The sequence below is a fragment of the Vipera ursinii genome (assembly GCF_947247035.1).
Source record: "Vipera ursinii genome assembly, chromosome: 1".
Classification (NCBI taxonomy): domain Eukaryota; kingdom Metazoa; phylum Chordata; class Lepidosauria; order Squamata; family Viperidae; genus Vipera; species Vipera ursinii.
Window position 1 is genome coordinate 207825286 of NC_139512.1, and position 144179 is coordinate 207969464.

Below are 144179 nucleotides of genomic sequence, written 5' to 3' on the forward strand. Positions count from 1 at the left end.
CAGCTTGTTCAAAAAAGTATGTTTTTAGCTCGCGGCGAAAGGAGCGAAGGTCGGGCGCCGTCCGGAGCTCAACTGGTAGCTGGTTCCATAGCTCCGGGGCGCCCACAGAGAAGGATCTCCCCCTGGGGGCCACCAGTCGACATTCTCTGACCGGTGGCACCCTGAGGAGGCCCTCTTTGTGGGAACGCACAGGGTGGAGGGAAGTCGATGCCGGCAGCAGGTGTTCCCTCAGGTACTCCGGACCCCTGCCATGTAGGGCTTTGAATACCATTACTAGTACCTTGAATCTCACCCGGAAGGCAACTGGTAACCAATGCAGCTCACGGAGCAGAGGTGTAACGTGGGAGTATCGGGAGACTCCCAACACAACTCTCGCGGCTGCATTCTGTACCAGTTGGAGCTTCCGGGTGGTCCTCAAGGGCAGCCCCATGTAGAGAGCGTTGCAGTAGTCTAGTCGAGAGGTCACGAGCGCATGAGTGACCGTGCATAGATCATCCCGGCTTAGATAGGGCCGCAACTGGCGCACCAGGCGAACCTGGGCGAAAGCCCCCCTAGTCACAGCTCCTATATGGTCTTCCAGGGTGAGCCGTGAATCTAGGAGGACTCCCAAGTTGCGAGCCCTATCTACGGGGGGGTAATAATTCACCCCCCATAGTGAGAGATGGAATGTCCGAATAAACCCGGGATGAAGGTATGCAAAGCCACTCGGTCTTGTCGGGGTTGAGTTGAAGTCTGTTCCTCCCCATCCAGACCCGAACCGCCTCCAGGCAACGGGACATCACGTTGAGGGCATCACTGGGGTGGTTTGGGGTCGAAAGGAAAAGCTGGGTATCATCAGCATACTGATGATACCCAACTCCAAAACCACGAATGATCTCACCCAGCGGTTTCATATAGATGTTGAACAGGAGAGGCGAGAGGACCGACCCTTGAGGAACTCCACAAATGAGAGACCTCGCGGTCGACCTCTGCCCTCCTGCCAACACTGACTGCGAACGTCCCTGGAGATAGAAGGAGAACCACTGTAAAACCGTGCCTCCCACTCCCAATCCCCTGAGACGCCGCAGCAAGATACCATGGTCGATGGTATCGAAAGCCGCTGAGAGGTCTAACAGGACCAGAACAGAGGAATGCCCCCTGTCCAGAGCCCTCCAGAGATCATTCACCAGCGCGACCAATGCCGTCTCCGTGCTGTACCCGGGCCTGAAACCCGATTGGTACGGGTCTAGATAATCCGCTTCATCCAGGACCAGAGGGAGCTGATGTGCCACCACACTCTCAACAACCTTCGCAAGAAAGCGAAGGTTGGAGACAGGACGAAAGTTGTTCAATACAGCTGGGTCCAAGGCAGGCTTCTTGAGGAGAGGCCTCACCACCGCCTCTTTCAAGACGGCAGGGAAGCTACCCTCACTCAGAGAAGCCGATATAACTGCCTGGAACCAGCTGCGTGTCCTCTCCCGGGCTGCATAGACCAGCCAGGAAGGGCACGGGTCCAATAAACATGTGGTGGTGCTCAGCCTCCCCATGATCCTGTCCACTTCCTCCGGAGTCACAGAATCAAACTCCTCCCAGGTGATATCAACAAGACCGCCCGCGTCCTGCTCGACAGACTCTGCCCAGTCAGAGTCCAGACCGGTCCGAATCCGAGCGATTTTGTCCGACAGATGCTGGTTAAACTCCTCGGCACGACCCTGCAAGGGTTCCTCCCTCACCTCCTGATTCAGGAGGGAGCGAGTCACCCTAAACAGGGCGGCCGGGCGATTATCTGCGGACGCGATAAGGGTGGCGAAGTGGTTAGACCTCGCCTCCCTTATCGCAGCGAGATAAGACCTAGTATAGGTTCTTAGTCGCAATCGGTCGGATTCGGATCGGCTGGATCTCCAACCGCTCTCTAGGCCCCGTCTCCGACGCTTCATCTCCCGGAGCTCCGCGGAGAACCATGGAGCTCGACGGGATCTGCACCGGGTCAGGGGCTGCAGGGGTACAACTCGGTCAAGAGCCTCAGTGGCTGCCCTTTCCCAGGCTTCCACTAAGGTGTCTGCCGAGCTGTGAGCAAGGGAGGCAGGTGGGGACCCCAGTGCCGCCTGGAACCTCTGGGGATCCATTAAGCGTCTGGGGCGGTACCATTTAATTGGTTCCACACACCCACGGCGGGGGGTGGCAAAATGGAAGACCAGCCGCAGGAGATGATGATCGGTCCATGACAGGGGCATAACAATTGGGGAGCCCCCACCAAGATCATCTAACCACCGTCCAGATAAGAAAACTAAGTCAAGAGTGTGGCCTCCCTCATGAGTCGGTCCCGAAATTACTTGCGTCAGGTCCATGGCCGTCATGGAAGCCATGAACTCCCGAGCCAACTCAGATGATCCTCCCAGCGATGGTAGATTGAAGTCCCCCAAAACTATAAGTTTCGGGAACTCAATCACCAACCCAGAGAGGACATTGAGAAGCTCAGGCAGGGCTGCTGCTATGTGACTAGGCGAAAGGTACACCAGCAGCAAGCCCAACTGCGCACCAGGGCCGCATCTCAAAAAGAGAGACTCACACCCGACTATCTGGGGAACGGTGGCCTCCCGCGGACATAAGGTCTCCCTCATAACAACAGCCACACCCCCACCCCTACCCTGAGCCCGAGGCCGGTGTAGCACCCAGAGACCTGGTGGGCAAAGGTCAACCAGAGGAATCCCTCCCTCTGGGCCCAACCAAGTCTCCGTGATGCAAGCCAGGTCCGCCTGCTCACCCTCGACCAAATCACGGACGAGAGGAGCTTTATTAGCGACAGACCTGGCATTCAAGTACACCAGCCGGAGCTCAGGAGGCTGCACATCCTCACTCCCAGAGCCCTGGGGCGGAGCCAGAGGGTCGGAGTGCCCCACCGCTTTTAAGCAGTGGAGAGGCCTTCCCTGAGGACGATACGGCCCTCTGCTCCTGCACCTGCTGCCATTCCCTGTCGTGGGAATAGGTATTCCCACGACCAGCCCTGGAGCCCCGGAGGCAACCAGCCCCCGCTCCTCCCCCCCGCGAACTACCTTGGCACTGGCCTGAACAGAGGTTGTTGGACTGCCCCCTTGTCCAAACAACCATAAAGAGTACCCTCCCCCCTCCCTAGCCCCCTAAAAAATTTAGAAAGAAAACTAATCAGGGGCCTCCTATTGGGTTTCCGTCGAAGGCCCCTACCCGTGCCCAGCCATCTCTCGGGGTCCCAATAAAGGGGCCCTTCCTCGAGATCGTAAGCGGCTAGAAAGGCGGGTCGCACCCAGGAAGGGGGAGCACCCCTGAGGGCGAGCAAGTCCGTGCAAGAATATTTAAAGAAAGGCATAAGGAGTAGTCCAAGTAGAAGGCAGTCCATAGTTGATGATCAGTCAATAAGGAGGATCTAACAGAGGGTAAATAGGTGTCCCAGACCTCCGCCCAGCTGCTGCCACTCATAGTTTCATGACAAACACATCAGTGGAAGGTTCATCCAAGACAGATTACAGATTTCAATGCAATGACAGATACAGATAGTCACACTAAACTCTTCTACACTGATGAATATACAAAGAAAGAAAAGAGGTAGCTTGGTCATATGATATAACAGTGCTCTCCATCATTTATACAAATAAAATCCCTGTGAACATTTCTTTGACTTTCCCAACTGAAATCAAAATGTTAATATATCAAATAAAACCTGGGGAAACATGCAAGAATTAGCTCCTAGAAAGATAATTTGGTTTGTCCAAAAAAACTGTGGTAATTTGTTTTATTCAGTAAAAATTAATAGATCCTCAGTGGGTTAGGACGCTGAGCTTGTCGATCAGAAGGTCGGCAGTTTGGCGGGTCGAATCCCGAGTGCCGTGTAACAGAGTGACCGCCTGTTACTCGTCCCAGCTTCTGCCAACCTAGCAGTTCGAAAGCACGTAAAAATGCAAGTAGAAAAATAGGGACCACTACAGTGAGAAGGTAACAGCGTTCCGTGCGCCTTTGGCGTCTAGTCATGCCGGCCACATGACCACGGAGACGTCCTCGGACAAGCACTGGCTCTTCGGCTTTGAAACGGAGATGAGCACCGGCCCCTAGAGTTGGAAACGACTAGCAGGCATGTGTGGGGGAACCTTTACCTTTACATTGTAACAATGTAACCAATATTTTTTGGACATATGAATTTATTTAGATTTTTTTAGTAATTTGTTTAATGTTCAAAATGATTTATAGTATACACTCCTCCCTTCCCAAAGCAATAAAATATTGTATCCAATAGTGAAAAAAACAAAACACCTTCCTATATGAAAGTAAGAGTAATCCCTACTAAAGCTTCCTGACTTCCCAAAATTGACACTGAGAAGACAGACTCAAAATACTGCACAAAAAAGTTCAAAGGAACGCAATGATTAGGGGGTTAGTGAAAATAGTCTGGTGAAAATAGAATTGCCTTGGGGTACAATAAGTGGAAGGGCTGTCCGATAACACAAAAATCACTAGATAACCATTTAAAATATAAAAAAATATATAAAACCTTAAGAAAACAAAAGTGACAACTTTAAAAGCAATCTGTAAAAACTAAGCAAATACATTTTGCCTACAGCTTTGTTTGGATATTACATTTCAGTTTTTAATTCTGCAACCCTTAGAAAGTTTGTGTGTAGTACCATCGTTTTCAGGGGAGCAAGTGAGATGGTTGATTCATATATACGTGAAGAGCAATGAGGGAAGGAATTGCCTCCAGAAGTTCTTTCAAGGATTAACTGAAGGTGTATTCGGCACACTAAATGCAGTAGTGTCTATGTCAGTTCTCAAAAAACACAAGGACTTTCTGCATAGTGAAAGCATCAACCGAGCACTTTCTTAAGCACGTTATTTTCTCTCATACAATATTTTTCAATGATATTATGCAATAACATGCTGCATATGATAAACTCGGTTTCACTTGTTTATGGCTGAAGTCTTTCTTTTTATTAAAGAGTTTTACAAAAACAAAATTTTACAATATATCCCCAAATCCCTCCCACCCCAAACCCACCCACTTCCCCCCCCACTTCCCAGAGCTAAATACAGGATTATAGTTACAATAATCCTATTCTAAATAAAAAATTATGCATAATATACAATTAACCAAATTCATAATGCGCTTTAACTCTCTTTTAACATAACTACAAACAACATACCAATAACAATATCCCACTAAAATCTACTCATAAGCTAAATGGTACTTTTTAGTCCCATATTTGTTTTGAATATAATTTATCCATCTCCTCCAAACTGAAGTCTTTCTGAATAGAAAAATAGAAATGTATTCTTTTGAAGATAACTTATGAACTTTTCATATTGCAATATGCTGATACAGCACTGCATTACAAATTGCCTTTGGAAGGCTGCAGTGGCCAGGAAAAGCATGCATAAATAAATAATAGAGCCCACATTCAAAGGGAGGGGAGCGGACAACTTAGAAAGAAACGATTTAGGGAAAGTAAAATTTCACAGCGAAAGAAAGAAATGCTGCTGCTCCTTTACAAAGGAGCTGGATTAGGTCCTCCAGGCCTTTATAATCTGGAATCTATTTGCCATATTATTCTTGGAACAAATATTTCAACTATAGAAACAGAACTGGCAATGTTTACCTCTTTTGGTTTGATTCAGCATAAATTTACTGGATGTGACTGATGTTCAAGAATATGTATGTCTACATATTTTTATGATGAGAATAGGAGGAAGTTTTAAGAGATTCTGGCAGAGGCACCAAAGTTCATCGCAGCTACAGACAGATTTCTAGGATTCTTCCAGGGCCAACTCTGCACCTGCAGCATGCTCTGCAAGAATCAGATTATCTGCGTATACACACAGAGCGATGCATACAGGTAGTCCTCAACTTACAACCATTCGTTTAGTGACTGTTTGAAGTTACAGCAGCACTGACTTATGACTTATGACTGTTTTTCACTTACAACCGTTGCAGCACTCCCGTGGTCACGAGATCAAAATTCTGCCCCTTGGCAACTAGCATGTATTTATGAGGGTTGCAGTATTATGGGTTCATTAGATCACCTTTTTGTGACCTTCTGACAAGGCAAGTCGCTGGGGAAGCCAGATTCATTTAACAATTACTAACCTGTTACTAACAATTACATTGATTTGCCTGGCAAGAAAGGTCGTAAAATTATCTGTCTTGCTTATCTGTCTTGCTTAGCAACATAAATTTTTGGCTCAATTGTGACAAGTCAAGGGCTACTTATATATGCATTGCATTGTTTTGGACAGCCTCTAAAAGTTGGAAGTGGGTGGCGCTATTGTTCACTAATTCTGCCCCCTTCTAAACAGGTGGTTCCAATCAGTGTTAGAGATCAGATCCAATGTTCTTCAGTTGTATAATGCTGCAGAAGCCAAATGCTCTAACCCAAGGGTGCCAAACTGCCAGCCCACAGGCTGGATGCGTCACGCGGAAGCCGCGCCCTCTCCAGATCCAGCAAGGTGAAAAAAGTCACGATGCATTGCGACGTCACGTGACACGGCGAGTTTGACACCCCTGCTCTCACCACTCTATTTTACTCCCAGTTGAAGCCACTCAGTGAGGTTGCTGTCTGACAGAACTGATGATACTTAATAACAAATCTTGGCAAATAGTTGTTGATACTGAGGGCTTCACCAGAGGTCTAATGGCTATCAGGGTTGGGTTGGGGAAGAAAGGCTCAGATATAATCTAAGGAAGATGGAGAGGTTTTGGTTTCAGAAACCATCCCATTCTAGACATTCAAGATGTGTCAAGGTATTGATTTAACAGCTAACCAGCTTATGTAATGTAAGATATCAGATGTAATGATGGGAATGACTCAGCAGGGTCTGTGTCTCTTTAAGAATCTCTTTAAGAAGGGAAGGCTCTGCTGATGTGTTCTCTCTCTTCCGTTTCCTGATGTTACTGTGGTTTGTTGGATCCTGTTGTATTAGCATGTGTATGTATATTTTTCCTGGTGTATGATATTGTAGATAGTGTAAGATAAACCACCATTTACTGTTTACTGTGTTTACCCCTGGGTTATCTTGCACAATAAGACTGTGCACACTCTGACAAGATAGATTCATGGTCCTAGGTGGAATTGGCTTGTAACCTTGGGATTCTCCTAGAGTCACAGCTTTTGCTCAGTGAGCATGTGGTAGATGTGATCCGGAAGATCTTAGCATATCTCCATCAGGTCTGTCATTTACAACTGTTCCTGAAATGGGAAGGTCACCTAAACTGCTGAAATCTGTCAATAAAGGTAATTTAGAAACTACAGATACCTTCAGATTTCCCAGTTGGCTTATGGATGCAATTCAAGGTGTTATCATCTTCATGATTCAGCACATGTATCTGTGTGTGTGTGTGTGTGTGTGTGCTCTCATCAGTCAACCACACCCTTCTGAGATTTGAACCTGGGCTATCTGCACGTTAGGCAGTTGTTTTAACCTCTAGGCCACAGGCTCTTTCTCATTTTTCTCAGCCGAGACTAGGGGAAGAGATGTCTTAAGTGTTTTTTGAACACCCTGTTGATCGATCTATCTATCTATCTATCTATCTATCTATCTATCTATCTATCTATCTATCTATCATCTATCTATCATCTATCTATCTATCTATCTATCTATCTATCTATCTATCTATCTATCTATCTATCTATGTGTTTTCTGAGGTTTTCATGGGTGTTTGTATGTAGATCTTTGGTCATTTGGTTTTTTCCCCACGTAGAATTGGAGGTATCCGGACGAAATCTCATCCGTCATCCTCAGGCTGGTGACTTCAGCTTCGTTCTTCTGGGAGAAGTCTTCTCCCAGAAGAACGAAGCTGAAGTCACCAGCCTGAGGATAACAGATGAGATTTCGTCGAAACGTTGCCCTATATCTATATCTATATACAGAGTGAGCGCCTGTTACCCGTCCCAGCTTCTGCCAACCTAGCAGTTCGAAAGCACGTAAAAATGCAAATAGAAAAATAGGGACCACTATGGTGGGAAGGTAACAGCGTTCCGTGCGCCTTTGGCATCTAGTCATGCCAGCCACATGGCCACGGAGACGTCCTTGGACAAGCGCTGGCCCCTAGACTCGGAAACGACTAGCAGGCATGTGCAGGGCAACCTTTACCTTTACTTTATATATACCTTAATCAAATATATATATATATATATATATATATATATATATATATATATATATATATATATCAGAAGTATTTGTCAAGGTTTTTTTTTGAATGGACCTTGCTAATTAACTCTTTCATTCCTGTTTTGGCCCGGCTCAGGGCTTATCCACAGGACATAGTCAACTTTATGACAGCTCATTATTTGTGCAAATTATTCAAATTGCTAATAAAGAATTTGGAAGGCTAAGATGATCATTTCAAACTCATTTATGTTCTCATCAGTTAGTCATACCCTTTATCTGAGATTCGAACCCGGGCTGATTGTATATCAGGCAGTGTTTTAACCTCCTGAGCTACGGGGTTCTTTCTTATATTAGCTGGAAGGCAAGGCAAATGTATGTTTAAGTATTTGTCAAGGTTTTTTTTTTGAATGGACCTTGCTAATTAACTCTTTCATTCCTGTTTTGGCCCGGCTCAGGGCTTATCCACAGGACATAGTCAACTTTATGACAGCTCATTATTTGTGCAAATTATTCAAATTGCTAATAAAGAATTTGGGAGGCTAAGATGATCATTTCGAACTCATTTATGTTCTCATCAGTTAGTCATACCCTTTATCTGAGATTCGAACCCGGGCTGATTATATATCAGGCAGTGTTTTAACCTCCTGAGCTACGGGGTTCTTTCTCTCTTATATTAGCTGGAAGGCAAGGCAAATGTATGTTTAAGTATTTGTCAAGGTTTTTTTTTTGAATGGACCTTGCTAATTAACTCTTTCATTCCTGTTTTGGCCCGGCTCAGGGCTTATCCACAGGACATAGTCAACTTTATGACAGCTCATTATTTGTGCAAATTATTCAAATTGCTAATAAAGAATTTGGGAGGCTAAGATGATCATTTCGAACTCATTTATGTTCTCATCAGTTAGTCATACCCTTTATCTGAGATTCGAACCCGGGCTGATTATATATCAGGCAGTGTTTTAACCTCCTGAGCTACGGGGTTCTTTCTCTCTTATATTAGCTGGAAGGCAAGGCAAATGTATGTTTAAGTATTTGTCAAGGTTTTTTTTTTGAATGGACCTTGCTAATTAACTCTTTCATTCCTGTTTTTGGCCCGGCTCAGGGCTTATCCACAGGACATAGTCAACTTTATGACAGCTCAGATAAAGGGTATGACTAACTGATGAGAACATAAATGAGTTCGAAATGATCATCTTAGCCTCCCAAATTCTTTATTAGCAATTTGAATAATTTGCACAAATAATGAGCTGTCATAAAGTTAGCTCCATTCTCCCCCTTTTCTCAGCCTGCTCTCCAAATAAGTTCTTTGCGCATACTGGATAGCGTGATGACACAATTCCCAATGAAAATGGGGAAGGTAAGTCTTCCCCCAACAGCTGATTATTTGTTATTCAAAGACTGCTGTTGAGAGCAATCAGCTAATCCTCCTAAATGGAAGGTAACTAGGCCATTCACAAGTCCTGTGAACAAACCTCAAATTCTCAGGATACATGCCTCAAACAACTTAAAGCAGTTTCTCCTAGCAGGCTGACTAAAAATTTTGTTACCTTATTTGGCTATATTCACCCAAAGTGAATTAAACATTAAACAATGTATGGTTTTTAAATAAACCACAATCAGATGGATTAATACAATGTGCTAAATCATAACCATATCTTGGCTTAGGGCAGGGGTCTGCAACCTTGACAACTTTTAAGACTTGTGGACTTCAGCTCCCAGAATTCCTCAGTCAGCTATGCTGAGCTGAAGTCCACAAGTCTTAAAGTTGTCAAGATTACAGACCCCGGGTTTAGTGTATTGTATGAACAAGCAGAAACAAGTTTCACATGGTTTTAAGATTCAAGAAACTAGCTGAAAGGGACCCTGAAAACCTACTCCTCTTCTTCCCCTATGCCAGAGTGGTTACATAAATTTTAGTATGACTTAATGCCAGATAAACCCCAACACAGCTTCGTTCTTAATTTAGGAACCAAATTAATTTTATTAACTATGATTGGAAAGTAACTGAAAGGCGATGATATACTGGTGAAAAATTTGCTATGCAAATCCTTATTTTGTATAAGGTATTTTTTTAAGTTAGTAAACAAAATATATTCGAGTTTTATAGGCAGTTTTGTGAGTAAATTTCGGGGAGCGCAACACATTACTTCAGGTTAAATTAGCAAGAAGCACAAGCATCGAGATATAAACTTCGGTGCTCTCCAGGTGACAATCCTTCCTATATGGAAGAATCAATGGAATGAAACGTGTGAACAATTCCCATTACTTACGGATTAAAACATCCTTTTCTAAGAAGAAATCCTTTTTAATCGGATCCTCCACTTTCTCCATTCCGAGAAAAGCAAATACTGAATCACAGTTAGTTACCGTTTCTCAAACCCAGTTTCAGCAATTTCGTTCAGTCCCAAGAAGCTCATTATTTAAACGCGCAAAATCCTCCCCCCTCCCGTTCACCTTCATTAATCCCGCCCCGTTTAAAGTAACCATAGAGCACGCCATTGCAGAGCGCCGCAAGCATTGCATCACGCATAGTAAACATCGGAGCGTTCCCTTACAGGCACTTCCGGCCTCAAACTTTGACTGGTTTGCCCCTTCAGCGGCCGATGTAAAAAGTACAGCAGAGTATGGTAGAGAATCTCCACCATAGAGATGACAGAATCTAGAGAGGCACCACTAGGGCTCATACACACTCCCGGCCTATGACGGCTTTCGGTCTTGGCCGGAAATTCAGGCTGGATGTCACGCTCTCATCATTTTCCATCTCTATGTTGCCAGGTGTAGGGAGGAGGTGGAAGAAGAGGCGGCCCTATGAGAGGCGGCGGCGAAGCAGCGCCTCGCAGTGGAAGCGGGAGGCTTCGCCGTGACCGAGGAGAGAAAGGGACGAGAGAACGAGTAATGGCGGCCAGTTAGTGGTGGGTGACTGAGCTGAGGAGGAGGAGGAGGAGCGCTCCGCGCCTTCGGGGCCCTTGTCCTTTCTGGCTCAGCAGCGGCGTCGCTCCCCACAGCAGAGGCGGTGGAGTCAGCGGCAGCGCCGCCCTTCCCGGGGTGGCTGCAGTGCGGCCATGGTGAACACCCGAAAGAGCTCCCAGTCTCAGCGTCTCTCCGGGAAAGCGGCGGCGGCGGCGGCGGCGACGGTGGTCCCGGGGCCCGGCAGCCATTTCATCTCATCCAGGACCCGCTTGTCTAGGACTAGTGCCAAAGCAGCAGCGGCAGCCGCGGCGGCGGCGGCGGCGGCTGCCGGGCAAGATGAAGACTCGGTCCGGGTAAGCCGGGGAGAGGGCGACGAGGAGGAACACGGGTGAGAAGAGAAAGAGAGAGAGAGAGAAAGAGAGAGAGAGAGGACGGGACGGCGGGACCTTTTGGAGGAAGAAGGTCCGGCGGCTCGAGTCATTTAACGGGCGGCTTGTGTGTGTGCGTGTGTGTGTGGCGGGGGGGGTCGCCGCCTCAAGGGGAGCGGAGCGGCGTCTCATTGTCTCCGGGCGGCCGTCAAGGTTGGAGTGTCAGCGGCTGGCTCGGGAGCGGGGGGGCCCCCGCTTGAACTCTGGCGCCAGCGGAGTGGGGAGAGAAGCGCTCCTCCCGCTGGGGATGAGGGGGCTGGCGAAGCCCCTCGGGGAGGTTGAGGTGGGGGGGTGGGGTGAGGGAGAAACGGGGGTCTGATTTGGAGAAGAACGCCTCGGAGCGGGCTGGTTGGGTTGCGGCGGCGGCGGTGGAGGAGCGTCGTTTCGCGGCGGCTGGGGATGTTGCAAGAGGGAGAGAGACGTGAGCGGCGAGCTGCGCCGCGCTGAGGGAGACAGAGGGAGGCGGGCTGGGATTGCGAGGTCATTTGAGGTAGGGTGACTGGAGAGAGCTGGGAGCCGAGAAAGAAGCTTGGCGGTCGTTTGGCAAGCGGGGAGGAGGCGCAGAGTGACGGTCTGGCATGGGCGAGGGCGAAAAGCGGTGGCGGAGGGGAGAGGCTTGCGCAAAAGAGGGGATTGTCTGGCTTGGAACAATTGACAAGACAGCACTAAAGAGTATGTGTGGGGTGTTCTCTCTCTCTCTCTCTCTCTCTCTCTCTCTCTCTCTCTCTCTCTCTCACACACACACACACACACACACACACACACACACACACGCTTCTGTGTCTGTTGTGCTAGGCAGCAAGCTGGGTTTGGAGCAAGACAGCACTAAAGAGTATGTGTGGGGTGTTTCTCTCTCTCTCTCTCACACACACACACACACACACACTTCTGTGTCTGTTGTGCTAGGCAGCAAGCTGGGTTTGGAGCAAGACAGCACTCAAGAGTATGTGTGGGGTGTTCTCTCTCTCTCTCTCTCTCTCTCTCTCTCTCTCACACACACACACACACACACACTTCTGTGTCTGTTGTGCTAGGCAGCAAGCTGGGTTTGGAGCAAGACAGCACTAAAGAGTATGTGTGGGGTGTTCTCTCTCTCTCTCTCTCTCTCTCTCACACACACACACACACACACACTTCTGTGTCTGTTGTGCTAGGCAGCAAGCTGGGTTTGGAGCAAGACAGCACTAAAGAGTATGTGTGGGGTGTTCTCTCTCTCTCTCTCTCTCTCACACACACACACACACACACACACACACTTCTGTGTCTGTTGTGCTAGGCAGCAAGCTGGGTTTGGAGCAAGACAGCACTAAAGAGTATGTGTGGGGTGTTCTCTCTCTCTCACACACACACACACAGACACACACACACACACACACAGACACACACACAAACTTCTGTGTCTGTTGTGCTAGGCAGCAAGCTGGGTTTGGAGCAAAGCTCCCTCTCTGGTTGAAAGTGGAAGTGCCCACTTAAAAGAAAAACACAAGTGACTTAAAACTGCACTAACTTGGAAGTAATTTTTTAAGAGTGTTATTTTCCCAAACTGTTACATCTTTGGAACCTGTTTTTGGATATCAGTATCGACTTATGACAACCATGAGCCAAAATGTACGTTACTAAGTGAGACGTTTGTTAAGTGGGGTTTTCTCCATTTTACGACCTGTCTTGCCACAGTTAGTAACATGGTTAAGTGAATCTGGCTTCCCCTTGGACTTTGCTTGACAGAAAGTCGCAACAAATGATCACATGACTCTGGGACACTGCAACCGTCGTAAATATGAGTCAGCTGACAAGCGGCTGAATTTTGATCACGTGACCACGGGGATGCTGCAGTGGTCGTAAGTGGGAAAAATGGTCATAAGTCATTTTTTTCAGTGCTGTGGCTGTGGTAACTTTCAGTGGTCACTAAATAAACTGTTGTAAGTTGAGGATTACCTGTATGCTTTTTACTCTGTGTTTTACTTGACTTACAAATGAATGTGATAACCTAGTGTTTCAGACTATTTTATACATGTTAATTGAAAGCTTTACATTTTTGCATGGACATCTCATTTCTTTACCTTGATATAAGTGATTATGTCATGGACTTTTAAAAATAGCTGGTCTATTTTTTTCCACATGTAAACAGTGTGAATTGTATTGTTCAGAATTATTCACATACTGAATTCATATACTATTTCAATCTTGCAGAGCATTGAGAAAATTTAAAAGCTTTCCAATCTCCTGTGTGTTATAATGAAGGGCCAGTGAGTTTGTACCTTCCACACAGACATAACAGTGTTTTTAATGTTTTTATTGTTGATTTCTTGGAAAATCTTAAGGTTACCTTGGCAATGGTTTTGAAAAAATAGTACACCAAAGTAACTGTCACTTGTCTGATACATTTGGCTAAAAGCTGCTATGTACTGAAAATATTACAATTATTTCTAAACTTTAAAAAGTACATATTACATTGCATGTGATATTCCATAATGCAGCCATGAATATTCTGATATTGTACCATACAAGTAAGCATTTGGAGCTTAAAAAGTAATGAGGTGATCGAACTGCATACTAATTGATTCTCAATTGTGAAATTTTTAGACCACTCAACTCCTAAATGACTCTGGACAGCTTTACAATTTTTTTTAAAAAAAGAATTATATTAAAATACAGCAACTTCGTAAGATATTTCCACATTACTGTGTGCCTCCCTGCACTAATTCAAGGCTGGAGATGGAGAAGGACTGGGTATTTGTAGATCATGTAGTCATGTGCTCCTTGAGCAGGAGCAGAGTGTCCAGGAAGATTTCTAGACTGAGCACCTGTCCTGGTTATGGCAGTGTAATTCCTTCTGAATTAAAGATAGAAAGTCTCCAGGACTGGAGTTCTCCTACAGCACTTCTATGTTCTCAGAGTTGAAATTGAGTGTGTACCTGCCTTTCTCCTCAAGATATGACAATAGCATTGCTTAATAGTCCAGGAATTGACTTGTATAATCAGTATCATCAGTGTAGTGATAATACCTGATCTCATCTTTCCTCATGCCCTTTAGATAGATGTTAAACAGTGGGGATGAGAGCATTGATCTCACAAATTGGCCACAGAGGAGAACTATGATATTATTGTGCTCCAACTCTCCCTTCTTTCAGCTGCTCCAGAAGCATACCATGGTCCGAGGATGAGAGCACTGAGAGATCTAAGAAGCCCATTATGGTTGTACCACTCCTATCTCAGCTCTGCCATAGCTCATCAACAGTCAGTGGACACAGACTTGGAAAGTATCTAGATAATCTATTAAAACCAAGATCCTCTATAGCTGCACTTTTATCACTATTCAGTGACCTTCCACAAAAGATGAAGATTGAAAACCGGATCAATATTATCCAGGATGACTGAGTTCAGTATCAGTTCTTGAAGAAAAAGTGCATGACTACTTAAAGGCTGGTGGAACCAGGGTAGGCAAAGACTAACAAAACAGCTTAACAGTTCCAAACATCCTGTCCATTTCGTCTGGAAACATAGGATTGATGCTTCTCTCACCTTAACTGGCTCTGCCCATTCAGTCTAAATATGAGCAAATATTCTTTAGTACAGCCTGATAGACGGTCCTTAGTCTCATTCCATTTTTTTTTCTTCTGTTCAGTCATGTCTGATTTTCCATTCTGTTTTCTTCGCAAGGTTTTTTTTGGAAGTGGTTTCCCATTGTCTCCTCTGTAGGGCTACTAGAAAGTGACTGGCTCAAGGTCACCCATCTGGCTTTTTCTCTAAGGAAGAATTGGACATGGATTGAATAAAAGAAGAAAAAAATCTTTCAACCTAAAAAAGACATGTACCCATGCTGTAAAATGTCAGATAAAATTTGAAGTATTCTCACAGTATCTTTCTTTGGCTCAAATAGTCATTCTGTTTATAAGTAAGAAAGCATATTGTTTGTTATCTATGATGTAGACATAAAAGTTGTCATTGTATTAAATATGATGCTTTGTAAATTACTGCTCCCTGGACAATTAGAGATTCTTAGTATCACTGGAAAAAATGTACGTGCAGTCTTACTTATGCATGTTCCTTGCAAGACTTCCAGAAAATCTTGGTTTAAAAGCGTGAAAGCACTTTCCAGTGTAAATTTTAAATGAGGTTATAGATTTACTTCCAGGCATCTCTTGGAAGGCTTAGGAAGTTCAGGGATTTTGAAAATAGAGCTGGTTATATCAACATAAATTAACCACATCTCTTCAAGGGATAATCTAATTACATTGTAAGCATTTGGTTTATATATGTGCTCCTCCTCTTCTTGCCTTCCTTTCCTTTCCCTCCCCTCATCCTGCTAGTTTTAAACTTGTGTTGTGTTCAATAGATTATTGTATTTCCAGTCTCTGCAGGTTACTCTCCTTCTCTCCCTTATCTGTTCTGCAATTATCCACTATCTTTTCTTGAAAAATGCTTTGGAACCAAAAGTGAGTTTTTTAGGCATTCTTTGCAAAGGAAAATAGGAAGACAGGTGGCTGCAGGGTGGGACTGTACAACTTTCTAACTGCAAGTTTTTTCCTCCTCGCGTCTGTAATTAAAGTATGTTTAGGGCAGAAGGCTTTATGGTTAAGAATCCATTATTTGGGAATATCTGCTTCACACTGTCTTCTATATTAAGGTAGGCTTGTGTAGAATGAATACTGTTTTGATGTAATTTGTTTCATAGTGATTCTGTTTAGGTATGCTGCAGATTTAACTATTTATACTTTGTGCAATACCTTGATAAAATTTGTATTCTGTATTCAGTTAATGAAAATATTGTTCCATATTTTCTCAGTTGTATCTCATTGAAACTCATTGTAAACTGGACTTTTGTAAATTTGATAAAAGAGCATCTGAATAAAAATTCTAGTTAAAAGCACTCACATAGCTAAAATTTTGAGTATATGCTTTTAAGAGAAACCATGTAATAATAATAATAATAATAATAATAATAATAATAATAATAATAATAATAATAATAATAATAATAGCAGCAGCAGAATATAAGGAAAAACGGCTGGATTAAATAGATGGAAAACCAAAGCTTTGAATGGACAACATTTGAAAAACATTGAAGGAAAATGTGATAACAACTTGACATGGGCATGGTTTAAGATGGGAACCATCAAGAAAGAAATGGAAGGCTTAATACTGGCTGCTCAAGAACAAGCACTACAAACTAATGCCATGAAAGCAAAGATACAAAAATCTACTGACAATCCAAATTGCCGACTTTGCAACAACAAAGTTGAAACTGTTTCACATTTAATATGTGAGCGCAGCAAAATCGCGCAAACTAATTACAAAGCTAGACATGACCAAGTTGCTAAACTAATCCACTGGGCATTGTGTAAAAAATATGACTTGCCTGTGTCCGAAAAGTCGTGGGAACATAGGGTGAAAAAAGTTGTTGAGAATGAGAGGGTGAAGATCTTATGGGACTTCTGAATACAGACAGATCGCCATTTGGAACACAACACGCCAGATATCACAGTTGTAGAGAACCGAAGCGTACAGTTGATTGATATCGTTGTACCAGGAGATGCCAGGGTTGAAGAAAAAGAACTGGAAAAAATTACAAAATACCGCAACCTGGCCATCGAAACTGCGTGATTATGGATGAAACATGTAACAGTGATACCCATTGTCATCGGGGCACTGGGAACTATGTCCAAAAACTTTGCAAAACACATCAAGAAATTGCAGCTTCCTGCAATAACTCCAGCAAAGCTACAAAAAACTGCGCTACTTGGAACATCTTACATTTTAAGGAAATACCTGGTTGATACCTAGGATGCTGGCAGCAACCCGTGTCAACCATTAGTGCCAGTCGAGTGTTCAGTTGACTGAGTTTCATGTTTTATGAATAAAAGTTTAATAATAATAATAATAATAATAATAATAATAATAATGTAAAATTATTTATTATTTTTTAGTTTTAGTTTTCACTTGACTCCAAAATAGTTCTAATCTGCTCATAATATTAACAACAACAACAAAATAAAAAAAAACAATGATGTTAAATAAGCAATGTAAACATCTGTCCCACTAATGCAGTACATGCAAGTAGTCCTCGGCATACGACTGTAATGGAGCCTGCCCATTATGGTTGTGTATTGTACCTGTCATAAAGCAAGTCAGCCATGTAACCAACCTGATTTTAAGACTTATTTGTGGGGGTCAGTTCTAAAGTGGTTGAAGCATTTATTAAGCAAACCAAATGCTGAAAACCAGAAATGCCAGGTTTTTTGGCAATACTGTTGTAAAACAAGTTCATGTGATTGTGGGACCCTGCAAATGGCCATAAATGCGGCCAAGTTTCTGAGCGCCCGAAGTTCGGTCATATGACTTCAGAAGGAGCCCAAACCTTGGAACTTTCATAAGAGTCGTAAGTCCCCTTTTTTGGATCGGTCTTAAATCAAGGATTATGTATATATACAAAAACATCTAAAAAAGGGGGCCTCATTTATCTTACCCTATCCTACCATGGGAAACAGCCTGGTGTTCAAGGCCTTCTGGAATGACATTAGGATGAGTGTCACATGGATCTCTGAAGGGAACTTGTTCCAAAGATCAAGTACTGGGGTACAGAAGGTATGCTTCTTGGATACTGATAGATGGCATTGTTTAAATCAAAGGAACTTGGAATATGCCATCTTTGACAGCTCTTAGCGTGCAAGCAGAAACCATGGGACAAAAATGGTCCCTCAAATAATCTAATTCTGTACCTTGACACCTCCAATTCTTATACCAGGATGCTAAGTTTTGTTTTACTGGTTGTTTCATTTAGTGACAGTTATGTCAATGATGAAAAAGATCTGTTAAGGCCTTCATAGGTCTGTAAAGCAAAGGAAAGCTGAAAAATGATAATCACAGTTGTGTTTTCACTTAACGATTGCTTTGCTTTATGCCCAAATTCCTGGTTCCAGTTGTGGTTGTTAAACAAAGACTATCTGTACTGTGATTGATGGTTTCAGGAGCTGTTGAGTAATCAAGGAGCACAAGGATGTATGTGCCACCATCCCCAACCTGTCCCTGCCAAAGGCCATCAGCAAGTACAATATGGCCACACTATTCTGTTCTGGAAATATTCAAGATACGTATCATGGATATAACCTATTTAAAAGTAATATTTAGAACTGAGCATCAAGACAGACGGTAATTGTGAGATAACTGGTTGGTGTTAAATTGGAGGAGGTTGATGTAGCTAATTCAGTCCAAATCAGGGATAAACCTAATGATATCATTTCACCGTGCAAAGATTTGGGTGAGGAGACAGTGTTCCTCTGACAGACATATTTTCTCCTGCCAAAGTTGCTTTAGAAGATTTATAAATTTTCTGAAGTACATTTGAGAATCATGCAAGGTTTTGGATGGAGGGCGAAAAATACACTATGGTGGCAAATAATCCATTTTGTTGGATATTGTCCCAAGGTTTTATATTTCTGGCGTGAAAATGTAAAGACGACTCCAAAATACTTATCAGTATTGTTTTCCTTCTAGTGTTTTATTTTAAATGCCAGAGAGAATAGAATAGAGCTGGAAGGGACCTTGGAGGCCTTCTAGTCCAGCCCCCTGCTCAAGCAGGAGAACCTATACCAGGGGTCAGCAACCTGAAACAGCAAAAGAGCCACTCGGAACTGGTTCCGTCACACACACACAAAAGTGGGAGCCGCAAAATGTGCATGCGCATGCGTGCATGCACATGCATGCACAGAACAAGGCAAAACGTGCACCAGCCCTGCCCCTGTCCACCTCTAGTGTGGACGGCTCTGCCGTCCTGGCTTTTCCTCCCTCAGAAAAAATTGCTCTCCCCCCATCCTGCGCTCTCTCTCTCTCTGGGACTTTTTTCTTTCTGCCTTTTGTGAAGCTTTGGGATCAGCTCCTGCCCTGGATTGCTTACACTGCGCTGATCCTCGGCAGCCCCGAGGCCATGCTGCATTCTGAGCCGCACGCACCTGTTGCCGCCCGGTGACGCCAGACTCGCAGGCTGAGCCATGCGAACACGAGGAAGGAAATGGCCTTTCAGAGGATCCCACCTGGGCCCCCCTCAGAGGCAATGGGCCCTTCCCGAGCCAGGAGGCACCTGCACGGCGGTGCGTCTCCCTGGCGACGGGCGCTGGGTCGCGGCGGTGCCTTCAGCCCGGGTGTCGCTGGAGCCACCCGAGCGCCCTGCACCTCCCCCCGGGGCTTCCAAACCTCCGCCGCCCCATTCTCTCAATAGGAATGGGGCGGTGGAGGTTCGGAGAGCTGCTGCCTTTGTCTGCGTTTCTTTCGACCTCCAAAGAAATGCGGATGAAGGCAGCAGCTCTCCAAACCTCCGCCGCCCCGTTTGGAGAGCTGCTGCCTTCGTCTGCGTTTCTTTCGGCCCCGAAAGAAACACGGATGAAGGCAGCAGCTCTCCAAACCTCCACTGCCCCATTCTCTCAAAGGGACTTTTTTACTCCCACATTTTTTTCAGAACTGCACATGGCGGAGGAGGACTGGGAGCCGCAGGAGACGGCTTAAAGAGCCGCATGTGGCTCCGGAGCTGTGGGTTACCGACCCGTGATCTATACCATATAAGACAAGTGACTGCCTAGCCTCTTCTTAAAAATCTCCAGTGATGGAACGCCCACAATTGCTGAAGGCAAACTGTTCCACTGGTTAATTGTCCTCACTGTGAGTAAGTTTCTCCTTAATTCCAGATTGCTTCCCTCTTTGATCAGTTTCCAACCATTGTTTCTTGTCCTGCCCTCTGGTACTTTAGTGAATAATGTGACCCTCTCTTTGTAGCAGTCCCTCAAATACATACTGCTATCATATATTAATTTTATTCTCAGATAGCAATGTGTTTGGAGAACAAAAACAGGTAGTCATGTATAGATTTGCTTCAGATTTATGGCCAATGTTTTTTCATTAAAATAAACATTGACTTTTTTTCCCTTCTCAAAATATTCCTCTAAAATTGTATGGAGTTCGACTGTTGAAATACACATTGTTCATAAGCTAATTAACACATCTAATTAATATGTTTGGAAAACATTCTTTGGACTATTAAAAATATTATTTTGCTTTATTAGTATTAGAGAAAAAGACCTGTAAGAAACCATACTTTTCCATTTATCGTTAGTTTTAATTACAATAGTAACATCTATTTTCTTTGACATCCGAAGTGGTCTTTCAACACCTAAAGTGGTAAAAGAAGTAAAGAAGAAGAACATCTATTAGTTGGAGAAGTACCTAGTTGTTGGATAATACTCTACTTGAATTATATTAGACAAACTGAAAGAAAGCAAATTCTTTATGTAAATATGTAATTTTCTCTGCTATCAAGAAGTAACCTATCCTTCAGCCTAATTATTTTTATACATTATTAGTCACATAGAGGGTACTTCTAGCTTAATTTGCTTTGTAAGGTGCTTGCTTTTCTTTATAAAGTTTGTGGGAAGTCATCCCCCCCCAGAAAAGGAAATATTTTGGGGAATATTAAAAAGGCAGAATATTATATTTTTCCAAAGGATCTTAAAGGCAGAAAAGCAGGCCTAGATTTTCTTAATAGCCCCAAATAGAAACTAAACAGGCCAACTCTGTAGAAGTACAGATTTGATAATCCCATTCAGAAAGACTGAGGCCCCATTCATGAGCAAATACTACCGGGTGGAAGCCCATTCAAGACAGGACCTAGCCATCAGCCCCATCCTCAGGGATACATAGAATGAAGGCTATTGCTAAGCACATTGATTTGTGCTTTAGATTTTAAGCCGCCCTGAGTCTTCGGAGAAGGGCGGGATATAAATGGGATTTTAAAAAAAAAGCAGGACATGACCTTTAGGATATAATAGGATTAACCCACCACCATTAGAATACCAAAAGGGCACAGTTCATGCCACAGGAAAAAGAACAACTCCAAACACTAAAGCCCAAGAAGGTATAAAAACCCACCACTCCCAGCTCCATTTGGTCACTGAAGTTTCTGGCAACTCAATAAAGAACCTTTTTTTCCCCAAACAGCCTCCATTTTGTTTATTCCTAGTTTGGACTGAAGCCTGATGAAGATTTTTCTTTCAACAAGGGCATCTGTAAAATCTTCAGAATTTCAGCTCCATTCCTGCAGCCTGTCAAAAGATTTCCCCTCCCCTCTGTGCACAAAGGAGAAATCCCTTGTGGATCAGCTCCCCTCCATCCCCTCCACCTGCAACCTTCCCTACAACTTCCCCAATGATTTTGTGGAAATCCAAAAGATTCCAAATGAGGCTCATGGTAGGGCACTTGGCAGCCAGTTGTGAATGCAAACTAGTGACCCAGTGCCCAAAATACAGTCATGTGATCCTGGGGGGGGGGAATAGTGTGAAGTTTTATGATGGCTAGAAGTGCTTTGTGAATTGTAAAATGCCCTTTTCTGAGGCTTAGTAATTTTGAACGGTGTAAAGCAGTGGTTTACCAGTAAACCTTGCTAGAGAAATGTATGTTCTTCCTCTTCAATCATTTCTCATGTGCCTTCAAAATGTGTTACAGTAAGACTGGAAATTGTTATAGGCGTGTGCAGAAATACTCTTTTTGTCAAGTAGATTTTTGTGAAAATTTCCCTTTGCCTTTCCCATCATAGCTATATAACACAGGTTGGCTGCGGCTCCCAGTCTTCCTCTGCCATTTGCAGAGAGAGAGAAAGAGAGAGAGACAGAGAGAGGCACTTGCTCTTCCCTTCTCTCTCTCTCTCTCTCTCTCTCTCCCTCTCCCTCTCTCTCTCTCTCTCTCTCTCTCTCTCTCTCTCTCTCTCTCTCTCTCTCTCTCTCTCTCTCTCAATAAGCAAACAATCTGGGCTCTGACTGGCTGCTCCGTGCTTCCTCCTCCCCCCCACAAGTAAACTGCATGCAAAAATCCCACAAGATCTACCAGCAGTGCTTTCGCTCCTAAGCCAGCCTATGTCTGTGCACACGCACTGACTTAAACAGAGGCTTCCAAACCTGTCACGCATACACATGTGGATGTCTGCTACAATCCCCGTATAGCATCTACATAGCCGTCTGTTTGCCCACAGACAGGCATCCCACGAGCATCCCCACTTTTCCTTGGTGGCTGCTAACTTATATGTGGGGAAGAAACCGGTCGTTGCAAAAAAAAATAAATAGGAAAAAGTGGAAAGTGGGTGTGACTATTTAAAGACCCTCACTTTTCCTTTCCTTCCTGTTTGGCAGTGTTGACTTCTGCTCCTCCAATCCTGGCTGCTCCTTGCAGTCCCTGCTTGCCAGCCACTGCATTCAACTTTTCTTTCATTTGCTTGGTGGACTGGGGAGAGAGGCGTTCCCCCGCTTCTTTTCACTCCCACCGTGGCGATTTCTGAGAGCAGAGAGCAGCTGCCTGCTGGGCAAGCCCCAAAAGCTTTCTTCCTCTCCCCAATCTTGCCTTTCTTGCTCGCCCTCTGATGTAGGCATCTGCTGGGTTTCCTCAACCTCCCCCCCCGTTTTATTTTAATTCCCCCACCACCTCCCTCTTTCACAAAGTTGACATTCCAGGGACTTGGTCCTCGCTTTGCTCCCGGAATCACTTGGCAAAGCTTGAAGGAGAAGCCACCTGCTCCCACCTCCTGCAGAGCAGAACTGCTGCTTCCTCGCCCTCCCAGCGAAAGAACCCCAGAGAGCTGGAAGATGTCCTTTGTCCCACTTTCCACTTCTCATCCTCTATTTTCCGAGCACCCCTTCCAGAAACCAGTTGGTTGAGATGCAAACTCCTCTCCATCTTCCCCCTTTCCTGTTGCCGGTTCTGGGTCTGTGGATTCGGGCTGGGTTTTCCTCCATCCATCAGCCAAAGAGGAGGAATGGAGCATCCCTCCCAGAGCGAGCCAGAAGCCTCAACTCCGGCCTCCCGCAGCAGGCTGAGATAGGCGAGCCCGAGCAACCGTCTGCTGCTACCTCGGAAGATTTGCCGCAGGAGCTACCTCTCCCCGTCTGCCTTCTCCTCCACTCCCTCGGAACCTTCGCGCCAAAAGGTGGAAAGAAGAAAGTCCCAGAGAGGGAGAGCAGGGGGTGGGAGGAGAACAGTCTTTTCCAAGGGGAGGAGAAGCCAGGACGGCGGAGCCATCTATACCAGAGCTGGACAGGGGCAGGGCCGGTGCACCTCTTGCCTTAAGCTCCGTGTGTGCGCATTTTGCGGCTCCCAGTTTTTCCTTTTGTGAGGGAAAAGGGTCCAAGTGGCTCAGTTTTCAGGTCTATAACATTCACTAGGGCTGTATAGTTCTCTCTGTAATGTTTTCAGGGGGTGGGTTGTGGTGAATATGGAAAGTCTGTATCTTCAATTTTTTCTTATTCGTAAAAAAATTAAACCTATATTTGCTTGTTCTGGTTAAAATTGTTTTACATATCCAAAGTTTTCTGTCATTGCCTTATACACTGTGAGTCTTGTCAGATAACTTCACCCAAACAAGTTCAAACCTTTCAGTTCTTATTTAAATTGAATTTAACAATTTTACACCCAGTCTCTCCCAATTTATTTTGTGGAGCCTTTAGAAGTTGAATGATAAGTGTCTGCTAAGCAGTCTTGAAATAGTCACTGGAAATAAAAAAGAAATATTCTTGAAGTTATTGAAAGTGGGTTTTTTTATGTTCTTTGTATCTCACTGTTATTGGTGCTAATTACACTACATTGAAAATTGCTTGCTTAATGTCTTCAGGCAATGATAATGTAATGTTTTTGCCTTGTCTGCTTTATCTAATTAAGCTCTCCCACACCACTGAAACAGGTTTCAAACCAGTTGTGTAGCTTCAGTTTACACATAGAATTACTCAGATTGCTTACAAGATTGAATCCCATCATTTTGTATGTTATTACCGTAATAGTATAGGCACACCTTTGTGTACAAAGTAGGGTGTGGCTTGGTCATTGAGTATTTAATATTTTAAGTATATAGTTATTTTTCCTCCAGAACTCTCTTTTTTTACTGTATGGAATATATAATGTAGTAACTAGGTTTGTATGGAATGGTACAAATATCCTGCATAATTGTTGAAAAGAAAATGCAGGAATTTATGTATGTTTTGTACTGTCACACACAATTTTATTTCCTGTGTTACATTCAGAAACATTCTGTGTACTTCAGAGGCCCTGTGACAGTGTGTCTGTAAATGGAGTGTAGAAATGGTGTTGATCAGCTCCCTCTGCTTGTTTTGTGAGCTGGTGACATCAAGGGTGTGGAGCATAGTGGAGAAAATCTTTGCTCCCTGATATACAGATAGTCCTTGATTTTTAACCACAGTTGGGAACAAAATTTCCCAATTTGCTAAGCAGATGGGTTGTTAAGTGAGTCACAGCCGATTTTACACCCTTTTTTTGCCATGCTTTTAAGCAAATCACTGCATTTGTTAAGTGAAATATGTGGTCATTAAACAAATCCAGCTCCTCCTCTTTGATTTTGTTAGACGCCAGCTGTGAAGGTTGTAAATTTTGATCATGGCATCATAGTGATGCTGCTGGCATCAAGTTCCCTTCGTCCAGTGCGCTCCCACAGAGAGGGTCTTCTCAGGGTGCCGCCGGTAAGAGATTGCCGACGGGTAACACCCAGGGATAGGGCCTTCTCAGTGGGGGCGCCTGCCCTTTGGAACCAGCTGCCAGTGGAGCTTAGGACCGCCCCCGACCTCCGTTCATTCCGCCGGGACCTGAAGACCTGGCTCTTCGAGCTCTCTGGCCCAGGCTGAGGGAATCTGATTTTAATGGGGGTTTTATTTGACAGGGGCATATACAATTTTTTCTTTTTAAATTTGTTTTAACTTTTGTAATCGGTTTTTTAATTTACCCTGTAAACCGCCCTGAGTCCTTCGGGAAAGGGCGGTATAGAAATGTAATAATAATAATAATAATAATAATAATAATAATAATAATAATAATAATAATAATAATGGGAGGACCAGTTGAAACTCAGTTTTTTCAGTGCTGTTGTAACTTGGAACACTTGCTCAATGAATGGCTGTAAGTTGAGGACTACCTGTAATTATTTGTGGGGAGCCATAGTTTCTTGTTACTGAAACATTTCGGAACAAGACAGGGCAAGGACCCCTGACTTTCTGCTTGTGTTTGCCTGGAACAGTTTCTTTGGTGTGATTCTTTCCCAAGGGGGCAGGACCTCCACCAGCCAAACTGTTCAAAGTTGTCCTGTGCATTCTTATTGAGGGAAATAAGAAAGCAATCCTCCTGGAGCATTTGTTTATTGCCTGCCAAACCCTCAGTTGGGTATCTGATGTTTTTGAGGAGAGCTCCTTCTCTATACATAAGTGTGGGACTTAGAAAGAGTGTAAAGCATGTGTGTTTTAGGATTTAGTGTGTTAGCTTTTGCAGTATTGTATTAAAAGTCAAATATATATTGAGCTAACACCATAAAACTCCATATAGGGAACATGTCCTAAAATCAATTGCAGTAATTTAAATTCTATTGGCTTAGTGTGATCATTCTGAATATTTATATTCTTTATATCATTCTTTAATTCATGCTTCAAGTCATTTTAATTGTTCGTTTGAGCTACTTGTTTAAATAGGTTTTCATTTTCATGGGGTATATGGATGGCTTTGATTGCCCTAGGGCTGAAGTGATCAAGTATAAATTGAAGTAATAATAATAAAAATATTTGTTAATATAAATGTTGGCATTTGGAACAGCTTTCAGTGGAAATCGGATTGGCTCCCTCCCTTCCTGATTGCATTAAGAAAATGTTGTAGTTAGTTCAGAAGTAGCCATTAATGCCTATATTGATTCAACATGATGGTATACACTGAGTCCGTTATGTTTTATTGATATTAGCTATTTTAAAATTAGCTACTGTTGATGTTTCAGTAATTTTCTATATATCTTGTAAATCATTAAAGGATGCATTTGATCATTGTGGGATATAAATACAAAACAAACAAACTCAAATCTGATTTAATCCCCAGAAAAAGATACAGCAAATTCCTCAATTTCTCTCATACTTTCTTTCCTGAGTTAGATTTACAGTTTTAAGCTGAGGATGATTGCTATTATCTGAATAAGAATCAAATCCCTCTCCTCCCCCCGCCCCCGCCCCCGAATTGGAGAATATTTATCTTGAACCATGTCATGAATGAGACTAATAACTGTTTGCTTTCTTTTTTTTCTCTCTAGAGAGATGATGGTAGTGATGGTAGTTTGAGTGATAGTCACATATCTCCTCCAGCCAAACGTACCTTGAAACATGCTGATTCTGTATGCAAAGACAAATCAAAATCTCGCAGTACTGGACAGCGAGAGGAATGGGGTGTCTCAACTGGTCAGTCCCGGTAAGCATATTCAAGTTTTTAAAAACCTGTAGGTGGGTGTGCACGCATGTGTGGATTCACACATATACAGTTTTGATCATTTTCTTAAACAGCTTAAATTATTGATTAATGCAAAATCTTTACTCCCTTTAAAGGAAGGTTTCTGCTCCTTAAAATAGCCTCCTTATATCAGGTTCTGTTCCAGCCTATGTACTAAAATCAATTGTATGCTGCAGAGAAAGGAAAAACTAAATTTGGGGTGCTATTTTTGTTCTCACTCCCATCCCATCTTTCTCATCATGTGTAACTCATCGTTAGTAACTGATTTTAGGCAGATATTCTGACTTCATGCATAAGTGCATGAGGTACAGTTTGTTCCCGTTTCCTCCCTTCTTCCCTCCCCAAAAAACTTTATTTTAGATGACAAACTGCGAAAGAAAAAGAGCAACTCCATCTGTTGCTTACATTAAGACATCTGGAATTCCTTGTGATTAGAGTACAGTTTTGTCTGTTCCATGCATATAGTATTACGTTAATAGGTTTAACTAGTTCCATGTTTTCTTCAGCAACAGAAAGCCAGGTTTGTTTCTGCTACAAATTAATATCTTTTTCTGGTGTTAATTCCAAATTTGATCTGTGAGATTTGCTCCCTACCAATTACATAGTTTAACCAATGTGACACACACAAATTAGGCTTTGGAGTTGAATTGACCAAACATTATTTATTATTCTTTTCAGCATGTGTTACTTGTTCTGCAGGAAAGAGGACAAATCTTACTTTAAACAAAGATAAAACATAGTCTAGAGTTGATAGTTGTTAAAATTATTACATTAAGTATCTGGAACTGCATGAATGAATGCTAATATTTCTGATTCCCCATTTTAAAATCTGAAATGGGACAATGTCCACTTCAAGATGACCATCATGCCTAATGAAATTTCCATTATTTATGAACATTTAAGCATGAATTATGTGAAATCAGAAATGAAAGGCTCGTAGATTTTTTTTTAAATGCCATTGCTAAATATGATTAATCTTGATAAATAATTTTCCATACTGTTTATGCTACCTAGAGCCAATATCTAATATACTTCTAATACACACACACACACACACACACATATATATATATACACACAAACACACACACACATACATTATATATATATATATATATATATATATATATATATATATATATATATATATATATATATATATATATATATATATATACACACACACACATACATACATACTCTCCCCAAGAGAGAAACATGAGAAAATCTAATTCCCCTTCCTTTTTAAAAAGCCAGCGTCCATATGTTTTAAGCAAGGATTCTACTATTATACATTTAAAAATACAACTAATACTTAGTCTCTGGAAAGGAAAAATTAAGAGCTCTTATTTCTGTCGTGAGCTCTAAATCCTGTATTCTTCAAAATGTGTTTATATGCTTTAATTTTGAACAGGTACATTTTGTGTGTGTGTGTGTGTGTGTGTGTGTGTGTTTCCTGATTTCTGTGGTAAGAATACTCAAAAGATGATACATTCACTTCTCTTTCTCTGCTGTTTTGATTGCAGCAATACTTATAATGGCAACATCAGTTTAAAACTAGCGTTCATTTGTAGTATTGGCATGGACGATACACTGGGAAGAGGAAACAGGAAGTCCTCAGATTATGATCAGTTGCTTAATAACCAAAGTTATGACAGACCCCTGAAAAGCGACTTATCACCCATTTTTTTAAGTTCTGACATCATGTGCACACAGACACACACACACACACCGCGGTCACATGGTCACATTTTGCACACTTAGCAACTGGCCCACATTTACAGCTGCTTACAGCACTCCATATCATGTATTTGCAAGTACAACTGTTTTCCGGAAGCCAACATTTACTTCTGATTTCTGGGATAAAACACCCCATAGCAAACAATGGGTTCACTTAACATTCACAGTGTTTTCTTAAGTCTTTATATGCGCCCTATAACTATTTCTTTCCCTTACAACTGCTGCATTTGCTTAATAACCATTGCAAAGAAAATTGTCAAATCGGTTATCCTATGGTGATCTGCTTTATGATGGATACAGCCCATGGCCATAATTGCCAGGCTCAATTATAGTCATAAATTGAGGACTGCTTGTACAGAAAAGCATGAAAACTTTGATGCTGATATCCCTGTTTATCCTTAGATTATCCTCGCAAAAGAAGAAGGCTAAAGTCAGATTTAAGAGACTTGATTCGACTTACCAAATGGAGTACTATATGATTAAACACTTGTTTGAATACGGTTAAAAGAATAGATAAAGTTTAGATATAAAGGGGCCCTATAGTAAGAGGGATAAGATATATAAGCAGTGTAATACTTTTTACAATACTTGAAATGTAAAAATATTGGGATGGTGTATGTGAACGGAAAGTTAGGATATTTAAAGGTAATTTTGAGAAAATTATGACTGTTAAGAGTGGTTTGAATACAGTGGGAAATTAAGCTTAAATAATCTTGAAAACAGGACACATAATAACTTAATAAGATGACTTTTTAAAGTACAACTGAAATATAAGCTGATTAAAAAAGATATATGTTGATGTTATTGTACAAATGCTAGAAAAATGTTTATACTCTATGTATTGAAAATATTAAGAATCATATTTGTTTAATGCAGACTAAAGGAGAATATTACTGGAAGAAGAGAAGATCAAGGAAATATATCATTGGCTAACATATTGATTAATTATAGAAATGTATTATTGATTGTTTTTAAATATACAACACACTGTTTGCTAGGCACTAGGGATTGTTATCATAAAAAATCAATAAAATATAATAAAAAAACATTTCTTCAGTCTGACTGGATTTATTATAGCATTGGTGATGGGATATACATATACATCCAGTGGTGTATTATAGCTGGCTTGTATTGCTCGTGAGACCCTATTGTTAAATTTTCTAGAATTTTGCGAGCCAGTAGATAGCAGAGCTGAGTTGCTATACCCAGTATTGTGTCAATCAGCTGTTAGGCAGCTATAGTACAGCCAAGTGGTAGCAATGAAGCCAGCAGAGTAGGTTGTTATTCCTTTAGCAGCACACCACTGTATATATCTATATCCTCTTTTCAGTTTATTTTTATTTTATTAAATTTATATTTCTCTATATTACTCCGTGAGTAATTTATATTACTCTATTTGTAATATTAGATTAGTACTATTTGTAACATTACTTTTAGTTAGCTCTTTCCACAACTAAAAGCAAATCCCTGTTATTAAGTAAGTAAAAAATGTCCTGGGTTGGAATAAATCAGTCCAATTTAAAATGTTCCATTCAAATATTTCTTGTATTCCATCTATGAATGGAAGACAATTTGAAAGATGTTGAATGTTCTACAATAGAAAACAGTACAAAATCAAAATAAATCTCTTTACTCCCTTATTTTTTTGTCTTAGAACCATTAAAATAGGTTATTAGGTGGTAGGTAAATTCACAGTAGGTTTGCACAGGTTTAAGACAAAATTCTAGAATAAGAATTGTTTCAAACTGCAGTTTGGAACTCTGAATGTTTTTTGCTCCCTATCATTTTATGTAACTTTCGCTAAATTACCTTTCAGACTAAGGAAAATAAATTTAGCTGCTTTTGATAATACTGAGAAACACGTTACTTTCAATTTTTTATTGTGACTGTGAGATAGGCCTCTACTTCATTTTGAAAGTATTCTGCTTTCTTTTCAAAGAAAAAAATATATATACTCTGTATCAGTGCTTTTTTTGTAAAAGAAAAAGGTGCCGGAACTCAGACATGTCATACAACCTGCCTTGCCTACCCTACAAGGTTCCATCCAAAAAAGGTGCCGGAACTCCGTTCTGAGCGTTCTATGACAAAAAAAGCCCTGCTCTGTATTATAGCACTGGGACATATAAACTGATTAACGTAAACTAATTAAAGTTTTCCTTTATAATAGATATTTTCTTTTCAAATATTTGCATTTAAAAGCATTTATCATATTAGCATATAAATTATAAACATTGTATTGAGTAGCTTGAGATGGTTTGAAGCATGATGGTAGATCAACACAAATCATTATTTCAAAGGAATTAACTGACTAGCCTATAGCTTACTAGCTTGAATGCGTTCTAGAAGGGTAAAACAATTAGGAATGCTAACTTTCATTAAGTGAATACCAAATTTAAAGACTGATACTGGGCTTTCTCATTGATGACTTTAGACCAGAGGTAGGTAACTTGAGTCCTCCAAGCTGCGCAAAGCTTCTGGAAGCAGATATGGTTCTAGAGATATTCTAAAAATTATCATTAAATTGACTGAATAATTTAATTCAACTCAAAAGTAAAATAAATTACATTTTTTTGTCTTGGCCTTGTCTATCATTTGAAAGTAGTCTCCTGTGTGATCCTCTGAATGAAAAAAAAATCACTTTCCTGCTTTCCGCGAATTATTAATTTCGCTCCATCTCCTCATTTGTAGAAGCTGCATAAAAATTACTTAACTGTTTTAAAACACACAGATGGCTAATAAAGAGTTTTCATATCACATGTAGAGTTGAAATTGTAACATAATTTATATTCAATATGTAACACTTGGGAATAGAAATATTATAACTATTATGTGAATTGTAATTTTAATGCAACCAGCTAATTTTCCAAATTAAATTGTTCTTAGGTTAACTTCTCAATCTGGTGCTACTCTACCAAATGGTCGTAGCTTATGTAAGTACTACATAGTTAAATTGCTTATTTTTGCATCCTGAACTTTTCAATATGTAATATTACTTTTTTCAGTGCAAAAAGTAAAAAAAAAAGCTACATTCATTGTTCCATGACTAAGTACTCATGTGTTTAACTGGCCTCATTTATTTCCATGTTCTTGTTCCTGGCTCCATGCTGTCCAATTCTAGTTAGGCTGTACCCCAAATCCCTCAAAGCAAATTTGGCATGAAGACTGCAGAGTAATATATATTTATCATTAAAATTGAAATTTTTTTTGGATAAATAGCATGACTATGTCTGTGAGTGTAAATATTTTACACATTTTTTCCCTTTCTAATCATAAGACTGGGTAGCTCACTCATGTAAATGCCATTAAAATAACAGCAACAGTATAAACCTAACTGGTACACATTTGCAACAGTCCATGCACTTTGTTATAGATATTCTAAATACTTAATATTTCTCAGTGTTAATATTATAACTTGAAATTTGCAGCCCTCAAAAGTTGTTCTCTTCGAGGAGAAAAAAAGGGAGATGGTGACCACGCCTGTATAAATGGAGGCAGAGAAATTAGAAAAAGTTGCCGATCTAGAAAAAACAGATTTGAAAGTCTGAATCAGAGTTTACTGTTTGACCAATTGGTAAACAGGTATGTTGGAATACTATATACAATAATAATACAATAATAATAATGTATAATTTCATGGTATTGTTAGTTATGTTTGTGTTATATTTCAGTCCGTGAGAAGCATTTTATTTATTTATTTAACCAAAGAGGTCCCCTAGTTTGAATATTCAGCTTCCAAACTCCTTAATACTTTATATTTATCTCATGCTGGCAAGAAAGATAAATTCTATTATATGGCCTAGGATTTATCGGTGAGCATACTAGTAGATCTTGCTTACTGACTGCCTTGTGAATTGACTGCTCAAAGTTACAGGGGTGCTGAAAAAAATGACTTTGTAACTTGATTTATGATCTTCATTTATTTATGATCTTCACAGCATCTCTCCTTCCCTCCTCCCTCCCTCCCTCTCTCTTAGTTACGTTTTTGCCATTATAACCAGCTAGTATGTATTGTCCTGTTTTCCTCCTATCCCTAGAATGGACAGATTGCAGAGGAAGGGATTACAAGAGAATAAGCAGGAACATAATGTGGATACATATAAAAAAGAATGCATTAGAACTGGGGAAGCATTATTTCCCTTATTGCTAATTATTCTAGTGCTGACCTAAGCATTACAAAAGGTGGGGAAAAAGGAAAGCTGAAATAAAATCAGAAGCACACTTGCTGACATGATTTTCCATTTAGCGGTTGAGTTTCCAGTCTCAATTGTCACTAAACAAGGACTACCTATATCAATATTTTGTATCTGCACCATACAATAGCAAATACATATTAATTTCTTTTAGGTATACTACAATAAACAGAGTTTTTGAATTTTTAATTCTCTTAGTATGAACTGCTTGCTGTAAATTATATAATCAAATTTCAAAACAATGCTTTAGCTCAGTGATGGCGAACCTTTTAGAGACCAAGTGCCCAAACTGAAACCCAAAACCCACATGTATTGTCGGGTGCTGGATGGGCGTGGCCCTTTGGGTGGGTGTGGCCCATTAGGTGGGCATGGCTGCAGTGGTAACGGAGACTGGGTGGGACTAAAAAGTTCAATCAATTCCAACTTTGTGAGAACTTTTTTTTCCCTTTGAGAAGTTGAAATTGATTGATTGATTGAACCTCTTTCTTTGCACATGGCAGTGGAGGCCTAAAGCGAAAAGGTTTTATAAAACCCAGCTGAAGGCCTAGGACTGGGGTGACGGCGTGCATGCCCACAGAGAGGGTTCTGTATGCTACTTGTGACACCTGTGCCATAGGTTCACCACCACGGCTTTAGCTTATTCATTTTATAATTTTAGCATAATTGCTGAAGGTCTTAGGACAGGTGTGTCAAACTGCCGGCCCGCAGGCCAGACGCATCACGAGGCAACCATGCCCACCCCATTGCCGTCAGTGGGCAAAAAGTTCCGATACGTTGCGTGACCTCACATGATGTTGCGAGTTTGATATGTCTGTCTTAGAAGATTGTACATTGTTTATAACGTAAATAAGCAAAGAAATCTTTACAAGTTATTTCATACAGGTATGTTCCCTTATCAATGGTATTTGGGGATGGAAACTCCATTGCTAAGTGATGCAGTTGTAAGACACAAAGACTCATGCCCACATTGACTTATGATGGCAGTTCTAGCAGTCCCGTTTGTCATTGTTTGGTGAATCCTGTGTGGTTGCAGCATCCCAGATTCACCTGACCGCCCATTGCAACCTCCTGCTGGCTCCCCATTAACTTTGCTTGTCAGAGCTATGACATAATTGCGAGTCAGTTGGCAAGTTCCTGAATTGTGATCTTGGAGATATTGCAATGGCTGCAACAATGAGAACCTCAAGTGCCTGAATCGTGATCAGTTGAATGCAGGGAATGTTGCAATGGCTATAACTACAAGGACCTACCATAAATATCCCTCTTTCAGTGCCATCATGATTTTGAATGGTTGCTGAATGAGTGGACATTAAATAAGGATTATATGTATCTGCAGCGGATATTTAGTACTCCTGTTAAAAATGCCAGATTTTTGTGATGTAAAAGAAAATCAGACCCAAGACAAGTCACTTCAGGTTTTTTACCACCTTTAGTAACAATAAATATCTAAAGATATTTTTGTACCCTTCTCCTGACTGATGGCTTCCAAAAATGTGATCTCCTTGATGTTTTGTAAGAACTTTGCAGACCTTGGCTTTTGCTGCAAGAGGCAACTGAATAAATGTCAGAAGAATATCCTACTAGAACAGCTGAACTTTATATGGGCTTGATCAGAGTCACTTTAATTGATGGCAAGTATGTACTGACTAGGGACGCAGTGGCTCAGTAGGTTAGGACGCTGAGCTTGTCGATCAGAAGGTCGGCAGTTTGGCGGGTCGAATCCCGAGTGCTGCGTAACAGAGTGAGCGCCTGTTACTCGTCCCAGCTTCTGCCAACCTAGCAGTTCGAAAGCACGTAAAAATGCAAGTAGAAACATAGGGACCACTACGGTGGGAAGGTAACAGCGTTCCGTGCGCCTTTGGCGTCTAGTCATGCTGGCCACATGACCACGGAGACGTCCTCGGACAAGCGCTGGCTCTTCGGCTTTGAAACGGAGATGAGCACCGGCCCCTAGAGTCGGAAACGACTAGCACACATGTGCGGGGGAACCTTTACCTTTTATGTACTGACTACTATTTAGTCAGTTTGAATTAATTCTGAATACAGCCATATCTGGGCCACTTCTAAGCGGGTGTATGCACTTATGCAAGCACATTATTGTATGTGTCAGGACCCACCCCAATCCACATCTTAAGAAAACAAAAACTCTTGGAGTCAGTTCTAGTCCAAAAGGAATTTTTACTAGGACATGTTTGGTTGTGGAAATACAAGACAGGACCTGGTATTGTGTTACAGATTGAAACTTTATAAAGAGTTCCCGGTTCAACCCCCCTTCCTTCAACCCCATTTGGTCAGCCCCCCATCATTTACTTCGTGTCATCCCTTTCGTGGGGAAAAAGGGAACTTCGGATCTTTACGGTTATTGCCTTCTTCCTTTACAGATTCAAATGGAGACACAGGCCAGATGCCTCCTTCCCTAACCCTCCCCTTTGTTCCCCCAGTTCAAAAGGTTTCTTTTGGTCTTTGAAATAACCTAAGGCAGGCTGAATCCACATCCGCTCCTCCTTCCTCGGGAGATGGCAGAATCCAGGGGGCGGGGGATAATGTTTTAAACATACATTTATGAATGTGATATAAATGGATTCTGACAGTATGTTTTATTGTTATTTTTCCCCCTAAAAGAATTCAGTTTGTTTTTCAATTGAATTGTACGGCTTATAAGATTAATCTTGGTAAGATATTTTTTTTACATCTCAAAAATCTGGCATTTTAAAAGGGTGTGTAGAGTTTTTATATCTGCTGTATAAGATCTCAGCCTGTAAAGCAGCATCCTTCTCAGGTCAGTAAAATGAGGAGCCAGATTGTTGGGGGCAATAGGCTGATTCTGTAAACAGTAAACAGTGCTATAAAGCACTGTGAACCAGTATATAAGTATGAGTGCTATTGCTATTGCCATCCTCATGTTGGCACCCTTAAAGTGTATTGGGGCTGCACTTCCCAAAATTACTAGCTAGATACAATAGAAAGTTTATAAATTAAAACCTGTGAAAGATGTGTTTCTGTATATTTGTGGATGATGTGTGTTGAAGGAAAGGAGTAATACTAATTTTAAAGTCCCATTTGAAATCATAAGATATTACTTTACAATCTACTATTTTTCAAGGGGAATGATTATAGATCTTTTGTTAAGTATATGATCTGATGAATATGTAGAGTAAACATTTAATTTATTCAGCTAGCCAATTTTAATCTCTGAGAAATTTGTTGTATTTATTTTATGTAACCTGTATCCTAGGAAATAGAAAAGAAATGGATCAGACATTTCAGCGTATCCACTTTACGGTCACAGCATCTTAGAAGGCAAAATTTTACATTTAAAAAAAAGGTTCCCAGCAAGAAAGAAAAAAAACCCTATCCCTGCCATAAATGGTGTGAACCAGAATTTTAAGCATTGAGTTTATTCAGGAATTATAGAGAATATGGGAATAAACTTCGGACTCTTATTTTTTAAATTTGCATACAATTTGATATCGCCTCTGAACTATATTGATAAATCAGGGATAAAATACTGAATCTGCTCACACTGGAAGAGGATAATGTTCATTTCCTTAAATGCAGCCCCTTGTATTCAGTAAAAAACCTACTCTGGCACTTAGGATTCCTTCTAAAAGGGTGTAGGAATGTTGTAACGCAAAAATCACTTTTTTGTGTTTTCTACTAGCAGACTTATTTACTGCACCAAAATCTTCCAAGGATCATAAGGGACCCTTATTTAATTTTAAACACATTTAATTATGATCCGGCTCATTGCATTTACTTACAATATCACAAGGCAGTTGTCACATATTTGACTTTGGGCCAGTCACTATTTCTCTCAGCCCAAGTTATTATTGTGGGGAAAATGGGGAGGAGAGAGTATTGCATGTGTTGAGTTATTTATAAAAATTATAAGGGCAGAATGTATAAGTCAATAAATTACTACCATTTTCGTATGTTAGTACTGCTGAAGCTGTTCTTCAGGAAATGGACAATATTAACATCAGACGGAATAGGCGATCAGGTGAAGTGGAACGGTTGCGTATGTGGACAGATACTGAATTTGTAAGTTTGATTCTCGTCTCATCTTTTTTTTTTGCTTACATTTTGTTCAAGTCTTGAGTATGTTACAGCCTAGCATTGAAAGCACTTGTTAAAAAAATGGATCAGATGGATTTTGAATATTCTGTTCAATCCTTATAAGAGGAACAGAAGGGAAATAAGAAAAAAGAGCCTTGGTGGAGCAGTGGGCTAATGCCTCCTTAAGTAACACCAGCTGCCTGCAATTAGTGCAGGTTCGAGTCCCACCAGGCTCAAGGTTGACTCAGCCTTCCATCCTTCGGAGGTAGGTAAAATGAGGACCCAGATTGTTGGGGGCAATAAGCTGACTTTGTAATAATGCCGCTTGGGGTGTGTGTGAAAGCCCTAATAAGCAGGCATATACATAGAATGAAGGCTACTGCTAAGCTTGTAAGCTGCCCTGAGTCTTCGGAGAAGGGCGGGATATAAATGGAATTAAATAAATAAATAAATAGAAAGTGATGCAGCTGGCTAGGGAGAAAACAGGTGTCAACATGTTATTATCTCATAAACAATACAACAATAGCTCATAATTAGTTACATGGGTTCTGGTGGATTATATGGTAGTCAACCATCTGTAAGACAGTATGATTAATGCGAAACAGTCCATCTACATATACATGTTTTACTGGTTAGCATTCAGGACTTGTGGCTCCCTAGGTTCCTTTAAATAGTAACAACTGATATCCAAAATCAAGTTGCAGGAACAGGAAAAACACCTCCTCTATCTTATCTGTTGCAACTTTGGAGTCTTGCACAACCACTAAAATGCTGTGGTGGATGAGTGGCTAAATGGAAGCTAACTGATGAGGCAACAAGGCTTTTCCTTCTATGAGCTGGCCAGCTTGCAACAGCCCCGCCCTTCCCAGCTACCTTATTGGCTGCTGGGAAGCTGTAGCTCTGAGTGGTAGAATTCTTGAGTCTCTGGCTCATTTGTGTAGATTCCAGCTCTTGGGGCAGCAACAACCTGTGCCTGACATTGCCACATGGTGGCAAGGCCAGAGAATTGTAACCAGCTAGTCAGAGTGCCTTGCTGCTGTGAGTTCTACAGTGCTGATTGTTTCTCCCTTGTCTCCAGATGTGGGCACTTATTCAAGAACAGATGCTCCATTCTTATAAAATCCAATATTTCTATGTGCCAGATAAATACAATAACAGAATTATTTTGTGAATCCTCCCATGCATTCTTTTATAGTTCCTAAGATAAAACAGAACACTCGGTCAGAATTTCAAATAAAGATACTTACATTTGTTTAGCCTATGTTTTTAGCACCTCTCTCTTGCATACATGCAGGTTCTCTCTTATTAAAATACTTGTTATGACTATCAGAATTTGGTTAGCTATATAGTTTGGAAGCTATATGTATATTTAGCTGCTAGCGATGCAGATCATTCTTGAGGTTTTTATTTCAGGAAAACATGGATATGTATTCAAGAGTGAAAAGGAGGAGGAAATCGTTAAGGAGAAATAGCTATGGAATCCAGAACCACCATGAGGTTTCCACAGAAGGCGAAGAAGAAGGTAATTTGACAGCTACTTTGATCAATACAAGTGAAAAATTATTAAGTTCTTAAACTATTAAACTGTTATTAATCAAACTATACAGGTTTCACTTAAGATGTTGGATACCAACAGACAGATCTTCAGTTACAGATTCAAGCCTTGGTAATTCCTTCATGGCTTGATAAATTCTAATCAGTGTTTTTTTTTCTCCATCAGACATTCATTTTATGGGGCTTTGGAATGAATTGTGCAGGATTCTGTTTGAAAACATCTTTGCTGTTTGGCCTTTCTTGTCATTTTATAGTGGATTTTGAAATTGTAATAGCTTTTGCATGTGTTCAAAGCCCCATAGATTACATAATACTGAAAGAAATGTTTAAAAAATATTAAAATTACCAATATAATACTTTCAGTAGAGTTCATTCTGAAATATTGCAAACTATCCAAATCAGTGCCCTTTAATAGATACTATGCAAATCACCTTAGTTCACTTTTATAAATATTTAATGGAATTTTTTTAGAATCTCAAGAAGAAGACGGGGATATTGAAGCAGAGGAGGCAGAGGGTGAAGAAAATGATCGTCCATATAATCTCAGACAAAGAAAAACAATAGAAAGATATCAAGCGCCTCCTATTGGTAAGATTTTTAAAAATGATTTATGTAACTGAAATAACTTGATTCAGCAATATCTTACCTTTGTTAGAATATTCAATTAGAACTAGGTGGATCATGGATCAACTTCATAATTATAAAGTTAAGCCAATGATCGTTCCTCTAAATTTAATTTATTTAATGTTAGGATTAAACAGGATAAAATGGCTGAAGGAAGAATCATTATCTGCTACTTGAAGCCTCTGTGAGAAAATGTGTAGGAAAAGAAATAAATAATATTCTACCTCTTCTCTAAGTGTTATTTCCCCCACCCCTTTTTTTTGCAGTTGAACATAGAGTATAAAGGGAGATTTCTATAACAGTTGATAGTTTGGGCTGTTACTGTTTTGAACAGGTAGCATCTTATGTGTCCTGTATTTTCCTTTCTTTGATTTACTTATTGAAAAGTAGATACAGTCCTGTTTGCGGTTGTGTTTACATGACCACCAAGAGCTGTTTGATTGTGCCAGAATGTAAATATAATAAACAAATGAATAATTCTGCCACAGTCCCTACTTGTTACACTTGATAAAATTAGAAATGCCTCTAAGATTTCTGTCCACTCACTGGACAACTCACTCAGAACATGTTTTTGTGATTCCTTGCAAAATGTTTAGTATAAATCCATGCAAGGCATAAGGCTTACTCATTCCCCCCATTTCCCTATGTTTTTCACAAAGAATCAGAATAATTTTGATTTAACAAATTTCTGCTTTGCTATTTTGTGCTTGCCTGAAATTATTTCAGATAAATTAAACTCTGTGGTTATTTTGGTAATTTGTTTAACAATACATAATTTGTTTAATATTATAGCTTATTATTACATGCAAACTCTTAAATTAACCTACTTTTTGGTTTGTATTATTTTTCTTGATTATGTTGGATAGGAGAGTTGGGAAGTATTTAAACCTGGCTTTTTACCTTTCTGTTTGTGTTGGTAATGTTAAATCAAGATACTGTACTACGCCATAGTGAAAGACACAGAATTGCACATGACTACCGTATATTTCAGTGAGAATTCTTGCAAACTCTTAAATTAACCTACTTTTTGGTTTGTATTACTTTTCTTGATTATGTTGGATAGGAGAGTTGGGAAGTATTTAAACCTGGCTTTTTACCTTTCTGTTTGTGTTGGTAATGTTAAATCAAGATACTGTACTACGCCATAGTGAAAGACACAGAATTGCACATGACTATATTTCAGTGAGAATTCTTTTGTAAGGCAGCAATGTAGAGTTTGCTCTATTAAAGCTTTTGCCTTCATTATGCTGCAATGTTTAGTCAAAGGTGTTCTAAAATGAGAAGTGACTAGGAGTACATAAACACAGAATTTAAGAAAACAAATTTGGAGAAGAGAGGATGAAGAAATATACCTTATTTGCAAACATTTCTGATTTATGAAAAGTATCAAGATGCCTTAAAGCAAGGAACTAGATTTTTATATAGTTCTGTAAAAATGTTCACATGTCAACTTGATTATCTTATCTAGTTCCAGCACACCAAAAGAAAAGGGAAAACACATTATTTGACATTCATAGATCTCCTGCAAGAAGAAGCCATATCAGGTAAATAATATATTAGGATATTTTCTATTGACATTATGCTACCATGTTGGACTTTCAGGAATAATTTCTTGAAGAATAGGCTGGGTAAAAAATACAATAGCTAAGCCAATGCATCCTTCCTCTGTTAGCAGCAACTGATATATATTAAGGTGCTTTACAGCTATAAAATAAAAGAGTAAGAAAGCATAACACAATGCAGAGAATACTTTTCAAATTACCCCTCTAAACCATTGTCATAGTTTGATGTGCTGGAAGCCATTCCTGCCAGAAATTTTGCTGAAGTAATGTTTTATGAACAATCTTTGAATAGTTTTGTCATTTTTTTGTTTTTGTCAGTTTCTTACATTTTGGGTATAAAATATAAATGCGTAAAATTGTTTTTAGCTTTTTTGAAAACAGACTTAGTGGTATTGGTGGGCCAATAAATTTAAGTTTTTTAAATTAAAGTTTGATGAGGAATGAATGGGATGATTCTTGTTCTGTCCATAATAGAGAATGACCTATATTGTCTTTCCTTTGAGTTGTTTTCATGGTTCATTTTTCCCATTATAGTTCAACTTAGAAATTGTGGCTTAATCTGTCTTAAAGAACTTGAAATGTTGATCCTCTTTTGTAGCCAAAATTAAACCACAATTTCTCCTTTATATTGGAACAACAGTTTGTGTGTATAGGGAAGACTTAAGGGTTGCTGTGTCTTGTTGCTTCTCTGACATATCAGTGTATTGTGGCATCTGAACCAGATCAAGTGATGAAAACAAGACAAACATTAAACAAAAAACATTGGAACCTTTAAATTATCTGTTTTAATTTGTTAGCATTCGCTAAGCACAATTCAGGGCACACTGGTCTTCAGAGAAATGTTCTATTGCTTCTGCAGGAGAAAGAAACATGCCATTCATAGTAGTGATACAACCTCTTCAGATGAAGAACGATTTGAAAGAAGAAAATCTAAAAGCATGGCAAGAGCAAGAAACCGGTAACAATTTCTTTGTCATCATTCAGCTACGGGGAAAAAATGGATTAGTTCCATGTGCTTGGCCTGATGAGATTTGCCAACCATGTGGAAATTGTTTTATTTTTATTAAGGGTGCTGTTACGATGCACGGTCCCACATGTTATATGTGGACCTTGATGTTCTCTGAGCTTGGTCGTTTTCTTGCACATGTTTCGTTACCAAACTAGGATAGGAAACATCATCAGTGCTCATTGATAATGTTATCTAGCTTGTTAATAAAATGTTTGCAAGAAAACAACCAAGCTCAGAGAACACCAACGACCCCACAATTTAACCCTCAGCTACAAATATTCTCTTCTACTCATAGAAGTTATACATGTAAAACATGTTTTGATATCATGGGCTTTCTTCAGACTTGCCCATCTGGGAACATAAATTTGTATTTCTATTCGAGGTAAAGGAACGGGGCATTGTTTTTTCTTGATTATTGTTCTTCTTTGGTGGTTCTAATCAGTACCTTCTATGCCAGAACAGAGTAGAATATCTTTCTTGTCACCACAGAACAGAATACCTCCAATGTTATTAATAATAATAAACCTTTATTGTCAAAGTACAACATGTGCACATTGAGATTAGCTGAGCCTCCCCCCCCCGTGCTCTCTCCCCCCAACACACAGTGACAACAAACCCTCCATCCTACCACACCATGTGAACCAACTACACCACACACCGGCCTCCCAAGTCAATTCTGCATAAGTTCACAGAGATTATGTCCCATTTAAAAGCCTAACAGCCCACGGATAAAAGCTATTTTTCAGCTTGTTGGTACGGCTGGCTATATTCCTATATCTCCTACCGGATGGTAGGAGAGTAAAGAGATACCGTCCAGGGTGTGAGTCACATTCTATAGAATTGTGCACCTATTTGACAACTTTTCAGGGCATACGAGGTTGCAAAGAAAAGAATGGCAACATTTTTAGGCTGGGGGCTGAATATGGTATTGTGGTTTGGTATGCTGGTCTGACAGCCGCGGATAGGAAAGCATTGCAGAGGGTGGTGAGCACAGCACAAGACATTGTGGGCTGTCCCCTGACACCACTGGATGACATCGCCAGGGCTCGTTGCCTTGGAAGAGTGAGGAAGATTCTCAGGGATGACTGACACCCTGGACGGTATCTCTTTACTCTCCTACCATCCAGTAGGAGATATAGGAATATAGCCAGCCGTACCAACAGGCTGAAAAATAGCTTTTATCCGTGGGCTGTTAGGCTTTTGAATGGGACATAATCTCTGTGAACTTATGCAGAATTGACTTGGGAGGCCGGTGTGTGGTGTAGTTGGTTCACATGGTGTGGTAGGATGGAGGGTTTGTTGTCACTGTGTGTTGGGGGGAGAGAGCACGGGGGGGGGAGGCTCAGCTAATCTCAATGTGCACATGTTGTACTTTGACAATAAAGGTTTATTATTATTATCTATTATTGTTGTCTTCGTACTCTTGAAGGTTTTTTGGGGATAGCCACTGATGTACTGATGTTATCAGAATGTGTGGACTAAAATTTTTACCTTCCAGGGTTTTTTTTCCCTTTGGCGGGATTGCTAACAGGTACCTGAAGTCTTAATGAAGAAGAATAAGAAGAATTAAGAAGTCTGAGCAAGGGCAGCCAGGGACTTCACATGAGCTATAGTGTACTGCCTCCTTCCTTCCTCTACTGTTAGCAGAATTCCACTGAATGTAATTTTAGATGCAGCCCAATTTATTTGGATGTATTATTTGAATTTTCTTACTTTTGGGGGTGGCAGTGGGGTTATTTGTCCATTATGTCTTTATGAAAATCATATTTTCCCCCTCTAATGACTAAAGTTCTCATTGTATTTGTGGGTCAAGATGAAATACTGTACCTGAAAAGTCACAGTTCCATTCTAGAGATGCATCTTTATACAGCATGAAATTTATGTTTTTTTTAATATATATATGTCATAGATGTCTGCCAATGAATTTCAGAGGAGAAGATTTGGCTAGTGGAGTCCTGCGTGAACGGGTGAAAGTTGGAGCAAGCTTGGCTGACGTGGATCCAATGACTCTTGACAAATCGGTGTGCTTCTTTTCTTTGTTTAGAACTGGCTTATCTGTGCTAAAAGGAAAATCTTTAAGCGGCTTTGTAAAATTCAGTCTTAACAGAATTTAATGTTTATGGCTACTTTGCTTACACCAGATTAAAAGTAAACCATTGTGGATAATATTTTTGTTATTGAAATTTTGAAATCTGTTTGATGTCTTTTCCACGTAAACTGGGCAAATGATAAGCTATATTTCCAAATGCTAATTTCTTTTATTGCTTTTTATCTTCCTTTTAGGTCCGTTTTGATAGTATAGGTGGGTTGAGCAATCATATTCATGCACTTAAAGAAATGGTTATATTTCCTCTTCTGTATCCTGAAATATTTGAAAAATTCAAAATTCAGCCACCAAGGTAGGTTTTGTTCATATTTACACTTGAATTAATCTACCAGAATACAGAAACTTTGTTGGATTTAGGGTTATTTTCAATAATAGCTAAAAGCTAGATCTGAATTAATGTAATTTAATTAAAATAAACAACACAGGCCATTATTTCCCATATTTCTTTATTTTAAGATCCTTTTTTGTCAGATTAAAAGGTACAACATAGTGGAAATTATTTGAAGGGGGAGGGAACAATCCTGGTTTTGCTGCCTGCAGTTGGATTCTGACTTAAGCAGAAAAAAAGCCATTCCTAGATCAGATTCTCTGCCTCATGACCCATTATGCCTCCAAATCTCTGGAAAAAAGGTATAGTTGTGAGAAAGTTGCTGAAATTGAAGTTTGCTGAGAGAAGAAGATAATAGGCCAAGTCAAATACATTAGTGTGACATTTGATGAAATATCTTGCTTAAAAAAAATTTCTTGCAGAAAAGGTATTTTACATCTTTAACAATTTAAAGTTTCCAATCTAGAAACGTGAGAAAGCTAAGGAAGATAGAGCTGTCAGACGAAAACCATTCTCCACTGCTGTGAAAGATTGAACAAAGCGAATTAGTTCAGTAATATTGTAAAATATGGAATAAATGGATATTGATCCATCCTGTGCAAAGAAAGATGCAACTAAGTTTGTTTATTCAGAATTATCTTCTAAAATTAAACTTCTGAGTTCAATAATGGCTGGGAAACTATGGAATTTTTAAAAGGCTTCCTGAGGTATGTCAGGTCCTCAGATATGTGTAAGGCCTCTCTGATTTAAATTCATATCCATGTACCTTAGGAATGCAGAATATATTTGATTTCTTGGTATGTTTCACAAGACCATGAAAAAAGCGAGGCTTGGTTTTTAAATGTAACACAGAAGCAGAATAGCATTGTGGGTTCTGTGACTTATGAAAGGAGCTATTGAATTTTTAAAGATGAATGGATGCCAATAAAGATGGAACTAGTCATGGAGAGCCTCCAGAGAAACTAAAAGTTGGCAAAATTCCTCACTGTAAAAGTTTGATGCTGCCTATGTGCTGTATGAGACAGCTAAGCATAGGATTTTCCTAACAAAGACTTAATTTTTGTCCCAAGGCTCATCACTGTTTTCATTCCTCCTTACCCAATTTACCAGAACTAATGGTTGCATGAGAGCAGGAAGTTTGGGAGATTGCTATTCAGTTATAAACTAAAACTAGTGTTATAACTTTATTCATTTGCATTGGTTCAGAATATTTGATTTATATAGCTGCCCACTTGACACCCAACATCAGAGATGTATGCCCTATCTCTGATGTTCAGTTAATTTATGATGCTTATATGCAACAGTAAATTGGCCCAGCATATTAGGAAAAAGTGAACAACGTTTTTGTTAAAATAGAAAAAAAAATAACAGATTAAAAATAATAACCACTACTTGTAAATATTTTCTACTTTTCCCCTTCATCGTTTTTAATTAGCAATAACTTTCAGTGGGTATCCCAAACAGATCACTGAGCTCTTGTGTTCCTTATATGAGTAGCAAATACTGGGCTGCTTCTAAAGAAAAAGAAATAGTGATTTGTGTCTGTCCATTTGTCTTCAGGGGCTGTTTGTTTTATGGTCCTCCTGGAACAGGTAAAACCTTGGTGGCTAGAGCTCTGGCCAATGAATGCACTCATGGAGACAGAAAAGTTGCCTTTTTTATGAGGAAGGGAGCAGACTGTCTCAGCAAATGGGTTGGTGAATCTGAACGGCAGCTTCGACTCCTCTTTGATCAAGTTAGTACACAATTTTATGTATTCAGTCCTTCAGCTGAAGCGGGAGATTCATTTGAACATTTTTGCTCATTGCTAATATATCCCCTCTGTTTGCAAAGCTAATGCCAGAATAGCTGGATGAAAACTGATTTTCTTTCCAGTCCCTCATATTGCCAGACTGAGTTAACTAACTTGGATCATGGTGCGTTCCTCTATTAATATTTGTTGGAGTCATTGTAGGAAAAAGAAAATGTCATTAAATGTGAAATAACAACAAAGAGTAGAAACAATTGCTGTGGGTAGCCATGAACCATAACAAGACATGAAGAAATATTTTGTATCTGTGTAACTGGCAATATATGAGATGGTATTTGCGTAGATTACACCCTAGCCACCAAGAGCTAATCTTGTGGAGCCGATTAGGGATGGACCTGATTAGTACATCTATGAAAGATCACCATGAAAGATTGCAGCTGTAGGATAGTCTGTTGAAATATATCCTGGAAGTAGGAAAAGGCAAACCACTTCTGTAATATTACAAGAAAGCTCCGCAAATTTTAGGTCGTTAGTAAAAATCATTGGGAGTTGAGCTTAATTCAAAGGAAATTTTCAGAAAACCCAAAAGATCAACTGCTTTCAAATGCAGAAATATTTTTCAATAAGCTTCTACAGAGATGGCCCAATTTCTTTTTCTTCTTCAGAGCTTTTAAAGTTTATTTTCACATTTGACATGGGGCTGCAGGGATAAGCATATTACCTTCCCCCAATCCTTATCTACCCTATCACTACTCATGTGGAGGCTACCAGGTTTTTGCATCATGAAGTCTACCTATTAGGTGTGGAAGGTAATTGCAGCATGTAGACAGGGCAGAGTTAATATATTTTCTTGGCTTTATAATTATGAGTCAACTCTAAAACCTTAGTTTTTCCAAAATTCAATACAGAAATTAAAGATATTTTTGTTGCAGCTTTTAAAAGTATAAAAAATATTTTCATATCTATTTTGTTTTTTTGCTTACCCTAGGCATACCTGATGAGGCCATCCATAATCTTTTTTGATGAAATAGATGGCTTGGCCCCTGTCCGCTCCAGTAGACAAGACCAAATTCACAGGTGAGGCTAGCATATTACTTCTAGTGTATGTAGTGTTGGATGATGCATACATAATGGAAGTTTTCTTCCATTTCCCACCATTCAGTCAGAACCGAAGAAGTTCCTCGGATGAGAAGTGAAATGTTTTCAAGGAAAAAAAACAAGAAAGTTCAGTTGCCCTTTTGAAAAGCACCCTTGGGACAATTAAATAGCTAGTTTGTCAAATGCTTGCGCAACGCAGCCTAACTCAGTACCTTTTGCTTCCTTATTCCATTGATCCACTGATTGTAACATTTGACCTTTCTTAGATGTTGAATATAACTTAGTGGGTTCTTGGCATACAAAAAGGAGTCATTTTCAGTTGTGCAGTGAAAATGGGACTACTTTACTGAGTCTGAGACAGACCTGAGTGCCATGCAATGGATGAGCTCTCATTACTTGCCCCAGCTCCTGGCCACCTAGCATTTCGAAAGCATGCAAATGCAAGTAGATAAATAGGTACCACTTCAGTGGGGAGGTAACAGCATTCTGTGCTCCTCAGCATATAATCCTGCTGGCTACGTGACCGTGGAAGTGTCTTTGGACAATGCCGGCTCCCTCAGCTAAGAAACGGAGATGAGCGTCACCCCCTCGAGATGGACGTAACTGAACAGGGGAAATCTTGTATCTTTACCTTATGTTTTGGCAATATGTACCTGTCACTTCAATATTGTTTGCTTAAAGTTAAATTTGAAATGCTGCACGTATCTATTAATGCTTTGCCCTAAACAAAATTATATCGTAATATGTTTTAGCTCTATTGTGTCTACATTACTTGCACTCATGGATGGATTGGACAACAGAGGTGAAATAGTTGTCATTGGTGCTACAAACAGACTTGATTCTATAGATCCAGCACTCAGGAGACCAGGTCGCTTTGACAGGGAATTTCTTTTTAGTTTGCCTGATCAAAAGGTAGGCATATAAAAGGCTATCTTTGTGGTCTTATAGTTTTTTGTGCTTTTATATCCCAAGCTAATTTTTGAAATGATGAGAACTTCATAGTCTCAGATAATGCTTATTACATGTGGAAAATTGTTGTAGTTAAATCATATCAACCCCAATCCAAGATATTAGACCCTTCAGTATTCCCAGTGGAATTGTTAGCTTTTGCCTGAAACCAAGTATAATGCACTTCATACCAATATGAGCTTGAAACTTATTCAAAACAACCATGCTAGAAGCTTTTTGATTGTGAGCATACTGTTTACCAACCGAAGTATTGCTGCATAGCTCACAACATCAATTTTTATATTACGTTTATTGAAATCTTCCTTTGAATCATTATAGTTATATTTACTACACTGACAGTGCTATATTTATAATATATAGAGTAGTAAATAATTAAAAGACAATAATGCATACTTCTTTAACTGATTTTAGAACAAAAATATATTAGGGTCAGTTTTGTTATCGATATTTCTACCCTAAACATTCCAATAGCAGTCCTTTATTATGATACTTCTTTAGTTCAGTAACTTTTCTATACTAAATGATTTGCATGACTGATGTATTTGATATAGTTTTGTGATGAAGTTTAAAAAATCTCTTTATTTCTCTATTAGGCAAGAAAGCACATTTTACAAATTCATACCAGGGACTGGAATCCAAAACTGTCCAATCATTTTTTAGGAGAACTAGCTGAAAAATGTGTTGGTGAGTGGTACCATCTTATTATTTTGCTTTCTATGTTTTCATTCCTGAAAGAACATTCAAGAATGTTCGAAGCTTTCTGATTAAATTTCTAATTGTGATCAATTTTTCCATTTTATATTTGAAGGTTCATGTTATTTCATGTTAGAAAATGTATTTATTTTCATGCCACTTGCCAAAGTTTCCTGTCATTACCTCAAATCTTAATATATTTTGAAAAGTCTTGGCATGATCCATGTTCTTTCATAGGACTATGCAAAACAACTCCAAAACTAATAGGATAAAGTTTTATAAGGAAGAATTAATATCAGCTGTGATTATTCAACAAATAAAATTGGGATAAATGCTTGCTTTCCTACAATATTTTTTTATGATATGGTTTGCAATTAAGAAAACATCTACCTTAATAATCCTCCAAATTCTAAAGTATAATTAGCTTAAGTGAATGACTGGCATAGGACAGGATTTACTGTCTCTTGAGTTGGGCACTATACATACCTAAAACATACTATGGAACACCAGACATGAAATACTGCATAGCAGATTTGCTGAACAAAATAAAAATCTTACTACATTAGCAACTGTTGCAGTTGTTTCTTACTAAAGACAGAGCATCAGAATAAGATTGCTAAGAGACATACTTTAGTATTGCAAATACATCACTAAAAACACAGTCTCTTCAAAACAATGCTCATCTTCTGTCTGTCAATCTTGTGTTAGTCTTCAATTTTGAAAAAACAGCGGCATCAGATCATTCAACTCTCCAACAGAACAATAACATTTTAAAACTGAGCACCGTCCATTCAGACATATACTGTACATCCGAATTATCCTCTTCATCCACAGGAACATCTATCTCCGAAGCAGCATTCTTCCACTTTTGATCTGCAAAGACCCCAACATCTTCTGGTGAGAAGAAAACAATTATCCAACAAATGACAAATTGAGCTTTGTCTGGTGTAAGAAAGCATGTGCCAAATCCATTTCATATAGATTCTTTTAGTGACTCTACAACAATCATTTAGCAGATAGAAAATACAATTTGGGTCCTTCGTTGACCAATATTTCAGGTTGAAAAGTGATATTTTATGAATGTGAAGACCTCTCTTACGGATCTAATAAAAATATGCCATGTAATGTGGGTGATTGCTTAGATTTGCAAGAAAATCTGTTAAGTCTAAAATAGAAAAAATTCCAGAGCGTTTGTTCTGAATTTTCCTTTGAAGATAGAGGAATCTTTTTATTTTTAAATCTCACAAATATTGTGCAAGTCTAATAAAAGAATAACATTGTTTCCATCATTAACAAAAATGAGTCATTTTTTGTTTTAAAAGCTTGTAGTACATACTCCATTCGGCATTTTAAAAATTTATGTGCATCTTTTAAACTCACATGTTTACTTAGTATTTTATTTGATGCCATTGATAAACACTTTCTATTATTCAGCCTTTGAGGGGAATTCTAGAGGGAAAAGTTTGCTTGCTTTTGATATTGCCACTAAGAAAGATTTGGATCATGAAGAAGAAAAGGCTGCATTTTGCAGAAGTAACATGCTTAATAATCATAGATTTCACTAATGATTTGTTCTTAGTTTAAACATTTTAATGTTTTATTTTGATCTTAGAATCTGTACACAAATCCTAGTTATTACCGAGTGGCTTCTTCAGGCTAAATTCTGTTGGAAGGAAAACAAAATGTTAATAGAAATTGTGTGGGGTTTTAAGAAAACCTGAATGCAAACCTGCATGAAATACCTATATAATGCAAAATGGCTAGAAAAGGCAAAAAACAATGGACGCATACTTCATTGGGTCATCTTTTAAAAAATGGACCCAGAAGCATTATCAAAGTAGTTGGTGATCTATCTGTGTCTTATGCCATTCAGGTCTTACGAAACCAGAATTTGAAGCTCTACAGAAATTTTTCTGCAGTTTGAAATGCAGGTTTAGATGGAAATGTAACATTTTCTAAGTTTCTATACAATTTGAGATGGGAAGAAAAAATATTGATATAGAAGTAGTTGATAAGGTCAGGATGATACAATGTAAGATCATAAAATAAAAACCACGTTTCCAGCTCTTGAAAATTTGAAAATTTTTAACTCACACAAGTACTTTACATACTAACAGAACTCCCTGATTGCGTCAAATGGTACTTACGTAATTTATAAACATTTACCGTAGTTCCCGGCATATAAGATGACTTTTTAACCCATGAAAATCTTCTCAAAAGTCAGAGGTCGTCTTCTACGCCGGGTGCTGAAACTTTAGGGACAGGGCTGGCTGGAAAACCTGGAGCTGATCTCCCATTTGATCTGCGCGGGGAAAGCGGGACCAATTGGAGAAGAAGCTGCAGTCTGTGATTTTTTACAGGCTGGGGTCTGGGCGTCTTTCCTTCTAAAGTTGAAGAGCAGTTGTAGTCTATCCCAACTTGAAAGGCAGGTGGGGAATGCCGCAGCCAGAGCAGCTGCTTAGCTCTAAGAACACATTTGACTCAGGAACTGGGCGGGCTGGCTGGAAAACCGGGAGCGGATCTCCCATTTGGTCTTTTTTTTTTAATCCCATTTATATCCCGCCCTTCTCCGAAGACTCAGGGCGGCTTACAATTTAAAGCACAAATCAATGTGCTTAACAATAGCCTTCATTCTATGTATATGCCTGCTTATTAGAGCTTTCACACACACCCCACAAGCAGCATTATTACAAAGTCAGCTTATTGCTCCCAACAATCTGAGTCCTTATTTTACCTACCTTGGAAGGATGGAAGGCTGAGTCAACCTTGAGCCTGGTGGGATGCAAACCTGCACTAATTGCAGGCAGCTTGTGTTACTTAAGGCTCTGTGCAGGGAAAGCTTTAGAGTGAATTAGGAAAAGTGAAAAAGTGAATTAGGAAAATAGGAAACGGTTGCTGGAATTGGGTATGTGTAGTTTAACAAAGAGAAGGGTGAGGGGTGACATGATAGCAGTGATCCAATATCTCAGGGGCTGCCACAAAGAAGAGGGAGCCAAGCTATTCTCCAAAGCACCTGAAAGCAGGACAAGAAGCAATGGATGGAAACTAGTCAAGGAGAGAAGCAACCTAGAACTAAGGAGAAACTTCCTGACAGTTAGAACAATTAACCAGTGGAACAACCTGCCTCCAGAAGTGGTGAATGCTCCAACACTGGAAATTTTTAAGAAGAGACTGGACAGCCATTTGTCTGAAATGGTATAGGTTTCCTGCCTGAGCAGGGGGTTGGACTAGATGACCTCCAAGGTCCCTTCCAACTTTATTATTATTATTATTATTATTATTATTATTATTATTATTATTATTATTATTATAGTTTAATCCACTTGCACTGTTTTATGTTTACATGTTTGATGACAAACAGCCTTATGTTTATAAGTGACAGTTTTCCTACTAAGTACCTGTATGTCATAAGCATTTGAATTAAAATTACCATATTAAAATCAAATCTGATGTTTTTTAATTTTTATTTGGTGTGCTTTGGAAGAAGGGTGTCTTATACGGCGAGTATAGCCCAAAGCCTATAATTTAACAGGAAATGTAGGGGGTCGTCTTATACGCCCAGTCGTCTTATATGCCGGAAAATACGGTACTTGCATATTCATGAGGACTCCTCAGTCAAAATTTTCTTCCAATCTGTGGTTATTTTATGTTATTTATCAGATACATTTGATATCCGCTTATATCCCATATTTTTCTAATAAGCCAGTTAAGGCAGTATTAAAATCTGCTCTTAAAAATTGAAGTGTTCATTCTTCGGGCATTTTAGTTGTTCCAGTTTGCAATTGCTTCTGTAATGTACAGTTTGTGATTTGAACTAAAATTTGAGACTTTTCCTCCCCTTCTGTTTCCATCTGGTAACAAATTTCACTGTTTTTATCACTTACTTACTTTATTTATTCGACTTTCCAAGAACGCTTAGATAGACAGACAGACAGATAGATAACCTTTATTGTCATTTTTTGCTGTGGGCACATGGCATACATTAAAAATGAAATTTAGTTGCTTGTTCTCAAAGTGTACACATACATAACACACATTTAAATACACTATATACAACGTGTAGACACACACCCCTACATATAAGTAACATAAATATTAATCATTGTCCATCTTGAATACATAACGGAAGGAAGAAGCTTGAGAGTTCACAAGGTTAATACTGTATGGAACAAAACTGTGACTGAATCTGGATGTTCTGCTTCGGATACCTCCTCATCTACAACTTCTTTATATTTCTTTATATTAATTCCACATCTTGACATGATATATCTTAGTTTATGTGATCTAAGCTTTCAGTCTTTGGATAACCTGATTTTCTTATTGCACTCTTCCTTCCAATCTAAATATATATTATGAATGAAAATAATGTATTAAATAGGGCACAAAGTTGAATTATAGAAGATATTTGACAACTGAACTTTATTTACTTGGGAATTTATAACTTTCCATGTGGCTCTTACTTCCATCAATCTTTAACTACATCATCATCTGTTTAACTCATTGCTTGCTGTTACGTATTCTGTACCGTGATTAAAATATTTAATTTTTGAGAGGCTACCTCATGAGAGATATTATTAAAATTCAGAAACCTCTCTTGAATTTCACAGCGAAGGTTATCAGATGAACCTGAAGTTATATTATGTTATTTCACATTAGTATCTTTTCTCTATATTTTATGTGTATATTCTAAGGCAGCTGCTTATGAGGACTTGCTAACTGATTCAGTGCTGTGTAGGATGCTTGTAGTCTTCTCATAAAGCTTGGATACTCCTTATTTTACTCCCACTTTAAGACTAACATCTGATGGATAATTATAGTTTTTTATTTTGATATGAGTACATTAAGCTATATTAGCTTCAGCTTCCATTTCTGCACTGTTTTACTTCAGACAAATTTTTGAAGTGAAAAGCTGTATTCTTTTTAAATATTGAAGTAAAATAACTTTATAGATTATAGAACTTTATAGAAGATCATCTTCCAAAATACTATTTGGTAAATACAAAACATGCTATAGCTCTCATGTCAATCTCTTGCATGCCAGTTCTTTCCTGAAATCATACTTCATTTAATACTCTTTAACATTACATATCTTTTTACAGGTGAAATTATTTTCTATTTATTATTCCATATTTTTCAAAATATAATGAATTTCCACATTGCACAAATGCATTATTAATTTGCTTTATATGCCATGTTTAATGCAGGAAAAAACCATACAAGATATTTTACTGTTGAACAGTGTACGCAGATGGAAAAATAAAATTAAACACAGAATAAAAATATAAAAGATTAAAACTTAAAATATGAATATTGTCAATATATATATAATACAAAACTATTAGGCGTAATATTGTTTAGGCACATTGCAGGAAAGCAATTCTCCCATAATCTATTATCAGACTATTGAGAACATTATCCTGAAGTTTCTTCTTTCTGATTGTTACAAGATAGAAAGAGTAAATCAAAGAATATCACAGTATGCTGGCCTTATTTGTTCTTTAAAATCAACTATGCTATGAGCAGGCTTAAGATTTATTTTTAACCATTTATATATTGGTTCAATAAACACCTCACAGCTCCTGGCTGAGAAACAGATGGCAGCTGCAGCCCAGAGACCTTTGATAAGTCCTACTTGTGTTACAATTGCACTTATATCTAGATCGGGTTTATGTGTGGCGTGTATGTATGTGTATGCGTGGGCTCGCACTTTTGTGCTTGTTCGCATGATCTCATGTCTTAGTTATTTCTTGACTGGATTACTGCAATGCAGTGTACAGAGGGCTGCTCTTGAAGACTATCTGGAAACTTCAGCTAGTCTACAACATGGTGGCCCAAGGAGTTAGGCCATGATATGCTATGCCTATGTAACACTGTTACCTGATCTGGTTATCAGTAGCTTTCCAAATGCAATTCAAGATGTTGGTTGTGGCCTGTATCTGCCCATTTTGTAAGAACTGATTGTCCGCATGCTTCAGTTTCCATTTATTAAGTGATGTAATCTGAAGATATGTAGGAGGCATGCCTTCTCTGTCATGACACCTGCCCAGTGAAACAGCTTCCTCTCAAGAGTTCCAAACAGTCCTGACCCTCTTCTCTTGGACTGTTTGGTTGCCTTTTCCTTTTTATGGTTTTGATTGTTGTACTGATTTCATGCTTCTGTGTGTCATCCAGAATCATTTTGAGTGAATAGCCTACAAAGATAGATAGAGAGAGACAGACAAACCCTCATAGGAGTCTTGAATTTAATTATCAAACTCCACTAGCTAACCAATGACAAAGAACCATGAGAATGATAATTCAACATTCTGGGGTGGGGTGGGGGGAAGTGTATCTTAAAGGAGCCTTGGTGGAGAAGTGGGCTAATGCCTCCTTAACACCAGCTGCCTGCAATTACTGCAGGTTCGCATCCCACCAGGCTCAAGGTTGACTCAGCCTTCCATCCTTCCGAGGTAGGTAAAATGAGGACCCAGATTGTTGGGGGCAATAAGCTGACTTTGTAATAATGCCGCTGGGGGGGGCGAAAGCCCTAATAAGCAGGCATATACATAGAATGAAGGCTATTGCTAAGCACATTGGTTTGTGCTTAAATTGTAAGCTGCCCTGAGTCTTCGGAGAAGGGCGGGATATAAATGGGATTAAAATAAAAAATAAATCTATTTCTGCTTTCCACTATAGAGTCAGGTAAATAACTTCATTGTTTTTCCTGGTAAACTAGTGTATTTTGCCTAGTAAGCTATAGTTCCAGCCCTGAGTTTTAACATTGCATCATTTGAGTTTTAATTAGAGGGCTTAGTCATCCAGAAACATCCTATTTTAGCAGCTTCCAGGAACACTACACCAAACACAGAATATTGCCAATGGATGGTCAGATAAACAACTGATACGACAGTGGCTGACAATAGCCACCTTTTATTTGTATAAATATTCCAAAGGGGAGCTTTATTATCTAGGTAGTTTTTACTAGCGCCTAGTACTAAAAAGTACTTACATTCTGTAAGATACCAATTGTCAGTGAAGAGGAATGGTAAAATACTGCACTGAGCCGTACAATGATTGCAGCCAAGTTATATAAATTTTAAGTGTTGCATATTTCATTACACAAGGATCTAATTTTTTGTTTGAAAGCTTGCAGTTACTTTGTTGGGCAGTATAATTTCTTGAAGAGTTGCCCTAAAAGAAGGAAACAAATTGGAATGCAATTTGTTCCAAAAGGAAAGTAAATAGGACTTAATTTTAGATTGGATCTCCTGATAATTAAATTGAGAAAATGAGCCATAAACTAATTAAAAATTCTATCAAGAGCTAGAATTGAGGCTAATAAGGCACAGAAATTAAATTTTTGTGGCATTTATTGATAGCAAATACTATGAAAGAACATGGATTTTGAAATGGGGATTTTTCTCTACATTGAAACATTGCTCAGAAAAATCCCAGTTTCTGGCTCTCAGCCAGTGGAAATAAAATTGAGTTAGGTTTACAAACCACTTAATTTTGTTCAAACCTTCTTAGAAAATGGAAAATAATCTTGCATGGTGCTCCAGCCCAAATTATATAGCAATCTAAACATTTTGAGTTTTTGTGAAGGTTTGCAGGATCACATTAACTGTAGCTGTTCAGAGAATGATCTGTGAAACTTGCACTTTAGTAATGAGGTTGCACCTTGATTTTTGGAGAGGATGATCATTAAATAGTTACCATGGAAGCAGAGGGACAGAACTCACCACCTTGTTTAGTTACTGAGCTTTCAATGTAGAAAATTAGAAATTCTTCCCTGTGAACCCAAAGCAAAAGATTCTTTAAAAAAATTAAATCTGGGGAGATGTCATTGCCAAATACTTTCTTGAAATTAATCTGTCTGTCTATAATATGTGCAATGGTATGTGAAGTGACAAAATTTTAAAATTCTTTCCTGCCTGATCTATTTTGGTTCTCATTTCCCAAAAGACATTTTGGTATAGGAAGAGAATCCATTTTGTCATAGTTACTGCTTTATTAGCTAGCTAGTTGGATACAATTCCACTCATGTATTTATAGACTAATATTAACTTTAATTTGTATGTGTATATTTCTCCTTTTTTTATAGATTCCTAGATTTTCTCTCACAGGTATCTTACATGTGTTCTTGAGTATTCTTTGTTTAAAAGATGATTTCAATATTTATTTTCTTTGATCATCTAAGTTATACACACTGCTCAGTGCAGTATGAATCCAGTAGAATATTGCTGCTCACATTCAGCTTTACGGACGTGCTTGACATGCACAAAATATCGATACTACTTAATAGAACCACTGTATGTTTTATTTTCATGCCTTAGGATACTGTGGCGCTGACATAAAAGCACTTTGTACTGAAGCTGCCTTGATTGCCCTGCGACGGCGCTATCCTCAGATCTATGCGAGCAGTCAAAAATTGCAGCTTGATGTTTCTTCAATAGTTCTCAGTGCACAAGACTTCTATCATGCAATGCAGAATATCGTGCCTGCTTCTCAACGTGCTGTAACATCATCAGGGCATGCTTTGTCTCCCATCATAAGACCATTGTTGGAAAGAACCTTCAACGAAATTCTGGCTGTTTTACATAAAGTATTTCCTCATGCTGAATTCAGTCAGGGTGACAAAAGAGAAGGTATTTTTGTGTTTTTAATCCATTTTATAGCAGTCCCTTAGTTCCTGTAGAAGCCTAAGATTGATTTTTTTTAAGTGATAGGATGGTAGAAGCGAATAAAAATAAGCTGATGGCAGGAAAAAAAATGGGCATATCTGAAATAATTTAAGAGAGTTCTTTGCTCTCTGAATTTAGGGAGCCAAGGGGATGACTTTGGGGAAAACATTGAGAAACCATTATAAAAACAAAACGTTCAGAAACTTGCTTTGAGAAAAAAGAAAGTATAGGTAATCCACAGTTAATGACCACTCATTCAGAAAACGTTTGAAGTTACAATGACGTTGAACAAGTGGTGGTTACGATTGGTCCTTGAAGTTCCAGCTAGGTGCTGCTGCTTCTCTGTTGTAGCACTGTTGCATACAAAGCCACACACTCTCCAGTCTGCGGAAAAACCTCTCTCCACGTAACCGGTCCCTGGTGCCCAAAAGGTTGGGGACCTCTGCCTTAGAAAACCCACTGAAGACCAATCTGGCTCCCTCTTTATTTTTTAATCACTAATAATCAAACTGACCCAGACTCAACAAACACAAAACGCTGGAAATTAATTGGGTTTTTGTATTTTCCTTCAATGGATGGAAAGAAATTTTTATTTTACAAAAGGAAAGCTTACGAATAAAAAAGGAACATTGTAAATCGATGCCTTTGACTAGTGCAGAAATGAATCTTAATAATGAAATGATTTTCTATTTGAACTAGTATTTCTAAGCTGTTTATCTACACTATTTTCTTCAAAGTCAAATTTCACTATATTTTCATACCTTTCTATTCTATATCCGTTGTATATTTGTTCGTGACCGATTTCCATATTTCTATTGTCTTATTCCCAGTATATTTCTGCAGAATTGTCCAAGACAACTCTTAGACACTTAGACATTTCTTTCTATAGAGTTCAGTCTGTCTTTTTATTTTAGTTTCTGTTTGCTATTTCTGTTCTGTCAAAGTCTTTATTTTTTTATCTTTGCTTGCTTATTTCTGACTGTCCTTCTTTGCTCCTTTGCTCCTCCTCTTCTGAGTCTTTATTCCATCTGAAGGAAAAGATATGAAGACCTTTCACCTCATGCCAGCTCTTTCTGTCCCCCCTTCTCCCCCCCCCAGTTTTCTCAGCTGCTGCCTCGTTTTTGTAGCCTCTTCTCATCTTTTAGTTTGCTTCTTTACTTTGACTCCTGAATTTGGGTTCTGTTTACCCAGTTTCTTCCTAATGAGGCCTGTGGTAGCGGAACTTCCTGGCAGCCATCTTGCTGCCCTCCTGCCCAGTGCTGCAATTTGATTGGCAACTGTAGTTTGATTGGCAGCTGAGTCATCCTGACAATAGGGGAGGGCCAAGAAGAGAAGGAGAACACAATCTCAAGCAATCTGTCAAACCATATTCTCTCCTTTCTAGCCTTTTAGAAACGATTAAAAAGTGAATTATTCCAGAAAGCATTTTCATGAGTTTGCTGACTTAATTTATTGTACCATATTTCTTCCTCTTATTCTCATATATGTCAGAATTTAAATCTTTAAATTGTCATTTTATTATAAGCCACCAAGAGGTGATTGACTGCAGCAGGGCATAAACCCAATAAATAAATAAATACAGCAAATACAGATAGTCCCCAGCTTATGACCATAATTGAGTCTGGATGTCATGCTGGTTATTAAGTGGATCACCGTGTGATTTCGCCCAATTTTATGACTTGCCTTGCAACAGTCATTAAGTGGATCACCATGGTCATTGAGCAAATCCATTATCCGCATTGGGCCTTTTTTGCCAGAAGTAAATGCATGTTTCTAGCAAAAAAACTTAAATTGCAGTAGGACACTGCAAATGGCCATAAATGTGGACTGATTTCCAAGCACTCAAAATGCAATTGTGTAATTGTGGTGAGAGAGCAGTCATCATAACTTCAAATCCATGTTGTAACTAGCCCCATGGAGGTCCATTGTAATTTTTAACAGTCATAAGTTGAGGACTGCCTGTAATCAGTTACATATTTTTTGATTTGATTGGTGACTATTATTGATTTTCAGAGATTGCTGTGATCTGTCCTCAAGAGAAATGAATAAAGTGTGATAATTGGCAATGAGTATCATTTCTGTATAAGTGCGACTATTAACTTTTATTGGAAAATATTGCGGGGAGAGTATCATTCAGAGCGAAGCTCTACCTTAATGTAATGCAGGGGAAAGTCTTGCAAATGCAAAGTTATAATACTTTTTTGGATCAATAAATCAGAGTGTATTTAGCCAAACAAATTTGAGTGGACAAAAATATGTGTTATCTGTTCTTAATTATTCTAAAGAATGACAGATAAGGCATTGAAATTAAACAATTCCTTGTATGAACTTGAGAGAAGTGCTAAATATTAGGAAAAAATCTTTAGTTTGCTTTAAAAAAAGGAAAATTCCAACATAGTTTGTTCTGTGTTTCTTATTGTTCTCTTTAAATTACAGATTTACCCCAAGTTTGTTTAGCAATGTTTAGACTGTGCTTGGCAATTTGACATTTTCAGAAATTCAAAAGGTGCCTTAGCTTTCCCCTTGTATAAGAATGCAGAAATTGCACGAATGATATCTAAAACACACGGGTTTGGATTTTGTTTGTAATTTTGTCCTCAAGGTCAGAAAGTGTTGAGACTATTTGGAATTTGTATTCTGGTAATTTTTTGATGAAGACTGTTAGGAGGTTTTTAGGTAGCTGATACAAAATTATTTTATTTCCTTTTACTTTTCATCACTGTCTCTAAGCAGAATGATAACTCCTAAAGAATTGTGTTGATAACTGAGAATATCAATTCTGTAACAGGATTGAAAGAATTTTAAGCTGATTAAATATTTGAATATGTTGGGCTAGATTTTTTAAATTTTTCTATGTGAAAAATTTGTGCATTTTAATCTGTGTTGGAAAATTATTGTTTTTAATACTTCCAAGGGGATCAATATTATTTATTAATCAAAACTTTATTTTAATTAAACAGATGCACCAAATTTAATTTTGGATGATAGTGAAGATGAAAATGTTTCATCAATATTTGAAACTAGTTGCCAGCCAGGATCACCAAAGAAACAATTACCGGCTGCTGTACATAAACCTTACCTTCATTATACAATGTAAGTTAATAATTCTGGTACTGTATTCATCAAAAATTAACCAACACATCTCTTGCAGTGCCAAGTAAGCATATTAGCACATTATGTACAACATTATTTTAATGTAAAAATTGAGATGTCTAACCATTTTTTTCATATATCAGATCTTGACATTAGCCTCTTAAGAACCAAACAGTACAAACAATGGTTCTTGATAGATATTTGATGACTTTGTGGAAAAGTATATTTTTAAATATAGTAAACCAATGCATTTATAATAGAAAGAATTTATGTGTGGTGATAATATGGACTCACAATTTGAAGTTAAATGTTATTTTATAAATACCATTGCTGTGGTAAATAAGTGAAATTAAGTAAACTATGCCTTGCATCATATTTTGTTTATTTTAATATATCACGTTTCCCCAAAGATAAGACCTAACTGGAAAATAAGCCCTAGCACGATTTTTCAGGATGCTCATAATATAAGCCCCCACCCCCAAAATAAGCCCCAATTAACATCATCTGCCAGACAGATGCATTTAGTACCGTATTTTCCCCAAAATAAACCCTAACCAGAAAATAGCCCTAATGCGTCTTTTGGAGCAAAAATTAATATAAGACCTGGTCTTATTTTGGAGGGGAACAACTCCAATAATGACTCTGGGTAGTGTACAAAGTACTGTACAAACAATACAAAAAACAAATGCTTAGAGAAAAATAACATGAATTCCTATAAGCTAATCATTTCACAAGAGATCTGTCATCCTTTCCAGCCCAAGGCCTGAGGGAATAGCCAGGTTTTAAGGGCTTGTTTAAATAAGGTTAGTATGATGGATATACAAACCTCTGGGAGGATATTGTTCCAGAATCAGGTGCTATGGCAGATAAGATACACTTCAGATGATACAGTTTAATTGATGGGACCCTTACCATGCCAACTGTGCCAGATAATTTAGGGTGGACAAGAGCTATGGAAAACGGATGGTTCCCCAGGCCCTATATTATGTACTGTTTTGTAGATAATAACTAGCACCTTGAGCTGCACTCAAAAGCCTGCTTATAACTATTGTTACTCACAAAATGAAGGTGTTATATGGACATGCCTTTAATGGTCTGTGCTGCTGCCTTCTGGACCAGCTACAGATTCTGAATGGTCTTCAAGGACAGCCCCATGTAGAGTGCATTGTTATAGTCCAAATGCAAATGTGGAAGATTATATCTCCTGCTTCTGACGGGATAATTGATACACTAGAAATTTGCAGAAAAGTTTTCCTGGCCATTGCTGCCATCTAACCCTTGAGTAGCAACTGTTAATTCGAGAAGACCCACCAAATTGTGTACCAGTTTTAAACCCCTCCCCCCAAAATGTACACTCTTGTTCAGGTCTAAAAATGGAATATATCCAGACTTGTGGTCCAGACATCCACAGCCACTCCATCTTTTCAGAGTTGAGCTTAAGCCCGTTCCTCCCATGCAGACCTCTACACTAGAACCTTTTAGCTTACTGTATTTTTCCATGTATAAAACGCACCCTTGTATAAGATGCTCTGGCATGCGAGTTCCAAGCTTACAGCAAGCAAAGTCAGCGCTGGAAGCAACCGCCTCCCAGCGCTCTAAATAGACTCCTCCCGGTCGCCCTCACCTCCCACCCACCTAACCAGCATCCAGCATGATGAGCATGCATAGTCAGTTCACAGCAGCAGCCTTCCAGCCCTGGTAAACAAACCGGCATGACAGCAAGGCAAGGGAAGCGAAGGCAGGTTTTAAACTTCCCACCGTTTCTCTGCGCCGATCCGGAAGTTTGGCTGGCCTCTATTAGCGAGCAGGACGGCCTCGCAGCTGCGTTTCACAGGCTCCCCGGCCAGCATACAGGTACGAGGGAGGGAAAGGGCTGTCACTGCCATCCATGCTGCTGGTCCCATCCACTGCCTCCGGATGCCACCATCCAAAAATCTTGCAAGCCCACAGGGCTTGACACCTGTACCAGGTGGCATGGCAGCGGCATGTAAAGAACCCACACAGACATGCCCTGGGCTGCGGAGGTTACCATGATTTTTCCATGTGTAAGACTCTGCACTTGTATAAGACACACCTGATTTTTGAACAGGATGTTTGCAGGAAAAAATAGCGTCTTATACATGGAAAAATACGGCAACTTAATCTTCTGAGTATCCAGATATACAACTGAATGTCATCAATGTATTGATGTGCTGATAATACCTGACACCAGGCTATCGGATGACTTAATCCCAGTGGTGGGATTCAACCAGTTCGCACCACTTCAGAAGAACCAGTAGCTAATTTTTTGTTGCCCAGGCCCAGAATAGACTTCCAGAAGCGGCATCCACACAGAAAACCGGTTGTTCACATGTTTGAATCCCATCACTACCTAATCCAGCAGCCTCATGAAGTACTTAAAGTCTTTGATATCACCTTTCTAGTAAATATGCTGGTCTTCATCTGCAATAAAGTTTAATTTGACTTTTGATTCTGTAAAAATTTTGTAGTGTTTCAAGGAAACCTTTTAGGGTAATTTTTCTAGAGGAACAACATGATTGTAAATTTCACTAGGCAGAAAGCAAATTGAAGTGGGCATAACAGCATCTTCCAGAACACCCAGAAGAGCTTTGCAAGAGACATGGTTGCTTTAATTATTCAAAAAGGTGTAATATTTTGTGTTGGATTAAGTGTTGTAAAACTCTTTTAATATTTAACACATCCCTATAATATAAGCAAAAAGACTGTTCAAAAAAACTTTACATTTAAAGTTTTACAGCAGAAAATATATAGGTTGTTTAAATTGTTCTGTATATGTGTTAGAACTGAATTTGTTTTTGTTCATTATAATCATTACAGTTTGTCATTGCTTAAATGAATTTCCAGTTTAAAACAGAATAAAGTATAAAGTAAAATAGCATAAAATAATTCAGGACTATTCCTCAGTAGTTGTTATTATGATAGTTGTATTGGCCTGCGGCAGAGAGGGTATAATACAGCTGGAACAAGTCTTTTATGTGGAATTAGTCATTTTTGCTTATTGCTTATACAACACAATTCACATTAATCTGTTTGTAAATTGTAAACACAGTATTTTGACTCTTTATCAAAGTATTGATAAATGGTTAGACACTGTTGAAAATACACTACAATGAAATATTACAGGCTGTTCACATGCTGCTAATGTAGTAAAAATATAGAAGTTACGATAAGTGCTTTGTAGATCTGATCAAAATATTATTTTTGTTGCAGGTCAGCTTATCACCAGCCCACATCTTACAGGCCAAGATTACTACTTTCCGGAGAAAGGGATTCAGGTCAGACTTCACACCTTGCTCCAGCTTTATTACATTCTCTTGAAAAAATTGCTGTACACAGATTAGATCTGCCAGCACTTTATTCGGTCAGTGCCAAAACGCCTGAAGAATCATGTGCACAGGTTAGTTTGCATTTATATCGCTTTTTATTAATGTAGCACCTATTGAATTTTCAGTGTGTATGGAGGCCTTCATTAAATTATAAATGCTGAATATCTCAATGTTTCTTTGATATAATAATAATAATAATAATAATAATAATAATAATAATAATAATAATAATAATATAATAATAATAATAATAATAATAATAATAATAATAATAATAATAATAATAATAATAATAATAATAATAATTTTATTTATATACCGCCCTTCTCCCGGAGGACTCAGGGCGGTGAACAGGGCAAATATATAAAAAATACAAAAATACAAAAGTTAAAAGGAATTAAACATATGCCCAACTAAAAACAATGAATACAAATATTAAAATAACAATAAAAACCCCCACCCATACCCCATCAGGCCAGGCCGGCTTGTTCAAATAAGAATGTCTTTAGATCGTGACGGAAGGAGCGAAGGTCGGGCGCCATCCGGAGCTCAACCGGTAACCGATTCCATAGATCCGGGGCACCCACAGAGAAGGACCTCCCCCTGGGGGCCACCAATCGACATTCTCTGATCGGTGGCACCCTGAGGAGGCCCTCTCTGTGGGAACGCACAGGGCGGAGGGAAGTTGATGCCGGCAGCAGGTGTTCCCTAAGGTACTCCGGACCCATGCCATGTAGGGCCTTAAACACCATTACCAGTACCTTGAATCTCACCCAGAAGACAACTGGAAACCAATGCAGCTCACGGAGCAGAGGTGTAACATGGGAGTATCGGGAGACTCCCAACACAACTCTCGCGGCTGCATTCTGTACCAGTTGGAGCCTCCGAGTGGTCCTCAAGGGCAGCCCCATGTAGAGAGCATTGCAGTAGTCCAGACAAGAGGTCACGAGCGTGTGAGTGACCGTACATAAGGCATCCCGGTCTAGATAGGGCCGCAACTGGCACACCAGGCGAACCTGGGCGAAGGCCCCCCTAGTCACAGCTACTAAGTGGTCTTCCAGAGTGAGCCGTGAATCTAGGAGGACTCCCAATTTGCGAGCCCTATCTACGGGGGGTAATAGTTCACTATATATAGTGTTGCTAGAAATACTTAAGGATCCTTCTGTGATAGATTCCTTATATAAAACAAAGTTTTTTTAAAAAGGCGGATTTATTTGACATCCTTGGCAAAGGCTGTCCATGCCCTTACATGGCCTGCACGGGAGAAATTTCAAACAGAAATATTTTCTAATTACCAGGGAGAGATTTTTCTGATTTATTCATAAAGTTTATTTGCTTTCAGATAGATAAATCTCTAAGTCTGTCCTCCCTGTATTTCTGGCTGGTAAATTGAAGGGAGATGAGATGACACTGAAATTATATGCAAGATTTTTTTGGAGCTAATTTTTATTTGAGGAATAAATATTCCTGCTGGAGGAAAAAGTTGGGCATAGCTTTTGCTAGCTTCTTTTCTTTCTGTAGTCCCTGATGTTATCTGTAAGGATGTTCCAGGGAGGTTTCCAGAACTTTCTAGTGGGCAAAAGAAAAGTTGTAGATGTTGCTATCTTTGAACTGATAAAGGAGAATATTTGCAGCTCAAGATTAAAATGAGGGATCCTTGATGCTCTCTTAGCTTGTTTTCTTGCAGACGTTTCATTAACCAAACTAGGTAACATCATCAGTGTTAGTAAGGAATGGGATTTGCTATCCTTGTCTTTTTCTTTATATAAGTAGTCGTCCACTGAGTGTAAGTCTTTGGAGTTATTTTACTCTTGGTTTATTACAACTCTTGAATGAATAGGGACATCTAATGAGAGTAAGAGATATAAGAGCAACATAGTGACCTAAAGCTGAAGACGCTTGCCTCTCACTTGGAAGGTTGAGAGTTCAATGCTAGGTAGCGGCAGATGTTTCTCTTCAAGGGCGCAAATAAAAAATGTCTGCCGTGAACTCATGATATCAGGAAGAGCATCCAGCCAGTAAACACTCAGCTCCATCCAGTCGCCTCAATTCTACCCTAAATTAAGGGATTACAGAATTGTAAAAAAGGCAGTTTTAATGAAAATAGGAGATATCATAAGACCAACTAAGAAAGGTACCAAGAAAAGTTCTTTACAACAGTGTAAAAATTCTTTACACTTGCCCGGTGAGCAGCACTCACTGGGCAAGCAAGTGCAAGATGTAGGTTGGGCATGAAACTTCCCCCCCCCCCCCCCAGTCTGTGGAAGAATGGTCTTCCACAAAATCAGTCCATGGTGCCAGAAAGGTTGGGGACCGCTGTTTTACAAGATAAGCCTAACTTTTAAACTGTGACTATATTGTTGGCTGTTTTAAGTATCAAAATTGTGAATGGAAGACTTTGGATGATACCAAAAGAGATGGGCATAATCTAATAAAGAACTTTCTTTCTGGTTATTTTTACTCTGATTTGGCATTCAGATAGCTTTTTATCCTTATATTGTTTTTGGATGATACAGATTAAACACGCAGTCAGAGAAGAAATGCATCTACAGGTTATATATGGAAAAACAACAAGTGGAGGAAAGGAACCTGTTTAAATTAGTTTAAGATTAATCCTTACAGAATAAACTATTTGCTCTCATTAGTGAAGCTTGAATTAAGCAAATATGCTTAAGATATGCCACTGAGCAAGATAACAATGTTATATCAACCATTTCAGATACCAACTTTTTTTTATAGATTTAGCAAAATTATTCACCACCAAATTGTGTTTGAGAGCAGCATAGAAAATCAGTTCAGAGGTGTTTTCATATTTTAGAATAGTTTTTCCTCTTTTCTTGACTTTAAGCACAAGTCGGGTGTTGCAGTAGTGAACATTTCTTTCACTTTTATTGTATTGTAGTTCATAGTACTTCATTTTATTTCATATCTTACCCCACTTATAAGAGACACAAAAGCTCCAGAAACGAAATACAAAAAGCACATTTAAACAGAGTAGAATTTAATTTAATTTGTTGGAGCCATACCTCTGGGATAAGAGTCTTCCAAAGGGAAGATCCACTATGTTCCATTTGCCTTGTGCAGAGGTGAAACTCTCAGGCAAATAGAATATATCGTGTCCTTTTTTATAATGGAGGAGCAAGGACAGTATGGGAGAGAGAAATAGTTTATTCTTCATTAACTCTGTAGGTGAAAATTTAGGATTTGATAGATTCTATTTGTGTATAAAAATCATTTTTTATAAGCAATTATGTTTCAAAATTAATTTTAAATAACAATTTTTATGTGTGCAGTACATGTTATATTTAATATTCAGAGGTAAAGCCATTGTTTATAGTGAAAAATTGAGGTTTTATTGTATGGCATTTATTTAACAATTTAATGGAACAGTTGGGGGAAGAGTTCTACTAAAGTGAAATATTTGATAAAACTGAATTTGCAAAATTTATGTAATTCAATGTACATACTCTAGGTAATTCACATAAATATTCTAGATTATTCTTTTTCCTGTTTGCAAGTAAAATCAAAGTTTGCTGAATGGGAGCCTATAAAATCAAGGTTTTACTGTACAATTACCCAAGGAGAATTTGAAACTATAAATACATTTTATATGACAAATATTCCTATACACATGTAAACACTTAGGGATATTCTACTAAAACATCTGCTTGAAATGTTCCATAACACTGTTTCTGTGTTATGAAACTGTGTTCCTTTACACAGTTGTAAGTATTGGTGAGCGCCTGTTACTCGTCCCAGCTTCTGCCAACCTAGCAGTTCGAAAGCACGTAAAAATGCAAGTAGAAAAATAGGGACCACTACGGTGGGAAGGTAACAGCGTTCCGTGCGCCTTTGGCGTCTAGTCATGCCGGCCACATGACCATGGAGACGTCCTCGGACAAGCGCTGGCTCTTCGGCTTTGAAACGGAGATGAGCACCGGCCCCTAGAGTCGGAAACGACTAGCACGCACGTGCGGGGGAAGCTTTACCTTTACCTTTACCTAAGTATTGGTTAAATATTTAGTTAATGTTAATATGTGTTAATATTCTCAATTAGATATTTCGTGAAGCAAGAAGAACGCTACCAAGTATTGTTTACATGCCTCATATTGGTGATTGGTGGGAAGCTGTCAGTGAAACTGTGAGAGCAACTTTTCTAACTTTGCTGCAAGACATACCATCATTCTCACCAATATTTCTACTTTCTACCTCTGAAACCATGTATAGTGAATTGCCTGAAGAGGTGAGCATGGAGTGATTTCTTGGGAAATAAACAAGCACCACTTAGGTAATAGGGAACCATATCTGAAGCATCCTAATTTGTTGATGTAAAATTTGTCAGTTTTCGTATATGGGGGGGGGGGGGAACCTCCACTGCACTGCATTATATAAGCATCTTTTTATATCTGAGGGAATTTAACAATTCTTTTGTTAGATGTTAAAAATGGAGGTTGTAATTTGATAGTATGAATTATTAGACAGATTTTTTTTTAAGTATTATAAGAAGCTGACAATTTTGTCTTTTTTTGGGGGGGAGGTGCCTCTGAGACTGCAGTTGTACTGGTGACATTTCAGAAGTGGTTTGCCATTGCCTCCTTCCTAGGTCTAAGAGAGTGTGACTGGCCCAAGGTCACCCAATTGAGTTTGTGTCCAAAGTGGAACTACAACTCTTAGTCTCCCAGTTTCTAGCCTGGTACCTTAACCACTACACCAAACTGGTTCTCCACATTTTTGTCTAGATGGTAATTATATTTACAAATGATCTAAAATGGAAAAAAAATATCTTATCTAAATGCTCAAGCTGCTATGTAGTGATTGCTGAAATAACTGGCTTTGCATTAATTGGGAAACTTTGCAAACTGTTGATTTTCTTCTGTATTACCTTGTTTTAGCCATAATTACTGCCAATGAACTTAGTATAACTAGTTAATAATAAATTATTACTTGCCAAGATGACCTATCTAATTTTGCTATATTCTATACAGTAGAAAAGTTTGAATGGTCATTTTGACCATTTATAAAGTAGTGGAGAACGGGCAGGGAGGGAAGAGATTGTCTTTTTAATTTTTTTTTTAAAAATGTTATATGTTTTACAAGATTTACAAATAGAAAGAAAAGTCGAACAAAAAGAAGTTATAAAACTTGTAATCATAGATATGAAAGAACAGCTCAGTTTTAAATATAATGTGGACCACACGGAGTAAAATTTATCAGTCTTTCTATGATGTTCATAGCAAATTCATAAGCAGAGAGTAAGTACATGGTCATAGATACCAGCCTCTTCATTATTCACCTATTGTAGCCATATTCAAATGGTACATGGTTCCAGCCATCTGCTCTGTTTTTTCAGTTTTTGTGGGACTGGATGTTCTAGGCAACAGATGTTTAAGTCAGCTTATTTTGAGAAAGAAATTTGAGACCAGATATTACTTTAGAGACACCATGGGAAAATCCTTTCATAGCATTTAATCAGTAGTGTTGGGTTACGATTTTCATTCTTTGGACCACTCGAATAACTGTTGTGGGCCATTGAGAATTGTAGTCCATCATTCATAGAGGGCAACAGGTATTCTTACAGGGACTTGAAATATTCCTGACATCATAGATTATGAATTGGCAGAATATTTCAATTCTCTACATATGGAATGGTATTCTTCCTGATTGCTAAACCATTAACCATTGGTTACGAAATATCCAGAATATATTTTCAATACTTCTAATTGTCGCTATTTTCCTGTAGGTGAAGTGTATCTTTAAAATTCAGTATGAAGAGGTTTTTTATATTCAAAGACCAAGCAAAGAAGACAGGCGCAAATTTTTCCAAGAACTGGTTCTCAATCAGGCATCAATGCCTCCTCCAAGGAGAAAACACACAGGTAAATTAATGATTTAGAAAATCTGGAATGCATGCCTTTTCCATATGAAAGTCATATGGTTTGTATATTTAAACATTAAAAATAACATCAATAGACAATTATACTACATGGGATTTATAGTCAAATATAATTTGCTAACTCTTCAGTTTTAGCTTTAAGGTTGAATCAGAGGATAGGGGAGAATGACAAAGTTCAAGTCCCAGGTCTGTTCATAATTAGCGGCTAATACACATTGCAGACTTGAGCATAAAAAAACTAAGTGGCAAAGATTGCAGGTCATGCCAAATTGAACTGTTAACAATTCCAGACTTAATATTTCCAGGCTGGGTAAATTCAGGTGTAGAATGAAATAGCTAATATAAGTCACTATAAATGAGGGTGGAGTGCTGTCTGCTCAGGCAAAATTCTTACTGAATTATATAGTGATAGAACTTGAACTGGCAATGACTAACCAGAAGAATTTTTTTTTTGTATTTCAGTAAAAATATGACCTGCATGAACATTTTATGTAATAACTGAAGAGGGGGGAAATTCATTGGTGAGGATAATTAGAAATCAGATTAGACAATCAGTGACTTGTCGGGTCATTGTTGAATTTCCTTATGGAAAGCTGGTAGTGAGTGTTTGAATCTCTCCCTCCCTCTTCTTCCCTTCCCAGATTGCAAGTAAGTTGCTGCTGCTGGGTGCGGGAGAGAGTGAGGGAAAACACGAGGGACCAGGAAGTTGTCAGGGAATATTGAAAATGAGGATCACATGACTGTAGCAGCATGGTGCTGGCACTGAAGCAGCAGCAGCCCAGTAGCACCGAAGCAGCCAGAACTTCCCCAAATTTTATTCCCTTGGGAGTAATGGGTCCTAGCATTCTTTAAGTTAGCCCTCTTGAGGTACTTTCGTTGAAATATGATGTACATTTTGCCCAGTTAAAGACTATAAATACAAGAGAGTTAGTACCATGTTTCCCTGAAAATACGATCCGGTCCTCCTTCTCCTTCTCCTCCTTCTCCTTCTTCTTCTTCTTCTCCTTCTCCTTCTTCTCCTTCTCCTTCTCCTTCTCCTTCTCCTTCTCCTCCTTCTCCTCCTTCTCCTCCTCCTCCTCCTCCTCCTTCTCCCTTCTCCCTTCTTCCTCTCTCCAAAAGAGGTACCAGGTCTTATTTTGGGGGGATGTCTTTTCCATGGTCTTACCTCACGGCGGCGCCACTGATAGCCCTGCCCAACCAACCCACTTCTTCTGCAGCCAGTTGCATGCATCGCCCCCGGCCTCCATTTCGCCATAAGGGGCCTTCAGGAAATGCCTCTGAAACTGAGAACCGAGCTCCAGATTGATGCGTGTGGCACCCCAGTGAACAGCTGCCGAAGAAGTGGACCGGCGAGGCAGCTGTCGCCTCGCCTTAAAACTAGGGCTTATTTTCAGGGAAACACGGTAGTATATAGACAGTTGGATAGTAGCCCTTGGCATATTTTTTTTCCTGTGGGCTATCTGGCAGACCACTTAAAAAACTAAATGCAAGCATTGGCCTGAAAAATTTGTGTGCCTCCTATTCCCTTTGAAAATGCTTGAGGGGGATTTCTAATCTCACACCATACGACTCATAAGCCTGGTCCCAACTCCTTTTGGAATTAAGTGTCACAAATGTGTCTGCTGCATAAATCTTTTAAAACAGCCTGGGGAAACTCTAGTCCTCCAATTCTTGAATTTCTGAATTCTTGAATTTCTGAATCCTATTAGCCCCAATCAGCATGGCAGTGATGAAGGAATGCTGGAAACTTGTAGAATATCTGGAGGAGCACAGATTCTCTGTGGTCTATACTCTGTGCAATTTTCCTGGAATTCATTAATATAAATAGCCACGTAGGCGCTTGAAATGCCTGCCATCGTGTTTGGTGTCAACACCTGCTGGATTGAAAGAAGGATGGGTACAATTGCTTACTGTAAAGTTCTACAGTTCAGTGGTTCTTCTGTGATCTACAAAACTGAGATGAGGAGCATAATGGTTTGGGGTTTAGTATATGGAGGTTATAAATCAAAAACCCTACTTTGCCTGACTTCCAGTTTTGTTTTAGCTGTTTCCGATATGGAGGTGCTTCCTCTTGCATTGCCACCTCCTAACCGCCAGCTATCAGAGGCAGAAAAGCAGAGAATGGAAGACCAGGAAGAAAACACATTGAGAGAGCTGCGGTTGTTTCTCAGAGATGTTACCAAGAGGCTGGCTACAGACAAGCGCTTTAACATCTTCAGCAAACCGGTGGATATTGAAGAGGTCTTGTTTCAGTAATGTGCAAACAATGAAGTTGACCTACTAGCAATTAATCCAAAAATTACCTCTTACTTATTTTCATAGACAATATCTACATCTAACCTGTTTTGCGCATTTTCAGGGATGGTGGCATAATATTAACTTTCAAAGCCACAGCTATCTTGCTGTAAACATCTGACTAACGCTGCCTAGTTCAGGCTGTGTCTTCCAATAATGTGGCAATAATTTTAATTGGTCACAGAAATAGACGCCTGAAGAAACAATATTGAGCTATTGGAAGTGTCAGAAAAAAATTTATTGAATTATATTGCCTAATCCAGAAAATTCTGCAAATTGGACATTAATCTCTCCTCTTACCTTTTTCTAGCTAAAGAGAGAATTGAAAAATTAAGGGCTTTAACTGCACCATTTGATCTTATTGACTAGTTCTATAATTATTGTATAACAAATTAACAAAAGGATTGGAATTGCCTAGTCAAGTTTAAGCCACTTTAAAATTTTCTGGGCTTTGCGCAGAAAAAGGAAAAAAAAATTGTTATGAGGCAAAGCTGTTATATTGTCATTTCTTATAGATAGGGTGTCACTTTTTAGATTAATACTTGTGACATCTACTCATTTTGGTCAACTTCAGAGCTCAATTTTGCACAAATAATTCAAGAAATAAAAATTGTGATGTGCTTAGGAAAAAATGTAATTTCCAGTATGCTAGCATGTATGGGGTTTGATTATTCACAGATAGAGTTGCAAGATCAAGGCTGCAAAAATCCAGATCACCACTAGGTGACAGCATAGTGATACAAAACTGAAAGGGAATTTTGCAGCCCAGATCCCCTAATGACATTTAAGGAGTATCATTTATGTGCTCTTACATGATTTAAACCAGCTTTTCTTATCTTAACATTTTCAGATGTGTTCAATTATAATTTAATATTTCTATCAGCATGAGAATAATCCAACATGTGAGGGTGTTATTTGATCTAAAGCAGGGGTGTAAAACTGCCGGCCCACGGGCCGGACACGTCACAAGGAAACTAGGCCCACCCCATTGCTGGCAATGGGGAAAAAGCTCTCATACATCGCGCTACGTCATGTGACGTTGTGAGTTTGACATGGCTGATCTAAAGGCTGATCTAAAGAAACTGCACTTTGCAAGAATATTACTGGGCTGAATCTTAATTTCTGAAAATTGCAGAAGTTGATACACCTTAGAGCCTAAAATAGATATAAAAAGTCTATATACCCCATTAAAAAGCCAGATTTTTGAGATGTAAAAAAAAATCAGACCAAGATAAATCAATTCAGCTTTTTTCCAGCCTTTAATATAATCTATCAGTTGTATAATTCAGTTGAAAAATAAACTGAAATCTTTTAGTGGGGAAAATAATAATACAAAACTAGAATAATGTGACTGCATAAGTGTCCTCTTATATGTAGGGATGTGGCTGTGTTCAGAATTAACCAATCACATTCAAACTGATGGAAAATATCAGTCATTTCACTTAAGTGACTCTGTTCAAGCCCATATAAAACTCAGCTGTTCTAGTAGGACTTTTCTGACATTTACTCAGTTGCCTTTTACAACAAAACCCATGGTCTGCAAAGAGCTTACAAAACATCAAAGGATTTCATTATTGGAAGGTATGTCAGGAGGATATAAAAAAATCAGGCATTGGATGTACCATGGAACACAGAGAAGGCAGTCATTAACAAATGGAAAAAAATATGGCACAACAGTGATATTATCAGGAACTCGATGTCCCTCCAAAATTGATGAAAACTGGTCGAAGAGGCTGCCAAAAGGCCTACAGCAACACTAAAGTTGCTGCAGGAATTTCTGGTGACTACTGGTTGTATATTACATGTGACAACAATCTCCTGTATTCTTCATATGTCTGGGCTGTGGGGTAGGGTAGCAAGATGAAAACCTGGTCTTACAAAGAAAAACATCCCAGCCTGGCTACATTTACAAGACATAGATCAAATCTGTCAAAAATGTGGGAAATTGTGTTATGGTGTGATGAAACCAAGGTCAAACTTTTTCCATCATTGCGAAAAGTATGTTTGGTGCAAAAGCAATACTGCACATCATCAAAAGTATACCATACAGTGAAGCATGGTGGTGCCATCATTATGCTTGGGGCTGCTTTTCTTCAGCTGGAACTGGGGCTTTTGTCAAGATGGAGGGAATGATGGGACAGTTCCAAATATCAGTCAATTTTGGCCCCAAACCTTCAGGCCTCTGCTGTAATGCTGAAGATAAAGGGGAATTTCACCTTTCAACCAAACCACAACCCTAAGCATTCTTCCCAATCAACAAAAGAATGGCTTCACCAGAAGATCGACATTTTGGAGTGACCCAGTGGGAGCCAGGACCTGAATCTAATTGAAAATCTGTGGGGTGACCTGAAGATGGCTGTGCACAGGAGATGCCCTGTTAATCTGACATATTTGGAGCACTTTTGCAAGAAAGAATGGACAAAAATTCCCGAGGCAAGATATGCCATGCTGATAGGCTCCTACCCGAAAAGATTGAATGCTATCATAAAATCAAAAAGTGCTTTAGTTTAAGGGTGTGCATACTTATGAAACCATGTTATTGTACATTTTTATTATTTTTCCCACTTAAAAGGTTTCAGTTTTTTCCAGTTGAATTGTACAGCTTATGTTACATTCAAGATAGAAAAAATAGCCCTGCTGACGCAGTGCTTGGAATACAATATTGCAGGCTAACTTAGCCCAAAGTCTGGAGTTCGATTCTCATTGGCTTAGGGTTGACTCAGCCTTCTCTCCTTCCAAGGTTGGTAAAATGAGGACCCATTTTGTTGGCAGCAAGATGCTGACATTGAAACTGCTCAGAGAGTGCTGTAAAGCAGGGATCCCCAACCCTTGGGCTATGGCTCACTACCGGGCCATGGCCTGTTTGGAACCGGGCTGTGTGAGCGGCAGGGCAACACGAACATTCGCAGCTTGACTTACGCAAGCAGCGGGCTGGTGCACATGGACAACTTGATTTGCTCAAGCAGAGGGCTGGTGTGTGTGTGCTGGCCCACTGCTTGGGTGGAACAGTTCCCATCACCACCACCACCAAGCTGCCAAGCCATAAAGGTTGGGGACTGCTGCTGTAAAGCACTATGGGGTGGTATGTAAGTCTAAGTGCTATTGCTATACTGGTCTGATTTATTTTTATTTTGTTTACATCTCAGAAACCTGGCATTTTAACAGAGGTATGTTTTCTTTCTATATCCACTGTACACTTGAATTTGAGGCCTAGTCCTCAGTCTGTGAACCCAGGTATCAGTGAGTTAAATTCATTTGCTCAGAGCACTGTGTTTTAAAATATTGCTTGATGTCTAAAAAAGTCATTGCCATAGATTCAGGGTAAGTTTCCATGTTGAGAGTTCTGGCTGAAATCAAATCAAATAATACCGTTATGTTAGCAGCTAGATGCTTTTCCTTTTATATATTTCTTGTACCTACACAGAGCCATTTTCCATCAAGCATTTTTTTAAGTCATCCAAGTGCTCTTATGAGGCATCCTTTATAAAAAGTTAACTGATTTATTTGAAGCATAATCTTCAAATAAGATAGTTGCAATTGGGAGAATATCAGTACTGAAATTAGGATGACCAAGAAGCAGTATTGTAAAAAGAAAAAAATTATACTAAAATACTTAAAAAGTATTCTAGAATTCCATTGCTATATTTTGCAGCTCTCTACTTAAAAATACATATATTTTTAGTTTAGTGGGTGAAGTTAGAATGACTCATTCTAGAGTGTCTTGGGTTAAAGATTTTGTTTTTGAACCCATCTGCTTTTTGAGAGTCCTTTAGAAGGAATCAAGGAGTCTTGATGTTTGGAACTATGATTGCTGGATCACTCTGTCCTTCTCTCCAATGGGTGAAGACAGAATTTCATTCATACAGTGCACTGAGCATCAGATATATTTTTAAGCACCAAGCCTTCTTGCTTGAATGGCTTCAAAACCTGAGCCTAATGTCATAAAAAGAAATGGTAGCATTTTAAAGAATGGTGTGTGTTTAAAGGGTTAAATTATTTTTATTAGTAATCATAAAGAAGTTGATAACAGTGTGGAATAGTCATAAATCATAACAGGAATGAATAATTAAAGGGTTGTATACTGCTGTGTGTGTTGAGCCTGACCCAGTTTAGCAAATCTTTTTCTTTTGAATATTATATAACTTAAGAGGAAAAAAATTAATTGAGTTTAACATAATAAACTTTACAGTAAAATCCATTCATAGCATATTATTGTCACATGCAAGAATTGGTGCTTTTTTATGATTACAAGATTCTTTAAAATGAGCATGAGACATTTTAAGATTAACTATTGAAAATTTGTCTTCCATTACACAAGATATTTAATTTTTATTCTCCTTTTCAAAACAATGGATAAGATTTGGCCCAGATTTGTTAGTATATAATTTTCTTTGGTGAGGATGGAATAAATGGATTAGATGAAGAAGGCATTTTTCAAAGTCAGATTTCTTGTTTTGTTTGTGCTTAGCTTGGTATTTTGCGAGCATTAGATTCTACATCCTTTTAATACTTCTGCACATTATAACTTTTAATTATGAATATTTCTTTTTGTAATACCTACGTGGCCTCAAATATTGAATCTGCATAGCCCTGTAACAATTGATTTTTACAGCTTTTAAAATATGAGAAATTATATCGTTTCCTTTTCTTTCCTTTTCTTCACTAAAATTTTTAAAGTTATTTAAGTTATGTATTGGATTAATACTTTGGACACTTTACCTGTAAGCAAGAATTATATTTTAGGAATGTTTACATTTAGGTGTAACTGAGCAACAATATTGGATGTTTGTACAGAGATTCACAACTGTTGACTTAACTCTCCTACCCCCAAATCAGAGTATATAGTAATGTAGATGGCCAGTAATATGGGTGAAATTCCACTTTTCCCCTGATTTTGTAGCATAGCTTTGCCCGACAATATGTAATGTCTATTTTAGACTATTCAACTCTTGTGATTCTGTTTTCAACTATTTGCCAGGTCTTCTAAATACCATAGAAATATATGTGAATGGGCTTCTTAATATTTGTTTGAAGTCTTTTATTCATATGCCATATTTAAAATGAAAATTTGTTTAAAATTACTTGTTTTATACAAAACAAGATGACTTTGGTGCAAGCAGATGTTTAAATTGTGCTGAAAAGTCAGTAAATGAATTTCAGTGAACACAGCAGTATATTGTTTTGATTATAGCAATGCTAGTTGTAGCTTTGATGATTCATGTCTTGAATTAAACATTCTGAAAATGTAAATAAGCTGTTGAATATAAGAGTTATGATAAATCTGTGTCACTTGCATTTTTTATTATAGGTTTCAGATTATCTTGAAGTGATCAAAGAGCCAATGGATCTTTCTACAATAATAAGTAAAATTGATAAGCACAACTATTTAAGTGTAAAGGATTTTCTAACAGACATAGATCTCATCTGCAGCAATGCTTTGGAATATAATCCTGACAAAGATCCTGGAGGTAAGAAAATATTTTTTCATTGTTTGCTTAAATATGAAAGAATATTTAACTGTAAAGCAATTGCAGTTTAAATATCTGTGTGGCTTCCTCGTAATATAAATTGTTTGAAAGTTAGCTTTGCCAGAAGTGTGTATTCTGGGATTATTTACTAAAGTATATTGTGTTGTTATTTATGGTTGATAGCATAGTCAGTCAGGTGTTTAGATTGTATGTGGCATTTTTATTCAGCTATATTGAGTCCTTCCAGGACCTGAGATAGGCAGATGTTTCTGATGGTGTTAAACAGACATGTCAAACGTATCAGGACAGTTTTGCCATTGTCGGCAATGGAGTGATGCATCTGGCCCGTGGGCCGGGAGTTTGACACCCCTCTTGTTAAAGGATGGAAGCTGTTCTAAATAAAGCTGCCTTTTGTAATTGAGTGATGGTGATTTTGTCATTGTGGATGGTGTGTGTTCAAGTGGTGCCTGAGCTATTTTGTGATTATAGCCAAGGCACCTATTATTATTGAATTATTTTTGTTTCTTTTGCCACAATCATTCTATTTCTATCTTTGTATTTTGTTATTTTCTCCAGTTATTTCCTGTCAGTCTGTTGTAATTACATTTATGTTTATATATTGTGTAAATGCCTTCAAAAAATGAGAGTGTATAAAATTTCCTGCCCTGTTGGAAGAATTCTGGCGTTTTAATAGGTTTACGGGGAAGAAAAAGAAATTAATTGTATAAGTATCATTTAAAGTTAATTGCCTATAAAATAAGTTACCTAGTTTTAAAAATTGATTGATTCCTATCTGCAAATGCCATTTGGTCTTTATATTTTTTACAGTTTGTCTTGCAGACATTACCAACAAATACACTCCCAATATCCTTTCCGCAGTAATAGACAAATAGGAGAAAGAAAGGCTAGCAATGGGGTGAGTGGAAGTGAGGGGGGTGTAGATTATGCGGGAAGGGGAAGAAAGAGGAATGGGAGAAGGCCAGAACAAGACATGAGGGAAGGGGAAGGCATGAAATGATAGACAAGTAGTAATGAGGTTAAGTTCACCAGGCCAACCATTAGTTGCAAGCAGCAACTGATTGTTAGACTAATCTTCAGAGGGATCCCTCATGTTTAGCTTCAGTTTTACAGCCAGCAACGCATCTTGCTCATTTTCTGTTTTCTTCTGTCTTTGAAATGGTACCCCTCTTTAAGTTATGTTATGTATGGGGGAAAAGTTAAGTTGTCTTTCTATTTACATTATGTTTGCTATTCAACTCCTGCTGGAAATATGATTTCTTTAATCCAGTTTGATGTAAATGTATCATTTTTTTGCTATATACTTTTCTCCAGGCAATGGGGCTCGCAACTTGGGAGTCCTCCTAGATTCACAGCTCTCTTTAGAAGACCATATTGTAGCTGTAACTAGGGGGGCGTTCGCCCAGGTTCGCCTGGTGCGCCAGTTGCGGCCCTATCTAGACCGGGATGCCTTGCGCACGGTCACTCATGCGCTCGTGACCTCTCGTCTTGATTACTGCAACGCTCTCTACATGGGGCTACCCTTGAAGACCACTCGGAGGCTCCAGCTGGCACAGAATGCAGCCGCGAGAGTTGTGTCGGGGGTCTCCCGATACTCCCGTGTTACACCTTTGCTCCGCGAGCTGCATTGGTTGCCAGTTGTCTTCCGGGTGAGGTTCAAGGTGTTGGTAATGACCTACAAAGCCCTCCATGGCATGGGTCCAGAATACCTTGGGGAGCACCTGCAGCCGGCGTCAACTTCCCTCCGCCCTGTACGCTCCCACAGAGAGGGCCTCCTCAGGGTGCCGCCAGTCAAAGAATGCCGACTGGTGGCCCCCAGGGGGAGAGCGTTCTCTGTGGGTGCACCGGACTTATGGAACCATCTTCCGGTAGAGCTCCGGATGGCGCCCGACCTCCGCTCCTTCCGGCGCGACCTTAAAACCCATCTCTTTAAGGAAGCGGGCCTGGCCTGATGGGATGGGGTGGGTTTGTTATTATGACTTTAATTTTAAATTTGTACTATTTGTACTATGGGCATTGTTTAATCATGTTTTAATAATTTTAACTTTTGTATTTGTCTTTTACGTATTGCCCTGTTAACCGCCCTGAGTCTCTTGAGAGAAGGGCGGTATATAAATTAAATAAATAAATAAATAAATAAATAAATAAATTCCTAGGGCAAAAATTATTAGAAAAAAATAAAATCAACAGAAAATGTCTTTGTGGTGCGTTATGATACTATAAAGTTGTATTGTACTCATTTTATAGATAAAATTATTAGACACAGAGCCTGTACTCTGAAGGATACTGCACATGCTATCATTGCTGCTGAGCTGGACCCAGAATTCAATAAAATGTGTGAAGAAATTAAGGAAGCAAGAAAAAAAAGAGGTATTGTAATTCTGTTTTTATTTTTATAAATGTCATTGAATTCTTAATAGACTGTCTAATGAACCTATCCACAGATGCGTTTATAGATCCAGTTTAAGAACAGATTTTTTTTTAGCTTCTTCCTAAATGGCTTTTGCAAGACCAGTTGTAATTATATCTGTTTAACTGATAATGTATTTGAATAGATTCTGAAACTATGGTAAGCTTTAGCTTTTTGTGTAGTCCTAATCTTTGATAGCTATGAATATATTTATCTGATCAGGTCAGCTGGCTACTGCCCTCCACTCCACAGACCTTTCCGGTGACGGTTCCTTTCTGAAGTATACTGTGTTCTCTGCCCTTGCTGCCTTCACTAATCAGAGAGACAAACATAAAATAACCCGAAGCTTGTTTTAGTTTTGTTCCTTTGGTTCACAGAAGGTAGCACTACAGGCAAATGGCATAATAATTGTTACACAAGCTAAGTGGCTGCAAGAAGAGCCTCAAAGAAGTTTAAAATCAGCTAGCAATGGCCATTGAGGGCTTATAGAGAAGAGGAGACTGGTGAGATCAGTCTCATTCATTATTGAACATACACCATGTTTGTTGTATCAACTGAACAACATTTAAACTTTAGGTCATTTAACATACCATGGGGTAATATCCAAGATCCTTCAGCAGAATATGGTGGGTGGAATATATTTTTGCTGCATCTTTCCCCCTGTGTCCTCAGACACCTCTCCAAGGAAAAGCCAAACATTCAAAGTCAAAACAGAATATACAGTAATGGATAATTGCATGGAAGATCTTCTGTGAAGGAACCACTTACAAAAGTTCTTCTTTTTTTTAACCACACAATCTCAGTTCACGGAGCTGTATGCTCCATTTCTCTTCAGCACAGACCCCTGCCACGTGGGGTCACTGCAAGAAGCATGGGACAGAAGAATACATTTCTGTTCCTCTTCTGCTTGTAGGTATTGACTCCTGTTTGTTAGATAGCACCCAGTGTTCGAGTCTGTCCAGATCCTCCTGTATCTTAAGCCTATCTTCTGGAGTGTTGGCTATTCCTGTCAGCTTGGTATCGTCTGCAAATTTGATGAGTTCCACATCTATCCCCTCGTCCAAATCATTGAAGATGTTGAAGAGCACTGGGCCCAGAACAGAGCCTGCGGCATTTCACTATACACTTCCCTCCATGTAGATGCAGTTCCATTGAGGACCACAGGCTGAGTACGGCCAGTCAGCCAGCTATGAATCCATCTGATGGTGATGCTGTCTAATCCACATTTTTCTATCTTATCAAGTAGTACAGACATGTCAAACACAAGGCCCGGGGGCCGGATCCGGCCCGCAAAGTGGTTTCATGTGGCCCACGAAGCCATCCTGGAAACAGTGAGGGAACGGCCCCCACTGCCTTGGCCCTGGCCCAGAGACCCTCCTTCTGCCAGACACCCCCAGATCTGTCCCACTCCTGCCCAGGCCGCCATAGGCACCCTTGATGCGAACGATGTAGAGCTGGTCACGCCCACCCAGTAGGCCATACGCACTCTAGCCATGCCCACCCAGGAGGCCACGCCCACCCTGACCATACCCACCCGGCCCCCTGAGGGCAACCGCAATGCTGATGCGGCCCTCAATGAAATTGAGTTTGACACCCCTGAAGTAGTAGGTTATGGTCTACTTTATCAAATGCCTTACTGAAGTCCAAGTAAATTGTATCTGCAGCATTCCTCTGGTCCACTAATTTTGTCACCTGATCAAAGAATGCAATAAGATTTGTCTGGCGTGATCTGTTTTTCACAAACCCATGTTGGCTTTTGGTAATGACTTTGCCTCAAGGTGTTCACTGATTCGTTGCTTGATTATCTTTTCCAGAATATTCCCAGGTATTGAGGTCAGGCTGATAAGTCTGTAGTTTCCTGGATCCATTTTTCCCCTTTTTTTGAAAATGGGAACTACACCAGCTTTTTCCAGTCCTGTGATAGTTCCCCAGTGCTCCAGGATCTTTGAAAGATATAGTTCAGTGATTCTGAAATCACATCTGCCAATTCCTTCAGAACCTTGGGGTGTAATCCATCTGGTCCTGGTGATGGGTTCAAATCAAAGAAATAGTACAGAGAAGAGCAACAAAGATGATTGGGGGACTGGAGACTAAAACATATAAAGAACAGTTGCTGGAATTGAATATGTCTAGTTTAAAGAAGAGAAGAAGCTATTCTCCAAAGCACCTGAAGGCAGGATGAGAAGCAACAGATGGAAACTAATCAAGGAGAGAAGCAACCTAGAACTAAGGAGAAACTTCCTGACAGTTAGAACAATTAACCAGTGGAACAACCTGCCTCCAGAAGCTGTGAATGCTCCAACACTGGAGGTTTTTAAGAAGAGACTGGACAGCCATTTGTCTGAAATGGTATAGGGTTTCCTGCCTGAGCAGGAGGCTGGACTAGAAGACCTCCAAGGTCCCTTTCAACTCTATTATTATATTATAATCATCATCATCATCTTTAAATGTGTAATCATAGCAAGCTATTAATAGTTTGCCATATTTAATTATTAATTACAAATAGTATATTTGTAAACATTCTAGCTGTTTTCTATGATACAGGCAATGTAAAATCTGTTATTTTTGCAGGAGAACAGAGATCATTTTATTAATTTTAAAAAGAACACGAAGCATTTTAAAAATTTTGTAATTCATACAACAGTGCTAGAATTTTTAGGTAAAATAATGAATAATAGTATAATTAATGCAGTATGTCATCATCAAAACAGATTATTGATCTGAAATTTTTAGGATTATATGTATGAGAAAATCCTGCATCTAGTGATACCTATGTATGTGAAATAATTGCAGGTAGTCCTTGGCTTATGACAATTTGCTCACCAACTTTCAGAGTTACTGCAGTTCTGAATGAAGGGATTTATGATGGGTCTCTGACATTACAGTTGTTGTACCACCCCCAGCTGTTAATGTGATCAAAATTCAGGTATTGGCAGCCTGCCCACACTTACGATTCCTGGAACACTTCAGTTCCCCCTATCTGTCTGTCTTCTTCCCCAGCTATGGCCTTTTGGCCCCCTGAACTCTGCGGCCCTTGATGCCCTAGCTGATCTTTGCCATCTTCATGCCCCACTGTTAACCAAGTATTAAATTTTTAACCCCTTCAGAAAGAGTCTGAGGGCTAGTTTTCTGTTAATCTTTTTAAGCTATTTTTTCAGAACTTAAACAAATTTCTTTTGTATATGCAATAAGTAAAGCTTTTGTTTGTTACTTCTAGTAAAATTCTTCAACACCTTAACAGAGCCCTTTTGTATATCCAGTAAGAAAAAGTTATCCAGGTCATTTTCCTGATTCAATGATTATTCTCCTTTATGAAATAAGTAATCAACAGTATCATTTGTATGTCCATATCTTTCTCTATACCCTACTCATTGCTTATATTTAAGTCCCTCTTCCTAATAATTTCAAAATAACCCATTATAGCTTGTTCCTGTTCTGTAACTTTATTACAACATGCTCTGTCTGTTTTATCAAGATGTTTGGCACACCAGTATTTAAAAATTTATGCTCCATTCTTTTCTTGATTCTCTAGCTCCCTCTAAGGCCAAACATGTCGGTTCCCTTTTCATAGAAAGACCCAAAGCAATTGTCATTTCCCATAGGAAAATTTATTTTAATTAATTCAAAGCTATAATTCCAAATCCATTTGGAACCCCTAATCCTTTGCTAGCTTTCTAAAATCCTTATTCCAAGCACCCTTTTTCTGCATAATCAAAAAAATATATTTCCAAAACTTTTAAAATCAAACTTACATCATTTTCTTCTAACAAGAAGGGCATTTACCCGATGAATATAGTAAAACCTTGCTGATCTGAAGGGTCTTAATCTTTCCAGTACAATTTTAAAAAAAAACACAAAATCCAAGTGATTAAGGAACAAGGCTTAATCAATATTAACGTCCAATAAAAGATTGCATTACAAATGTGAGTTGGATGGAATCCCAATTCTCGGCCCTGAATTTTATAAGCCAACTGCAAAATGGCACTTCCTCTGGTCTACTCACAAGAACCTGCTATCTGGAGGGAACTCTCTCCTTCCTCCAGGGAGATTTTGCCAGCCTGGATCCAGCACCCCATTGCGATTCTTTTCATAAATGTGGTCCAATTATCAGCTTGCTATTGCGAGTCTTCTAGAAGTCTTTCTCTTCCTGTCCTGAGTGCATGGTTTCAGATTTTTGCTCCATAATCCTTATGGGTAATCTGAACATGTTTCTCATCATCACTCTTGATTGACATTCCCTAAAATTGTAATAGCAATCCTCCTGAGATGGGGGTGATTGTGAGAAAAGAGCTATAAAACACTCTGCAACCTATTGATGCTACAGGAGTCCTAATTAAAATAAATGTATAGTGTCCTTTGCTGGAGCTGTAATGGTCTTTTATTGACCAATAATCCACAAAAAGTACTTGTGTACATCCTTTGGTAAAACATTAAATAGCAGCATATATGGTGTAAGAAAAACATTGAATTGAATGTACATTAAATTAAGATCTGTTGAAATCATGGGAATTTAAATTAGTCATGACTAACTTGTCCTATTGATTTCCAAGAATTAAAGCATAATTAGTTCACTTCCTGGAGAAGCTAAACAACTTTGAGCATAATTTATTGTCAAAGTGAAATAGTATTTGAACCTTAATGGTGCCTTAACAAGTAGCATAGTTTCGTCCACTTTTCTCTTAAGGTTCCCCCGCACATGCGTGCTAGTCGTTTCTGACTCTAGGGGCTGGTGCTCATCTCCGTTTCAAAGCCGAAGAGCCAGCGCTTGTCCGAGGATGTCTCTGTGGTCATGTGGCCGGCATGACTAGATGGCAAAGGCACATGGAACGCTGTTACCTTCCCACCATAGTGGTCCCTATTTTTCTACTTGCATTTTTACGTGCTTTTGAACTGCTAGGTTGGCAGAAGCTGGGACGAGTAACAGGCGCTCACTCTTCTACGCGGCACTCGGGATTCGACCCGCCAAACTGCCGACCTTCTGATCGACAAGCTCAGCGTCCTAACACACTGAGCCACCGTGTCCCTTTTCTCTTTAAGCCAGTAATAACACCTGTCATAGAACTTAACTCATAGGACTTTAGAATTACAGCACAGAAATTAAGCTATAAATCATATAGCTAGAAATAAACATTTACTCTGAAATGATTGGATTATCTTGTACAAATCATCCCATTCTCAGTTTAATCCTCGTGTCCAATATGGGGTTAATATTTTATCCTTGACATTGTAGAATGGATTATAGCACAGTTATAGGATGAGGAGAGGTATGTTGTGGGCCGCATCAGCCATGGAGTGTTGTTGGGCAGGACCCAGGAACACCGCTTTTCTCTTGTAGCCTCTACCCTGGAGAACATCATTTTCCTTGAAAAGAAAAGGAAGGCTTGCCCTCAAGCCTTCTCGCCTGCAGAAGGCCCTTAAAAATTGTTTTTGTCAGCTAGTTTTGGGATCCCTGATAGGATGGAGCCTGCTAGGTGGCTATTGGACAATTAATGCAATACACTGTGTATGTTTTGCTGCCATGATTTTTTTAGTTGCTTTTGTTTTGTTTTTATTTTTTTAATTTAAATTGATTGTTTTAATGGTTATATATGTGTGTATTGATTATTCTTATGTATGCTGCCTGTGAAATGAGCGTAATAAATAAATTAACCGCCCACTATCCTTTGGATATTAAACTTTGTGCATAAGCCCAATGGGTGTTCTTTAAAACAGTTTTTAGATAGGTTTGAAGTTATATACATCTGATGCTTGCATTTGTTGGGGAAAAGTAAACTTCCTTGATGTAAATATTTTGTGTAAATCTGTGTTAAGGTAAACACAATTAACTGTTGTGTGGTTTTTAATATAGTATTCCAGCAGATTTCCAAAACTTGGCTGGTTAATGCTGCTTGGATTATTCAAATGTGCTTACCTTCTGTGTTTACCTTCTGTGCACAGGCTTATCAGTTGTAACAGAGCAAACAAATGCTCATGGTTCCACTGTGCAAAAACCAGAAATTAGAACAGAAGACGCATTCCTGAACCGGCAAAAAAATGCAATGACAGTTTGGCACAATTCTTCAAACAAATGTGCATGTGAGTATTTCAGATTATTTTGTGTGGCCAGAAGAGACTGTCTGAGCATGTAACGTGAAAGATTTGTGGCGCTATTCCTGAACATAGCTGGAGTCTGAGTTCCCCTGGCCCTCTTTTTCAACCATCCAGGTGCCTTCCCCTGCCCATTGTTGTAGCTGCCAGTCCACTCTGATCCCTCGCTCAGGCACCTCCACTTGCGTGGGTCAGCAGGACTCTGCTGTCTTGTCATTCCAGCCGATCCCTTGTGCAGAGTCTCCTCCCAGCAGGCCGGTCATGTGGTGGGGGTGGGGTTAGATGGCCGGTTGGTCAGCCCTTCTTCCTCACTCCCCGTGGTCTCTCTCTCCACTGCCTCTGCTCCTTCGTTAATTCCCTTCCTTTCTCAATCTCTCCCTTTCCCCTTCCTGGAGAAAGGAGGTTTCTTTCTCTACCTTTTCCTCAACCTATCCTCAAGCAACGCCCACGCCCCCCCGTCCTTCACTTAGTGGGGTGGAGGCCAAGTGAGCCAGTAGGCCCTACTTGCTTTCTCTCCCTTGTCCCTCAGGCCTGTCCTCCCAAAGAGACTCACCTCTCCCTCTTGCCTTCTCTCTCTAACTCTTGCTCTCCTCCCCTTTCTTACCAAAATCTCCTCCTTTTCCTTCCCTCTTCACTCGCTGGGGTCGAGGCCAGATCAGCCTGTAGGCCCTGTTTTCCTTCTCTCTCTCTCTCTCTCTCTCTCTTCCCTCAGGCCTATTTCCCCCTAAAGAGACTCACCTCTCCCTATTGCCTCTCTCTCTCCCTTGCTGTCTCCCTTTTCCCACCAAAACCACCACCTTTCATTCCCTTTTCTCTCTTCCCCCAGGCTACAGATTCTTGGCTGTTTCTCCCTCCGCTTTCTTTTTCACCACTATTTCTGTCTCTGCCTCTTCTTAGATTGTTTTGGCAATAAGTTTTATTAGCCTTTTAAAACCTTAATTGAATATGTAGTCTCATGTAAATGGAAGAGATCAATTTTCAACCATACTGTATGAATATATTAAAAGAGATGAAAGAGCTTTTAATTGAGAGGGCTTTCCCAGTTTTGGACCAGTTTTGTATGCTAGATTTTTAAAAAAATATTATTTAGTCAGCATACCGTTATTACTCTGATTGCAATTTCTTAAGTTTCATTTTGGTTCGCATGCATAGAGGTAGTCCTTGATTTACAACCATTACTTTAGCAACCATCCGAAGTTAGAACAGCCCTGAAACAAGTGACTTCTGACTGCCCCTTGCACTTAGGACTGTCACAGCATCCCCATGGCCATATTACGATCAGAATTTGGGTGTTTGACAACTGGTATGTATTTATGACAGTTGTAGAGTTCTGGGCTCATGAGATCACAATTTGCGACCTTACCAGTAGCACCATATGTAAACATAAAAAGATCAAGAAATAAATCACCACATTGCAGAGAAATCAAGAACTTGAATGCATCCTCTCAGATGTTTTGCTCTATCAAGTGTGAACGGAAAGGAACGTTGTTAGCTTTAGACACCCGAGTTCCTTTTGATACCATTGGAAACTAAATTGCTATATTTTACCTGTTCATGCAAGTTTGATTAGCATGTATTTGTCTCCTCTCTGTAATTAACAGTTTTTTTTTTAAACATGTGGCTCAGTTTCTAGAAAACTAGGAAAATAAACTGTGGGGGAAAAAAGGATTGGCCTCATAAAAAACCCAAGGCGCATCAGAATGTTTTATTTTATTTTTTATTTTAATTCCATTTATATCCCGCCCTTCTCCGAAGACTCAGGGCGGCTTACAAGCTTAGCAGTAGAATGTTATCGTGGGGAGTAGATGATGTTTTTTCCCCCCCATTATTGGAGCTTACGGATAGAATTGCTCAAACTAAATGTGTTAAGCCCAAAAGAAACTTTTGGACTTTTAGTCTGTTTATGAAAAATCTGTTTAAAAAGTAAAAAAAAATCTTACCATTTTGCCACCATATTTTAGCTGTATCAGGTAGATGGAGTCTGAAGGTTGCTTGGGGACCATAGGCTTTGAAGAAACACTATATAGGTTTTTTGTATGTTTTCATCTTTAAATAAAGAAATTCGAGTTCTACTTATTTTCTCATTTCAATAGGGAAATTGCAATGTGATTGGGAGGAAATTAATACAGGGTCCAATCTTGAGTCGCTGGGGCCAAAGGTTTATTCTTCTGAGCTTTCAGGCTCAGGCTGTTAGCCCATCATCAGGAAACGTCTCTCTCTCTCTCTCCAGAATGTGTGCCCTGGGCTGTCCTTACACATTGCATTTGCTTGGTTGCCGGTTGTGGCTTTTAGTTGTTAATTGAAGGCTGGATGGATGGCTATTAAGTCATTAATTGTTGTTTCCTTGTGCCACAGCACAAGTTAACACACACGCATAGACACAGACATATTTCCTTGCTTATATTCGAGAAAAATATTGGTGTTTTCACCCAGCACTGGGTGAAATGCACATTTTGTATTTTGGGAACTAAAACATATTTCAAATACAACTATACTAAATATAAATTTTACTTAAGTCATAGAACCTAGGTTGTTGCATAATATTGCCAGTAGATGGTGTCAAAAGCACATTACTTTGCATTTTTGATGTTGCTATTTAATTATTTAGCTCACTTGCCCAATTCTAGGTTATATCTGATGATGAATTATGACTTGAGCATGTAATATTGGTGAAACCTCATGGACAGCTATTTTGCCTTAAGGCTTGAGAATTATTCTTGCCCAAAGAAAATATTCTATTTTCAGAAATATCCTCTGTAAATGGTGTCTTTCAGATATTTCAATCATGTACAGCCTGGCCCACCTGGAAGGACAAAGTTCTAAAACTGTGCTCCCTAAATATTAGAAATAGGTGCCCTTTCTTTTTTCTTTCTTTTTTTTTGTTAATATTGCCAGCCCAGTTTCACATCAGAAATGTAGTTTGTTCTTTGCAGATGACAACCAGTATTCTCAAGATACAAAATTATTTTGTCTTTCTTAGCTGGCCCAACAGAATGCACTTCATGTCTTCTCTTTTGTTGCATTGCTTAAATTGCTAGTACTGATTTTAATGAGATGTTGTGGCTTATTGAAGAATATATAATTTACATATAGAAAGGTTTGAGTTCAGCTTCTCATATCAGAATGGTAATTTCTTGAAATTCTGAAGAAGTAGGATGAAGATCATTGGTTTTAGAGAGTTTCCTAATTGGACTTCCATGTGATAGTGACAGTAGTCACAATTATACTTGTAGGAGATTCATTCTAATTTAAACTCTCAAATTCTGTAATATCTTTGAATCTTACTTTATAAATTAGAAATTGGTTTGGTTATTTGATCTCTGTTAATGGCTTCTTTTTCTCTGAAGAAAAGCTCTTTTAAGTTTCAAATTACTTCTCCACCCACATCTCAAGATGGAATTCTTAAATAGAATCATGCAGACAGGATAATGCTCTGTAAGGTATCAGAGGTTGAAAACTTATCCTCTTGCTACATACAAAACATTTTTCTGTTAAATTTATAAAAGCCTATAGTTGCTTTAAAACAGAGAACATGGCTTGTGAAGATACTGAATGTTGACAAGAGTTAATCCATTTTTAATTACACTATTACATTTTTGGTAATATTTTTTTATTGAAAAGTTTTACAATACATTTTAAGCATATACTCCTTCGCAACAGGGCATACCTTAATATATGTGTCTTAAAGCAACCATATAATAAATCACATCCCTCAATATTCAATAATCTTCCTTGTGTTAAATTAAACCAATTACTAATTGATGATAAAGCCGCAGCCTCATAATATAATTTAAAGTTGGGCATTTTAAGACCACCTCTTTCACGTATATCTTGCATTATCTTAAGTTTTACTCTCGGTCTTTTCCCTGCCCAAAAAAATTTATTAATACCTTTCTGCCATTCTTCCAAATTTGAGTCTTTTTTAAGTATAGGTATCATTTGAAACAAAAATAAAAATTTTGGTAAAACATTCATTTTAACTGCTGCAATTCTTCCCAATAAAGACAGTTGTAATTTTTTCCAAGTATTTCATTCTTTTTGTATTTTTAACCATAACAATTCATAATTATTTTTGTATAATTTCATATTTGAATCTGAAAGATATACCCCCAAATATTTTAATCTTTTTAGCTATTTCAAATCCTGTTAATTTTTCTAAGACTACCTTTTGTTCTGTAGTCATATTTTTAGACAAAATTTTAGTTTTTTGCCTATTAACCTTAAATCCAGAAACTTGTCCATATTGCCAAATTATTTCCATTAAATCTATAACCGACTGAGTCGGTTGACCTAATATAATAACCAAGTCATCTGCAAACGCTCTCAATCTATAATCTTGATCTTTAATTTTAATTCCCTTTATTTTATTTGAGTCATGTATCTTAATCAATAATATTTCCAATGTTAAAACAAACAGCAATGGTGACAACGGACATCCCTGTCTTGTGCCCTTTTCAATTTTGCAAGCTTCTGTTAAACTACCATTAATTATTATTTGAGCTGTTTGTTTCTGATATATTGCCCTAATAGGTTGTAAAAACTTATCACCAAACTCCATCTTCTCTAAGACTTTAAATAAAAGTTGCCAATTCAATTGGTCGAACGCCTTTTCAGCATCCAAAAAAATCAGCGCTGCAGGGACTTGATTATTTCTTTCCAAATATTCTAATAAATTTACAATATGTCTCACATTACTTTTCATTTGTCTACCACTTATAAATCCTGTTTGATCACTATAAATCATTTGCTGCATAACCTTCATTAATCTATTTGCTAAGATCTTTGTAAATATCTTATAATCCGTATTTAGAAGCGATATAGGTCTGTAATTTTTTGATTGGGATTGTTGATTCCTTTGGAATCAACGTTATAAATGCTGTTCTCCACGATGGAGGCACTTCCCCTCCAGATTGAATTGTCCTAAATAATTCTTTTAAAGGTTCCACCAACTCTAATTGTAAATTTTTATAATAAGTGGCTGTCAAACCATCTGTTCCAGGTGTCTTACCCACTTTTAGTTGTTTAATTGCTAAAATAATTTCTTCAGCAGTTATCAGTTGATTCATCCCTTCCCTCTGTTCTTGTGTAAGTATAGGGATATTCACTTCTTGTAAATACCTATCTATATCTAAACCTTGAGTTATATCCCTTGCATATAATTTAGAATAAAATTCAACAAAAGCCTTTTTAATAAGATTTTGTTGAAACACCTCTTTACTCTTATATTCTATCTTATCTATATTATGTGATTTTTGTTTTTTCCTTAACAGATAAGCTAACCATCTACCTGGCTTATTAGCATTGTAAAAAGTATTATGTTTGACATATCATAAGTTAGTTGCCACTTGATCTGCCATCAACATATCAAAATGTCCTCTTAACAAATTAATTGCTTCTTTCAACCTCTTATTAGATGAGTTCAAGATAAAAACTTTCTCTTTCATCTTTATTTCCTCCTCTAATTCTTTACGCTTATATTCCAATCTACGTCTATATTTATTATTCAAATATATTAACACACCTCTCATATAAGCTTTACTTGCATCCCAAACCATTTCAATGGGTGTACCCTTTTGCATATTTATAATAAAAAATTCTTTCATTTGTTTTTTACATTCTTCCACATTTTCTTGATATCTAAACAAATTTTCATTTAATCTCCAAAATCTCCTATCTCCCTTCCCCTTGTCCAATTCCATCCATACTGGACTATGGTCTGATAAGGTTCTTGGACATATTTTGATCTTCTTAACCCTGGAAAAAAAATCGTTAGTAGTTAATACAAAATCAATCCTTGAAAAAGATTGATGCCTGTCAGAAAAAAAGTAAAATCCCTTTCTTCCACGTTTCGTTCTCTCCAGACATCTCTCAGTTCCAGATCGTCTTTCATGTCAAAAAAGGATTTAGGCAATTTAGCATGATTTGGAGTGCTTTTAAAAGGTCCTTTTTTGTCTTTTTGTGTGTCTAGTACTCCATTCCAGTCTCCCATTAAAATACACGATTTATAATCCCATTGAATTATTTTGTTATGTAAAAGTTTGTAAAATTCTCTTTGCTGTTGATTAGGTGCATATAATCCAATTAAAAGTATTTTCTTCCCTTCTATTAAAAGTTCAATTAAAATATATCTTCCTTGTTTATCTGCTTCAATTAGGTTAGCTATTAAATTCTTCTTCACATAAATGACTACACCATTTTTCTTTTTTGATGCAGATGCAATAAACTGCATACCCATTCTAGAGTTTATCAAATATTTTTGATCAGATACACGGATATGTGTTTCCTGCAAGCATATAACATCATTTTTAAATTGTTTCAAGTACTGAAATATTTTCTTTCTCTTTTGCGGTGAATTTAAACCATTAACATTCCATGTTAGAAACTTTGCCGCCATTTTTTGCGACTTGAAGCTTTCAGAGCGTATCTTGCAGATCCACAAGCATCTGCTTCTTTGGTCTCGCTCCTCCCACTACTTCAGTATAAGTAGATTCTTGAGTTGTAATTATAGGATATTGTTTCTGTTGTTGTTGTTGTTCCTTTCGTCTGGTTGCAGCCCGTGTCACCCTTTGAGCCCTTGATTCTTCTAATGAGGCCAAGGGCTGTGCAGTTTCCAAAACCTGCTGTGCTTCTTTTGAAATCAGCGAGGTGATTTCTTCATCTTGCTGTGTACCTTCCGATTGTGTCTGTCGCACTTCTTTTTCCTTTCTTCTTTTAATTTCTGGGGATGGTGGTGAATCTGCCTTCAGTATATTACGGTAAAAATCTCGTGCCTTCAGATTTTTTTGGTAATATTCTTTCATTTCTGCTTAGTAGATTGGTTTTCAACTCATAATTATTACAATTCTATTTTTTTAAAAATAGAAAAACTGCCTCCATCTTTGTTAGTCCGTCCTGCAGTAATGATCATTCCATTTGGGGCAGCAAAATAAAATATTTCAATTCAGAGGATTGCAGCAAAATTTTGCTTGGACTAATGCATGTACAGGTGGTTTTTTGTTGTTGACATTTTTAGAATCAAAGGTACCTTGGATGACCTTAATATCACCATGGTAGGTGGTATTTTAATATTACAAATATTCCTGACTTTATTAATAGCTTACTCATCACTTTAAAAGCACTATATGTCATATAACTATTTAAATATCTAATACTGAAGTCGATTAAATGATACTTTTGTCTTTTCATGATACAGTTCGATTGAGAAGGAAATCAAGACGACGTTCACAGTGGGGGAAAGGTATTATTAAAAAGAGGAAGGTGAATAATTTGAAAAAAGATGAAGATGATGCTAAATTTGCAGATGATGAAACTCAAGGGGACGATAGCAAACTCCTGGAAAATGGGGAGCTTGAAGGAAGCATTGACTGCACTGAGGAGAACGGAGAGGAAACGGGAGATCTTTCCCTAACAAATGATGAGTCATCATGTGATGTCATGGATATACATGGAGAACAGAGACTTGATAATGGGACAGTCGGGAAAGAAAATAGCATTCCATCTACAGAAGAGAGCTCCAATGAATCCCTGGTAGTAAATAAGAAGGTTATGATAAATGTAGAAGAGGGCTCTAAGGATGAGTCGGGTTCCCAGAGGGATCATTTAAATGGTGAGGCCTCTGAAGGGACACACCTTCCCCCTTGTCAGTATGACAAATGTGAACCGTTGAAGGTCAGTCTCATTGCTGATATGGCTATGCCCAAAGAAGTGGTGACAACTGATGACCACTCCCCCAAAAAATCAGAGGCTTCAAATTATAGTCCAGAAGGAGAACATATACCACAACAGTCTGGTGGTGAGATTTCACAGTGCAGCAATAACGAAAAGAAATCGCCAAGCACAGATATGGAAACTAAAGAAACCGAATCAGATAAAGACGGTACATGAAATCTATATTACTTTTTGTTCTTTCCCTCATCTCATAATTGAGGCAAATGCAGAATATGATTTCAGAAATGATTTGGGTTGGAAGAAGTGTTTTGCACAGAAGCCTAAAAAAAGATGAGCACTTGAATGTTTGCAAGAAGAGTTGTGCTCGTGCTTCTGGCTGGAGCGCTTCTGTGTTATTATTAAAGTGTGCACAGTGTTAGTGCAAAATATTTTGCTTGGAATATGTTTATGTTTTGAAGGCAAGATAAACTTGGTCAAAAATGATTTGATCTATCTATCTATCTATCTATCTATCTATCTATCTATCTATCTATCTATCTATGTATCTATCTATCCATCCATCCATCCATCCATCCTATTTATAAAGCCTCATTGTTACATTAGTCTTGATGATGGGTGGAGAAAGGAAAGTGATGAATAAGTAAAAGCTATGTTGTCATTGCTTCCTTTTTCTATAAAACAAGTTAGCGAGAAATGTTTAAGTCTAGACATTTCCATTTAATAAATTTAACTCCATTGCTTGGAATTCAGTTGGATAACTTCTTAGAGTTATTGTAATCTTATCTATATTTATTGCAGGTACATTGAAAAATAAGAAACTTCGTAAAATTGCTTTGGCGCAAGTTCCAGAGGAACAGTTAGATCCTGTACCTCCTGTAGTTGTTGATCGTGTCAGGCTAATGGTAAGGTTAACTGGATATAGATTCTTAAATCTTTATACCAACATTTTTTTCCTTCCCTTCCCTTTTTCCCAAGTATCTATTACAAAATTGAAAATGTGTTCCCTTCTGTTTCACTACACATTAAATATATTTCATAAGTTCAAGCTGGATCAAATTACTATAATTTAGTATTATTACTCATCTAAAGAATGGAGAATCTCTTAATATATAGAATTTTGAAATAATATTTTTAATTGTAAATTGGAGTTTAAAAATGCAAAGATAAAAACCAATGCAAACAGAAAAATACGAAAAAGAAAGGCACAGAGAGAAACTCGGCCGCGCGAGTTGTAATGGGGGTCTCCCGATACTCCCATGTAACACCTCTACTCCGCGAGCTGCATTGGCTTCCGGTTGCCCTCCGGGTGAAATTCAAGGTGCTGGTTATTACCTATAAAGCCCTACATGGCCTGGGTCCGGGGTATTTGAGGGAACACCTGCTGCCGGCATCAAATGCCCTTCGCCCAGTGCGCTCCCACAGGGAGGGTCTGCTCAGGGTCCCACCGGTAAGAGATTGCCGGCGGGTGACACCCAGGGATAGGGCCTTCTCAGTGGGGGCGCCTGCCCTCTGGAACCAGCTGCCAGTGAAACTGAGGACTGCCCCCGACCTCCGGTCATTCCGCCGGGGCCTGAAGACCTGGCTCTTCGAGCTCTCGGGCCCAGGCTGAGGAGTAATTTATTTTAATCGGGGTTTTAATTGCACAGGGTTAGTTTAATCTTTTTTAAATTGGTTTTAACTTTTGTATTGCTGGTTTTTTAACTCCCTGTAAACCGCCCTGAGTCCTCAGGGAAAGGGCGGTATATAAATGTAATAAAATAAAATAAATAAATAAAAAGTAGGGGGAAAGGAAGAAAAATATATAAAAGAAAAAAAGGAAGAAGTATAAAAAGAAATGACTTTCCCCTTCATCAATAGAGATACAAACAATTTCAGTAACTTATCTTCTCTAACATTTCTAACAATTTCTTCATTCCATATTAGCAATCAGTGTAATCATTTTTTTCCAATTGGCAAAAATCCATTAAGAACTATCTGAAATAATAAATATTTTAACTTTAATCTAGTAAGTAAATTTCATATTACTTTCATTTACTTACACAACAACTTACCATTTGTAAAAATACAAAAAAAACTTTCCTTCCCAAGTCTTATATCTATAAACAAATTTTAAAGCCTCATCATTCAGTTAATCAGGAAAGATTCCATTAAGAGTTACCAGAGACAATTACCATATTGTAACCCCATCAAATGATGTCCTATAAATTATTTTTTATCATCATCTCTTCATCTTCTTCCAGAAACTCCTTTGCAAATGTAACTTCAGTTTTGATACCATAGTTTATCACTTTCTCTAAAAATGCAACAACAAAAATCTCCTTACCATATCTTATCTATAAACAAATCTTTAAAGTCTCATTGTTCAATCCTGCACATAGTTGGCAGTCAGTACAAACTTTCTAGTAATTTAGATTATAAATATCCTATCACGTAAAACAGTTATTAAGCCAAGTGTTACACTGCCTCCAAACTTCATCTTAAGCTTTCCCCAAACTTCTCTTCATAGAATTTACTCGATTTATTGGTGAAGAAAAGTGACAACTTAACAGTTGACCAGCTAGAGAGGCTATACTCTCTACTTAATCAGTGCATCTACCGGCATCGTAAAGATTATGACAAATCACAACTTGTACAAGTAAGTTTGCAACCTGTTCGTAGAACGTGCTGTAAGTGATTCACCCGATCTTCTCTAAGTCAAGGCAAGCCCAGCTATAGTTGTGTCTCAGGGAGCTTTTCTGCTAGCAGGAAAACAAATGTTATTTTTAAAGTGTTTAGACTACTTTGTTTTAAAACAATGTTTTGACTTGTTTTGTTTCATATTCAGTATTATTTATATTTATTTAGCATAAGATGAGAGCATGACAGAAGAGAAGTAAACGTATACACATTGTCCAAATAATTATATAGAAAACTTCTAAGGGGGTATGGCAGTGGCCTCATAACTGGATGTCCAATTCAGCTATCCAGGTGATCGCTTCTGGCGTTGCTTCATGCAGATCTCCTAGGGAACGTATGTTGTGGGCAATCTTGCACAATATGTTTAATTGTTTGCCTATCAGCACCACAATCGCAACGAGGGGAAATCTTTCCATCCCCACTGATACAGGGCAGAGGCACATCTTCCAGTATCACACGTAATTCTGTACAATTTTGTCCAGAAATTGCTTATATTGTATTAAGTGTTGTTTAAAAACTTTGAGCTCTATTTGGAAGAGAAGAATAAGATTTTAGTGATCAGTGGTTGTCAATTTTTAATTTGGTAGTGTAAAATGTTATAATGGTATTGATTTTTGAAATGCTCTACTATAGCAAAATTAATTTAGCTTTTAATTCTGTTGTGATTATTGTAAGATGGATCCATGATTGACTGATAACTGTCTACTCTTCCTAAGGTGGAGTGGTACTGCTGTGATTTCTCAAGGTTAAACATGTATCTATGAAGTGATTTTGTGGAATAGAGTATTAAACAAATTAAACAAAACATCCAATTACATCCTTCGTGAAATATATTCATGAGAAAGTTTATCTCGGTATTCTAAGAGGAAAATGTAAAGATTGTCACTTACTTTCCCATTTAATTCATCATTTAAGGAGCAGTAGACAAAGCCAGACAAGCTGTCTTTTTTATTAATGTTGGCTGCTCTGGTCTAAGTAAAGTTTATGCAAATTATAATGCAAATTGTCCCTTAGCTTTTGGCACTACTATGAAGAGCATTTGTAAGTTCTTAGAACCCTAAAGAAACTGAAGTCTCTTTTTTGAGACTTCTGTTGAGAAATGTTGTTGTTTAATATTACTCTGAGTGGTGGTGAATAATCAAATAATCTTGTTTTTCCTTCTAGGAAATGGAAAGAACAGTTGATATGTTCGAAACATTCCTGTGAACACATCTCTCCGAGGTGTGTGGGTTTGTCTTTTCATTGGCTGCTCATGGGAGAGCAGTCTTCTGAGCCATTCGCTTTCCACTTGCACCAAGTATATGCAGAGCTTTGGTCTTAACATGCTCGCTCTTGGTCTCACGTTCTGTTATGAATTTGGTGCTATTGTCTCAGGTAACTGAAACCAGCCAGCCTACAAGAACCAAACAGAACTTCAAAATCTTTGTATCTTGATATAAATAAAGAATATAATGCCACAACACAGAGATTTTTGGTGCTACAGAAACTGCTTTCATTTCTGCTGTCTACATGTGTTATCTTATGAGAAGTTTCAGGCAAAACGGAGCAGGCTGACAAAACACCCACAAACTGGATAGAGCAGATCTGATTATTTAAGTGGGCAATTTCTAAAAAAAAAAATCTTTTTGCTTTTCTTTTTTTAATTCTCTGAGGTAATGGACAGTAGCCTGTTTTTAAAGCTGGCAGTGAAAAATTGTGGTACAAAGGAATTGACTTTGGTATACAATAATATGAAGATGAGGCTCTTTAGAGCTGCCTTCAATGTGCCTTTTTAGTCAGTGGTGATGGTGGAGAGAGGAGGAGGAGGAGGAGGAGGAGGAGGAGGAGGAGGAGGAGGAGGAGGAGGAGGAAGTTATTAAAAGTTGGGATTGTAGCCAAGGGCAGAGTTAGTTATTTTTAAAAGCCTGTGTTCCCAAAGAACAGTTTCAGGTTCCTGCACTGTCAAATGGCAGCCAGTATTATGTTTTTAACATTTCTCTGTTGCTCTCCAGAAATCCAAATTATGAAAATAAGTTTAATCTCATATTATCTCAAAATGATAAGATATATTCATTTCTAAAACAACTTTATACTCTTGGGGGGGAAAGTCTCACTGTGGATATTTAAGGTGGCTGTAGTGTGGGGTTTTTTTGGTTGTTGTTGATGTTTCTCCATTTTATTTGTTCAAAGTCCTTAAAAACAGGTTTCTTTCTAAACTTCCATTAGCGTGAAAGTGAAGATTTGCTGGGTGTCCGTAGACAGGAAAGGCAAGTAGGTCCTGCAGTCCTTCATCTTCATATGAATTAGACCAAACTGATTCACCACAATTCATTTTGGGACAGATTTAAAGAGGAAATGACTAAGTAGCCTTTCCCTGGTTAGTTCTTGGACCGCTGAATTAGCCCTTGAAATATTGCCATTCTCTAGAGCTCAGTGACAGTTGAATGTTTTCAGACACTTTCCCTGTTTTAAGAATTAAAGGAAGAGGACATTCCAGGCAGCCAACAATCTGCTTCACCCGGATTTGTTTCAGATCAACATGTAAAGGTCAACATGGTCCCATGGCTTCTCTTGGTCTTAGTGTCATCTGTAAACTAATATCCCTTTATAACATAAGCTGTAGGTAAAGGGAGTACAGCCCCCTCCCCCCTCCCCCAAATATGCAATTCATTGTGTTTTGTTTCCGAGAAGCAAAAATGAAATCACTCACCCAATCTTGGACTACTGCAGAGTTGCTCAGCTACCTCAGCTTTTTTATATTTCAGTTACCAACAGTGTTTACGGGAGGTTGTAATCTGCCCTGCTGCCGTTTACATGCTGAAGCTTAAGGTACTTATCGCCCCGTGTGCCGGCCACAGCTGAGAATTGGGCTCTGGCTATCGGCTACACCAGTAGTTCCTTCCCATTTTTTTCTTTGTAAGTTGACATCCGAGCGAGCCTGGACCTTCTAGCTGAGCCTCCCCAGGCCAACCTCGCTCCCTCAGCGGTTCTTGGGTTCCTGAGAGGCCTCGAGGGATACTATTCTGAACGTGACTTCTGTAGAAATGCTGTATTTTTAGGTGGGAAAGTGCGATTAAAATTAAAATGTTTTAAATTAGTACTTCATTTTAGAAACTTGATTGGGGGGGGACTTTCTCATTTTTCTGTTAATATTTATTGCCATTACATCTGCTTAGGCTACTTCGCTGTCAGTCCATTAGCATTTTGTATTATGATGAGGATTGTTATAAAACTTTCAGAAATAAAATGTAGCAGATTTTTTGTAGCAAGTTTCCGGCAAAACAATTTTTTGCAAGTCTCAGGTTCTTGCAGCATTTTTTAAGATATTGTAGTTCAACTATGCTTTAGTTCAAGTAGCAGCAGCACTTGTGAGATGAAAAACTGCATACATTTTTAACAGATTGTTAAATTTGTACAAGTTTAAATCCTTTAAAATAGTTGTCAAATAATTTTCAAAAGAGTATCTTAAATTCAAGTCTGGCATTAAAAATGCTTCCAGTTTATCAGTTGAGGACAAAAATATTTGTAGTTTTGAATGTTGATAAAAAAAAGTGAGGGACTGCCTCTGATTGTTATAGATTTTTCAGAAGAATTAGCTTCTATAAATGTGTTAGTGGGCAACATGAATAAAAGTATATATCCATCCTTCTGGCTCCAAAAACACACTAACCATGTATTGCTTTTCTTTATTAATAGCTTAGCAATTGTAGAGTTAAACCTGTTATTCTATTCATGTTGTCAGGTCGCCTCTCTTTGTATTTTTGTTCTTGTTTTGCCACAGAGAATTGGCAATAAATTCAATTCCTGTATCTTGTTATGAATCACCAACGAACTCCTGTGCAAGGCCACATCCTAGGCCAAGAGGAGGCTGGATTTCTGTGGGGATAATGACGAAACTGCTCTAAGATAACCATGGCTGTGGAGTTAATTGTGTTTGCAAGCTTTGAATTTCAGCTGTAATTAATTTATGTTTTGTGTTTTCAGTCTTATTATTTGAGTTTTCTCCTATGCCAATATATTTATTATAGGATAACTGGGTGATTGGTTTTGTTTTGTTTTCGTTTTGCTAACAATTTACATTCCATATTTTCTTTACGTTTGTTTCTTTTAGTTTTTGTTAAGTTGGAGGTCATATTTGGATACGTGCAGCTACTCAGTTCTCTCCCTTTTTATATAAATTCAACATTAAGCTTCAATTGGAGCTTGTACCCGCTTTTTTCTGTATTGTACATTGGTTTACTTAAGCAGTGGGGATGTCTTTTGGGTTATTCATGTGTGTCTGTTTTTTGATAAAATAAGATTTACTTCATCAGCTATAATAAATCTTGGATTCTATAAGTTGTATTCAGAGAATTGTGTTACGCTTTTTTGCATCTTGACTTTATTTGCATTAGTTTAAATTATTTAATTTTTTAAAATTCTGGATATTTTGAACATATTACTGTAATTTGTAATATAACTGCTGTGAAATACTTGAATAAAGAGGACAAGTAAAACTCCTGAGTCTCTCGATCGTTTTGATAATAGTTGTGTTTTAATTTTAGGTGTACATTGATTGGTAGGTTCACTTAGGTTGGCATGTGGTTCAGGCAAAAGAAAACTTCTTACTGGGGAGCCATAGAGCCAGTTTTAGGGTCTATGGTTCACCACGGTGGATTTAGATGTATCATTCTTTCCTATTCCCTCCCCAAACTAGCTTGGGAAAAAGACAGTACTATTGAGGTACATATCTCCTGAGCACGCTTTAGTTTGTGTAATTAAAGTTGCTCTGGTTTTTTATATTCTGATTTTTATCCATTAGGAAAAATTTTCACGCAGAGATTTCATTCATTCATTCATTCATTCATTCATTCATTCATTCATTCATTCATTCATAAAATGTATTTGCAGCCCATCTTATATCTAACAACTCTGGGTGCCTTACAACATAAAAATGTTAATATCATTCATTATCAAAACAGCAAATAAAAACATTAAAAGATAAAAACCAAGGAGACAAGATGGCAAAGAAGGAAGCCAGATACATAGGAAGGGGGGCGGGTGGAGTTGAATTTTAATTGGTCACCGCCTTCAGTATGGAACTCCCCCATTGGGTCCCCAAGCCAAGTGGCAAAGCCATGTCTTGAGGCTCTTTCAAAACATCAGCAGGGTAGCAGCCAATCTCATCTCAGAGGATAGGATGTTCCAGTGGGCAGGAGCCATGGCAGAGAGTTCTTCTGGATCCTGCCAGCTGAAATTCCTTGACTGGCAGGATCTGCAGAATGCCCCCTCTGCCAGCATAGATGGGACAGACCAGCCCCAGTAGAATGAGATGATTCCTCAAGTAGACTGTATTCATGCTATGTAGAGCTTTAAAGGAGATGACAAACACCTTGAATTGCACCTGGAAACAGACCGGCACCCAGTGCAGCTCATGATGCAGTGGTGTAACATGGGTTACTCTAGAGGCCCTAAGAATGTCTGTGCCAGCTGTAGCTTCTGCATGCTCTTCAAAGCGGAGTGGCTTAGTGTGCAGGCAGCCCTGTTCTGTTAAATCTGGCTGGCTGCTCTATGGTTCTGCTGCCTCTTCCCTTCAGGAACTTAACATTGCTGAATTAGTTGCTTGCAAGTAGAGGGGGACCCTTTTAGGAGAGTTTATAGGGTTCAATTGAGGAGGGTCTTAATGTAGATTATTTAGCTATGCAAATGCAATAATCTAAGCTTATTTTTCTGGTAGCAGAGAGCTGAATCAATAATCTAGGGCATTCACCTTGCCCCAAAGCAGTGGTAGTTCTTTAGCTTAATTCTCATCAAGAAAATAGGGAAATCCTGTATTGCTTTCTAGGTTGAATGGCCCTTTTGTAGCTGCTAGCAACCAAGAAAGTGGGAATTCTAGCTTTGTTGGCTGCTAACAAGCACAATTTTCCTTTTCTTTCACAAGAAGAATGTCAACTCTAATACCTCTTCACCTTGTAAATTGCCTTAGAGTAACCTTATTTGCTGCTAATGTGGAAAAAGGAGCTGTGAAAAGATTTGGCCCAATGGTTACACTCAAAGAAGAGAGAGGGGAAAACAAATTCAATATGCCTGAACAAAGTTCATTCCAAGCAAGGGATCAAAATCACTTAGGTCATTATTTAACTTTTACTATTAAATCTCTTGCTCAATCAGTCCATGTTGCAATAATGTTCCCTGGGTGATACCAATAATTTCTTTTAAGGCAGGGGTGGAGAAGTACGGCCCTTTTATGACTTGTGGACTTCAACTCCCAGAATTCCTGAGCCAGCCATGCTGGCTCAGGAATTCTGCAAGTTGAAGTCCACAAGTCATAAAGAGGCTGTAGTTCCCCACCTCTCATATATATATTTTATATGTATACTATATGTATACTACAGTATATGTATATGTATACTATATGTATACTATATTTATGAATGTCCATTTTAAGCAGAGGGGGCAATAGTCTGTTGGTTCAACTTGAGCCCCCACTGATGACAATGACATTAGATTTCAAAGTGCCGAATTCCATATCCTCCACAGTCCCACTGTTCTGCACATGCTGCAACACCACCCCGATGACTGCCGGTACCACAAGGCAGCACCAGCCAGGACCAAAGGGCCACATCCACGTTTAGGTGAAGGATAGGTAAATCACTGAGGCCAGAATGAGATCAGAAAAAAATGGAGTGAAAAGGACCCAGATTGTTGGGGGCAATTAAGCTGACTTTGTAATAATGCCGCTTGGGGTGTGTGTGTGAAAGCCCTAACAAGCAGGCATATACATAGAATGAAGGCTACTGCTAAGCTTGTAAGCCGCCCTGAGTCTTCGGAGAAGGGCGGGATATAAATGGAATTAAAATAAAATAAATAAAAATAAATGGAAAGCAAACATTCCTAACATATATGGGCTTACTTCTTTGTCCTCTGCCCCTTTTTATTGACTTGAACCAAAGCAAGATAGAATAGCACAGCCAATCCACTCTTCTCATTGTATTGTATACAGCAGGGGTGTCAAACTGCCAGCCTGCAGGCCGGTTGCGTCATGCGGAAGCTGCGCCCACCCTATTGCCGGCAATGGCAAAACCGTCCCGATATGTTGCGTGACATCACGTGACGTCGCAAGTTTGACATGTCTGGTATAGAGGCTCTTCTTAAGTCAATGGGCAGTGCCTTTTAATGCAGACCTAAAATAACCCTGTTAAACAATAGAGGAACTAAAAACAATTAGCTACTATTCCTCTTAGGCTTTGCATCCTCAAAGCTGAGGAGAAGCAGACAGATACCTTGTACTCTGAAAACCAGAGAATTATGGGAGATGATTTTTAGGAAGTAAAAAAACCAAACCAAAACCAAGAAGTCCCACTGATGTTATTGTTGACAATAAGCTGCGAACTTCATTGCTGTGTTATAGTCGACATTGTCATATTTTGTGTAGCCCTGAATTGGTCTGGAAGTGGGTGAGAGAGAGGAAAGCTGCTGCTACGTCAAGCTCTTTTGGCAGAAGTCTTGGGAAAATGTTCTTTATTCTCAGATTTCAATTACAGACTCTGTATGAATGGAAAAGCGTACAGGGGAACTTGTTTCACTAGGAATAATAACAATTAATATGATCCAAAGAGATCTGAGTTAATAATGTCCAAAGTAGGATTAAAATACACAAATAACAATTAATAGCTGGAGAAAAGGGGGGGTTGGAGAAAGGGAGAGTTGCTTCTCACAAGAGCAAGAATATCTCCAATTTTGCTCTCACCTCTGCACCACCTTTTCAGTTTAAATTGGGCATGTTTCTCTAACGATCTCCCTGCTTTCTTCAGTGGCACTAATTTTTCTAAGGTATTTTTCTTCTTACTTCATCCTCTGATTCCACTAAATGCATCAACGGGATTTTGTAATTACATTTTTCCCAATATTGAAAAATATTGAAATATTGCAAAAAGGAATAAAACTCTTAAGTAGCTTCATAATGATGCTAACAGGTAGATGAGTTCACAAAGGAGAAGTAAATAAAACCTTTGGTGGGCTGAATGAAAGCTCTTGTTGGTGTTGAGTATTGGTGGCTTAGTCAGGTTTTGGTTTCATTTTACAGCGTTTCAATAGCTTAGCTTTTGTTTACTTTTCGGTATTTGCTTATTTATCTTATTTAATATCACATTTGTTTATTTGTATTTATCTGTTTATCTATTTACCTATTTACCTATTTACCTATTCATTTATTTATTATATTTAATATATTTATTTAGTTTAGGATTAGTTTAGTTTAGGGCACAGGTCTGCAACCCGCGGCTCCGGAGCCACATGCAGCTCTTTCAGCCGTCTCCTGCGGCTCCCGGTCCTCTGCCATGTGCAGTCCAAAAAAAAAAGTGGGACTAAAAAAGTTCAACCAATCAATTCAAATATGCAGGGTAGGTGCATATCTCGCCTTGGCTCCACTCTTCAGTCAAACCCTGTTGTGTGCATGTGCGCATGTACGTGCATGCGCACATATTTTTTGCGGCTCCCAGTTTTTCCTTTTGTGAGGGAACCGGTTCCGAGTGGCTCTTTCATTGTTTCAGGTTGCTGACCCCTGGTTTAGGGCATTAAGCATAGAGACATTCTTAAAATATGCAGGGAAACTCCTGTTTGAGGTAAGAGGTCCTCATTTTTTATTTATTTACTTGTCAACTGCGTAACCCTAGGATGAGTTCAAGATTCAAAGAGGTAACACGACAAGTAACATAACATAATATAAGAATAATAAAATCCCTCTTTCTAATTAATTTTTAACTTCGCTTGCCTCTTCTAAATTTTATACACGATGCTCATATTTTTAATATTGCATTTGTATAGTACCTAGAGTGAGGGAGATGGGCAGTTCTTAAATATGATAAATAAAGAAATAAATAGTGTGTGTTCTAGTCTCCTGGCATGCTGAACTACATTGGCCAGTAGTCCTGGTTAACCCTAACCCTATCCCATGTCCCTTTTTAGCACTGGGAAAGGTTCAGAGTGACATTGATCCCTATTTCAATTCACCAGGTATAACGAGGGAGGGGAGAGAGTCCCCCACTCCTTCCTACTGTTTTTGGTTGTGACAGAGGGAGACAACTACTGCAATGCATGGATGTAGTCCCCTTCCCCAAATACAATCAACCCACTTGCTGATATCACTGACCACTCCCTCACTATACACCACAGTGGAACCAGAACAGTACAGGTAGCAATGTCTTCTCTGATAATCAGCCCAGAACTGTGTTGGAGGAAAGATGGAGAGAAGCTGGCACAGGCTGACTGATTTACTAGTATTTTTATACTGTTGACTCTATAGCAACTCTTGACAATTTACAAACAGCTGCCTAAAATCCATATAACTAGTAGTCATGAGGCCCAGAGTCACCCTACACCAGGAGTGTCAAAATGCCAGCCCGTGGGCCGGATGCGTCATGCGGAAGCCACGCCCACCCCATTGCTGGCAATGCCAAAACCGTCCCAATATGTTGCACAACATCATGTGAGGTCGTGAGTTTGACATGTCTGCCCTACACTAAACTAGAGATGGGAAGATCCTAGCTTCTGATCATGTTGTCATCAACACTGCCAATTGTTTGTACAGACAGGTTTATATTGGAAGAAGAGGGCCATTATGGGCATGGAAGTCTGCACATCTTCAGGTGGCCACATCTGAGAAACACTGAGCTAGTTACACTAAATTGGATGCTAATTATGAGATAATTTTTATAAGAAAAAAGAAAGGTTATGAGGCAATGCTTGAAACATTTTGTTCAACATAAATGAAGAGTCAGGTTTATTTTTAGTCAGTTTGACTTCTGGAAAGATGGCAAAGCAAGCAAGCAAGCAAAGACGATCAGCTTCTTGGAAAACCTAATCCTAGGACATTCATCCCTTGACATGTGGGGCCCACCATGTTCACCTGATGCAGCATTGCAAATTGAAAACAAATTCCAGGATTACATCTTGAGATACTTTTTTTAATCCATTGTGTAGAGAGTAAGAAACAATGTACTTTAAAAAATGGGTAAAATCTGCCAAATTGTGTTGCCTATGGAAATAAGCTATTTTTCTCTCACACTGACTTCAATAGAGACATGCCCCCCTCCCCGTAAATAATCAAAGAAATAATTAAAATTCCAAGCAAAATCAGTTTTAGCTCCTATACTATTAGCCTGATTTAACTTTACAGAAAACAATCTAATAGGTTTTAAGATGCAGAGGCAGAGCTGGTAAAAATGAAGCCTTTTCACCAATCCAAGCAGTTTTTGTTGACCCGTGCTATGATTATTCCGAAGAAGCAACAATTACAAAAATGTATACATATATTTAGAATTGTTGTTGTTGTTAGTTGCGAAGTCGTGTCCGACCCAATGGACAATGTATGTATGTATGTATGTATGTATGTTTTATTTATTTATTTATTTATTTATTTATTTATTTATTTATAATACAAATATAAATTTTAATATCATGCCGTCCAGATCTCAGTTTTGAGTTATCATAGAAGAAGTCTATGGAGGGCTTCTGGTTTTCAGTTGCAGTGCTGACAGACATGGGGAGATCGTCCCCACCACAGTCTGGTTTTCTCCTGCTGGTGGACCCTGAAAAGGGTTGAAAGTCACTCTGGAGGGGAAACGAGTGTGAAGAGGACTCCTGAGTGATTGCGGAAGGGCAGCATCCCTCCTGTTTGATCTTGGGCAGCTCTTCGAACTGACGGGGAAAAGATCGGCAAACACAGTCTACTAAAAATCCAGATAATGACACAATAATTTCAAAACTGGAAATAACCTTTGAGGAAAACAAGAAGAAGAAACCTGAGAAAGAAAAAGACCAGATGGAACTGAAGACAACTATACCAGAACAAACATGGGGATCTGGGAGATCTGGGAGATCGAGGCGACAATGATTATAAATGGGCCAGACTTCTTAGAAAATTAGCAACTAGATGGTCTCCTTTAATCCACATAATATACACAAGAATGAAGAGAGACCCATCTGATGATTTAAAAGCATTGATATGCAAACCTGGCTGGCCAAAGAAGAAAGATAGAATTAGGTTGAAAAACTGGGGCCCTCTGTTTTATTAGAGAGGATCCTAAACTGTCAGTTAGTGGGCTAAAGGAAGATTTTGAAATAAAAGGAAATTTGAGTACTAGATTTAAAATAGTCAGAAAATAGTAAAAAACGGGATTAATTGGTTGAATATTGAAGGTTCAGATTAACAAGGGAAATTTAAATTAGCTATAAGAAAATAGGTTTGAATTATTGATTAGCCCAGTCTATATAGATGATGGATCTGAATTAATAAGATACTCTATTATTAAAGCGGTGATCTATTAGGATGGGAAGTAGAAAATGTTTATGGAATAGAATAAGAACATATTTAAGTTTTAATAGGTGTATTTTAGATACAGTATTATAATTTTATGAAATGAGATAAAGGAAATTTGGGTTACCTGAAAGTTAAATACTATGGATATTAAAGGTTAAACTGGAATACTGTAACTAAAAATTAAAACTGATAAAATTTTATAACAGGACATTGATTGTCTATTGAGATCTATTAAGATATGTATGAGCAAAAAGAAAAAAAATGTATTTATAAATGAGATACTGAAATTTTTACTGAATTTTGATATAATTAGAAATTTATTAGCATAAATATGAAATTGCAAATGTTAAGGGAAACTGTGAAGAAATATTTGATGGTGTAACCTGAGATACTCGCTAATGATTGTATTATTGACCTATTGTTTAACCTAGTTATGACATTGCCTTCTAAAATGTTATTCTTAACCCTATAAAATCTAATAAAAACTTTAAAAAAAAGAATTCTATGGAGCCACATTAATATTACTTTTAAAGATCTGAATTTTGTCTCAACTACAAGTATTAACATGTTGCTTAGAGGAGGCATATATAAATTCCATTGAAAACTAGTAAAAGATGCTACAATGTAAGACTGATAATAGATTAATTTAGTTACCTTGCTTTTCAAAATCTGGCAACATGCTATAGAACAGTCAGCATGCAACCAACACGCATTGTAACTGGATATGACTGCAGCCACTATGATTGTATCCATACTATGATTTACAATACTTAGTAAATTCGCCTCCTCCAGTTGGATTGTCCTGAGCTGTTCAAAATGTCTTCGTTTGGTAGAGAACAAAGTAAGTAACTGTTTGTTTGTGTGAGAACCTGTGGCAGGAGTGGGGATACAAAGGCAACTTTCCCTTTGCACCACACCTGACCCTTCCTATTTAATGACCAGTCTTAGATTTTGGTGGTATTGGTGGGTTAATATGTAATGTCTTTTGGGAACATTGTTTAACAGCACAAGTGTTTTCCCATAAAAATACAGAACAGAAGAGAATGGAAGATCTGAGATGCATACAAGAGAAGGAGCTGGCAGAGAAAGATGCCTCCCTAAGAGCTGTAAGTCATTCATTTCCCTTACAGTCCTGTTTTAAGCCCCTCTTTTTGTCTGCATATCTGTATTCAATGACTGATGCATGCTTTCTGTAATTTGTGCATCTTAGTTGGAAGAGGAGAATGAGCGCTTAGCCAGCAAAATGGCCCAGCTTATGAGGGAGAATAAGGAGCTGGAGAACAAAATGAAATAGTGATTTATTCATCTTGGCTGTACGAGTTCTAATTCTTTTGATTGTTGGGTTTTTTGCCAGGAGATGCTGACAGAGAGAAGAGGGAGGTTGAGGAACTAAAGGAGAAGTATGATAAGTACCAGAAGGCAATCAGTCGAGTCAACACTGCACGTATCTTGCCTGATAGTAAGAAATTAGAACAACCTCTGTGTTGAAAGAAAAATCTTCATCAGGGTCCAGTCCAAGCTGGGAATAAACAAAATGGAGATTGCTTTAGAAAGAATGTAGTTTCTTGAAGAGCAAAGCCAGACAGAAGTATGGCTCTGGGAAAGCTGACCACATGTAGCTTGGAGTGGTGGGTTTATATATCTTCTTGGGCTTTTGAGGTTATTTCCTGTTTCTTTGGCATGAACTTTGACCTGAGGTTCAGTGTGCCTTTCTGGTATTGGTGGGTTAATTCTGGTATGTCTTAAAGGTCATGTCTTTTAGAGTTTGGGTGGGGTATGTAGATTTTAGGGGTCTTTGTCTTTCTAATCTCCTCAACTTCTAGCTTCCTGGCTCCAACCTTCTTCACTAGGATTATCAAATCTGCATTTCTAAAAGCTGGCCTCTGCCTAGTTTCTGCTTGGGGCTATTAAAACAAACTGGGCTTGCTTTTCTGCCTTTGGGGAAATATATTTTGCCTTTTTAATATTCCCCAAAATATTTCCTTCTCTTGGTGTGTGTGTGTGTGTGACCTCCCACATGTATAAGCGGGATTTTATAATGTATTAATTGTACTTCCTCAATTTCTTTTAACAGGAGCTCTCAAAAGAGACCGAGAGAAAAAGAGAGTGTCGAATCCGTCCCCGGCAAGACAAGCAATCGACGAGGCATGGTACGGTTAACAACAAGGATTCCTTTATTTCCGAAGCTCCAAGTACATACAAACTCAGCATTTGGAGCTATCTGCCCCAACGCTCATTTTATAGTGGTGCATTTCTCTGCCCCACCCTTCCCCACCCAAACCAGCACCCGGCTGGTCTCTATTAAATCCCGCCTTCTTCCTGTCTCCTTGCGCATTCCGCCACCTGTGCTCCCCTGCAACCCACTGGCCATGTGGTAGGTGAGTATTCCTCCCAACCCTCTCATCGTGCCACCCTCCACAATCCAGCATGTACCCAGCTCGGCGGCTCCCTTCCACAAGTCCCACCATGGTCCACTGTCTGGCCTCGGCCCCGGCCCATCCAGTGTTAACGGCTGCTTTGCAGTCAGGCGTTCACAGAGACGACCTTCCTCTACCAAGGCCCCCTCCGGGTGTCCACCTCTGAAAGCAATAGTTTGAGGCTATCTGGGCTGCCTTCGTGAGTGCCTGCGGGGCCTTCTGTCTCCCCCTCTGATGCAAGCGTGTGAGTGAGCTCTGGATCAGCTGTCTGTCGGAGTGCAGGCATCCGGGAATGTGAAGTGGCCGGCCGCCAAGTCTGCCGAACAGCAAACGCCTGGGGCCCTTTTAGGGTCTGCAAGGTGGGTGCTCGTGGAGTGCGGTGTCCACCGTGTGCCCCCTGAAGACCGACACCCGGCTGGCTGGTGGGTCTGCTGCTCCCGGGTCAGCCTCCCTGAACGCCCCCTGAAGTGTTGAGCCCACGGGGCACGACAGAGAGCTTACAACGCCTCAGGAGCAGGGAATTGACAATGTCTGTTCCCACCTCCAGTCTCTTCTCTGGGAGAAAAATGGCGGTAAGTTTTGTTTTTCCATTTCTGGGAGAGAAATAGACACATTTCAATTGATGACTCTCTACACCGTTCTAAAATATTTGTTTAACATTTTTCAGACTCTGTGAGAAGCGAATAGAAGGAAATATCTGAATGCGTCAAGAAGGTAAATGACACGGCTTTTAAGAATTACATGTTTTTTTCCATAGAAAAGTTATCATACAGCATTTGATAGAAAAAAATCAAATCAATTTTATAACACAGTGTTTATTCTTCTACAGTAGCTTGGTGTCAAATGCAAAAAGATGACTATCATGGTCAAGAAAACGAGGATTCCCAATCACAGATTGTGGTAGAGACAGAGTAAGTGTTTTGATATGTTTTTGTTTCATTCTGAATATGGTCAATATTTCTGTGATTCTGAGGTAAGGTAATGTTTATACTATTTAAGCTGACATCGATAAAACCAACAATAATGCAGAAAATAATACTGTAACATTGCTCAGGACTTGCAGTAATTTTGGCACCATGATTTTTATACGCCGAGTGTTTAATATTTGCTCCTGTTAAAACAAGTGGATTAAAGTATAACTCCCAATATTTCTTGGCCACTTTAAAATAGTGATTGATTTCGGCATGAGTAGGCCTCAGCAGGCACACGATCAGACTTGCACTACACACTAAGAGTTTTCCTTGCAGTTTGGGGGAACTGAGGGGAAAAACATTTGACTGAAAGCTCTGTTGTATGTGAATGGACCCCTACTTTCAGAAAGCTTTAAAAATAAAATCAAAGACCACCACTGAAATTCCTATTTAAGTCCAAGTTGAAATCTAGTGAATTAAGTGGGAAAACTTTGAGAAATGGTGTTAAATTAAGACTTCACAATGGAGTGTTTCATGGTTAACTCACATTTTTGTTATTGTCTGCATTTCTGCTACAACAGTGAAATCTTCAACATTCAAGAAGAGAGAGAAAGACGAGAGCAGTTAGAGCTTAAGGATATTCTCAGGATTTCCCAGGTATACCTACCTATTCAAAAATGTTTAACCAAAAATAACATAGACAAAGATGAGATGCCATGTTTATTGAACAAATGTGAAATAATCATACTGAGAGGCAGTTTCACAGAGTCATGCAAAAAAAAGTGAAGAAAAGTTTTCCTCTATTTTTCCATGAATTTTTTTGAGATTTTCAAATTCTGCCGAATTTTATACCAGGGGTGTGGCAGAGCCAAGGATGGCCTATAATTAGGCCATAACATTCCACCATGAAATATGAGATTTTAGACAGAATGCCTTCTCATGTGGCATTAAAAATAAAATTTAGATGGTTTGTCTTGATATGCTTGCCTGAATTGTTCCAAAGGCAAAGGTGACAAAAAATCTTGCTAATATCTGCTGAGAAGTTATTCATCAGTTTAAATTATTGTCTCTTTCAAGTTGCTAATTTTGATTGGACAAAATGCTGTTTGATATATATAGTTTAATGTGTTGTTATCTGGTTTCTCTTCAAATACAATCTTCAAATACAGGATTGTACGAATCTGATTCTGTTATAACTTACTTGTTTTTAATCTATTTCAGTGAATTATGATAGCTCATTCGAAGATACTTGTAGTCGTTTTTGGGACCCCCTCCACTTCCTGCTTTCTGAAGGTCAAAGTGAGGAAAAGGCTTCCAGCAATTTGAATGTCATGCAAGATGGTTGTATCCTGCAAGTTTCTGCCCTGAGTACTTGGAATGTTAAGAAAGAAAACATCAAGAATGCCCAGGGGGAAGACATGAAGCATGATTTGGCCAATAGCCAAGATAATATGTTCCATCTGGCCAAATGTCCAACCTCCTCATCATCAGAGGAGCCAGACAAACAATGTCTCTGCCATAAAAAGTATGCTGAGATGTAATTTACAGAAACCCATAAGAGCTTGGTCATTGTCCGGTTTACAGGAACTGTACTAGGTTTTGGAGTTCCTTACATTTGGTGGAAAACAGTCTATAGGAATCATAAGCTCTTTCCACATCAGCAAAACAGAAACTGCCCCAACGGCAGAGGAACAAAAGTTTGATTAACGATTGACAACATGATTCTGGGAAACTGCAAGAAAAGCGAGACCAAGTTGAATATAGCACTGATTGTTTACAAGAAGGCATTTGACTCCATGCCACATGATAATCAAGTGCTTAGAAATAACATGAATCAATAGAAACAGCAGAAGCTTTGTCCAAGATCAATGGTACAATGGATGACATTGCTAATCAATGGCGAGAGACTGGGAGAGATTAATATCAAGAGAGGAATGTTTCAAAGAGATTTGATATCACCATTACTGTTTGTCATTGCACTGATTCATCTGTCAAAAATACTGAATAACTCCAAGAAGAAACACATCTGTTTAGCATGGAGCTTGTGAAAAAGGTAATTGAAGAAAACAAAAGGATTAATAAAACAAAATACAAGCTTATAAATACAAGTACCAAGTTTTTCACATTAAAAAGTAAAAATGGCTCTGTATGTAGGACAAGACAGGAGATGTTAGAAAGAATTGGAAAATTCTGTTCAAAGCTATACAAAGATCAAGATCACTCAAAAGTAACAACACCCACAAAAGAGGATATGCCAGACATTCTAATAGAGGATGTATCAAATGCCATAAAATCAATTAAAAATGGCAAAGCTTCAGGAAATTACTGTTACAGTTAAAATGCTGAAAGCTATGGGTCACAGTTTACACAAGATACTAGCAAAACTACACTAGAGATGCCTCTGAGATTGAAAAATATCTGATGAATGGAAAAATGCTGAAGTAATTCTTATTCTGGATGAAGATGATCACTACAAATACCTGAACATCTCTCAAGCTGGCATCAAGCACACTGAAGTCAAGAAAAAGGTTGGAAGTGAATACATGTAGAAAGTGAAGATCCTAAAATACAAACTCAGCGGGGGAAATACCATCAAGGCCATCAGTGCTTGGGCAATTCCGGTCATTAGATTTAAAGCTGGAACAGTGGACTGAACTCAAGCAGAACTAAAGGCCCTGAAGAGGAAGACCAGAAACATAATGAAAATCAATCATGCTTTTCATCCACACAGCAATATTGACAGACTACTTACCAAGAAAGGGTGTGGAATAAGTAGCTCAGATGATTGAAGAAAAAAAAGAGCATTGGAAGAATATCTGAAGGGTAGTGAAGATGACGCAATGAAGCTAGGACACCAGAAAGGCTTATTGAATACTAGAGAGACCAAATGGACCTACAAGAAAGACCAAATGAAGAAGAGAAAAGAGATATGGAAAAACAAAGTATTACATGGTTGTTATATTTAAAAAAAATAGCAGGCAAAGCAGATAGGAACAAGATCAGACAATAGCTGAGAGCAGGAAAGTTGAAGAGACAAAGCTGTGTAAGACCAAGCTTTAAGAGCAATGCATACAAAGGCAGAATTGAGAAAGGGAGAAAAATCAACAACTACAAAGACTCCAGAACATGGTAGATGACAGGAAGGCCTGGAGGAACGTTGTCCATGGGATCCCGATGGGTTGGACATGACTTACAACTAACAACAGCACAAAGAGCTTGCAAACAGAAGTTGAATGACTGAGGCAAAAGAAAGTAGAAGTTCCTATCCTACAGGTACAGATTTGCTGAAGGACAGGAACTTGATATCGTGAACTCATTTTACAAGAAAAAAATCTAGCAGAAAATGGACATGGAAGAGTCCATCTGGGTACACAAGTGAAATTGACTACATTATATAAAGTGATAAAACAATATTGAAAACAAAGAGTGATAAGCTGTTAGAAAAGAGCATCAATTTTGAGATTAATTTATCAAACCACTTAGCTCTATTGCAAGATTTGGAAGAGATGAACATTACAGACCAAAATGAACAAATACTGTAGTCATAAATGTCCTCGAATCTGTTATATCTTTAGCACCGCTGGAAAAATACTTTGTACAGTCAAAAAATCTCTAATGAAACTATTGATTTAATAAAAAATGATGGACAATGAAGAATATTGGAAGTTTCACTAATAAACTGCATTATGTTGAACTTTGCAAGACCATAAGAAAAGAAGAAGAAACACATCAGTTTAACATGAAGCTTGTGAAAAAGGCAGGTGAAGAAAAGAAAGGGATTAATAAAGCAAAATGTAAGCTTATAAATACAAGAAAAAAGATTTTTGCATTAAAACATGAAGATGGCTATGTGTGTAGAACAAGACAGGAAATGCTAGAAATAATTGGAAAACTCTGTTCAGAGCTATACAAAGATCAAGATCACTCAAAAGTAACAACACCCACAAATGAGGATATGCCAGACATCTTAGTAGAGGATGTATGAAATGCCATAAAATCAATGAAAAATGGCAAAGCTTCAGGAAATAATTGTGTCACAGTTGAAATGCTGAAAGCTGATGGACAGTTTACACAAGATATTAGCAAAACTGCACTTGAGATGCCTCAGAGAAGAAATCATACCTGATGCATGAAAAATTGCTGAAGTGATTCTTATACAAAAGAAAGGGGCCCAAGATGATTTAAAAACTGTCACCCAATAAGCCTTCTTTCAATCATCTACAAGGTTTTCACCAAGATAAAAGAATGTTGCGAACATTAAATGATGCACAGCCAAAGGAGCAGGCAGGGTTCAGAAGTGGTTACAGCAGAATGGATCACATCCAGGTTGTTCAACAAGTCATTGAAAGGCACAATGAGTACACCTGCCTTTGTGCATGGCTTGACTATGAAAAGGTATAAAGGCCGTCTGGTTACAATTCTTAAGCAACTACCAAGAAGGGTCCGAGAGCAATGTCAACGCTATCAATTTGTTACTTCGCAATTGAGAAAAAAAGGTGTGGCATATAAATGGCTGCTTCCAGAGGGACTCCTGGTGATGTGGGAAGACTGAAAGATAAAGATTGAGAGTCTATGAAATGCACAAAATTTCTATAAAACTTTTTGCGGGACTAGCAATCAGGAGAGTGACAGAGAAGTGGAGAGTAGAAGTCAGAGGGAGGAGAGGAATCCGGAGGGGGGAGTGGAGGGGGGAGGGGGGAGGGGGGCAGAGAGGGAAAGGGAGAAGAATACAAGAGGGTAACTAGACAGACTACCAAGTCTAAGGCCCCACGTAAGTAAGGTTGTGTCAAGGGGTGAATTTTCTGACACTCAATGTTAATGGTCTTAATGCTCCTGTTAAGAGAAAAAATATCTTAACTAGATTAAGGAAATGTGGAGCCAATGTATTATGCCTTCAGGAAACTCATATTAAGAAATGCCAAACTAATCTGTTGAATTATCCTAAACTAGGGAAATTATTTGTAGCGTCTGCTAAGGAGAAAAAGAAGGGTGTAGCAATGTATGTTAAGGAGTACTTGTGTCCTAAAGAGTTATGAGAGGACCTGGAGGGGAGAAGCCTGATGTTGGAGATAGAAATGGTGGGAAGCAAAGTGTTACTGGTAGGCATATATGCACCCAATAATAATCGGAGACTTTTTCCAGAAAATATATCAGAAAATATTAGATGTGGAGTATGAGCAGATGTGTCTCTTGGGGGACTTTAATGCGGTGGTAGATAGGGCTAAGGATTACAAAACAGGTAGGGTTGATTTGAAGAAGAAAAAAGGAAAAGATAGGAGGGTCTTGCCCAAAGTATTTAGGGATATGTGCGAAGAATTTGGCCTTAGGGATATATGGCGTGAGATTAACCCGGCCTCTCAACGTTATACCTACTATTCCCCCAGGCAAAACTCGTGGTCTAGGTTGGATATGGTATGGTTGTCGGATGGGCTGATATCTTATGCAAAAGATGCCATGATTTTGACGAACGAATGGGCGGATCACAACCCGGTGGCTATTACGTTGATAAGGGGGAGTAGAGTGAGTAGTAGATGGATGATGACCCTGGAGGCTCTAAAGGATACGGTTTTTGTACAAAAAATTAAACAAGAGTTGAGCCTGGTTTTTTTTAGAAAATAGGACGGAAGGGATGCCCCTACAAATAGTTTGGGACATGGCTAAAGCTTATCTGAGAGGCTTGATAATAAAACAGATGACAGTTAAATGTAGGAAGGAGGAGAAAAGTAGGAGGGAAATTGCTGAACAACTTACTAAGGCAGAGAAGGCTCTTCAGGTAAACCCACAGAAAGTGTATGGGAAGGAGCAGGTGGATTTTTGGAGGCATAAACTCAACCTTGTGGATCAAGAGAAAATAGCACGTCAAATTAGGGTGGCGAGACAGAACTATTTTGAATATGCCAATAAGCCAGGGAGATGGTTTAGCTATAGAATAAGGAAAGAGAAGGAAAGTAGAAGAATTGATCAGTTAGAGGATAAGAGGGGGACACTGATAGGGGATAAAGAAGGGAAAGAAAAGATAGCGACTGAGTTTTTTACAGAATTATATCAGAAAGAAAAGGTTCCTGAGGAGAGGATTAAACAGTACCTGACGGAGTCAGACCTTCCTAAGTTACTTCCTAATGAGAAAGAGGCCTTAGATCAGGAGATAACAATAGCAGAAATTGAAAAAGCGGCAAGACAAAAGAAATGTCAAAAAACCCCAGGCACTGACGGAATTCCTGCAGAATTGTATAAGGTATTAGTGGAAGCGCTTGGAAAACATATGAAAGATCTATTTAATGAAATTTTGGATAAGGTTATAGTCCCGCAAACTTGGTTGGAAGCAAATATTAGTTTGATCCCTAAGGATGATTCCCCTTCGAAGCATATTAAAAATTATAGGCCAATATCCCTTCTTAATTCAGATTATAAAATATTTGCGACAATAACTGCTGATAGATTAAAAATTTACTTAAACCAATTCATACATACAGACCAGAATGGGTTCCTCCCCACCAGACAAATAAAGGATAATCTTAGAATTATATTAAATGTTCTGGAGTATTATGAAAGCCGACCAGATAAACAATTAGCTTTAATATTTATTGATGCTCAAAAAGCATTTGATAGGGTAAATTGGGACTTCCTAATGTGTCAGTTGGAACATATGGAGTTTGGAGTTAAATTCTTTAATATGATTAAAGCAATATATACTAAGCAGGAAGCGAGATTGTTGATAAATGGGAATTTAACTGACAAATTTGATATTTGTAAGGGCACTAGGCAGGGTTGTCCACTCTCCCCACTTTTATTTATTTTAACCTTTTAACCCTTATTGAGAATAATAAGGAAAGATGAGATTACGAGGCTTCAGATAAGAGACCAAATTTACAAACTGCAGGCGTTTGCAGATGATATGGTTTTTGTTTTGGAAAACCCTCTGGAATCCAGCACGGAATTACTAAAAAGGATTGAGGAATTTGGAAATGTGGCTGGTCTACAAGTAAATAAAGATAAAGATAAGACAAATATATTAACGAAAAATCTTTCGAATAGAAGTAAACAGATGTTACAGGGTTTAAAATTGGTTGACGGGAAGATGTTCAAGTATCAGGGAGAATAATTATTCTAAATTACTGATACAAACAAAAATGGACTTGGGAAAATGGGGTAGGATACAGTTGTCTTTATTAGGAAGGGTAGCCACGGTGAAATCTTATATTTTGCTGAAATGGAATTTTCTTTTCCAGACAGTACCGGTTAAACTTTTGATGAAATTTTTAAAAGAGTTAGAGGGGCTAGTTTCTAGATTCGTATGGCAGGGGAAACGGCCCAGGATTGGGGAAAAAATGATGCAAGAAATCAAGGAAAGAGGGGGCCTTGGCCTGCCAAATTGGAAACTTTATTATCAGGCTGCCCTTTTAGTTTTGGGTAAAGAATGGATAAGTTTAAGGAATAATCGATTGTTGAGTTTGGAAGGATTCGATTTGTTGCAGGGATGGCATGCTGCTCTTTGGTGGGAAGTAACTCCTCCAAGCAAACAGTTTACTCGTCATTACATAAGGGATATACTGATTCAGAATTGGGATAAGATAAGGGCCAAGTACTATGCGCAAATTCCGTGTTGGTTATCAACCTTGGAAGCCTTGACCCATCCTACCCTACTCAAGAAGGGAAGAAGACCAACTTACAAAGAACTTTTAGATAGCGGGCGAGAACTAAAAACGTGACAAGGTCTGGCTCAGCAAGGGTTTCAATTGGAGTGGTGGGCCTACCTGAAGATTCAGTCAAGGTATAAGAAGGATAAGGAAGGAAGGGGTATTTATCTGAATCTGCAGGAATTACAGTAGATAAGATTCTGCTGGGTCCGGAGAAAGGGATGATATCTAAGTGTTATAAATTGTTGTTAATCAGGGTAGTAGTGGAGGAGGTGGTAAAAGACGTGATGATTGCCTGGGGGAAGAATTTTGGTTAGGCACTTCCATTTGAGAAATGGGAAGAGATTTGGTGGATTAATATGAGGCTGGTGGTTTCCACGTCATATAAGGAGAACATATACAAAATGCTTTATAGATGGCATCTCCCTCCGGCTACTTTCCAAAATGTTCCCCGGATTGTCGGCCAATTGTTGGAAGTGTGGTAAAGGGACTGGCACGTATTATCGCTTATGGTGGACATGTCCGGAAGTGGTTAGATATTGGACGAGGATCCAAAAATGGATAGAGGAAATCACAGGGTGTTTAGCTGATCTTAAATCAGAGATGTATCTGCTTGGCTTCAGGCCTGGAAATATTAAGAGGGGAATATGGTATTTGGTTTTACATATCTTAACGGCAGCGAGGATTGGGTATGCTCAATTTTGGAAGGCAAATCATACCCCACCGGATGAAGCTATAATTAGGAGAATACTTGATTGTGCAGAAGCAGACACATTGACCAAGAAGTTGAAGGGTAAAGAAGAGACACCAGCATTTCTATCATGGAATAAATGGTATATTTGGATGGCTAAAAGATTAAAGAAATGAGGGTGGCTTGGAGGTTGGTCAAAAATGAAGTGATATAGTTTTTGTTAATGAATAAGCTTTGGAGTTGGATAGTTATAAGAGATTTAGTGAGTGTAATATAATTGTCAGTTTAGAAGTAGATACAATTTTTTTAAAAAAATGGTTTCCAATTTTTTGATTTCTTCGTTTTCTGTATATTGTATATGTTTTTTTGTCTTTGCTGTTGTATGGTGTGTGTTTTTAACATGAAATGTAAATAAAGACTTATTAAACAAGAAAAGGTATTTGACTTGGTATTCCAGCAGGCAATAATTAATACATTGCTCAACCAAGTCGCAGACACTACTTACATAAACTTATTATAATCAATATATGAAAAAATAATGCTGACAATTTGCCTTAATTATCTTAAAATGGAAATCAACATAGAATGAGGTTTATGACAAGATGACACAATAAACCTTATCTTTTCTCAGCCCATCTTGAAGAAGCATTTTGAAAACTAGACTGGGGCAAAAGATGGAATAAAAATCAATGGCGACTATTTAAATCACTTAAAATTTTCAGATGTTGTTGTTCTCTTCTCACAATAGTCTAAAGAGTTACAAAGACACATACAAGTGCTGCACAAAGCAGGGGAAATCATTTGGCTTAAAAATAAATGTGAAAAAGAGCCAAGTCATGTTTAATAATTCACCAAAGAAAATTTTTTATACTGGGAGAACTAGACATAGTAGATCATTATATATCTCTTGGCCAACGGATCTCAATGGAAGGTGATACAATAAAGGAAATTGAATGGCATGTTAAATGTGGTTGGTGGGCATTCGGCAAATTAAGTGTAATTAAAAAAACCTCTCTATGCCTGAAAAGACTTTGAAAAGTGTGTGCTACTTGTTTTAACATATGTCCAGCAAAACATGGACACTAACCTCAAAATTGATACAAAAGCTACAAGTGGCATATAAAGTGATATAAAGTTGCTGAGCTACAAACCAGGAAAAGTGTTGACATGTTTTCTAGTTCATTTCATGCAAGAAGGCCAACATTATTCCAGATGGTATTTTATTTCTCACTTCCACATCCCAGTCTCCTATAATTAGTGTGACATCTTTTTTGGTGTTAAGTCAACAAGTGTTGCAAATCATCATAGAACTGGCCCATTTCGACCTCCCATCGCCCGGTGCGCTCACACAGGGAGGGCCTCCTCAGGGTGCTGTCGGCTAGACAATGTCAGCTGGCGACCCCCAGGGGGAGGGCCTTCTCTGTGGGAGCGCCGGCCCTGTGGAATCAACTTCCCCTTGAGCTCCAGATGGCCCCGGATCTCCGGTCCTTTCGTCACGGCCTTAAAACATTTCTCTTCCATCAGGCTGACCTGGACTGACGATAAGGATTTTTAAATAGAATATTTTTAATATTTTATCATTTTATTATTGGGGCTTGTTAGTTTAATCTTTTTTAACATTTGTATTATTGTGTTTTATTGTTGTTAGCCGCCCTGAGTCCTTCGGGAGATAGGGCGGCATATAAGTCCCAAAAATAAATAAATAAATAAATAAATTTCCTCTTTGTCTGTAATTGGAGCATAGACCTGGATCACATATTAGCACGTGTTTGTCTTAAATTGAGATCACAGTGTTGATGTGTGGAGAGATGCCTGAATATAGACCTTGATGCCTTTTGATACTCTTTCTTTATTGCAATTTACGTGTCCACAAGGTTGAGACTTGGTACTATTCAGATTTGAAGGTTTTTTTAAAAGTTTCCTAATTTCCAGAATTTCAATGTCCAATTTTGCCATTTCTTTTCCTTGAAATCAGTGAGATTTGATTTGGCTCTCATTAAATTAAATCCTATTGATTTTAATGGATCAGTATGCCTATCTTTGGATGAAAGCCTGTTAGGTCACTAGAATTAAAAATGCATAACTTTCTCTGCAATTGGCTTGCAAAGAGCTGAATTCAAAATCTTCAGGTATTGATGATATTCTCATAACCTGATTATTCTCTTTATTTTACTTTAGAACACACACTAAATAATAATAAAAGCACATTATAGAACTGGAAGATATGCTAAGTATCATAAAAGTAACAATCTACATGTTCTTTCATAAAAGTAAAATGCAAAACGCTATATATTTTGAAGCTAGATTTAATTTACCCATCTTGCCTATGCATCACAGGAATGAAGCACAAACTTTTATGACTGATACTTTCCTATACCACATCACCTTTTTCTTCAATCCCTTGATATTAAACCTGCTTTTAAAGTTAAGCGATAAATGTATATACTTCGTCCGCATCAGGAGATCTGTGAAAAGAGTTATCTTAAACCAGAAATTCAGCAGATACATATTGAATTGATATGTATTCTCTCCTTCTCTTTCTCCTTCTTCTCCCTCTTCCTCTGTCTATACATCTGTCTTCTGTTTTAACATGAAAACCAAGATAAATTTGCTTCCAAAACCACAGGCCAGTTTATGCCCACAGAAGATTTAGATATTTGCTTCTGGAACACCTGAAACCAAATGAGCCTTAACTCTGTGGGCCATTTGGAAAGTGCTGAAGACCTGTTTACGCTGGTATAAGATTCAGGAAGTTAGTGAAGTCCAGATGGTTTGATGCTGTTTTTTTTAAAAAAAAATCCCAATTGATTTAGTCAAAATCCTTATCGTTCAGCTCTAGAAAAACAACATATTATGGCTCCAAACCATTCATAGAAATATTATAGAGCAGCTATGGATGTCTGCTATGAATTATGGCATCAATTTATTGAAATATGTATGTCTGTAAATGTGCATCTTGTATGTTTTTGTTTCTTTTTTATAATTTTTGTTTCTTTTATAATTTTTTCTCCCTTTTATAATTTTGTTATTATTACTTTTTCATTGTTGTGTTTTTAAAAAGCTGTTCAGACTATCATTGGTCATAACATGGTATTGGTTGGGCAGTATTTTTATTGTGAGATCTTGCCACAATGAATATGTATTAGATACTGTCCCACAAACCAACTAATAAACACAAGTCTAGGTTGTTGCATTAACCTACCTTGTGTAATTAAGGTTTAGTGTGCTGTATGAATTAAATAATGGCATCATTGTGACTCAGATTATCTTATGAATAGCTAGTAATAACTAGTAATACGGACACCAAAGTGTTTTCATGATATACATCAGAGATGGGGAACGATGGCCCTATTATGACTTGTGGACTTCAACTTCCAGAATTCCTGAGCCAGTCATGCTGGCTCAGCAATTCTGGGAGTTGAAGTCCACTAGTCATAAAAAGGCCATTGTTCCCCATTTCTGCTTTAAGGCAAAAGAAACAAAAAAAAAATGCTGCTGAAATTTGATAATACATATTCTTCAGCAAGATGTAGTTTGCCCGTTTGTTTTGTAAAGGATATCTGGGAAATTTGCGTGACCAAGCAAACCCAATAGATGAAGTAACATTGGCTTGTTTAGGATCCTATCCAACACAATCCATGTCACTTTTTTGTGGCTTGTTCAAGAGCCGAGTTGTAACAAAATTAACTTCCTTTGTCCAGATTGAGCTACTAAAGATGTTTCAATGATTGCTGATTGAGATCTCAAAGCATGTGGTGCGGTGCAAGCATCTGTTAAAATGGATAAAACAGAGTTAATCTATGTAAGAATCAACTGCTGGATAAAGTAAACTAACTAAAAGCTATCTAAAAGGCCAGTTGAATATGTTTTATTTCTTACCACTGCTCTTGTTTCACTTTTGGTCACAAATGGTTTCAAAGTGATTGCACAAATAAATGTAATATGTTGACATGAAAAGAGAAATAACTGAGAGTTAAACATACCTTAAGTATTCAATGAAATATCAATTGTTTGGATTAATCTCCCCAAAGCACGAACATTTGACTTCCGCAGCTGGAAGCTAACTTGACTTAGAACATAATGCCACTTATTTAAAAAAAAGCCAATTAATGCTCAATCTAGATCTAGAAATAGATTTATTTTAACAAGAATTGAACAGTAAACATATATACAATATAATTACAGACAACCCTGTTTTTAGTATGCACAGAAATAGCCAGTTTTGCTCCAGTGTGAAGGAAAAGAAAAAAGGTAAACTTGGAGATGTTAAATGCTTATCAAGGCTTACACGCTATAGCAACTCCTTTGGAGGTAGAAAGACACCAAAATCATAAAACTCAGCCTGCCCCGGGCAGTGAGGAATTTTTGTGCCAATTTTTCAAATTTACACTTTCATTATGGTTGACAAATAGAAAAAAAAAGCTTTGCATGACTTAGTTTCTTTACAGAATTAGTTACAACTGCATAATAAGTTTGAACGCTATCCTTTATGGGAGAGATGTCATTTTGCTGCCTGCCTGAGCAATCATTTTGAGATATGGCAAGGTACAAATTTAATAGTAATATCTGCTTTCTAAAAATTGACGTTTACCAAAATAGTTTTAGTATGATTGGCCAGCCATCTCTAATACAGTTATCTAAAAATGTCCCAATTTAAAAAGAAAATGTATTTGGTATCAAAATCATGTAGGCATTGGCTGCAGTTCTTTGACTTCCTACAAGTCAAGAGTAAGGCTATGATGCTAAGCCCACTTGGAAGAGGCAGACTGAAAACGGCGGAAGTTGCTTCCAAGTGGATGCGCTGAGGTGCAAAGGTGACAGTCCATGTTACCCCTGCTCTAGGCATGCTGCTGGAAACCATTTATCACCCTAATAGTGTTTTGATGCCATTGTAATGTCCCTATCATGGTGACCAATTACCTGGAACAGGGAAATGTTAAAAAAAGAAAGGAAGAAAGATGGAGTGTCACCACGGGAGCATCTGAAAAGTTGAAAAAATAGGCTGTTCATGACCAGTAGCCTTCCCCCCCCCTTTCATTCAGTTTGTGTGACTTAACAGATCACATCCCTTTATGGGTAAAATGGTGATGCCACTGATGTCTGCTATGGAAAATGAGCTCGAGATTTCCCTTTCACTCTACAGTATCTGGCATACTGCACTTCATTTGGAAAAAAAAATAGTCTTAATAATGGCCGTGATGAAATTTAGCAAACAAACAGTGACTGTTGTTCCCTCCCCAGCTGCTGTAAAGAAAATCAACCCTAATCTCCCTTGCACAGGATTTATTATAATATATATGTTTGTTGTTACGATTGCAACCCTGTTGTCCCAGCTGTCAGCCATCCAATCTGCTCCATTTACAATTTTATAAAGAATTTTTTTCACATCACAATGCTTCTCTGAAATGTACAATATTTTAATATGCATATAAAAATATAGCCCTGCTGTGTATATACTTACAACTCTACAGAGGAACCATTTTCCCCACACCGTCTTGCTAAAGAAGGATTTAACAGACTGCATTCTCAAATTATTATTGTTAAACCCTTGCGAGAAGCTGCGAAACCATTTCTTCTCTCAAATGCAGCCACTGAAGCCTCTTGAGCAGAGAGGACTTCTTAAGACTCTTACGTACATTTGGCAAAGGAAAGGGGCAGAAGAGAATTTGAAAAAATAGGACTTTTTTTAAAGATTCATTTGACAAAAATATAAACAGCGATCTATATGTTCTGGCTAGTGGATTAACACTCAGTGACAATCACAACCCCCCCTCCCGAGGCCTTGCCTCAAATCACTGGCTCAAAATAGGAAACCCAATGGAGAATTGTTCGGTCTAACCGCTGAATAGAGAAATACAAGTTTAATAAAAAGCTTCTAGATGTCTCTTGCTTTACAGATAGGTAGCTGTAATTTTTGTTCATACAGTAGGGGAAAAAAAACAGCTGTAGGGCAGAAGCAGGCCCTCCCGTGACCAGACCTTTCACAATGGGGGTACAGTTTCAGAAAAACTTTTTCATTCAAAGGACGTGGAATGCTAGGAGACGGACAGGCACAACTCTACGCTTTGCTCTCAGGAGCTGTAACAAACATTGACTTTGATGGAAGACTGACCTCGGTCGGTGTAGCTGGCGAGGAAAGGTTGCTCTTGGATCTTTGTTTGAAAAGGTACATTGGTTTTAAAACAAAAAGGTAGCCATCAAAGTGATAAGGACACTTTGCCCTTCGTTTCATGTAGCCCCCAATGCTTAATAGGTAGCAGCAAAGCCAAACGGGCGCAGGAACTTCAACAACTGACTTTGCTCTCAGCGAGCAGAATGCACACTGTTCCATTTCACTCCCCTCTTCGAAACAACGCTATATTGCACCTGGGCAGACCAAAAGCCCGTGCCTGTAGCAAATACCATGGTGACATCTAGTGGCACACGTGTGTTAAATTCTGTTCTTGTCCCCAGTATGCAGTCTCTGCTTATTGTTCGTCAAAAAGTGAGGATGATTTTCTACATTCAGTGTAGAGATTAGTCATAACTTTAGACAAGGTGTTCTTTTGTCGTGTCTCCTGATCTCTCTCAGCAGGATTGTTCCTTCTGCTTGCTTTCAGCAGGCAAAAGCCAAGTTTTTGATGGTGTCAACCACTCTGAATGTATTTTTTAATGACTACGCAGCCGTGCCGGAACACTGGACATGGCATATTGGGGAGCAGCGTCCATGTGTTGGTGTTGGGGTCATAAGCTTCCATATTTCCTAGGGCGGGGCCTTCACTGCTGACAATTCCACCAGTGGCGTAAATTTTTCCATCAAGGACCACAGCGCTGTGCAGAGAGAGAGAGAGAAGGGAGAGAGATACAGTTAGTAACAGTCCGCTAAGCCCTCGCTCTATTTAGTAATTGATCCTGCTGTTGAAAGAATAGCTTCCATATTAGAGTCATAGCTGCCACAAACCAATGACTATAATAACCAGCACATCCAGCCTTTGCCCACCTTAATTAATTTTCAGATTTCTCCCGTGGGTGGAAAGGCTACCACAAACATCAATGAAGGGGACAGGAATTGGCCCAATCTTTCCCTTGCTGGGATCGTTTAGGTCCCCATATACACAAATGGAAAGAGAAAATTCAGGACAGCTTTCTACCGTCTATGCCAGGGGTCTTCAAACTTGGCCCTTTTATGACTTGTGGACTTCAACTCCCAGAATTCCTCAGCCAGCTTCGCTGGGAGTTGAAGTCCACAAGTCAGAAAAGGGCCAAGTTTGAAGACCCCTGGTCTATGCAAAGATAGTCATTCTTTTCTAATGACAGTCTGGAGGGATGAAGGGACATCTTCTGCAGCTTTGGCCTGCTTCCCGGAGGCTACACAGAATGCAATGAAAATCTAATGGGTGATTCCTGGGGCAGAAAGTCGAGCTACTCCCCCATAGGATCCCAGGCTGCTTGGAGAGGCCAGCCAACAGGGAGATGCAATGAGGAGAGGAACTGAGGACAATGGGAACTGCCTTCTCATTCTACTGACACACAGCTGTCAACAAAACAGCAGCAGCAACATTTTGGTCCTGATTTGGGGGTGGGGTGGGGCTCAGGAGGAAGAAGAGAGCTACCCCATGCAATTACCCGACATGGTTCCTCCCTCACCCTCTCTTTTACCATTAAGAGGGAACAACCATTTCCCAACCAGAGGGGAAGAATATATTCGTATTTGATTTTTATCCCACTTTTATCACTTCATTAGTAACTCAAGGTAGCAAACTGCAAATGTTCTGTGTTGTGTGGCTTCTAGAAGAGAAAGTCTGAGACCTCCCCTCTTTACTACAATGGGCTCAGGTGCTGCCGTGGGATCCAGGTGTTTTTGCATTCTGCGTGCACGAAGGCAGCATTCAAAACCAGAAGGCAGAACTGAAAAATATCTTGGATTAGGAATGCTATTATTTAATAGTAAGATCTTGAGGACAGAGCTCGGTACTTATGGTTTTGACATTCCACTGGCAATGCAAATAAGAAATGCCATTTTGTTCCTTCTTCCTAAAGAGTATGTTGTGCGTGCTGATGATATAACGTGCACGAAACAATGGTTCTTCTCTGCATGGATTTTCTTTTTCTTTTTTGAATTCACAGTCTTAGGAACCATTTTAAAATCCTTTACTACAATGCGGAATAATAAATCTGAATGTATGATGAGAATGATATCAAAAGAATTTGTCAGCCTAAAAGCATTTAAGAGGAACCCAACCTTTTGGGCACCAGGGACCGGTTCCGTGGAAAGAGGGGGGCGTGGTTTTGTGTGCTGCCTGCATCCCGTGGATGGGGCTTTCCTTGTTTGTGTGGATTGGTTGCTGGCACGACGTGGCCCGGTACTGGTCCATGGACCGGGGACCCCCGATTTACACTTAAGCTAAGCATCGTATTACCATGCCCCTTTACTGGAGAAATGTTTGGCATATTTGGCGCTTTCATGTTTGAAAGCCACATTTCCTTTGGCTCTCAAGCCGTATGAAAGCTTGCTCTTGTGCCGGTGCTGTTTGAATCTCAGTCCAAGCTATAGACCTGGTTTCCCAATGAGGAAATTTCAGCATCTGGCCTGAACAATGGATAACTCAAATGGCAATGGCAGAGGAAGCAAAATATGTGAGAATTTCATTAGGCAGGTAATAAATTACTAGATGACATCTGTGCTCGGGCACTCAGTTTTTAAGGCGTTCTCTCAAGCTGTTCCATCATCGATCCCTGAAAGCGACTGTTTTCAGGCCAGATGCGAGCATTTCTGACGGCAGAAGAAGAATTCCTCATTAACATCTGGAGGTATTTTGCTCGATGCTGAATCATCGATATCAATTTCTTCCAGAGTTGTTGTTGAGAGTTTTTGTGATCCAAACATGTTTACCCTCCATTCTTTGTTTTCAGGGCTTGTCGCGGAGAGGCATTTCACAATCTCAGTATGACTGGGTTGTGAACATTAATCCTTGTCCAGATATCACAGCGAAAGGAAGAAATATCCTCTCTAGTAGTCCTTGAGGTTATAAAAGAACATTTAAATGACTAAATTAGCATGTTCATATGCGTCATGTTCTTTCACATTCTTGCTGCCAATTTTAGTAACTGAAAACGGGAACAGAGCCACACTTAATTTAGCTGGAACTGCTCCAAATAGTCTTTTTTTTTAAAAAAAAAGAACATTGTTTTATCCTATATAAGCTAGAGAGTGATGGATTTTAGAGTTTATAGTTGTTAGTATATGATTGTTTATGATTGCTTTTTATATATATACCTTGTATTTAGCTCTGGGAAGTCGGGGGGGAGGGGGGAGGTAGGGGGGGGAGGAGGGAGGGGGAAGGGGGGATTTTTAAAGGAAAATTGTATCTTAAAACTTTTCAATAAAAAAAAAGAACATTTCCCTTTTATGGTATTTAGGAAAGATTTTTTTTAAAAAAAGCCAATAAAAAAAAATAACATCCCAGTGAAATCTGGTTACATAGTGAGAGGCTATTTCCTCTTCAGATTCCTGAATTGTCTCTCCCTTTTTGTTTTGGGAACAGAAACAGCACTGAAGATTAATACTGGGTGATCCCAAGTGAAGATCCCAAAGCAGCACTGTTGTGAAGACACCAACGTACCAAGCCTAGCAATTTTTAACACATGAACACTACTGGGAAAACCAACCACAAGCTATTACTCAGCCTATGCCATCCAATAGCGTTTAGTGGTAGTGAACAGATGTGCTAAGAGGGAGGTTTCTGTACTAACACACTTGCCAATAAGAGGAGAAAGCCACAATTTCCCATTAAGCGACTCGCAAGTTTAGGCTGGGCCAGCCCTTCTCCTCCACAGTGGCATAGCCCACCTCCTTCCTACAGGCCAGGCATGGGTGCCAGGGTACATCACCCTCTGATTCCTGTGGCGGCTAAGGCATCTGAAGGGGGAGCAAGGTTAGAGCAGGTGTGGTGGTGGGGGGGAGTAAGAAAAAGCTGCAGGATAGTGTGAGGAAGAGGAGGGTCCGGATTGCTTCCTACTTTCACTTCGGAAAAAGATTTAGGAAGTTTTGTTTTACAAAATGCTTTGGTGCTTGTTAGGATTTGCACTGTGATCTCAGGCATCGTATCTCAAAATAATGGAATCCGTTTCAGCTCAGTTCAGTTTTTGACAATGCACCTTGTGAACACTGTAGGAAGCAGGAGTAGGGAGACAGGATCTTGAGTCAGGATTTCTCTTAAAGAAACAGAAAAAGGATAAATGATTTGGTGCATACGCAGTTCCACAGTCATAAGGTACCTTCCTCACTCCTGTTTTATAGTTTCAGCAAAATATTTTGCGTTAACAAATGGGAAAATTCTATCCAGCAAACCAACAATGATTGTTTACTTTGGACGCAATTCAGTATCTGTCTTGATCACTCTGTTCAGTGGGACACAAAATGTTTAACTTTCATCCTTCTGATGAAGGATGGCAAGGAAAGACATGTCATTCAGCAAAACCAAGCCATTCTGGTAAGGCAAATGTTAATAATAATAATAAGAAGAATAAGAAGTTGGAAGGGACCTTGGAGGTCATCTAGTCCAACCCCCTGCTCAGGCAGGAAACCCTATACCATTTCAGGCAAATGTCTGTCCAGTCTCTTCTTAAAAACTTCCAGTGTTGGGAGCATTCACCACCTCTGGAGGCAGGTTGTTCCACTGGTTAGTTGTTCTAACTGTCAGGAAGTTTCTCCTTAGTTCTAGGTTGCTTCTCTCCTTGACTAGTTTCCATCCATTGCTTCTTGTCCTGCTTTCAGGTGCTCTGGAGAATAGCTTGACTCCCTCTTCTTTGTGGCAGCCCCTGAGATACTGGAACACTGCTATCATGTCACCCCTCACCCTTCTCTTCGCTAAACTACACATACCCAATTCCAGCAACCCTTCCCTATCTGTCTGGTTCCCTGGCCTTTCTCATCAGCTTCGGGGCTGCTTTTCTCCTTCTTCCTAATGCTCCAATCTGTTCAATAGCTGAAGTTCTTCTTCCTTACCCTCCTATTCTCCATTCATCACCTGACCAACCCACCCACCAAATCCAACCCAGCCCCTCACAAGGAAGACCAAGCCAAACTGGGGGATTCTACAGATAGGACTGCAATCCCTCTTGGCTTCTTGCAAGATTCTGAGGAGCCACCACCAAGGCCGTTTGGAGAAGACTGACGTGGTCTCTGTCAAAGTAGTACAAGATCAGAAGACATGGAGAAACCTGGCCCATAAAATCGCCAAGAGTTGGGACACAACTGAATGGATATTATATCATCATCATCATCCTGACTACTTGCAGGCTATGGAATGCCTGGCCACACAACAGTTTTGCTGGCTTTTTTATTTGTTACCGCAGTAGCTGCACTGTACCAAAAACAAAAGGCAGAATCTTATGACCTGCAACAGCGGCTGAGCGAGCAGGACATACCAGTTATCTCAACTTCCTGCCTTGCGGAATGGAGAGAGTCTAAGGATTTCACAGGGTGAATAGCAGAAACTGTCTGAATTTCAGGTTCACTGATTTTGGCTGGGTCACATCCCTAGTTTTCACCTCAGCGTGGTAGATAACAATGGTCTTTAATAAGAGTCTGTTCATACTGTTTCTCATCCTTGGCAAATTTATGTAGACTTCAGTTCCCAAAATTCCCCAGCCAGCACACTGACTGGGGAATTTAGGGAGTTGAAGTCTGCATATCATAAGAGTTTGTAATGTTGAGAAACACAGGTCCATACCATCAGGCACCTGGGCATCAAAACCCTAGATGACCACCAGATACAGAAGATCCTAACTCCCAGCAGCCATTTAGCAATTGTCCAGATGTCTCTAGCTCCGATCTAATCTACCTAATATTATTTATCATCTTGGTCAAGCATAGTCCCGCTGTTAGGCAGCAGTGGCCAAATGCTTCCATTATGGCACACAATCTCATGATCTAAACTGATCATTAAAAACAATGGAAACCCTAATTAAGCTGAAATTCAAGTGGGCGGAACTCTGTCAGTTTTCTTTAACGCTAAATTCTTGTTATAGTGCTTTTACATTCCTGTTCCACCTCCGTTTGGAGATGTCATCGTGTAATTTTGAGTGGTGTTAACTGTTGAGTGATTTGAGCATTTTGGAAAAGAAGGAATAAAATAGTATAAAATAAACCATACGCTGAAAATCAATTTTAAGCTGCTTTGGTTTTATATTGATCAGGAATACCAAGCCTATCCTTTCTCTGATTACATCTTTAGGGGCAAAGAGAGACAAAAGGACATAGGTCTAGCCTACAGATATTATTATTATTTATAAAACAGTACTTCTGGTGCATGGAAGAGATGGGCAAATCCTTACTCAGAAGCTCAAAGTGAGGAGGATTGTGTACATTTCCTGCTTGTTGAGAGGCGCAGAAAAAGCAGAGACAATTGAAATGAATTATTTGATCATTCAGTACTAAAGGGGGAAGAAAAGCATGAAATAAATTAAATCCAACTTAAAAATAGGATTGTTAGATCACGTTTATTTGCAGTATGCTTTTCCTTCCCACTATACCTTCATACTTGAAATCACAATGTGTTTTTCTTTCTGTTCACACGTAGTCCTCAACTTACCACCAATTCTTTACTTACTGTTCAAAGTTACAAAGGGGCTGGAAAAAGTCACTTACAACAGGTCCTCATGCTTACAACTGTTGCAACACCCCACGCAACTGGCATGTATTTATGAGGGTGGCCATCTCCCGTCACTGCACATGATCCTCATTTGCAACTTTCCTAGCCAGCTTCCAACAAGCAAAGTTAATGGGGGAAGCCAGATTGGCTTGAAAGCTGAGTGATTCACTTAATGACCACAGCAAAAAGAGGTCATAAAAATTGGGCACCATGAACTTCACAATCACCTCACTTAGGAACACAGATCTTTCTGGTTCCACTGGTGGTTGCAAATCGAGGACTACCTGTATTTGCTCTCAGTTCTCCAAAGGATCCAGATTACAATTGTGTAAAGACAGCTTTCAGGTTTGCAATAGTGGCGCATATCTGTAGCTCGGGTGTAGAATGAGGGTGAGTTTTTTGAGCAAGAAGCAGCCAAGAAGTACCAGCGCTTCCTTTGTGCTATTCAACTAAAGAATCTTTTTTGTCCCTAATGAACCATGTCTTTTAATCCCCCAAAATACCTCAAACCTCTAACCTAGTAATAATGGAGTGGTCACCATGCTTTGCTGCCTAAGAACAAAAGCTTATATTTTTTTAAAAAGAAAGGAAGCAAACACCCAACCCTAGCCTTGTGTTGCTTAGTACAGCCTAAATCTTGGCTTTCCTGAAGCTTTCCATTGTGGACAACAGATCTTATTTGCCTAAAAGTCACAGGCAAGAAGACTGATGATATTTCTACAGACTGGTTCACTGAACATTCTGAGAAAGTGAAGTTAAATGGGCCATAAAAATATTGCTTAGAAGAAAGCGGCAGGAGTTGATGAAATACAGCAGAATTATTTGAAATCGTACCAGATGAGGCAGTTAAAGCAATACATGTAGTTTGCCAGCAGGTACAAAAAACACGGCCGTGGCCATGGGCCTGGAACAGATCAATTTGTATCCCACTATTCAAAAAGGAGGCACTAAAAATCTGAACAATTTCACTTATTTCATGGGATAGTAAGATAATGATCAAGATTTTTGCGCTCCGGACTTCTACAATACACAGTGCCAGTTGGATTCTAAAGAGGTAGTCCTGAGCAGTGATGGGATTCAAATATGTGAACAACCGGTTCTCTGTGTGAATGCCGCTTCTGGAAGTCCATTCTGGGCCTCGGCAACAAAAAAATGGCTACCGGTTCTGCTGAAGTGGTGCGAACCGGCTGAATCCCACCACTGGTCCTGAGACAACTTTGCTGATGCCAGATGGACAACAGAAAAGGCAAAGGAATTCCAAAAAAAGAGTACAGCTTCTTACTAGGTAGACCACTACATATTGTGGATAGACTTTCAAAATCTTCTTATCTGTCTACTGAGGATCTTGTATGACCACCAGGTTCAGACCTGGGAAAGGAATGTAAAAAAGCTCTTTGTGGCTTCAGGCTATCACTGATGACATAACATGAGCTCAAAGAAGCAATTAGTGACAGATAGTCTTAGGGATATGATGTCCAGTGTTTCACAAAAAGTGACAAAGGACTGAACAACAAGCCCTATCCTGGATCTTTGCAGTCCAGATTTGGTATCAGAGTGGCACACCAAGAGGCAAGATAGGGGCAAGGAATATTATTATGCCTGTAGAACAAAGCTGATATGAAGCCTGGTTCAGAAAGAGAGAAAATTGCAAGTTAAGAATCAAAAGAAAAAAGAAAAAGAAAAAGAAAAAAAAGAAAAGAAAAAGAAAAGCAACCCCTATTACAACTGCAGTCCTTGGGAATTTAATATGAGCCAGCTTTTTGGCTATCAATGCCTTAAACTTTGTCTCAGGCATAAATCACTTCAGTGTGTGATTCACCTGTAGCATAAAGCTTCCCTCTGTTCAGTTCCACCAATTTTCAGTAATTCACTATTTTTTTTTAAAAAAAAGATCTATAAATAGGTATTTTAGAAGCATCAAAATATTTAATTTTAAATTAAAGTTTATTTTAATTTATAAAGTATTTGTTAAAACAGGTAAAACCTGAATACTGCTGTGTAAAATTTTTAGGAAGGATTTGTCTCCTCCATCTTGGATGTAAAAAAAAAAGAATTCTGAACAGCAGAATGGTTTAAGTAACTGTTCTGCTTTTATGGGTTTTCAAAGGGATGTAAATGTAAAATTATCTCCTATCTTGGATAAACTCTCAAGTCTTGAGATTATTAGAGGTGTTCTAGTCTGTCAAGCGATCTTGCTGAAAGAACGACTGCATTAAAGTCATTCACATCCAAGTAATTTTAATATCACTAAAGAACATCCCTCATTTAAAAAAAGCCTCACATAATTAATGGAATGAATTACCAAGGGAAGTTATGTCAGTTGTACCAAACTGTTTGCTTCTGGTTTACAATCTTGAGAGAAAAAATATAATTAACTACTGCACGGACACAGTGGGGTTCTCCTACATTCAATTTCATTCTTGTTAACTCAGAGGAACAATGAAAATCCGTAATTAGCACAGAAGCAGCGGGAACACAGTGGCTTTGGCTGGGATTTGGCCTGTAATATTTTTTGCATATAATGTAATGTTAGCTTCAGGACACCATTCTTTTTTTACAACCAGGAGAGGGCGCTCTTTAAATAAAAACAGAAGAAACAGTACAAAATCAGATAAATATGTTTCTATTGTAGGGATATCGTACCTCCTTTCTTCATGTCCCAATATTGAGAATGGAAACAACAATATGTCATTTTAAAAGCCAAAATCTAAGAGCAACAATTGGAACCAATACAAACTAGATTAGAACAGAAAAAAACAAAAAAAGAGAAATGACAGGAAAAGCTAAAAGTGCAGTAAGAAGAGAAAGTAGAAAAAAAAGAGTCATAAAGATTTGTAAATTACAAAGAAGTAGCTTCTGATATTCTTCACAGCACACAATTATACTTTAACATCTCTCTAAAGTAAGATTGTGACTCTCTACAATCTATCCTGTCTAATAATCAAAACCATAAATTACAAGTTCATTTTTTTTCATTTTTACGCAAAAAGCCCATAGGAGGTTTTCAGGTACCAATAAATACAGCTATTGACCAATCTCTAATCAAAGAAATCAGTTTGTCTGTATATAAAAGATTTGGGAAGAGTGTTTTCCAAACCTTTCCCAAAAGCCAAACCTTTTCATAATAAGAATAGGCTACTGGGATCCTCTGTACTGCCAAATTCTTATGGTAAATTATTATGCAGGCAGTCCTTACTTAACAACCCTAAGTTGAACTGTTGCTAATGAAGAAGTCACCAAGTGGAGAATTGCATAACCACAAATGATTCTCATTCGTCCAGGTCACGGTTGTCCCAAAGGCGCTTTTTCATGAGGGAACTGGACTTTCTTTTTTCTCTTTGAAGACATTTCACTTCTCATCAAGAAGCTTCTTCAGCTCTGAGTGGATGGTGGGGAATGGAAGGATTCTCTCAACGGGGGGGGGGGAAATACAACATCGTCTATCTCCAGTCTACAACCCAGTCCTTTCAACAGTTCCAAGAAGACTCCACACCCATTTGTACTACTCAGGTAACCCTGACAACACAGATAAGCCTCCAGGTGGCATCAACGACTCTCTAAAAGAATATAAATCCTTCCATTACCCACCATCCAGTCAGATCTGAAGAAGCTTCTTGGATGAGAAGCGAAACATCTTCAAAGAGAAAAAAGGAAGTCCAGTTGCCTCGTGAAAAATGTCCTTTCCTTCTGGAAAGATACCAGACCATTTGGTTCCACACTTTCTGCTTTTGTTTGTCTCCTAACCACTCTCCAAACCTTTGGAATGCTTGAATGCCCACTTACTGTCTCCTGCACATTAAGAGCAATATGACAACACCAGCAGATGGGCTGGGAAACTGTAGGACGTGCTTACAGTACTTTCTTGAAATCTCTTCCTCTCTATGCTCTCTGCTCTTTGGGAAGGGAGGTGGGTAGGAGAGAAAAAAGTGGTATCTGTCAGTAATCTCTCCTCTGCCTAGTCCACGGGTCGGAAACCCGTGGCTCTGGAGCCGCATGTGGCTCTTTCAGCCTTCTCCTGCAGCTCCCAGTCGTCCTCCGCCATTTGCAGAGAGAGAGAGAGAGAGAGAGAGAGAGAGAGAGAGAGAGAGAGAGGCACTTCCCTTCCCTCTCTCTCTCTCTGTGTAAAAAAGAGAGTGGCCTCACGCTGTTCTCGGAGAAGCTGACAAGCTTATTGGGTGGTGCTCCTGCCTTTGCTGCGTCTCCACAGGAAGCAGGAAGCAGCAGAAAGCAGCAGCAGCAGCTCAGGAGAGCCAGCCCAATAAGAATGTGTGTCAGCTTGTCTGAGAACAGCGTGAAGCCATCTTGCCAGGTGAGCAGAAGATCGGAGAGAGGGAGCGGGGGAGAGAGAGAAAGAGGGAGGGAGGGAGAAAGAGAGAGAGAGAGAACTCATGCAAGCAGCCTTTATTTCTTTTTAATTAAACTCTTCAATCAAGCTCTCCCCCCGCATGCGCGCGAGAGTTTTGCAGCTCCCAGTGTTTTTTCCCCCTCTGGGAAATGGGTCCAAGTGGCTTTTTGAGTCTTTAAGGTTGCCAATCCATGGCCTAGTCCTTTCCCACTTTCAGTGCTGTTGCATTGCTTTCGATGAGTAGAAGAGCTAGCAGCTTAGTCTATTGAAATCCCTGTCCAGTCCCTCCACTCTGCTAGTGTGTTGAAGTTTTTCTTAGTTCACAATACAACACCTATTTATTTATTTATATCCTGCCTTGTATCATTTTTATAAATAACTCAAGGCGGCAAACATACCTAACGCCCCTTCTTCTTCCTTCCCCTCCCTCACAACAACCACCCCGTGGCATGAGTTGGGCTGAGAGTGTCAGCTGAATTTTCTGTTCTCCTCCATTCCTTCTTGGGACATTTGGGGAGGAACTCTGACGCTTCTTGGAAGAGTTTGAAAATGAACGAGCTATTAAACAAAAATTGTGGTTTACGCAAGCCATAGTTAATTAATATGCCCATCTATTCGATGATATTGCACCATTTGTGAGCCAAACAAATATTAATGTAATTAACTTTTTATTATATGCAATCCAAACTGGGAACTCCAGCTTTACTGCAAACCAAACTTTTCAACCTCACACAGTAGCTGTTGTGGGGAAAATAGGAGGAGGAAGGAGCATGAGGTATTTTTTACTGCCTTGAGTTATTTATATAAATAATAAAGGCAGGAAACAAACAAACAAATCTGTGTTCCTTTTCATTCAAAACTGACAGAGAGATCAGCCTGAGGCCACGATAAAAGCTCATTTGACCAGTTACATATAGAGAATGCCAGATTGGAGATGGAAGGTTAAATATTGTACAGGCATCTGGCTTGAATGATGTCTATTTTTTCTCTCTAATAATTGAGTCAATACTTGGGATTCAGTACACAGCTTTCATTTACGATTACACACCAAGATTCTGAAAATTAACACCATTAGCTTTGGACCAGGATCTGTTTTAATTATCAATTAGTGATGAACTTTAAACTGGTGTGTTCACATACACGTTTGTGTCTTAGGCACAAATATGTATTTCAACCAGATAGACAAAGAGTTTATAAGTGGAGCTGAAAAATAGGAAATAGGGAAAACCATGCCTGGGCCACATTCCAACCTCTGCACAAGGCTGTTGTTGTGATAAAGGGCTTTAAGTCATACATTTAAGCACGGACTAAATCTAGGTATCATTTTGTTCTTTGACATTCAAGATGATACTGTAATACTGTCATGAGATGTCAGTTAAATCTCAATCAGTCTTTTTTTTTAATCAAATACTTTTAAAATGGCCATTTCTTCCCCGGGCCCAAATGTTCAAACTACACCAGAAATTCTAAAGTGCAGGTAGAATTGTTCTGCTTATCCCAAATTTAACAGTTATTTCTATTGTTAACCATGTAACCAAAACACATTGATTAAAAAGTGGGTTGTTGATTCTATTGAGTAGGACATTCCTGATGCAGTGCATTTATTGCACCGGTTTGCATTTAAGAATATATTATAAATATAAATATAATATGGAAAGGCAACAAAATTAAAAACTGGGATGAGGCTTTTGCATTGCCTTCATTCTGCTTCCCACAGATCTCTCCCCTGGTTAATCAAGGCAAAATTCAGGAATGTTAGAGATATGCCATGAATTTTCAATGACGGCTTACCTATGGCCACAGCATTTCTCTGTTGCACATTCCCAGTGCAATGCCTTTAACATTAAACATCTCTTCAGCTTTTGGGAAAATTCATCCTACACAAATCTTTATGAAATGAGGGTCATGCGTTTTATTTGAGATCAGGACAAAACTGAGACATGCTCCATTTTGGCCAGTCAACCTGTCCAATTCTCCAAGAGAATGGCTGAAAAGAGGCCCTACTCAAACAGACCATGATGTGGTAGTTACTGAAGGTAAAGCCTGTGGTGAGGACGCATCGCCTCAGTTTCCTTGGCAGTAGTCTGGAGAACCCCTGGTCCTTCAAAGCAGAAGTTCCCAACCTTGGAAACTTTAAGACTTGTGGACTTCAACTCCCAGAATTCCTCAGCCAGCCAAGCTGGCTGAGGGATTCTGGGACTTGAAGTCCACAAGTCTTAAAGTTGCCAAGGTTGGAGACCCCTGCTTCAAAGGACAATCAAGAAGCAATCTGAATGCAACTTCATTCCTGCTATGTTGATCCCTCCCACACCATCACTTTCTCCAGCATGGAAAAAAAATGTACTGGGACACGGTAGCAATTCAATCATCCTGTGGTTGTTTGTCTCACCTGCAAAACTGCCTGGAGTGGTTCATGTTGGGGCCTGCTTTAATATTGCCTTTCTCTGGATCGTAGATGGTGGTTGCTCGTGCGTAAGCTCCTCCAAGGATAAAGATGAAACCATTGAGAGTGACTGCAGGAGCATATTTGTTATCTGTCAATGGAAAAAGCAAGATTGAGCTTGGTTACCAGGGTTGGAGCTAGAATTAAGCTTCTCATTTATGCATCCCTCTTATTTAAAGATCAGTCACATTTCTTGAAATCTCCAACGGCCACCCAAAGAAAAATGAGGAAATATTTTAGCTGCTGTTCTTATTGTGGGTTGTGTTCTTCATCCCTAAACTTCTGAAAGGCACTTTTAAAAGTTTGCGGATCTTCCCCACTCTTAGCACACAGTGGCTGTAATCCAACAGCACTGTCACTTCCCATATCGGCATGTATTCTTGCGTCTGCAAAAAAAATTACGGCCCTCGTAAAACTGAAAAGATCCGCCAAATTATTTCAGACATGGAACCGCAGCCCATTTTTGAGACAAGATTAGTTTCTAAGCAGCATAATCAGATGGTGTTAGAAATTCCACACTTAGTTTTGAGGTGAATCGATATTCCAGCCTAGTCCCTTTTGATCGGTCTCTTTTCTTTTTATTCTTATATACACAGCAGGGAAACACATACTGCAGAACAACTTTTCTCAACCTGTCTGACCCTGGATTATAATGTGTTATAATTCTGATAATCTGTCCTTATGGGATTTAACGAAATATGAAAATACTGCAATGGGGCAAATGACAAAAGTTGAAGACATATTAAGCGTTCCCCAATTCTTTGTCCTCTGGTAGTATCAAAGTACAAATTCTGCTGTTTGTAGCTGACATGCAGTACTAGCTGCCAATTTTTAAGACCTGGTCCTCCATGATCACTGGAGCCTTAACACAACATGTCTGCAAGCCAAAAGATACAATCTACTTGTTGTCACACTTAACCCAGCATATTATGTTACACCAGGGGTGTCAAACTCAATTTCATTGAGGGCCACATCAGCATTGCGGTTTCCCTTGGGGGGGCAGGGGGTGTGGCCTATTGGTTGGGCGTGCCTGGAGTGCGTGTGGCCTACTGGATGGGCATGGCCAGCTCTACATTGTTTGCATCAAGGGTTCCTATGGGAGCCAGGGAAGGAGTGGGACAGATCTGAGGGTCTTTGGCAGGAGTTGGGACCAGGGCAAGTGCCAAGGCATGGTCCACTGGAGGCGCCTCACTGTTCCTCTCAGGCCATGCTGGGGGGGGGGGCTGGACAGTGGTGTGGAGGTCGAATGGCCAGCCCAGCCCTCAAGCACCCATAGCACTAAGCCCAGCCCCACTCCCCAAGGGGGCACCCAGCTGCTGTGCTTGCTCTCCTTAGCCAGGTTGCTCATGATGGGTACAAGGGCAAAGTCAAGAGGGAGGCCCACTCCCTCTCCTGGCTTTGTATCCAAAGCTTCCTTAGCAATAGGATGGGAGACCCCCCCAGGATAGGCCAGGAGGAGGGGGCAAAGAGATGGTGAAAGGGCAGCAAAGCAGGACTAAGGCAGGACTTCCCTCAGACCCTCTCCTTCCTTCCTTCCTTCCTTCCTTCCTTCCTTCCTTCCTTCCTTCCTTCCTTCCTTCCTTCCTTCCTTCCTTCCTTCCTTCCTTCCTACAGAGGTGGAGGTGGAAAAATATTTAAGATGAGGGAGAGAGAAAAACAGGCAAGAAATGCAGCTGGGGAGGTGTCACCCTTTGTGAGGAATGAAGAAATGCACCATCGCCTGGAAGTGGCCAGCACATGGCCCTCGCCTACTTCACATATCTGGCTTGGTGGGCTCTGGGGGAGGGGATGCCCTGAGCAGCGTGAGAGTCGATGTTACCTGTGCAATGCTGCCCAGCCCCCAGCCTGCCCAGTTTCGGCAGGTAGTGGGGCGCTCTCCTCACAGCACCGAGAGGCTGAGCCAGGTGGCGCAAAGCTCAATGCCGCCCGGCCCCCAGCCTGCCTGGTTTCAGCAGGCAGCGGGGCACTCTGTCACAGCGCTGAGAGACTGAGCCAGGCAGTGCAAATCCAAAGAGAAGCGCAATGCCGCCCAGCCCCCAGCCTGCCCAGTTTCAGCAGGCACTCTTCTCACAGTGCCGAGAGGATAAGCTGGGTGGCATGAATCTGAAGAAAAGTGCAATGCTGCCCAGCCCCTAGCCTGCCTGAAGTAGGCAGGGCCATGTGCTGGCCACTTCCAGGCGATAGTGCATTTCTTCATTCTTCACAAAGGGTGATAACCTCCTCACCATGTGCCCAGGGGAGAGTGCCAATGCGGCAGGGGCCGTTCCCTCACTGTTTCCAGATGGCCTTGTGGAGCTAAGACTGAATTTATTTCAACATGGATGACCACCACAAAATTGTACATTGGCTCCTGGATGGCCTGGGCTGGGGCCAAGGCAGTGGGGGCCGTTCCCTCACTGTTTCCAGGATGGCTTCGTGGGCCACATGAATCCACTTCGCAGGCTGGATTCGGTCCCTGGGCCTTGCGTTTGACATGTCTGTGTTACACGATGTACACTTTTTTTTAATCTCACTACAGGTTAGCAAAATAGACACAGCTCTGTTTATTATGCACATTGGCATCTGTTCTTTTCCATGTTGTTCACCGATGAAAATAATTGAACAAGTTTAAGAAAATATTTCCCCCGACTGATGTTCACCTTAAACGTTTTTTTGTTTGTGCAAAGTGTGAATAATGGAACTGACTAGGGATCAACTAGAACTCAGTTGACTTCTTAGAGTCAGGTTACATGTTAGAATTCTGTATAAACTCTGCACACCTGTACTTTAATAATAGCCATATGCTTTGAGAAAGACAGATGTAAGCACCTCACCTTTTCACATTCAGTTCCCGGTCACAATACATTTATATGTGGGCATGAAAGGATTTGTCCTCCCTCCACCCACAAAAATCTCTGCCTAAAATTCATTTTTAAAATATCTCTCCTTCTCCTGCTCCCTTATGTATCATTAATTTTAGGTCTCAACTCCCCCAAAGCAGAAAGAGTTACCTGAAAAGGAAAGTGAAGATAAAAAGATAACACCCAAACTAGATAATTACCCTGCAACTTTAATACCATTTAATCTGTATTCTTTAATACAGTCTTTTGAAATCTGTACTGTTTGAGGATGTTGATCGTCTTCTATCACTCCTAGCCAGCACTGGAGTCTAACAAATCTGTAGAGGTACTAGATGGAGAAATCCTACTTTTAACTACCCTTTTAAGAGAAAACTAATAGTCCAAACAGATAAAAAGCAAGTCATTTGTCAGCCTTTTCTTGAGGAAAATTAAAGTGTGGTTATTGCTACTGATGTGAAATATTATTTGGATGTGTCCTTTCCATATATGCTGATCACATTTCCATAGCTCCTTTCATGGGACCATTACTTTGCAAAATATGTATTAATCTAATAAAGAAACATTAACCTCAAAAGCCCAGAGGGATATTCTTTTGGGTTGTATCAAGGCAGAAATACATAAACTCCCCAGGAGGTCAATGCCCTGCTGTGGATATCACTTTGTGGTATAAAGAAATGTCCCACTTTGAGGTTTTAATAGCAGAGTTTTGCTTTTGTTTCTTCTGAAGAGTCAGCAGTTTCTCAGATCTCCTGCAGAAGAATCAGCATTTTATTGTGTGCTTTCTTTTTCATTTGTTTCCCTACAGTGTACGTTTATTGTGTTTTTAATGACCCATCAAAAATAGTTACACTTGTTTATTTTTCTGAGCCAAGTTCTATTTTGAAATTTTAGGGAGAGGAATATGGCATAAGTGGTCACTGATCTGGCTTTTTGGACTGTCCTATTTTGCTGTGGGTGCTTGCCAACATTTCAGTGATCATTTTATCTTAAAAAAGGGAAGGGATCAACATTTTAAATCAGTAGATCACTCATCTGGCGCTCCCAATGGATAGCTTTCAGGGACAGTTATATTAATTATCCCCTCCAGCTATCCTAAGCAAACAGCCCTCTGTTTTGGGTGGCAACAATTCTGTCCTTTTTGTCTGTAGCAATAGATAATAATATTGCAGCATAACTACTGTAAGTAGGTTTTATTTTATCCATAAAGGACTAGAATTTTACAATAAAATCAGAATCAGAACATAGATCACATCTCCAATCATCAAGCCTTTGTCAACTAGGGGCTGAAAGGGGCTGTGTTTAAGATTAAATCATTAATAATAAAAAACTAATATTTTAAAAATATTGGGGAAAAATAGTATGCGAAAAAGGGTAGTGGCTATAAACTGAATTAGAAGATACATCTCTATATAAAGGCTGAATGACATTGGATAATCAATATAGTCTTTCACAAGATAATACCTCTCAATCATCAGGTTGATTATTTGTGAATCTGAACATATGGGGTCTGTCTTGCATACCAGCTTTGAAATCCACTCTATAAAATACATTGACTACACTGAATACAGAATAAAGCGAGCAGAGTTTTTAACATGTCCCTATACTGCACCTACCTCCACATTCCAAGCTACCTCTAATTATCTTTGCAATACAGCTGAGGGGGGGGGGCAGGTTGTACAAATTCACAGATGCCATTTGGAGAACTATAATTAACCACAGCCTAATAATTAGTTCTTCTTCTTTGGGTTATTTTTGGTTCATGCATGTGGATCCTGATAGAAAGGTAGTTCTGCTAAAAGCTGAGTCCATCTTGGATCAAAGATCTAGATTAGACTGAACCCTGAAGATCAGTCTTTGGGACCCAACAGTAGTTCAAACATAAGCAAAAAGGATATTCTCATTAAAAAGTTGCCGCAGAAGTTGCTGCTGGGCAAAATACCAGTCTGACACCTGAGGATATTTGTTAGAAAAACACTGAAGAATTCGGATATCTTGTATCTGTATCTATATCTATATCTATCCACACACACATACCCACACTATACACATACACTCACTCACCCACAATTCTCCATATTATTTCAAGGAACATGAAGAAGCATTGGCAAAACCAACTCTTGACAGAGGCAGAGTTTGAAAATGTCCTTTGGTAAAAAGAAACTATCCAAACATGCAATTATCCTAATGAAAGAGACCGTAAGGATGGCAGGGAGCAAAGATAATTGATCAATTACACTTACCTAAGAAACTGAGGTAAAAACTACTCAAGGAACCCAAAGGGCTATGACATCATGGAAAGAACAACAGACTCTGTCAGAACCCATTCCTATTTCATTTCTGTCTATCCCCTCTGACCCAAAATCAAATCGCACCTTTCCCTGGATTCTGCCATACTCCCAAGGGGGAGGGGGCTGTGCCTGCGGGGTTATTGCCTTTGCTTCCTCTTTCCACTACAATGTAACCTTTTGCTTTGTTTATTGCCTCTGTGTCCTCTACTCCCCCGCTGCAATGTAACAATTTGCTTCTTGCATTATCTCTCTCTCTGAAGTCTATCTTCCTAAACTGTCAGCTGCAATAAGGAACGTAACCTCAGTGCCTGGTTTATGTCTATGCTCTCAGAGGAAGGTCTGAAGAAGCCACCGACCATCACTACGTGAGCTGGAGACGGGCCAATGTTATCGTCCTTTTTCCCACAATGGACTTAACACCTGGGGATTGGCTGTCCCACATGGGACGGGCGGACTATGGGGTGGGGTCTTGTTTGGGTATACTTTAATTCAGTGCTTTTTTTGTAAAAGAAAAAGGTGCCGGAACTCACACATGTCATACAATCCGCCTTGCCTACCCTACAAGGTTCCATCCAAAAAAGGTGCCAGAACTCCGTTCTGAGAGTTCTATGAGAAAAAAAGCCCTGCTTTAATCTATCGCTCTGCATGGGAAATC

General features: G+C 39.1%; 2 protein-coding genes across 3 annotated transcripts in view; one reads left to right on the plus strand and one right to left on the minus strand.

Moving 5' to 3' along the window:
* Window positions 1–10963: 10963 nt before the first annotated feature.
* ATAD2B (ATPase family AAA domain containing 2B) lies at window positions 10964–97831 on the plus strand. Of its 2 annotated transcripts, none has more exons than XM_083349184.1 (28): window positions 10964–11375; window positions 26548–26702; window positions 31365–31411; window positions 31907–32060; window positions 36610–36712; window positions 38141–38249; window positions 38753–38869; window positions 40374–40449; window positions 41327–41425; window positions 43386–43497; window positions 43760–43875; window positions 45472–45646; window positions 46650–46738; window positions 47512–47671; window positions 48322–48412; window positions 56737–57048; window positions 60045–60177; window positions 63409–63595; window positions 67582–67767; window positions 69265–69400; window positions 71462–71658; window positions 77021–77180; window positions 79446–79568; window positions 85546–85683; window positions 92888–93571; window positions 94162–94265; window positions 95870–95998; window positions 97204–97831. In XM_083349184.1, exons 1-28 carry the CDS (start codon window positions 11175–11177, stop codon window positions 97243–97245), a joined length of 4335 nt encoding a protein of 1444 aa, XP_083205310.1. In that variant the 5' UTR covers window positions 10964–11174; the 3' UTR covers window positions 97246–97831. The 2 variants fall into 2 exon arrangements, with proteins under 2 accessions (XP_083205310.1, XP_083205311.1); XM_083349185.1 differs by having other exon boundaries at window positions 71462–71643.
* A 25068-nt stretch (window positions 97832–122899) lies between these two features.
* The window catches only part of KLHL29 (kelch like family member 29), a 440642-nt gene continuing 419362 nt past the window's right edge, over window positions 122900–144179 (minus strand). The window contains exons 12-13 of the mRNA XM_083351877.1: window positions 138343–138487; window positions 122900–125783 (exon numbers count right to left, since the gene is read on the minus strand). Coding sequence (XP_083208003.1) covers window positions 125600–125783; window positions 138343–138487 — 329 coding nt within the window. The 3' untranslated portion in view covers window positions 122900–125599. The remainder of the gene's footprint in view (window positions 125784–138342; window positions 138488–144179) is intronic.

Coding starts and splice junctions, on each gene's coding strand:
- ATAD2B (XM_083349184.1), top strand. CDS start 11,175: ATGGTGAACACCCGAAAGAGCTCCCAGTCTCAGCGTCTCTCCGGGAAA. Junction 26,703..31,364: donor GTCTCAACTGGTCAGTCCCG/GTAAGCATATTC, acceptor AATTGTTCTTAG/GTTAACTTCTCAATCTGGTG. Junction 48,413..56,736: donor ACTAGCTGAAAAATGTGTTG/GTGAGTGGTACC, acceptor TTCATGCCTTAG/GATACTGTGGCGCTGACATA.